The sequence below is a fragment of the Rhinatrema bivittatum genome, chromosome 15 (assembly GCF_901001135.1).
Source record: "Rhinatrema bivittatum chromosome 15, aRhiBiv1.1, whole genome shotgun sequence".
Classification (NCBI taxonomy): Eukaryota; Metazoa; Chordata; class Amphibia; order Gymnophiona; family Rhinatrematidae; genus Rhinatrema; species Rhinatrema bivittatum.
Genome location: NC_042629.1, coordinates 63,332,389 through 63,476,567, shown reverse-complemented (window position 1 = coordinate 63,476,567; position 144,179 = coordinate 63,332,389). Strand labels below are relative to the sequence as shown.

Sequence of the window (144,179 nt, the reverse complement as noted above, 5' to 3'; positions counted from 1 at the left end):
CCTAAAAACATTGAAATGAAGTATATGAATAAACTCTAAAGAATTATTAAGAACCCTAATAATACTCTATCTATAAATTACAAAATAATAAAATACATTAAATTGATAAAAGCATCCTAACTCCTAGTAACATCATTTAAAACGTTAAAATTATAAAAATAAAAACTTTTAAAAATCTAATCTGAGTTATTTTTCAGGGGGGGGGGTCGCTAAAAATGTTATTCTGTATTATTAAATGCCTGCTCGTACAACCATGTTTTTAGTTGTTTCTTAAATGGTTGTATGTTTGCCTCTAATCGTATATTGAGTGGAAGAGAGTTCCAGAGTTTTGGCCTGGCTAGGGAGAGAGCCCTTTCCCTAACCGCATTTAAATGTCCTGATTTCGGTGATGGAACTAAATCTGCAGTCATTTGCTATGTTACTACGTTGCTAACACCACCTGGTTGAACATGCGTTAACCCCAAGAACTCATGTCCAAGAAACAATAGGAATGAAAATCAGAGCAAAGGATTGTGCAACATTACCAACTTTTTCCTTCAGACATGTTTGCTCTCACAACAGACTTAAGGGTGTAACTCCAAAAACTATGATAAGTAACATGCATCAGGGTGCAAATGAGTTTAATAAGCACTTACACACTGGTGTAAATTAGTTTTTAACAAGTATGCACCCTCAGGGTATGGACTAGTGACGCTTTCTCATCCTGAGGCTTTGGACCCTATACGGATCTTCCACCCAACTGAGATTTCATGCAAGGAAGATGAGAACCGAGGATGGCTCTCTAAGGGCTAGGTTTCGGGGAGCTCCTTGCAGTGACACAAAGTCTGCTGTGGATGAATAAAGATGAAGGAAGGAAGAATGCAACAGAAACAACAAAAAATGGTGACAACAAGGAGATGAAGAACCAAGAAAGAAGAAAAGTTTGATGTATATTTTATTAGAAATGACCAATCTCCTATTGCAATATGCAGTGTGGCGAGAATAAGGAGAGGAGAGAGTAATGGGAGGCTAAAGGGGGTAAAAGGTGCTCGGGCTCCCTTATGTTTTCTTGTGCAGAAATTTGATTGCTTTAAATAATGGGCAACTAAGAATCCTCCTATTTGCTTCCTGTCAATTTTCCCATCATTGTGTTTGATCCGGAAGTTTCCTCCTGCTCCTCTAGGGCTCCAGCTCAATCAGTACCAGGGATCTGGGACCTGGTGCCCAGCGCCTTCATTCACAACCACCGGGAGACTTTTCCCCTGTACTGCAGTCCCTCCCAGCATACCCAGTTTGGTCATCGCAACGACAGGCCTCGGCCAGAGGCCATGGACTCTGCCCCCTTCCGGAACCTGCTGTCATAGCTTCCCCAAATCCAACCACTGGGTGTCGCCCTTCCCACAATGCCAATGAATCTTGGTTTCCCCATCCTTCCCAGGGGCTGTGAATGCGGCCTCTGCAGCATACCCAGCCCCACGGGACCCAGGGAGCAGAAACCTGAGCCAGGAATTAAATCTGGGTCCATCTACACAACAGCACACAGTACTGCCCCAAGCCACTAGCCCAGCCTTTCCTGTCATTTTAAACCATTGAATTTAGGGCACATGAACAGCTCACTACCACCACTCAATGCCAATGCTGTACACCAGTGGGCTTCAATGTGAGGTCTGAGGGCCAGTGGCAGCTATCTCCACTTCACGACCGTGGATTTATTTTGGAAGTTGGCATCATCGGCCTGCAGAGGTCACATCAAAGGGCTCCAGTGAATGGGACAAGATGGCAGCATGTCCCGTCACGAACGCACTGCCTGGATTTTGCCTCTAGCATTTTTTCCCCTGTTGATATCTAAATGTCCCTGAAATGCAAAGGGAAAGTTTTGGGCTTACTCTTCGGAGACCCCCTTTCCCTCTGGGCAGCATTTAATGACCGACTTTTTGGCGGCTGCATCTTTTGAGGAAAGCGAGATCCCTGTCGCCGGGTTAGTCGGAGGAGAGTCTGCCCCCGGCTGGGGAGGAGGTGTCCCTCAGTCCTTCCTGACACTCGTGTGCCGCCGGCTCAGCGTCATCAGGACCCAGATGTGGTGGAGGCTTAGGTGCGAAATTGCTGCGCCGCTCTCTGCGCTGGAGGGAGAACGCGGGATCCTGCGGAGAGCTGCTGACGTTGGGCCTTCTTTGCCGGAGATTCTCAATCGGCCTCCTGTGCCTTTGTTCGAGGCCGGGGCTCATTTTGGTGAGTCAGGATGGATTTCCAACTTTTCCCTGGTGTTTGTGGTCCCTTTTAAACCGGCTGTAGTCACGTTGGAGGCCCTATGGGTCCACTGGCCGGGCCTGTGCTGTGTGTGCTTTTCTAAGGCTGATGCAGGTTCCTCTCATTTGGTTTCTCATATTTCTGCATGGGGCGCCTTACAATCTCAGTCTTTATTAAGATTTTCCTCTCTTGAACAAAAGGTTTCCAACATTGACACCCTTCAATCATCCTTCATACAAGAGAGGAATAGTCTCCGACGTAGGATTGAATTCCTTGAACATAAATCTTGTCAGCTTAATTTAAGACCTACTAATTTTCCTAAGGTTGTGGGAGAGCTGCCCAGGATGACCCAACAGAGTTACTGTCTTCAAACTTTGAAAATACTCGAGGAGACTATTCCTGCTTTGAATAAAGTATATTTTTGTCTAGGAGTTCCCAGTCACAGGTTCCAGATTTGGACTTAACTGCCTTCCTCGAGGTCCTGGGAAGATTTGCCCTTGCTGTTACTTTTTTCTCTGAGTCTGATTTGAATTTTATAATGAAGATTTATTTCAAGACTCTTGCCGCTTCTTTCACGGGCTTGGCTGTGAGGATTTTACCGGCGCTGCTCAGATTCAGAGAAAAACTTTTAGCTTTACGTAAAGATGTATTAAGCACTTGGAGCTACATTTATGTTATGGTTTCCTTGTAAATGTTTTGTTACGTCAGCTAATGAAAGCTTTATATTTTTAGTTCCGGATCAGCTTCAGGTTTTCGTTAACTCCAGGAAGGCTTTAACTTCTAGTCCTATAAAACCTCTGTAGAATGTCTTTTTTTGAAGTAACGATGCAACCTAATGTCACGTTATGGTTTTCCTCATATTGTTTATATTTCTTGCTTTAATCTCCTCGTATTTCTGTCCCCCTTGTATTTCCTCGATGGTGGACAAATTCAAGTACAGATTTCCTTTGTATATTATATCATTTTTTACCTTTTTATCTCTTTTTTCTGTACAATCATTGTTAAAAACTCATAAATAAAGAATTAAAAAAAACAAACCCAAAGGCAGCAGTGAAAATGAGCAGAGGGACGTGTGGAACCCAGGCCCCTGTCAGCCTGAGGAGGATGAACGTCTAGTGGCCGAGGAGGAGAGGTAGAGAGGGAAGGAGGTAAGCAGAGGAGGAGAGAAGGAGGGGTTGGGAAGGAGTAGGGCTGAGGGGGTTAAGAGGATTTAGGGTGGGGGGAGAGAGATGGGGATATTGGGCAGAGGGTGGGGGGGGGGGGGCAAGGGTGTCAGCAGTATTGTTTTATAGCACAAGCAATAACCTGATTAATTGCATTAAGGTAGGGGACTCCACCCTCCCCTCCCCTCCCCCCATCCCTGGTCTGTCGTGACATCAGAGAGGGACCTCCCCGGTCAGCCATGATATTGGAAGGGGATCCACCCTGACCTGGCCTTCCTGCAGCCCCAATGAATTCAAAGTGTCCCTTGCTTGAGAAACAAGGAAGAGCACTGCTGTGCACTGTCATGCAAGAGGCTGCACTCGACTCTTGAGTCCAACTTCTGCTCCTGGGATCAGCCAGAATTAGGCTGCACATTTCCAATGAGATGGAGGGAGTCTTAGCCAACACTCAACAGCAACACCTAGTGGCCAGACTCAGAGTGCGCGGGTACCATGCCCCAGACGGTCTTTGGCCCCCTGCTCAGGATGGTCACTGCAATGGCTAAGCTGGGGGGGGGGGGGGGGGGAGGCTGGTAAAAATGGGGAAAACCCTGGGGTACTTTGTGAACAACGCCTTATGGTGTCACAGCCCAGCAAGTGTTGGTTCCAATTGAGCTGGAGATCCAAAAGAGCAGGAAGAGCCTACTGGAGCATACAAATAGCAGAGAAATGATAAAAAGAAAATCATGTATTTTAAGCTGTTATATTGCTATATAAATTTGTCATTTCTTGAATGGAAAACCTGTGGGTGATCTCGTGATGTGCAAGTCATAAACCTGGCTTCTAAGTTCAGAAAGCAGCAGGTGAATGTGTAGGGCGGGGGGGTTACAGGGACATGGGGAGGGAGGAAAGTGCATAGGTCTGAGGGGGGGAATAGTCTGCTAGTACCAGTTTTGGGTTTTCATAACTCCACTCGCAAATGTCTGCGTAACAGGGGTGGGGTGGGGTCATTTCTTGCACCAAAATTGCATTCTGCGCTGTTTTCCTGTACCACGCCCATAATGATCCTTGTGTCACAGTCTGCTCTGGGGCAACGGGGCTGCTCCAGTTACATCAGAAGCACTGGAAATTATGCACAAAATAATCATTGTTATCTGCTATAACAACATTAAGGAAAAATATTGATTTAATTTATTAATAATAAAAATTAAATTGGATAAAGAATTACAACAGTTGAAATTAAATTTGGTTTTATGATTGCCAGCCTAGCTTGGATTTTACTTTGCTTAAGGCAGTTTGAAGAAGCTCACATAAATTAATAAGTTAAAAATAATTATACGAACATCACCATTGTACCTTTGATATTAAAAAGGGCTATGATGGAGAGTGCAATTCAATGACAAACTATTAGAGCTCCTCAGTATATTAGGCTCAGCGAGAGGGTATAGTTGGCTTTTAATAATAATCAATTAAAAATCTGAATTTGTGTGCCAGCCTCTGAGCTCAGCTGACCCAAGGTCCTGGAATGAGGAGGAGCAGATGATGACGAGATTCTCGTCTGTAGGAATCTCTCAGACTTCAGGAGACTGTGATGGACATTTGAATACTGGAACGTAATGCTTGGGCTGATTTATTTGTTGTGAGCTATGACCCTCTGTCTCCTTCTCTTGTAAGTTGTCTTTTGAAAGCTATACCGTTGGCTTCCCTATAACTAAGAAAGGGGAAAATAACACCCCAGATCTGAAGACAGACTTAACCAGTGGCTGGGTCTGTCTGGCAGGCTACACTGGGAATAGGTGGCCAGATATTTGGGCAACAGCCTCATTAGTACTGGCAACTATTTAGATTATTATAAAGCCTTGTGGAAGGGTTGGGGAGGGGGATTAACTTTGCTGGAGCAAGTGCGGTGAGATATGCCTAAAATGGAAGAGTACAAACGAGGAAGACCAGAAACACTGTCCTGGGTAAGAGAGAGATCTTACAAGCTGGCAATGATTTATGACTGGCAGCTGGGACATGTCCTTAGCGGTATGGACAGAATAAGTGGGCAGACTGGATGGGCCAATTGGTCTTTTTCTGCCATAATCTACTATGCTAATAATATCTTGAATTATTTAATATTTATATAATATGAGAAGTTTCTGATTTTGGTACTGTTAGAAAAGGCAATTGTCCTGCAGGAAGGCTCTGCTTATTTCTTTGGCATAAACTTCAGTTTTCTATTTCTTGGATGTACTGGTTACTCTTTGTAAAGTACCTGAGTGTTATACACTAAAATTTTAATTTTTAGAGTTAGCTAAATCAACTAAGCTCATAGATACCTAATCATCTTCCACCAATGACTCTCAATGTAAACACATTGGGATATATGCATATGATTTTTTTTTTTATAGATGCATAGATTTATTTTAATCCAGTTTCTGATGTATGGTTTATTCAATGCCATATCAGAAGTCACTTTGTTCAGTTTTAAATTTATTGAGACACATCACAATTCAATATTTGTATAAACAGCAAAAAGATGCCATAAGGATTCACAGGTTTCATGAAATGTAATGAGTTCTGTTAATAGGCTCCTAGAGGGATAGAGAGGCTCCATAGGACTCAATGGCTTCAGAGATAACAACAGATTTCCATTAAAAGCAGGAGGTCCTCTAGGCTTTATTGAAGTCAATACATTTTACAATTTCTTGCATAAACATCAATTTGTTACATTTTCTAACTAGATAGTGGTTTTCAATTTTCTTATTTTCAAATGTGCCCTATTAAATAGCCCGATTTGCCAAAAGGGGGTCGATATTCTAAGGACTTCTGCTAATAAAATCGACTTTTAACAACATAACTCTAACCAGCTAAAAATACTCCTCCCCAGCTTCTCTAGCCCCATGCTTGTAAAATCTGCCCACACAAAACTGCTATGTGCACAAATTAAACTGGACAAAAGCTAGGGCGGAGGGGGAGCTGGGGAGGATTGAGGGGAGGGATATGATAGAGGTCTACAAAATCATGAAAGGATTTGAATGTGTAAATGTGAATTGGTTATTTACTCTTTCATATAATAGAAGGACTAGGGGGCACCCCCATGAAGTTAGCAAGTAGCACAATTAAAACAAATCAGAGAACATTCTTTTTCACTCAATGCACAGTTAAACTCTGGAATTTATTGCCAAAGGATGTGGTTAGGGCAGTTAGTGTAGCTGGGTTTAAAAAAGGTTTGGATAAGTTCCTGGAGGAGAAGTCCATAAACTGCTATTAATTAATAAGCAATAGTAGCTTCGGATCTATTTAATGTTTGTGTACTTGCCAAGTACTTGTGACTTGAACTGGCCACTGTTGGAAACAGGATACTGGGCTTGATGGACCTTTGATCTGACCTAGAAAGGCAAATTCTTATGTTCTTAGGAGGCCTATGAGTGTTTTTTTGTTTTTCTAAGTGACAGTGAAACCTTTATGCTATTTTTCTAAACAAACAAAAACACCAGGCTGGTACCATTTTGTAAGGAAGAAATTAACAATGGTGCCAATCTTGGTCTGCCAGTGCCATTTTTTTCTGTGTTTTGCCCCCAATACCAATACACAGGAGAACCAAATATGGCCAATAATGACATCTTTATTATAAGGGAAATTTGTCTTTGGTTTACACGGTATTGGTGGAAGGAAAGAGAACAGTACACAGAGTGCAGTGTCTGACTGCTCTCCAAACTCCTTCAAAGAACATTTGCTAAGCTCCTTCTTAAATACGCAATTCCATCTATCAATATAGCACTGTCTGAACCTTTTTTGGCCCTTCTGTCAAGTGTTGTCTGTCCCCTTACATTTTCCAGACAAGTCAGAAAAGGCTTGCAAAAATACTTCCTTTTTTTCTCACAGCTGCAGTTCTCTCCCTTGCCCACTCAGATTTCCACATACCGGGTTTCGTGGACTTTGGCTCATTCTGTTTGACCTTAGGTATTCACTGGTCAGCATTTTACATTTTTTTTTATTTATATTTTAATATTTCCAATTGACAACAAGAATAAGCTTGTCAAGAAACACAAACAATTTGCAAATAGGAAATAACACATATTCTGTATCATAGCACTAAACCATTAGCCCACAAGAAAGAGAGGGGGGAGAAAAAAAAGAAAAAAGCATAGCACATAGAACCAAGGGATACAGTCTTGCAACAGCACCAATTATGGCTCAGCAGGTGTGCTCACTACTTCCTGTTTTTGATCAAGGAAGAAACACAATTGATCTGGGGAGAAATATTGGCGTCTAATCCCAACATACTTAACTATACTTTTACAGGGCAATCTGAGAAGAAAAGAGATGCGTAGTGACAGATCTCCCTGTCACATTGTAAGGGACAATTTCCGCCTGTCTTGCATAGATTTTCATACATCAGGAGATACTGTAGCCAAACTTTTTTTTTCTACAACAAATCAAGGCTTGCAATTTACTGAAGTGGAGAGGGGAAAAGGGAGGAAGGTTAGGTAGGGGGTAGGGAGCTTGGAAAAAGCCCGATCGCGTCGCCGCACGTAATTGAAAAAATCCCCTCCGTGTGCAGAGGAGGCCATCCGCCCGCACAGGTGAGCATGGACTTTAAAATCCAGCCCGTGCAGGAATTGTATTTTATAACATGCGTGCACTGACGCGCACATGTTATAAAATTGGTGCATTCGTGTGCATGTGCCGGGAACCTCACACACATGGATGCGTGCGGCTCTTAAAATCAAGCCCTAAGCCAACATAAGGTTACATTAGCCAAAGAACAACTTAAAGCATGTGTAGATCAAAAATAATCATTCCTTATCAGAGGGAACTGCCCAACCTGAGTCCCCCCTTTGACTGAACGTTGAATAACATCATTGAGGATTCAAAAATATTACAGCTGTAGTGGGTAGGAAAATTGGGGATTATTTTGTCATAGATTACACAATGCACTTACTTATAAGTATAGAAGTTTTACTTATAAGTCTGAGAATAAGCAATAAAAGCATACAAGGCTAGAGTTTGCATTAAAGAACATTCACAAAAATACTTCCCTTTACAGTTCCCAATGTGAGCCTATATATCTTTGTAGATTTGGGAACATAGTGCACTGGGAAATCAGCAACAACTTATTAGGTACTTCATTAACCACTGTTAATGTCCAAAGATATTCTTCTGAGCTGTTCTTCCTCTGATTTCAAACAGCTTGTTTCATGTTGCACTTTTTAAGTTAATTCTTCTGACCTTTGCTCTAGTTTCTTCTCTGGGCTACTCCCATGTGTCCTTGAGGCTCCAACTGACTGTTATCACATCAGCAAGCAGTTAGGAGTGGCCAAGAGGCTACTGTACTGTTTTCCTCTGATATCTGCAGTTAGCCTTCTGAGTAACTGCTCTTTAATATTTCTGATCATGACTTTTTTTATTACAAGCAGGCTAAGAAAAATGGCATATTTATTCTCAGAACTTATAGGCCTTATATCAAATAATTACACCAATAATATCAGTGATGCTCTGCTTCAATACTTTCTATCATGGTACAATATTCTTCCACAAGCTAACTCCTTAAAATAATTTCCCACAACAGCCCACTAATATCTGCTTCTGTCTCATCTCCATCCATTCACTCTGTAGTTTCCATCCCTTCATAATCATACAAACAACACCATTCCCAATCACTCGGAACAATCACACCCCCAACACCCCCCCCCCCCTTCCCATCTGTAACATTTCCCAATATCCCCATGTAGCTCAGCCCTGTAAGCTGAAGAAGAGATTGCCATGCCACCATTCAGCACCTTGGGGGTTCCCATCTCTCCCCATCAGGTGCTACAGCGCCCCCACCTCTGGATCTCCTGGAAGCAGTGATGATCATCATAGAGTGCAGCGCCTTTTACAATTTGCAGGCTCCAAGCAACATTCTTTGGCTCCATGATTCAATCAAATTGTAATGGGGAGCTGCCAATGAATAGTTCCAGGATATCTAGCCAATTATCAAGCACTTTAGATGACTTTCCTTGGGATCAAATATATGACCATTTTTAGATGAAATAGAAATAATTAAAATGTGTGTTAAATTGTAACAAATACAATGTAACTGGGACTCCAAGGATTTCCAACTAAGGAAAGGAAAAAGAATGTGCTCCATCAGTCCTAACTTATTCACCATTAAAGGGAGTACTGAATTTTGAGATGCTGTTTCCACCCTCGTAGACTCCATCAGAAATTGAGCAGGCCCTGAAGCAGCACATCAAGCTCATTTTAATCTGCTGACCGCCCGGTATTGTTTATTGCAAATCCACTCTGCACCGCAGTGTTAGGAAAACAGACAACTTTGGTCATTCATAACTCAACTCCAACAGGTTACACGCAAATATAGAAGATTTAAGCATCCACATTAGACCAGTGATTCAACAAAGGCTTTCACTGCTCTGCCAGTAGCGAACCTTTTAGCTTCTCCCTGATGGAATACCTTCAGACGGGCGGGAAACTGCAGTATGGGGTAAATTCTTTCCTGGCTGCCTGCACTTTAGCAGAAAAATCTGGGAAGAGCAGCAGCTTACTATTTTCATATCTCACTTCCAGGACTTTGCAGTAAGCTGCTAATATTTTTGGTTTGTCTGTATAGTTAAGATACTTCATAATAACCTGCCATGGCTAGCCTGGTCCAGGCTCCCAGCCCCAAGCCTGTGTGCTCTTTCTGTCAGGATTACCCGCTTAGTTACATTTATACTTGAGCGCCTCTGGCAGCCATTTTTTACAAAGCTTAATTAAGTCCTCACCTTGAATCATTTCCGGGACCCCTACTATGTGCAAATTGTTGCGTTTAAGTTGATTTTTGAGCTTGTCAAGGTTGTCAAGTTGTTTATTTTTTTCCCCCGAAGTCCAGTTGTCGTGTTGTTAAGGGAATCTATGCGATCATCATGCTTGGTGAATTTAGTGTTGATTCCGGTAAAGCATCTCATCATGGACTTCCACTTTGTCACGCAATTCCTCAGCCGAGGACCGGAGTTTGTGTAACTGATCAGGGAGTGCTGCCAAGACAGCGTGTGTTCATTCTTTAAGGGCTGTCAGAGAGGCCTTCTACCGTGGGCCCTGCATTCTGCGCCATTTTGTCTGCCATGCTGGTAGCCTTATCTGTCCCCAGTCTCCATGATTGTCCTGCCATCTCTCCTGTCTTTTTAATAACAAAATTGTCCATGAATTCCCCACCTGCAGCTTGAACGGTTTTTGAAAAAAGCTGCTATTATAGCAGCAGATTAACAAAAGCATCGCCGATTCCTAGGGAGCTGGGCCCGGGAGTGTCAGTTCAGAGTAACGTCATCACCATGCCCCCGAATTTGACTTTAATCCAAGATAAAAATTTGGTTCATAGGAAGCTTCAACAATTGGGGAACTATACTAGAAATTTAAATTTAAGGTTTCTCAATTTTCCTTTTTGTTTTTTTCTCCTTGAGATTTTCTTAAGAAAGTTTTTGTGGAAAGTGTTTATTTTTTAAATGCCATTGTGTTATATTCTCTCTCTTTTCAAATCACTCAAGGGAGTGCTGTAAGCAGAAGATGTGTCTGCTGGGGGCTAAGTGGGAAAGTGTGCTTAAATCTCACAAAGGAATTTGTTTGATGGTTGAACTATTATTGTGTGTGTATATTTGTGTGATAGAAAGTCATTTGAGAGCACAAATTAATCATGTGTACAATTTAAGGGTAAATTCAATTCTGAATGTAAATCCGAGTATTGAGAAAGTAATTTTGATAATCTGCAGAAGTCACTTGCTCTGAGATGATGTGAAAGCTGGTTTCTGGACTGGTGTTTGATTCTCACCCATTCCAGTCACATTGTTTCATACATATAGTTTGTTACCTCTATTAGGAGCAAATTTTTCAAAGTAAGATTCAATTAAAGATTTACAATAACATGCAATTAGCCTTTATTTTAGTCCTATAACAGGTTATCAACAAGCAAGCATATATCACATCTAATAAATTAAAAGGTTTTAAATTTGATTAAGCTTTCTCACTAATATTAGCAATTCAACAAAATTAAGATGCAGGAAGACAGGGGCTGTCCTGTATTTTGCACCAAGTGCCACATGTATGATGAATGATTATCTGTATGGTGAGAAGTTCTAAGTGTGGTTCTGATGTGACGAGCTCCTGGTCCTCAGAGAATCTCTGGAGGAGCTAAGGCAGACAGCAAGGTATATAGTAGGGATGTGCATACTGACTTTTTCATCTTCATTTTGTTTTTTGTTTTTCTGAGTTTTTTTTATGTGTTTTTCATTTTTGTTTTTTATTATTTTGTATTTTCTTTTATTTTCAGGAAACAATAGCATTCACTATTTGCAAATAGTATGCCCTGTTTCCTGAATCTAAAAGATTCACAACATTTTTTGTTTTTATTTATTTTTCTGTTCATTTGAAATGAAAATGGGCTCATTTGCACCATTTTACACTATCACTTCAATCAAATGCATATCCCTAGTGTATAAAGAAGACATTCAGAGACATAGTACAGCGGACCCAATTCCAGTCTAGCAGTCCTTGTGCTGCTTTGGAGAAGCAAGGTCGCTTGGCAGGACACCATCACCTTGATGTGACAGGAAGTAAGCCTGTAGCTAGGACCTTCCCTCCAGTTGATGCCTTATCATCTTGCACTGGGGATGTGTCTCTACGGGCACATGCCCAGGAGAGAAAGTTAGGACTGTTGTTGTAGTTGACAATTCAGTCATTATGAATGTAGATAGCTGAGTGACAGGTGGGTGTGAGGATCACTTGGTAACTTGGCTGCCTGGTACGAAGATAGCGGACCCCATGCATCACCTAGATAGGATTTTAAACTGGGCTGGGGAGGAGTTGCCTGTCATGGTACATGTGGCAGATGAAATTTAAAGTGGAAAAGTGCACAGTGGTGCACATAGGGAGAAATAATCTCAATCGACAGGTACATAATGCTAGGTTCCATGTTAGGAGTCCCACCCAGGACAAGGACCTTTTGGAGTCCTTGTGGACAATACGTTGAAGTCCTTGGCTCAGTCTGTGATGGTGGCCAAAAAAGCAAATAGAATGGTAGGAATGATCCAAAGAATGAAGACTAAAACATAGCATATCATATTGCTTGTGTATGGATTCATGGTACAACTGTACCTTGAGTATTGTGTGCAGTTCTGGTCGCCCCATCTCAAAAAGACACAGAACTAGAAAAATGTGCAGAGAAAGGTAACACAAACAGTAAAGGGTTCTGATGTGACGAGCTGTGTTCCCCTGTGATGCGAGGCTATGCAGGCTAGGGCTTTTCAGCTTGGAAAAGAGACGGCTGAGAGGGGACATGAAAGATGAATAAAGGATGGTTATTTAACCTTTCAAATAATACTGAAATAAGGAAGCATGCCATGAAGCTAACAACCTGCAGATTTATAACAAATCACAGAAGTAATTTTTCACTCAGCACACAATCAGGTTGTGAAATCTGATGCCAGAGGGCTTAGTCAAGGCGACCAGCACAGAGGGGTTTAACAGAGATTTGGATAAGTTTCTGCTGGTAAAGTCCATAAAACATTATGGGGGGAAAGTCACTGTTATCCCTGGGAGCGAGAAGCAAGAAATAGATCAATACTTTGGGATCTGTGGGTATTTGTGACCTGGACTGGCCACTGTAGGGGACAGGAGGCTGGGCTCGATGGACCCGGCGTGGCCTTTCTTATGTTCTTAAGAACTACAAGTCCATATATGCAAAGGAATAAAAGCAGGATTCATTTGTTCTGGAGAAATGGAGCCAGTTAGCCCGCTCTATTGGAAAGGTCTGTGCATTTCAAATTCCAGATTTCCACCAGAGGGTAAATGAACAAGCCCCTCTGTAGGAGAGGAACATCAAAGAAGCCCCCATGGCTTTAATTAAAAAGCCCGCCGGGAGGAAGAGCAAAACAGGGACATTCCCAGGTGGGTCTGCTAGCCTGAGGACCCCTTTTAAATCATCACAAGTCGCCATTCACTCTAAGCATTTTCCTGCTGCCGCTGCCTCTCTGCATAGGTTCTGCTTCATCTGTAGTCGTGGCGGGGCAGAAATGAACGAGGGGGTCAGGGGAGCACATTGCATTACACTAGCTCAGCAGGAGCTATGGAGATGCCTCATATATGCCAAGCCGAGGGGGGGGGGGGGGGGGTTTATGTTCCAGGAAGAAGCTGGGGATAAAGCTATTTTCCCTGTTTTAAGCGCTTACTATTGTTCCACTGCAGTGTCATGGCAACTATTGTCTAGCAGGCAGGTACCATTTAACCACTTTACCAAATGTTCTAGTTCATGCTTTGCCTATGCGATCTCTCATTAGATCAGTTTCCTGATAGCTCTTACTCCCACTCCATAGAAGAACAGGAGACAGAGGGAGAGCAAGAGAGAGGCAAACAGGTGGAAGGACAGAATAATGCTGTAAGAGTGAGAGAGAGGAATGACTGGAGCCGGATAATATCACGACAAAGTGGGAGAGGCAGAGAGAGTAGAAGAGGCTAGGAAGAGATGGAAAAGGCTAGAGATGGAAGGGGAAGACAGGAGAGCTGGGTGGAATGGGATGAGAAGGGGAGACATGAGACAAGGAGAGCGGGAATAAAAGAATGCAAAAGGAAGATGAAAGGGAGATACAAACATTGAGACTTGAATAACTCGAAAATATTTGGCTTGTTATTAATAGAAAAGGAGCCGCCGGGACTGGCATGTAGTCCTCTCCCCCAGAGCTCTTCCCAGGTTCATTACATCTCATTTCGTCGTCACTCTGAGGAGACCAAGAGCCCCACGTGACCATGTTTCCAGCCAGCTCAGGCGTACTGCAGGATGTCCTACTACGCGGCACCTGGCTGAGGCCAGCACGGCAGGCTATAACAGACTGGTGCCAGGACTAGTAACATGCCCAATTAACAAAGCATCCCAGGGAATGGATCCAGCTGCTTTGGCCTTGGCTTTCTGTGGGAAATAATGAGATCTGTAGCATGAGGATTAGAGCGGGGGGTCCCTATACTGTGGCCCTTGTCTGACTTTCATCCGGACCCTGGCAGCAGCAGCAGCAGCAGAAGGAGCTTGATCTGGCCTGCAGTGGTGGTGGTGGGAGCACATTCGGCCTGCTACCTCCAGCTCAAGTATTTGAAGTCGGGATTGCAAGTGGCGACATGTCAGAGCAGTGCGGGCAGGACCCGTTGGTGCAAAGCCATCTCTGATTGCTGGCATTAGTGCTGCCTGTGCAGGAGGGAGCCATTGGAGCTGAAGGCAGGGACAGAGGCCGCAGCAAAGCCATAAGGGATTTTTCGGTAGTTGTAGAGGGAATTGCAAGGCCTCAGGGAGGAAGGCACTGGGTTCTGCAGGGCTGCCAGGAGAAAGCCAGGTAAGGTTGGGGGGCTCCCGGACCTCTAACCATGCCACCATCTCTTCAGAGCTGTGGAGAAGGGGACACAGACATCGTTCCCTAAGAATCCGGGCTTTAGAGGCGCGTCCTCATTGTTATAACCCACGCATCAAGTCCAAGTGTCTCGCCCTAAATTGGGATCTCTGGAGGGTACTGATTTTCTCATACCACGAATCAGGCATGTTGCAAGAGAGGAGAGGAGAGAAGCGGGAATGGGTGGGGGAAAGGGATAAGAAGCAGTGAGGAAGTAGAGAGGCAGAATGAGTGCATGGGAGTGTGAGAGAGTGCAACATACACAGGCACCCATCCACCCATCCATCCATCCATCACTGCCATCCACCCATCCATCCATCCATCCACCCATCCATCCACCCATCCATCCATCCATCACTGCCATCCACCCATCCATCCATCCATCCACCCATCCATCCATCCACCCATCCATCCATCCACCCATCCATCCATCCATCCATCCACCCATCCATCCATCACTGCCATCCACCCATCCATCCATCCATCACTGCCATCCATCCATCCATCCACCCATCCATCCATCCACCCATCCATCCATCCACCCATCCATCCATCCATCCATCCACCCATCCATCCACCCATCCATCCATCCATCACTGCCATCCACCCATCCATCCATCCATCACTGCCATCCATCCATCACTGCCATCCACCCATCACTGCCATCCATCCATCCATCCACCCATCCACCACTGCCCCCTACTTCCCTAGATGGTGCAAGCTATACCTTTACTGGTACTCTCTGTTAAAGCTTAACAATGGGCAGATACTGGGAAAGGGGGAGACAGAGGGTAAGGTTTCTGAGGGTGAGGCAGGGTTGCCAATTTTGGAGAAATCTAGAAATATTATTACTGACACAATCTGCCATACCCCTGGGAACCCTGCTCCCGGCCTACCCCCTTCTTCAGAACTTGGCCACCACCATTACAGAGAGTAACTGTCATAGCTTTTGCACAAGCGTGTTTTAAATATGTTTCAGTATGATTGTGACTATATTCATTATGTATTTTTTTGTATATATCGCTTAGGGCCATGGTACAAGCGATGAATAAATCTGAATGAATAGAAATACAAATTTCAAGTCACTAGAAGGGTCAAACATAGTTTGACCCCATCTCAAACCCTTCTCTCCCTCCCTCCATTCCCTTGTAACCCTCTCCCTCCCCACCTGCTCAGCAAATTGTGAGGAGGACCTCCCCCGGCTCGTTCAGTAATTTGAAATGTCCTGAGTGGCCCTTCTCTGGAATAGCTCGGGGACCCCTGCATTAGAGGAAGGGTCAGTGAGTAGAAAGGCAAGCAGGGATGCAAAAGGGGACAAGTGGCACGGTAGAGTGTGAGAGGTACAGTTAACAAGATCCACCCATATTTTAATTAAATGTTCTACTCAAACGTTTGTAGGTAGCAACAAAACCACCGCAAACTCATCCTCTGAGAATCACGTCGAATAATCATCTTTCTCTTTTTTTTTTCCAGATCTGTAGAAAATCTTGATGTGGACAAGGTTCACAGAGTAGCTGGATAACTACACTGCTGACAAGAAAATAGACGGGTTTGTTTGCTGTAACTTTCACGTCTCTAGGGGGACTGATTTACTAAGCATTTGTCCCATGGACACAGAATGGGAGAGAAGAGCCTTTAGTGAATGACTGCCTGGTTTGCAGATCATGGAATGGCTTTCAAAGCTCCTACGCTCGTGTGCAGCTCTAGGAGGGCCCAGTTTCTGATGCCAGAGGCGAGAGAAAAGATGAGCCAGCAGGGCCTTCGGCCTCTCAAGAACCACCCATAGTTTACGGAAGCTGGGACCTTGGTGGTTGACTCTCACTCAGGCTCTAAAGACCAGAGGAACGCAGAGGCTCCTCTGGCTCCTCGCAAGTGGTGGGACATCTGCAGAAGGGATGGGACCTCTCACAAGAAGACAACCGCCAGTTCAGACCAACCAAACAAATCTTTCACGCCTTCCACAACCCTTACCAGCCCATCCGCAACATCTTTAAGGGGGAAGCAAGTGAAAAAGAAAACAGTTTTCAGAGTGTTAAAACTCATTGCCAGATCTTGGCAGTTGACAGGCATGAAGCACACCTTGACACAAAGCGCCTGAAGGCCAACCTTAGGGGAGAGAAGATAAAGTCAGGGGGGTGCTTAGAAGGTCACATGAAGAACGCGGGAGAAAAAATACTGCTGGGGGGGCTGCACTCTGGAGGTGGCTGCACCTGCAATGTTTTCACAGCTCTTTACAGTCCCCTCACGGATGAACAGTGATATGGAAAGGCACATTCCTTTCAAGTTAATGACTTGTTGGTCACACATTTGAAGGCAATTAACGCCTTGAAACTCACCAAGACGTTAATGAAGAGAACATACCGGACCCAGAGGCTATCATTAGGCCTGCCAAAAGAGTAAAGAAAAAAAAAGAGAGAGAGAGAGAAAAGACAGGTTGCTAAGAGCAACAGTAATATCCTACCAGTTAATAGCGGCTGCTTTGGGCTCCTGTAGTCAATTAGATCCATGGAATTCCTGCCTGTCTGAGGGCTCCAGGCCAGGCCCCTTGCATTTATCATTAGTACAGCAGAGTATCCTGAGTGTTAATAAAAGTTAACGTTTATTATTATTTCAACTGCGCAAAAAAAAAAAAAAACATTTGAAAGTGAAAAAAGATGAAAGAAATTAAGAACGAGGAAAAAGTTCAAAGCCGACAGAAGAAAGAGAGAAATGAAAATCGGAGGAAGTGTGAGAGAAAGCCAGAAAAAAAGGAGACCCAGGAAGGCACCGGAAACTTAAGACATGCAGGAAAGGATGGGGGAAACGGCGAAGGCAAATGAAGATGAATGGAGGGAGGGCAAAGCGAAATAAGAGGAGAATAAGCAGGAAAGAAAGTAAAAAGAGACAAGGCGAGAAAGAGAGAGGTAAAGATCAGGGGAAAAGAGAGATAACGGTAATAAACAGGAAGGACATAGAAAGAGAGTGAAAGAGAGAGAATCCCAAGCCCAGCCTCACCCCCCCTCATTAACCTCAACCCTACCCTGTTCCTCAAATCTATTCTTAATATGTATCATATGTATTCTATGTATCATTGTTTCGTTTCAATGTAAACCGGGGTGAAGGCATGCGCTAAACCTCGGTATATAAAAGCTTCAAATAAATAAATAAATAAATAATATTAACCCATAAACCATCCTCACTCCCTCTGCTCTAACCCCAAGGCACATCCTCACCAATCTCTTCCCTAACCATCACCACCCTAATCTTTAATAACCCTAACGCCCCGAACCACAGCCCTACCTCTCGCAAACCGTTCTCATGCATTATAGACAAGGACAGAAGGGAACAAGTAGAGATCAAGCATCTGATTAGAAAAGGGTTTTTTTTTTTTTACTGCAGACATAAAATAGAGCAAAACCTTTTCAGATCAGGTGCCAAGCACGATCACAACCCTGCCCTCCCACAGCCTCACCAGCCACCAAAGGTCACCCTGTTCCTTGTTTTCAGTAGGACATTTCCACCCAAGACAGCCTTGCTTTGATTTAGTAGGGAGGTGATGGGGATTTAATTATTGGAACTAACTTTGTCGCTCTCTGCCATGTGTCCTATAGTTGCCAGCAGATGAAAGAAGAGCAGAGCTTGCTGCTGGGTAATTATTATTGCGAGCACATCTCCCTCCAAACCCAGGAGAGAAAGCACTATAGAAAGCCTCCTTGTTATAAATTCTGCCCAGAATAATGAGCACGGTGCACGGGACCAGTGAGTGACCTGTCACGGCACATGAGCCTTACAGGGAGCGAGACCCCAGACTGACTTGTTTGGCAGCTCACAGCTGTCTAATGCGAACGTGGGCTAACAGCTCTCGGCCTTATCCTGCTTGCACAGGAGGTAGGGTATAACTGCAAACCTTTACCCCTCCTTCACCGCACACAAGCCCATGGCACTTCTCTCTACTGCTGCCCCTTTTACCCTGCATGCACACAGCGGGGTAATAGTGACCTGCACTTCCGCCCCTTTTCCATTACCCTGTCCGTACGCGCTGGCGAAACTGTCACCACTTCTGTCCCTCTCCCCCAAGGCTAAACAGACAGGTTGGGGGCAATTGCTGCTCCCCCTTGGTGCCTCTCCCTTTCTTCTGTACACGCACGCCGGGGTAAGTGCCGCCACCCATTTACCCTCTCTTGTACCCTGTCTTGCAAGAAATCCCTGAAGGCGCATCCCTAAATGAGACGGCCCTTTCCTGATAACTTTGTGGCCTCATGGGCTAATCTGTCCCCCCTTGCTAATTCTGTGCGCGCACTGGGGTTGTTTCGCCCTTTCCACCGAACGTCTTACACTTACGAATGAATTTTAAAAGCCCCAGCATGGCCCAAGGCCAGGAGAAGCACGAGCATGGCTGGCCAGCGCGCGCGGATTTCAAAAGGCACCTGCGGACGCCCGTGTCTCCCGGCGCGTGCACGAGTGAGAAAGCCCCCCCCCCCCCAAAAAGGGGCCGGACTGGGCAATGGGCAGGACGCGAGCGTTCTGGGACTTCAGCACGAAATGCGCGCATTAAGGGCCTGATTTTCAAAAGCATGTACATGTACATGTACGTACATGTACATAAAACTGATTTTTTTGCTACAATACATGCCATTCAACAGGCAATAGGATTTATACCCATAAGTGCTCTTTATGTGCATAAAAGGCTTTTGAAAATTGCTATGATAGTAAGTTGCATATACATGCATAACTCCTTTGAAAATTACCTCCTAAGTATTTGCGTGCACAGGCACACGTCGGGGTCCCCTGCCCCCCAACGTTATGGCCTGGCTATGGATGGCGTGCAAGTAATACATTAAAAAAATCGAGGCTGGTCGGCGGGGTTTTAAGGGTTGGTGCTATTAAGGGGAAAGAGAGGATGTGTAACTGTGGAGGGGGTTAGGAACGAGTGAGCTGGGGAAACCGGTAATTGCTTTGGCGCGCAAGTCTTCTAAAGTCCCCTCCCTTACGCGGCGGAGGCAGCGTTTGCGTGCACGTCCATGTAAAATTGTGCGCACGTGTACGCGCGTACAGCCTATTGTTTTTTATACCGTGCGCACGTATATGTGTGTATGTTATAAAACGGCTGCGAGCCAGCATGCGCGCGCGCGTACATGTGTGCTGCTAGCAAAGTTGCCGTCGTATTGGGACAATCCATGTCCTTTTACTCCCTCGCAATAAACTGGGAGCCCACACTGGAGTAAGCTCGTGTGCATTTTACAGCTTCATTATATTAAAGCAGCAGTGCCCGAAAGATTGTAATTAGGTCAGTGAGTAGACAAACAAAATCAGTACACTCTTCTTTTCCCCTGATTTATAGGGTCTTTGTATTTAAAGGTTCTGAAAGCTGCCAGCAAACTGAGGGGTGAAGGGGGCTGCACTGCTGACCTGAATCCCAGTTACCCGGATTCACGCCAGATCTGACTATAATGCAAACAATGAAAGCGGGCACTCGGAAAGGGAACGGAGGAAAAAGGGAATAGGAAAAATATTTTAAGAGAAAACAGGAGAAGACCTGGCGATAGGAGAAAAAAGACGACAGACAAGGCCTAAAATACAGGCAGGCTGATAGTTTGAGACCCACCAGCGGCGTGAGTGTTCTGACCCTGGGCTCCGCCTTTTATTGCGCAACATAAGAATTATCCAGAGATAACGATTGTGCATCAGGTTGAGAGAGCACCTGGGACCTTTCTTGAGGTGAACGCTGGAGGCCGTGCACTAGAACCTAATCCTTACATCGGTCCAGGATCATAGCTTGCAAAGGATCCCGTTTTCTTCGCAATCAGCACGACTGCTAGAGTTCTGCTTAGCCTTAAAATCACGGCGGTGACTTGGCTCTCCTCCCCCAGCTCAATGAGTGGTTCAGTTCCTTGTGTGTTTGGGGAGGGAAAGGGCTGGAGAGGAGGGATAACGCATGATTTTATTTTGTGTGGGTATCTGTTGCAAGGGGTGGGGGAAGAGGGTGACACAGCGTTGTTTGTTGATATCAGTCCATGAGGAGTTGTTGGCCGTGTGCTTTCGTCTGAAATTAAATGTCCTGTTTCGTTTTTAAAATGAAACGAAAAAAAAAAAAAGTCATCACCATTGCCGACCCCCCCCCCCTCCCTCCCCCATTCCCAGGCCCTCCCCTGATCCTCCTCCTCCCCAGACCTTCATGGCCTCTTATCCAGCACCATTTTGTTTGGCAAAGGTTCACTGTATGGCAGCAGCCTTGGTCCTATTCATTTGGTTTGCAACAGCAACAGCTGTGGGGCGTGGGCAACCGGGAATCACTCCTGCCCCAGGAATAAATTGTCAACAAGAGGGTAAGAGGGTCCCCAGGGGGGGCGGGTGGACTGAGGAGGATCAGGAGAGGGGGAGGGGTGGATCTTTGGTGGCCATGATGATCCTTCTCACTTTTATTTTGTTCATTTCATTTGTTGTTTGTTTCTTTTCATCGGTTTAAAGTCATGAAATGAAACAAAAATCATATGACTCCCCCGGATCTTAGAATGGAACCCAGCATCTCAACATTCAAGAAAAGACTCAAGACGTGGCTGTTCACGCAGGCCTTTCCTAACTCCAACATTACTTAACTCCCTTCAATCAACATACTTCGCTAGTAATAGCATTAATAGCCACCCCTTATAATGTTATTATATATATATATAATTATCTGATCTTCATTTTCCTTCTTACTCCAAGTTATTGTTTCCCTGTTACATGTAACTGCTTTTCTGCACTATTGTTCAAATTGTAAAGTTTATTTTAATTGCACCCCTGTTTCTTGTGAACCTGCATGATGGGACTATCGTCTTGAATGTTGGTATATAAAAAAACTTAAATAAATAAATAAAATAAATATGACATTTAAAAAAAAAAAAAAGTAGTCTGTGCATGTCCCTTTTGGGTCATGGAGGATTTGCTCCAGTTGGACCGTCACATGTGCATTTATTTAAAAAAAAAAAAAGTATATATCCCGTTCTATCCACCAGCCTGGGTAAAACAAATAACACGCAATAAAATCGGTACTAGATGAAACATAAACGTTGGTAACTGCAGATCATGGTTCAGCAGACTTAAAGGTCAGCGGGGCCTGTCCCTTGACGAGATGGCCAGCAATTCGATTTGTGACCGGCAGGGAGGAGAATTTATCTCAGCATCTGTAAGGTGACCAGCTAGGTCCAGTTTTCCCAATAAGCTGATCCAGTTTGGTTTTTACTTGCAGCTCTGATTTCCCCCCCAAGACAAGTCTATGGATGCGATAGAGTAAAACCAGGAGAGGGTCAGTCTGGTGGGGGACATGATGGAGCTAGTTGATGGACAGTATATCCTCCAGCTCATTAACATTATTGTAATTCAGAAAAGACACTCACATGAAGGGGTGCTCTTTTCTTACAGATTTACTAGCAGGAGTTTGAGGAAAATTTGAGTTTCTTTTAAAACCCGGTGATGGAAGCTCCACCCCAGAGCTCCAGCCGGGGGCTCACGAGGAATCTCCCCACCTGGCACTCTGCAGACTTTGGTGTTCAAATCTGGAAGACCGGAGAAAGCCTGCAGGAAATTTGTTACAAACCAATCCACACTGTCATCCCATAAGTACGATGATATAAGTGTCTCTCTGACCATTCTATGCTATATTCTAACAGCATAGAATATCTATGGGCAGGGATTATACAATTACTGAACAGTATCACCCAGAATATTCTGATTATAGGGATGGCTCTCAGCATTCCTGTGCTCTCGTTTGTTTAAAAAAAAAATAAAAATTTTTATAACTTGCTCGAGATTCTTTATGGAGATGCTTGGGTGCATCCGAATCAAATTATTATTCCTACCGGTAGTGTGTGCCTGCGGTTGCTATGGGAACTGTTTTGGCTGCCATGTTAATGTTTTTAACAATCCAAAAGCAACTAGTGTCCTGGTATTAAATTTACAATAGCACCTAATACGCCCAACTACTTATGATCTATTTTGTGATTCATTATGAGTATAGACGCCTCCTTGTGAGTGCAGAGAAACTAATTGTTTTCCAGTATAGTATGCTAGATCAAAATCCCTTTTTTTCAAAGATGGAATAGTAAATATTTGATACCGGAAGAGGAGGGTCAAAGGCTGGGAGTGTTGAGAGGACGTGATGGGGAACTAACGCCCTCCCTGTCGAGGGGAGGTTTTTCAGCGTTAGCAGCGGTGAGAGGACGTGGTAGAGAACTACCAGGCATTGACCGGAAAGGGAGGTACTAGGCGCTGACATTGAATAAATAGGTTCCGGTTGTCGCCATTTCTTAAACTCAGCGGGGTGAAATGCAGCCCGCGTTGACAAACAGGACCGGCACGGAGTAAATTCGCCGAAAGAAAAAGATGTTTTCAACCACCTGAATTGGCTTTCTGAATATTTTCCCCTGAGGCAGGACAGAAGTCCGAAACATGGCCATGTCGGGTTTGGGTTCCGAGTGCGGATAAGTATCCGTTTTTATTTTTGATTGCAATTGCTAAAAATTTTTGAAAATCAACAAAAAATTACATTTGATTAAAGATTTAGTGACCCCTATGAAAAACGAGCAGTACAGACAATGTCTGCCCGTGAATAGAGGGTCATACATAAGTAGTTGGGCGTATTAGGTGCTATTGTAAATTTAATACCAGGACACTAGTTGCTTTTGGATTGTTTACATTGGTGTGTACTGGAATACACCGTTGGTGTGTGGGTTTTTTTGGTGTGAATGTTTTTAACAAGACAGAATATGGGACCTTCCTTGCAGCATTTCCTCTTCCTCTCCCCATACACCATCACAACCACTGCTCCCCCACTGTGGAGAGAGGAAAACCAGCTCCTTGCATGTCAACGGTGCAAAGCTGCCAGGAGCGTTCCCTAACAACGTCACCAACAGCGGATGCGAGCTGCACAACACTGGAGGTGGTTGCTTTCATGGTCCTTGAAAGAACACAAACTCTTTGGAGGAGAATCCTTTCTCATCTATTATGCTTGCATGACTTGTGTAAGGGATTTATTGGAGTCCTGACTTATCCTGGCCACTTTGCTGCACACAGACTCAGTGCTGTATACAAGTAGAATTTAAAAAATGTTAAATGCAAATATCTCCTCAACGATAAAATAGACACCGCAAAGGAGGGCATTATCATATTACTACTTATCACTTCTATAGTGCTATGTGACATATGCAATGCTGTACAAAAATATATGAGAGATAGTCCCTGCTCAGTAGAGCTTACACTCTAATCAAGTCAAACATTTAGGGCAATTGATATAAATTGATGATGAATCTGCTAAGTGACTTAAAACTTTGTTGGTGATGCTGCTTTGTTAGAAAAGGGATGTGAATAACTGCAGTGTGTGTGGGGGGTTAGTGTGTCTCTGAGCCAGGCTGCCTGTAAGACTATGCAAATTTATCTTCTGCATAGTCTTTGTGGAAATAGTGAAAACTCAGCTGGCACACAAAGGGCCTGTGTATCTGCAGGGAAGGCTCTCTCCTTGGGGCCTGACTCTGAGTGACTTTGCTTCGCAAGATGTGCCAGGTCTGGTTTTCAGGATATCTGGAGTGACAGGATGTCCTGAGCAAATCAGTATTCCAGCAATGTCTGATTTCCTTCTGGACGTCAATTCCCACAGTCCCGGTGGTAATGACGATTTGCTGATTGATTTAATTCCTAATCTAATAAATTTACCCTCTTAAATGTTCTCCTTTGCTTTGATCTTTATGTTGGCTGTATTAGAAGATCAACACCCAAAATAATGTGGGAAGGGGGGTGTGTGTGTGATCTGTGTCAGAAATGGGGGTGAAGGGTGGGGAAAGCAGACATTATGCCTGTCTGCTTGGAATACTGCATTTTAATAAAACGAAAGCCTTTTTCACAGGTACCTCTTGAAGTTATCAACAGAGCATCTTCATGTTCAACTAGCAGAAGAGCGCCCCCTGGTGTCTATATGACGGCTATAAGGAATTTTCTTCCTGCAGGTGACCTCATTAAAGGAATTGACCTGTATAAGGTGACATAAAATTCCCATGTGGCCCTGACTCTCAACTCCTAGTAATAGAGACAGACCAAGCCAGTCAACTCTATTTACATAGTCACGGCTGGCTGGGCTGAAAGAAGAGCAAGCTCCTTTGAGTCTAAGCCCTTTTCTGATCAATTTACACTGCTGATCCGTCCTGCAGCAATACAGAGAAAAAGCAAGAAATGTCTCCTTCATTGTTCTCAGCTGTGCAGAGATTAAGCCTTATTAAAGTTTCCCTATAGGGAAGGAGTGAGAGAGAACCCTTGAGAAACCCTTATGTATTCACAGTTCCCAAACCTGTTCTCAGGACCCCCGCAACCAGTGGGTTACAGGACACCCCCACAAATTTGCATACACTGGATCGCCAATGTGTGCAAATGCATTGCCTGCATATTTACTGTGGCCATCCTAAAAACCAGACAGACTGGATGTGGAATTAGGGTTGCCAACTGGCTTCAGATTTTTAGGACCGGTTGATCCAGTCCTGATTTCAGCCCATTGCTTGCATTCAGGGTCTTGTCGGATTTTTTTAAACATTATTTATTTATTTATTCATTCATTCGTTTATTTATTTATTTATTTAACCAAACATATTCTGATGAATTCCAATGCAATTGTTCATTGTGGTTTACAATAGAACATTCACTCTAGACATTTACATTAAAAAAATGTGACATGCAACATTCCGATTACCAAACTGCATTCCCTAAGAAAAGCAAGCCTACAAGTTCCTGTAAGCAGTGGATAAAATGAGGTCTATTGTAAATTGGTCACTGACACCACCTGGTGGTGGAATCAGAACAGTACATCAGAACTTCTCTTCAGCCATTTCCTCTGGCTCCATCCTTCCTGAGGTCAAATCTGCGCTGCTGATTATCTCAACCCCGGTGTCTATGATCAGGGTCAGACCTCAGGGGCTCTCCTTCTCCCCTTCAGCCACCCAAAATGTGGAGGTCTGCAGGCTACCTAGTGGTGGGTGGAGAGAGGGGCAAGAAGCTTCCTCAGTGGTCCCACCAGAAGGAGGATTTTCTGCACCCCTAAGCCATGATGGCGGTGGAGGGATCCATTAAAAGAAATCTGCTGGGGGACCTTCTCTACCCCAAAAGGTTGATGTTCCAGGATCAGCCCTCAGGTGATGTGATTGCTAGAGGGTCTGTTACTTTGAAGACCTCAGAGGTGATAATGGGGGTCCCCCATGTTGAGGCCTGATGTCTTTAGCACTGCTATTTATGCTTATGGGGTGGATGGGTGTGATTGTGGTGGCAGTGGAGGGGTGCACCCTGGTGGTGCCAATTGGGTGGGTCCTAGCTGGAGATGCTAGGACCTTGGTCTCCAGAGGTACAGGTGGATTTTGTGGGTGGAGGGCTTTGCAGCTGCCAGGGGTGGCAGATTTTCTGGCTTTGTGGCTATGCCCCACCTCCTGGCACAGGAAGCACCTCACCTCCTCTGTGCTGAAACAGATAGTGTGTGGGGGGCCCCCTCATGGGATAATAAGAGAGCCCTCCACCTCCTCCTTTCCCTCAGGTAGCTTCATGGTCACCTGCAGCCTATAGGACAGGACGTGGCGTATAGTCCTGTGCCTGCACCCCAGGGGTATCACAGTGATGGGAGAGCGAACCTCCCCCAGGGTGCGCAGGTGACCCATTGTTACTGCCTCAGGTATATAGGGTGGCACATTTGAAAGCACCACCCTGGTTCTGGGGATCTCCAGAGGCTCAACTGGTACAAAGACCCCCTCCACCACTATGCCCTTTACAATTGCCGTATATGTGGTGGCCAGGGTATGGAGGAAAAATACAATTTTTCCATACATCCTGCCAGCCACCATGCAGGCTGCAGAACCCACATCAGCCAGTGCACCATAAAATGGTCCTTGATAGTTGCCCCTCCCATTGATGGATACCTGACCCCATACCTCCGGGTTAGCCCTTGGAAGGGGTAGATGATGTATCTTATTGGGTACTGGGTCCTGCTGCCTGATCTTGGTTGTGGTGTTTGCCCTCTGTGCCCCCCCGGCAGAGCCACCAGCTGCTGCGCCTGATACCACCCAGCGCAGGATCTTATTTACAGCAGTTTGACTGCAGCAGAAGTGGATGCGATGACCGGGGAGGAACTCGGGCTCTGAACTTTGTCCTTACTGTGCCCTGCTGCTGTCTGAAGTGTTTTAGTAATATCCACAGCAGCAGGGACACCGCTTGTCTCTCTGACCTGCGATGCAGCGACATCCGAGGTAGAAGGAGGGGTCCCGCTGGCCAGAGTGGCTATCTCAGCATTGGATAGAGCTGGGGCAGGAATGGTGTTTCCCGTGCCTGGCGTAGTAGTGCCAGCCCCTAAAGGGTCCCTCACAATAGGAGTCTCTGCTCCAGCTGATGACAGTGCTGGGACAGGAGTATTGGGCCCAGCAGCAGCAGAGATGTCATTATTAGCTGCTGCTGGGTCAGAGGCTGCATTTTGAGGGGCTGCAGCAATAGGAGATGCTGGGGGTGCTGTAGCTGGTGTTGTTGCTGCAGCTTTTGGGTGCCAGCCAGAAAGTCATGGATATTGTGCTTTGGCATTGACTTCCAGCTGGCACCTTCCCCCCCCCCCCCCAGCTTGAGGCTGCTTCTTCCAGGTTGATCTTTTTATTGAGGTATAGGCAATGGGGACTGGGATTGCAGTATCCTCTTACAAAAATAAAAAAGTAAGCAAGGGGGTCTATTTAAATGTAATTCATTTTTTCATTTCAATATAACTGTAAATTAAATAAATGTTAACATCTAATTCAAAAAGTAATCCTGTGCACTAAAGAAGGAGTACACAGGGAATTGAGTGTTAAAAAAGAAAACTGAAGCTGAAACTCCCTAGAGACAAAAAAAAAAGTGCTTGGCTCCTTGCTCTATCAGGAGGGTTGTTGCAGCAGGTATCTGATTAGCTCAGCCGGGCTTCAGAGCTTGTGGCCCGGCTGAGCAGCTGAGGTAGTCACCCTCCCAGAGCCCAAGTATTCAGATAAAGAAAATAAAGAGTAAGAGCTGCTGCTCTTTTAAGTTATAAAACTAAAATAAAATCAGAAAAGGCAATTATGGGGGAAGGGTTGAAATTAAATAACTAAATCAAACAAAATGGTAGAAATAAAGCTTTCCCTTCTGCTCCAATGGGAGGCTGAAGGAAAGAGCACAACAGAACTTAAAACTGTAGAGCAAATAAGAAAGGAAATGTGCCTTGAAATTAACCCTGCCTAAAACAAAACTCACCCTAAAACTAAATCCCTGCCTAAAACAAAACTCACCCTAAAACTAAAGCCCTGATAATCTGTCCCTGCCTAAATAAAACTTCACCCTGAAACTAAGAAAAGTGTGTGTGAGTGAGTGGGGGAAGGGGAGAGAGGCTGAAGTGCCTTCTCCTCAAACAAACAAATCAAAGTCTAAAGAAATGAAATAAACTCTAAATAAAAGTGAGAGGTTCCTCAACATAAACTTAACTGAAATATGTCAAAATTATAAAGCTAAGGAAATGAAAACATATGAAAATAAAGAGTTTTAATCACTTTCTCAGGAGCATGATCTGCACACAGCCTCTCTGCAAGACCCTGTAAGTAATGAGTGGAAAGCCAGGGCTGGATCAACCTGGCCTGAAAAACTGGAGCCAGTTGCAAGCTCAGGATAGGTTTGGGAACTATGCAACAACAGGGATGGCCAACTCTGATCTTCATGAGCCACAAATGTGCCTGGTTTTCAAGATATCCACAATGAATATGCATGAGGTAGCTTTCCATACGATGGAGGAGGTGCATGTAGCTCTACCTCATGCATACTTCTCAGGGATAACCTGAAAATACAATCTGTTTGTGGTAACCCCGAGGGCTGGAAGTGAATACCACTGGGCTACAGGCTGAGCCAGTCCTGGCTTTTCCCCTCCCCTCATTGCTTGTAGGAACTTGGCATTCCACCCTTTGCAATGAAACGTAGGAACTACAAGTTCATAGATGCAATGGGGCAAAATCAACCTATTTTAGGTCAGGCGCAGGCTGATGCCACCTGGTGGTGACAACAGCCCATTGCATCCAATCTTGGGTCATGTGAGGGGGACTCAAGAAAAAAACCAATCTCAACTAATATAAAAAGAAAACCAATTAATGTGCCTGTAAATAAAAAATGGAGCACAGTGCACAGGGATAAATCAAATTTTTAGCTGCAAAACATAATCCGGGGGTACTAGGGGTGAACAGAGCACATTATTTAGTGCCCACTGGCTGGTGAAAGTGTCCACCGAGTCGGTAGACAGGGTGGCATAGGTTGCATAACTGGCGAAGATAGTAACGGGCCAGCATGCGCCACTGGGAAGGAGGGTCTAGCTTTGGATACATAGCAGGCCCTTTCCACCCTTTTCTAGTGGGAGGCTCAGAACCACCGATCTAAAGCAAATCTCAATGGAACAATCAGAGCTACCATAGGGCAAAGCCAGGACTGGATCTGCCTGGCCGGCTGACATGGGGTGAACTGGCATTAAGGTGAGTTATTTCATTAAGGTGAAGCTGGCGCCCAAGATTTAAAAAAAAAAAAAAAGTATTCTGCACCAGACAGGGCTGGTGATACTCGATTCGCTGTCCTGGGCAAGCACCTACCGTGCTGCCCTCTCCAATAGTAATGGTGACCAATGGTAGCAGTCACAGAGTACATGGCCTGTGAGTCAGTGCATAGCAAGAGGCCTTGCTTCCCCATAGATTTGCTTACTGAACATGAGGAAGGGGTTCAAACCACTGAAAGACCAGTGAGTGCTAGCCAGCTTCCTGCTTCAGCCTCTCCCAGGTTGCATGCAGGGTACAGAAGGTGAGGGGATGAGGCTGAGGTTAGATCTGACAGAGCAAAGAAGAGCCACTCCATTCCCTAACCTCTGCTCTGTCCACTCCACCTTTGCTTCCTCTCAACTTTTTGTTCACCACCTACCCCTATGCTCCTGTCCTGGTGGGAACAAGAGGGAAGGTGGGGAGGGGGGGGTGAGGTTGGAGTGGATAGAGCAGAGCAAACAAGAACTATTCTGATCCCTAATTCAGTCACTCCCCTTCTGTTTGTTTCTCCCCTCTCTCAGGCAGACTTCAGGAAACAGGAAGGGAGGTGCTGGCTCCTGGAAACCCTGAGATTTCAATGAAATTCTGGAATCTTTGGGTCAAATCTGGAGAATTCTCAGGTCTGTTCCTCTGTGTCACCATTGTGTAAGGAGAGGACATGGGAGAATCAGCACCTCCTATCTGACAGCTGCAACCCTGCTGACTTCTCACATTCTTTGGCACCTGGCAGAGTTAGGAACCTCTGCCAGCCCTGCAGCTCCAGTTGCCGTCTCCTAGAAATAGCTGCTCTGTGCAAGCGCACGGTTTGAACATCCGGTCTTCAGAAAGCATGTCAATGGAGAGGCCGTGGGTAGAGGAGCAGGGTAACCAGCCGCAGCCCAGCACCAGAACTACACACAACCTCCACCACATTACCAAGGCAGCACTGAAGATGAGGGAAACTAATCCCAAAAGTAAAGGAGGCAAATATTCAAAACAGACTAGCAAAAAAAAATGCAGTGCATGCCCTGCACTGGGTAGTCTGTGCATTCAGAGGCCCTGCACTGGGTAGTCTGTGCATTCAGAGGCCCTGCACTGGGTAGTCTCTGCATTCAGAGGCCCTGCACTGGGTAGTCTGTGCATTCAGAGGCCCTGCACTGGGTAGTCTCTGCATTCAGAGGCCCTGCACTGGGTAGTCTGTGCATTCAGAGGCCCTGCACTGGGTAGTCTCTGCATTCAGAGGCCCTGCACTGGGTAGTCTGTGCATTCAGAGGCCCCAGGGGTGCTTCCCACACCTGTCTTTGGGAACCAACTAGTCAGGTTGTCAGGATATCCACAATGAATATGCAAGAGATGCATTGCATACATCAGAGGCATATTTATTGTCTACATATTCACTGTGGATATCCTGCCAGTCCAACTGCTATGGGATCCCTGTGTCAGGTTTGGGACCTACTACAATTTGTGACCTATTCACTTTTGCAGCAGGGATGAGCAGCTACAGACCCTTTAGATTTTCAGGATAACTAATATCTGCCTTCTTAGATCAAATGTATGCAAATATAAGCAATGAATATTCATGGATCACACACTGAGAAGCAGGCCTGTTTATGTTTCTAGAAGATCAGAATTACTTTTAACACACATACACACACACACACACACTCCCAATACAATCTTTTAAGAACATAAGAACCTAAGAACATGCCATGCTGGGGCAGACCAAGGGTCCATCAAGCCCAGCATCCTGTTTCCAACAGAGGCCAAACCAGGCCAAAAGAACCTGGCAATTACCCAAACACCAAGAAGATCCCATGCTACTGATGCAATTAATAGCAGTGGCTATTCCCTAAGTAAACTTGATTAATAGCAGTTAATGGACTTCTCCTCCAAGAACTTATCCAAACCTTTTTTGAACCCAGCTACACTAACTGCACTAACCATATCCTCTGGCAACAAATTCCAGAGCTTAATTATGCGTTGAGTGAAAAAGAATTTTCTCTGATTAGTCTTAAATGTGCTACTTGCTAACTTCATGGAATGCCCCCTAGTCCTTCTATTATTCGAAAGTGTAAATAACCGAGTCACATCTACTCGTTCAAGACCTCTCATGATCTTAAACACCTCTATCATATCCCCCCTCAGCCGTCTCTTCTCCAAGCTGAAAATCCTAACCTCTTTAGTCTTTCCTCATAGGGGAGCTGTTCCATCCCCTTTATCATTTTGGTCGCCCTTCTCTGTACCTTCTCCATAGCAATTATATCTTTTTTGAGATGCGGTGACCAGAATTGTACTCAGTATTCAAGGTGCGGTCTCACCATGGAGGTCTGTGAACTTTCATTTATTTGCAGCCCTCCTTGGTGCACCTGGTTTGGTCCAGGGCTGTTCTCTGGAGCTTATCAAATTGAAAGAATGATTATATATTTTTTTAAAAACATACACGAAGGAGAGAAATACAGTTACATTTATCACCTTTCACTCCTATGCACTCGTACAAACATTGTCATTTTATTATGCATCTAGCATAATAGTAAAATAATGCTATTGGTTAAAAAGATGATTGATATCATCTGGATCAATAGCAAATCAATTTATGCCATAAAATGGCTGGAGCAGTTCCATTCTGGAAACTGCCAGTCTTCTATCAAGACCTGATTACAGCCTGGAACGAGCTCTGTGACCAGGGACGCCCCAGCAGCCATGAGAGTGGAATTCCTAGGGGAGCCTCTGCTCTTCAACCCATGCTCGAGTCGCCCATGGTTCACTGTTGGCTAATGCTGGCCAGTAGTATTACAAAGGTCGGGGATCTCCTGGACTATGGCAGACACTAGTGGGTGATCCCAGAGACCCTAGCCCATCTCATGGATCTTGCAACCTCTCGTGTCACCCGTCATCTGCTCCAGGAGATTAGGAACACAATACTCGACCAGGGCTCCTTCCTCGAAGGGGTTCTGCAGACCGGAGTGTCCCCACCAGAATCAGAGCCCCGTACACCCGGATCTGTTTATCAGTCCCATGCCATGTGAACCCCCTCAGCCTCCCCACCCAGACAGCCCATCCAGGTTGTCTGCCTTCACCCCAGCAAGTTTCTGCACCATGCCGAGGGATAAGATCTACTCGCCCGTGCTGCACATCATGCACTTCCTTGCCCTCATCTCCCATCCAGACACCATCTGACGGTGAGCATCCTTCTATTCCCAGCAAATCCCAAGGCCCATGGGGAATGTGAGCTGGAGATTTCTGCATGGTGATCTCAGCATGGGTGAGTTCCATCTGCCAGGTCCTATTATTCTGCTCCCCCCCCCCCCCCCCCACTCCCCACCAGTGCTTCTCCCCAGCAGCCATATCACTCTACTTTTAATTGTATTTCTAAATTGTACTAAATACTATTACTGCTGCTTAGGCCTTGTTTGTGCTCTGCTTTAGACTCCCTCCCCTTCACCTCTTTAAACTGGACCTATTTTGGGGGTCTCAAATAATGGAGGACATGGTGACCTTGAGAAAGTCACTTTATCTTGCTTTCCTCATCTTGGGTAATAATAACACTAAAATCAGTCCTTCTCTTCCTGCTGCCTTTCAGAAGCTGGTATACAGTGTCCCTGAGCTAAAGTGGCCAGCCTCTCTGGATATCCACCCCAGAGGTGACTGCATGAATGTTTCTGAAGTGCTACATCTATCAAGTGCATTGGGATCCTGCTTACATGAAAGGCACTAGATGATAATAATATTAACACATTTGTAGTGTTACTGGATGTACATAGCTCTGTACAATAGACATAAGTATTCATGTGCTATAAGTCCCTTTTGGGGCAAGGATCATAAATGTTTTCTTATGTATTGTTTTCTGGTCCTGTTGAGCTGATTCTCAAGTTGATAGTAATATCTAGCTCTGCCTTTTTTGTGCTTTTGAGCCTACGGTATCAAGCATTTTATTCATAGGATGAAAATGGGATAAAATGAGTCCTTTGCAATTTAAGATAACACAGGGGGGCCCTGAAAACCCATACTCATATCATAAAGTCTTTTTTGGCATACCCCTCGGTTAACAGCATTTCTCTTTTATTTAATGTAATTTTACTGTGTTTGGTCCAATATTGTCTCATGTCTTGCGTGATAACTTTTTTTTTTTAATTTACTTCACCAGCTTCTTCCTGCTCCTATGGGGTTCTAGCATAATCAAAAGCAGTCACTAAGAAACTTCATTCATTCGCTACCACCAGCTTCCTCTCTCCTTCCCGCATGTTACACGTTACCCAGCCAATACTGCAACCGTCCTAGGACATGGACCACAGCTCCTTCCTGAACCTGGTAGGAGTACACCCAGAAACTGGACAGTAGGTGTTACTGTTGTGCAGTGGTTGAGACTCCTGCTCCCACCCCCGCTCAAAGGGCTGTGAATGCTACCTCCACAGCATCTCCAGCCTTGGTTGACCTAAGGAACAGAACTTGGGCTTGGGAAGGGAATTCAGCTCTCCCCTCAAGGCAACACACAGCACAAGCACTGAACTATCAGGCCAATCTGCGGAATAACAGATCTCAGTTGTCACTTCGTTTCCTAAAGGAAACAAGGAAAGCATGCATGGGGGTAACTTGCTGGTGCTGTGGTTACAACCCTTAACCAATAAGCCTTGATACTTTTGATACAACTTCAACATTGCTCTCTGCTTCAACGGCAGGGGGAAAGGGGGACTGGATTTAGACAGAAACCAATAAGGGCCCTGACTTTTATGGTCTGTGGAACTGATAAGCATAGGGGATAACCAGCACAGAGCAGCAGTTACTTCCCTTGACAGAAGGCATGGGGTTACTACCCTTAACCAATAAACCTTGATGCTTGTGATGCAACTGCAACATCGCTCTCTGCTTTGAAGGAGGGGGTAGGAGTGGAAGCAAAGAGGAATTTGGATTCAGAGACAACCAACATGAGCTATGAATTTTTTACAGTCTGGGGTACTGATGCATAGATATTAAGGAAAAAAAACACAGGACTGCTTCTGCAGCCAAGTCCATAATAAAGCACGTCAAGCAAACTGACTGTTGCATGGGGGTAACTTGCTCAGCACGGCAGATACTACCATGGGAAGCTTGCTGGGCAGACTGGACGGACCATTGTCCTTTTCTGCTGTCATTTCTATGTTTCTAAATTTCTATGTGCAGCTTGTTATATTTCTTAAGGCAACGTCACTTTTTATATTTCTACTGTGTAAGCTCACAGGTTTTCTATGGAAATACTATTTTGGAGAAAGGTGAAAACATTTGCATCCAAAGTCAAATTTAAGCAATTATGAGACCATTCCATGAAGTTTTATACCCTAATCAAATACTGCAATTTTCAACCTTAGAGCAGATCATCAGAGTTGAAATAGTTCATGGCACTGAAGCTTTAATGAATGAAAATATGAATCTCCTTTTGTCGTCAGTGTGGATTCTTCATTACTATTCAAATGAAAAGCATCATGCTTTTTGATATGTTGGCTAATCGCATCCCGTGCAACTGTCCCATCCTCTTTTATTTCCAAAAATACTATCTAAAACAAGGGAATTGTTACAGAACTGATGACATCATAATCTACACAAATAATAAAAAAAACAGTCCAATCAGCAATGGTGCCATCAGCCATGTCACAGTTTAATATTTTAGGATGGTGATACCATAGCTCAGTTGTAAGTACCTTTTATTAGCTAAGGAATTAGACTTTTCCAGAATAGTTAAAAAGAGTGATAGCTCAAGTCAAACTGCCCAAGACAAAAATGAGGATTTGACCTTATACTTATTAGGTCATGCTTCTAAGGATAATGCTGCTATTATAAAAAGATAAGGAAAAATATTCTCTTGTTTTGCAACTAATTAAGAAGTTTTTAATAATTTCCCAGGCAACTAGCTGTAGGTACCTTCAGGCTGACTGAGCAGATCTCAGCCAATCAGGTAACTGATTAAGCACAATTCAACCTATCAGGGAAAGTCTTGATGCCTTCTAACAGTGCGAATGACACCTCTTTGGGTGATATTGCAGTATTTATTGGCCCAACAGTGAATACCTGCATAAACGGGAGACCAGAAAATTAACCAGTTAGAACACAACCGTTATCTTCTGGCCATGCTGACCATTTCACCATACTAGTTTTCTCTATAGAGCAATACACCTTAACTTGAAGCATTTAGGACCTCAAGACTTTTCTCTCCTGCCTACCGCAAACACTGCCTAACATGAACCACTGGTTTACAAAAACTGTGCCTATTATGGCAGTTTAAATTCAAGCAGCCATCCATAGCAACAGACATTAAATGCATCTCAGGCCTCTGGCGATGCCTCCGTCCACTTGATCTTTGGCCTCTCATTTTGTGATGCTCTAGTGTTACTGGATGCACTTAATATTCTCATTATGCCCATTAGCCTGCACTTACTATTCGTGCTGTAAATAGCCACTCTATGGTTTCTTACTCAAGCTCAGATAAGTCTTGTAATAGTCAGTTATCATGCATTTTCAGACATTCCCCTGGCGCAGAGCTTTCAGAAAAAATGAAAGGCAAATGGATATTCTCTCCTTCATTTGTTGCTTTAGGATGTGTCAAAAAATTTTTTTTCCTGATCCTTCAATCAGAACTGGCTTCTACTGGAGTTACAGCTGCATGCGCCTTCATTTTCAGCTGGGTTGACTCACTTGAAGGGGATTAACTTGGCTGTAGGACAGAAAACCCAGGGAACTATCGAGCATCAGATGCTTTGAGGTGCTACATATGGGTAATTTAGTGCATTTTTTTTTTGTAGAGGCTGGGTTGATGGTTTAGCTGCTTGGTTACTCAAAATCCCCTGGATGTGCTCTATTCTATAATCCTACATACCAGCAATTGAAACATCTTAAGAGGCACATTTGAAGACAATCTGATGTCTCTTAATTGCATGTTTATTTGATTTCACTGGAAGAAAAATTGTTAAGAGGAAGAACACGGAAAGCAGGTAAGTGAAACAGCTGGCATGCTCTGTTGTTGGAAAGGAGAGAGTAACTGCATATTTTGTGTTGATGGCCATTAGGCAGTAGAAGCTTGTTTCCATCTTGACAGTCAAATGATGAAGCTGAAAGGAGAGAGCAGTAAGAAAGAAAGCACCAGGAGATAACAGGCTTCAAATAAGTCTCATTTTACTCAGTAATGCATAACAACTGAACTCAAAGTGCAACCAAAAACACTTCACCCCAGCCTCAGAATTACAGAATGCACAACTGATCAGATCACAGCAAATGTCGAGGGGGAGCAGGCATCCTGGGCCATTGACGGGCCCTCCCACCTCTGTCACACACAGATCAAAGCCCACCACACAAGTCAAAAAGGATGTCTGTGTCAGGCAAGAATAAAAGGCATGGGACAGCCAGCGGGAGATCCGGTCAAGCTGTCCATTGGGACATCACATGGGAATACTGAACGCTGGGGTCCCAGGGTCACAGCTGCAGGCACTTTAGACGCTAGAGTATAAACACCTGTAAAAATCACAGAACCACAGCAAACGGACTCAAGTCACTTTAGAAAGGGGGGGGGGGGGAGCGGGAAGAGAGGACGAGGGAAAGATGCTGACACACATTACAGTGGACATACCACCATCAATAAAGTACCTACAAAGATAAATCTTGAAAGAATATAGGAGCAACTCTAAATATCCTGTTGCATAGGACAACCAGGTGACAGCATCAGGGAGCTCCCACTCTCTTCTTATGGAAGTAATAAATCATATGACTCCTAACACAGGATTCCTCAGTTATGACAGGGAGGGTGTGGCTGGGCTACAATGCTCCCTCCCATTGGGACCGAAAGAAAAATTTATGACATTAACCAAGGCAGGTGATAAATCAGAATCAAAATGTAATGCAATGAGAGCTCATTCTTGCTGTATGCTCTGTGCCCAATATTATTATCATACATAAACACATGGGTATCTAGAATAGGGTTGCAGGATGAGGGATATTCCCAGATGTAGCATGAGGATATATCCATTTCTCATGCAAATGTGGTACAGTGGCTTCTCGGGTGCTTCTTGGACAATTATTCCCTAACAGTCCTAGACCCAGTTTCCAACTTAAACTTAACACATTGTAGGAAAGAGGATCTGAGAAGGATAAATATTTAGTCATCCAAAAAGTATGTGAAAACAGTGTCCAAAAGGTAAACTAAGCCTCATAATGTTGACCTCTTCACACCCATTGTGCAAAGAAGACTTCCCCACCAGGCTGCTCAAAGACCTCCAGTACTCCTCCCTCCCACCAGTCTAAGAACCCATAGCCGTGGTCCAACTGATGAAAAGAGATGAGAGCTGGCCCTGTCAGGCAAAATGGTGGCAGCCAACCTCATGTGGTCCTTTGCCTCCAGAGGGCCCTTCATTGCACAATGGCTGGGGGACCACTGTGTGACCATCTTTTGGGTGCAGAGCCACTGTGGCTTTCATGTGGGGGTGAGGAGTTATTCAGTCCAAGGAAGTCATTTGTTCACTGGGGGGGGGGGGGCTGAAGGGGATCTTCACCATTCGGGGGCCTTTCCGTTCACCAGAGGGGTAAGGGGTTAAGTGAGATCACAGCTCCCATCAGGGATCGCGGTAACCACTGTTTTTTCTATATAAGGCTTGGACTTTTGTACATTACGGCAGGTGTTTAATGCACATTAACCTACTTTAGTAAAGAGGCCCCTACATAAAGTAATAAAATTATAGTGATGAACAATCAGCAAAGTAACATAAAATACTGCATATAAATAAAAATTCCAGTGAGTAAATCAGGGATTCCCAAACCTATTCTGGTGACTCTGCAGCCAGGTTTTCAGGATATCCACAATGAATGTGCCTTATCTTTGCTGGTAACTTTTGTTTTTAATTAATGTTTTATTTGTGTTAATTGCTTTATGCTAATTTTTAAAGGAATTATGAATGCAATTTGTAACCTGCCTAGACCGTGGAAAGGCAGGATATGCATATTTTTAAATAAATAAATGAGTTTAAATAGACATATTCCGGATCGCCAATGAATGCAAATATATCTCATGCATAATCACTGTGCATAGCCTGAAAATGCAACTCATTATGTGGTCAACAGGTCAGGTTTAGAAACCACTAAGGTAAATCAAATGACATCTGGGGAAAATAGTCATATTCTGCGAAAACTGTGAGGGTATGGTGGGAATGGACAACTCTACACACATCCTGTTTCTTATATAATTCTTCCAAGCACCCACTGTCCAAACCAGGACACTGGGCGAGATGGTTTGATGCAATCCAGTCATTTTAAGGCTCTTAAGACATTGCTTATTTGGAGCTGGCCATGGTACTGATAATTGTTGTGGGGTCAGAACATTTAAAGCTGCATGTCAGAGTGGCACTGAAAACATTGAAACCAAAGCTCTTTCCAGACATTGATCACAGAAAGAAAAGGCTCAGGGAGAATGTTGCTTTCACAGGTTCTTGTCCTTTGCCCATAAATCCATGCAAGGTTAGGGAGTATAATGAGAAGCACATACAAGACCTAGCTCTGGGGATGGATGGGGTGGTGAAGAGATGTTTCCTGATGGCCTAGGTTATTTTGGATTGGCCAGACCAGTTCAGGTGGGAGAAGGGAAAAGCAAAAAAGGATGGGGAATTCTTAAACCATGCTTGGTAGATTTTAGAGGAGGGCGGGAGCAAGCAGGGCAATAGCCCTGGGTCCTATCACCACAAGGTAAAGTTAAGAGATGCAACTAAGACAGAGCTTCAGGACACCTGGTCTGGTCGGGCTGACTCTTTACTTTCTATCCTGGCCTCCAATATGTATAACACTGGTGCTGAAACCAGGATTAGTTCGGCTTGGGGGTGAGTGGAATACCTGCTATAGGGCTTTAACAGGGCAAGCAGAACTACAGGTTTATCAGCTGGCTTCAAATCAAGCTTGCCTTGGAGGAGGACCAACCCACATGGATTTCTTCTCTAGATACACCCAGCAGCATTGTGTCCTGCCCCAACTCATCAGCAATTCATGAGCAGCACTAGACATCCTGCGGCAGGACCCTACAGAACCAACACTGGCTTTTCCTTTGTTTTGCCAACAGATTTCATGCCAGTTTTAAATGAAAGAACAAACCACCATGATTGGCAGCATGAATTGCAATGTCAGATCAAACAGCATTGCCATGCTGCCTGTACCTGGGTAACTTTTAATCCCGTCACCATCCACAGCTCTAATTCCCCAATCATAGGATTGGACCCAAACTTAAAAATTTGAGATTGGCAATGTTGTTGACTCTGTTCCTTCCTCTTTATCCTTATTGATATATCTCCATTTCTTTTTGTCCTATTTTTCTAACTCAGCAGTTTGATGCTACTTCTTTAATGCTTTCAGCTGAATTGAAACCAGGGCTGGGATCTGGCACCCTGACACTTCCTTCACAACCACCTGGGGACTTTTCCCCTCTGTTTTATATCCCCTTCCAACTTCCTTTAGTCCAGTCACTGCAGCAGCATCAGCCCTTGGCTGGGGGGGGGCATGCAATCATGCACCCTAAACCCGGCCATAGGGTGTCGCCATTGCACAATGACTTAGGACTCCCCCACTCCGTGAATGCTGCCTCTATGGCTAATTCGCTGCCCAAGCAAACCCGGGCCATGGAAGACCTCGGCCTTGAAATAATTAATATGCACGTTGTAAAAAATAAATAAATAAATAAATGTCCCATGCCCAGTTTTAAAAAGCTTCCATCCTCTGATGTGACTCTTTGGTTGATCATGCCATATTCACGATTACCACTGATCAGGGTGCTGTAACCATCAGGAGAGAAGCACTCTATATGCAGATCTATAATAATGGGCAGAGCAGTGTCAGCGACCTTTTAATGTTCCAAGTATTTTACTCCTTCCCTGGAATGAATCGAAAATCAGGGGGAAAAAAAGGGAACTCTAATCATTCTATTCATTTTAGCCGCTGGTTGAATTACCTCAGAGCTCCAGTTGGGTAGCACTGCTGTGTTAAGCTCTCTGATGGGCTTATTACCAGACGCTAATGAGCCGCAGACCACGAGCTGATCACAACTCACCCTTAGACTCCAGGAAAGTGCGACAGAGTCACCTCAAAACCTAACAGAAAGCATCACGCTGCCACAGGCACGTTTAATTACAGCTAACGAACTTGCTTCAGAAGGAGGAAAGAAATTGATTTCAGTTTGTCCGATGCTATGCCAGCCTCCCCGCAACGCAGGTGGAGCCTGTCAGATGGAGAATTCCCGGGTTTTAATGCAACAAAACAACAAGAACCTGGGAAAGGGAGATTTTTTTTTTCCCCCCCAAAATCCCCCCCACTTCCTCCCAGCAGTGTGACCAAGGGACTGTTGTGGCCACGACAGCTCACAGGCCACAACTTTTGCCGGTCCAACAAATGGTATTAACCATCATGAGTATATATATATGTGTTTCTGGAAGATCGATGCATCAACAAACTCTCCTTCCCCTAACTGATTATAAATATTGTTCATCTGAGAATGGGGGATCAGGTAAACACCTGAAAATATATTCCATGTTCTATCTACTTCACAATAATTACATTTGATCCCTTCCTTTACTCACATTGCTTGAGTGAGAAAGTGCGATGGAAAGGTCCTGTTGAGTTGTGTAAGCTGATACCGAGGCCTGGATTTGCCACCTGGTGGGGTAGGCAGCTGCCTAGGTGCACCGGGCTGAAAGGGGTTTCTCTGTCACGGTGGCACTTTCTCACAAGCACCGCTCAACTTGAGCAGCAAGCCCCCCCCCCCCCCCCCCCCCGGTCAGGCTGGGGGGCGGAGGGCATTCGTTAACTAGAATGGCCACCAGCCTGCACCTTCTACCTTTAAGAGGCGGATGCGAAGGGGCACCGGGACTCAGGCTGAGCAACGTTGGTGAGACAGTGCTGCGGCGATGGAAGAGGCGGTGATGCATGTTTGAAGGAAGGGACACGCCTCCCCCCCCCCCCCCCCCCCCGACTACCTCGTCTGCATTTGTTTTTGGAGGGAACCTTCCTCCAGCTACTGCACCTGGGAGGCACTTTAAAGGTACATCTGGCCCTGCTAGAACTGGAGGGTGTGACGGGAGAGCAAAAGAGTGAGACAGCAGAGCAGAGAGCTGTTTGGGGCAACAACGTAAACAAATGGTCACGATCTGCAAACAGAGGCGAAAGAAAAAGGAAAATGGACGCATCCTGGTTGCCAAACTTAGTACTGAAGGTGGCACCGGATGACGGTGAAGAGTTGTGATGTTTGTCATGAACGGCAGGGATCACTTTTAGGTGGCGTGCGCCTTGTTTTTGTTGCAGGGATGTGTACTTGGATCGTCGTGACGTCTTTCACCCACAGATGATGGGGAAAGGCTTTCGCTCTGATGCACGCAGCTTGCTTTCATTGGTGGCAGAGGGAGAGAATGAGCCTCTGTCTCCCGCACCACCCACAGCTCTCCTCCCTCCTTCCCTCCTCTTCCCGCCCCTCTCGCGTCCCCTAAAGCAAAGACAGTCTGATGTGGATAAGGCATTCGGTACCAGCCGTACCAAGCCTAGGGCACCCGAGTGGGTCAGTAACATGCTATGATTTTTTTTCTCTCCTCAAGGCATGCTGGGATTTCTAGGTCTCACTAGGAAAATGTAGGATTATAAGCTCCATCCATTTTCAAAATGGGAGTTACCAAAAAAAAAAAAAAAAGACTGGGTTTCCACTGCCTGCAATCTAGCACTGGGACCCAAAGCCCTCTGCCATCTCAGCCCTGGGCACTCACACAGCTCTGCCGCCGTGCTGTGTCTCTTAACGATTTAGCTCTGGGTCTCTCCTGAGCAGAGAAAGCCAGGAAAGAAATGATAAATCTTTTGTGGAGCTTTTAAATACGGTTATGTGGCCACCAGAGAGATCATGCTGGGTTTTACCCTTCGGCTACCACACTGAATCCATATGTCAACCACCCTCTGTGTGATTTCTGCTCCCGTTCTTCCTCCCCCCCCCCCCCCAATACACACACACACACACACACACACACACACACAGTGATACCACACAATCATCAAAGCATCGTGTCTTGGGAAATCTTAATATCTGTCTCATTTTTCATCCATCCACCACCGCCATCCTTTTATAGAATCCCCTACTGAGCACACAGCTTCGTTCTGCAGAGGAAGCACAGCATGACAGGGAAGGGGAATAATAAAATACAAAATAATAAAAAAAAAAAAGTGATAAAAACAATAGCCCTCAGCCTGCCAACTGAGCCCTAGCAGCACTGCAGCCTGGGCATCCTTCGGCAAATGCCAAGCAGTAGTCACGATACATTCTCCCTCCTTCCCCGCTCTGACAGAAAGTACCATCTGGTGTCCTCAGCCCTCCCCAAGGGGGCAAGCCCTCCATCTCACTCAGAAACCAACAACAGCAAGCACCGCCCCCCGACACCCCCCCCCCCCCCCCCCCCCACATCACACGCTGCTGGGATTGTAACACAGCACATTGAACTCCAAGTTTTCATCCCAGTGCCTGAGCAGGACAAAAAGTTGCTGAGCCGTGGCCTTCACAATTGCCAAGTTCCTGCCCTCGGGAATCTCCTGCTCCCCCAGCCACATGCTGGCTTTCGCGGCCACCAGCTCCCACTCGATAAAATATGCCGCCGAGCTGTGCTCCAGCCAGGCCAGGGCAACGGCAGTCGCCCACAGCATGCCCTCCGGCTCCATTCGCTGCTGCAGCTCGATGCTGTCCAGCAAGGACTGAAGCTCAGAGCTGTCCGTCTCGGAGCCTCGGCCGCTGTCGGCCTGCGAGGGGGAAGGCGCACGGGTGCTTTCCGGTGAGGAGAAGCGGCGAATGGTGATGGCTGGTGGGGAGAGTTCCTTTTCTGGCTTTTGGGACTTGGCCAGACTTTCCACCGTGCTCCCAGAAAAATGACGCTGTCGGCTTTGCTCTTCGGACCCTTCTGCACGTCCATTCACAGTGCTGGATGGATAGTCCTTCTCCGGGGCTAGAAACTGCCCAGAGTGGCCTGGGCTGCGAAGCTCCCCTGCCGGGCCTGCTTTCCTGGTGCTGAATGAACTAGAGGAAGAGCTATGGGAAATGGGGCTGAGGGCTGCCCGGTGGCAGCTGAAAGGCGAAGTCCACTTTAACTTCTCCAGTGGGATATTGATAGCATCCGAGAATGCCTGGTTCAGCAGGAATGCTCCACAGGCCAACTGCAGGGAGACCTAAATGTGACAAAATGACAGAAAGCTTTAGAGAAGCTGCAATGCTTGCGCCATGCAAGATGATTATGTAGGAAACCCCCTAACATCAACTTAGCAATCGGCTTCCTATCTCAGTTTCCAATGCTTGCCTCCTTACCTGCAGAATCTGTCAATAAAGGCAGCAAACCTTACAGAGTCCCTACCAGGAAAATATGAGTGAACTGAGACGGGATAAAAGGCTGATTGCACAGATTATTGAGTATGGTAGCGTGCATGCACGGCATGTTGGAGAAAGAAATCCTTGTCCTAGATAGCTTACATGCCTATCAATGTAAAACTGTAAGTCCTGGACAGTATACGTGTGTGTTAAATCATGAATATGTGCAGTCCAAAGACCTGTAGGTACCATTGTTCAGATTTTTTTTTTTGCTGTTATTCAAAGCCAACTTTATAAGCAAAAGAGATAATACCATTTTTTGGGCGGGTCCTCTATGTGCCATCAAGAACACTGGTGATCCTTATAAGAGACAATCATGCTATTAATATTACCCATTTAAAGTGACGTGCAGGAAAGTAAAGCAACTTTCTCTAAGTTATACAAAGAGAATTGGTCTCAAAAGGGAAATCCAGGTACAAACTTAGCTTATAATTCCTTTGGGATTAGGAAAATACCTATGGTACCTGGATGCAATCCACTTTGAAGAATCAGGAAAGGCAGATTATAAATAAAAAATAAATCCAAACTCACCACATCACCTCTTAATTTAACTTAAGTACCAATTAGTTAAGTTGATTGGTACCGCTGATTTGATTGTCTCCTACAGTGAAAACATGCATGATAACAGCTTTCTTTTAGATCTTGAAAGCTAGTCAATGAGGAACATTAATGGAAGAGGTTCAGTGAAAGTTTGGCCAACCGGCCAAGGCCAGAGTGCCTCTACTGTTACTCACCAATGGTAAATAATCAACATTTTCATTCTCTGGTTCACTGCCTGGCTCATTCATTTTGCCCGGCGATTTATTCATGAATCCTTTGGCAGCTCGGGTTAACAGTCTTGTTTTATTTAGAGTTAATCTGCAGAGGCATGAGAAATGCAAAGGAGATGAGTAAAGTTTCTTGGGAGCCCTGCTACCTATTTTGTTCATAACTACCATTGAAAAAGAAAAACATTAAGGACTCAAAATACTCAAAAGGACTCAAAATACTCAAAAGGATTTACGCTCGTAAAAAGCAGTTTATGTGCAGAAAAGGGCTTTAGAAAATTGCCCTAGAGTTATGCAGAAGGGATTCCACTCATACCTTTACATGCACTAGAAAGAGGCATTCTGAGAGCCAAAGCTGGAGTGAAGACATCACTTATCTGCAGGTTTCCAGCCCCAATTCATTTTTTTTTTTTTTTACATTGAAGTCAATTGCTTCCTCCATTGATTTCAATGGAAAACGAATGGAATGAATATGCACATAAATGTACACAGTATACACATTTATGCCCACTCTATAGCAAGCATGTGCATGCATGCTGCGCTGGGTTCTGCGCACACCTGCTTATTTTCAAAGTGGCCTTAGGTATGTAAGTCCGCTTTGAAAATTCAGGCTAAAGTCTGCACATGCTTTTTATACACAGACTTTAGCTCTAAGTGCACTGTTATAAAATTATGAATGTTCATTGTACTTTGAAAATATACTCTGGCTCCTCCCCAAAACACATGCTCTGCATTGAAGGCTTATATATTCCTGAATGCTACTGTAGCCTTGTCAGTGCTATGTTATCAGTAGCTGAGACAGATCAGGTTTTCAGTATTCTGCCCTGCTATGCCTATACTGTAGTATCAGGTGCTTATTTAAAATAATGGGCCAGGGATAAATCTCAACATTGGCAGAACTGAGGCTCCTTTCCAATAATCAATCCAAGTACATTTTTTTCTTTTACAATAGAAGTAAGGGTCAGCAAACAAATAGTCCATTTTTTATTGGATTAACAATACATTTGTGACTAGATTTCAGAGTAATCCTCCCCTTGTCACATCAAGGGAAAGGTTTAATCACTGCCTCATATTAAAACAACTATCTACCCTCTTTGAAGCACAAAGGCTGGCCAACACGAGGACTTGTTAGCACTGTGAAACACTTGACCGCTCCTCACCTGGCAGCGAAGAGACTCTCAATGGACCTCTGTGAGTGGACAGAGGAGACCGATGGACTGCGCTGGGGAACTGACAGGAGATACAGGAAACAGGAGAGTGAAAATGTTAGTGCATGTCTGTGCCTTTGCTTTGCCATCCCAAGTTCTACTATTAGCTAGCTATTGCTCAGGACATTAACAGCTTTTAGGACAGATGGGAAGAGGGGGGTAAGAGTAGGCAAGAAGCTTTGCCATCAGTTGCAACTCAGTTGGGTTACTTTCTACAGCAGATCATTCATCCACATTGCAAGGTTCTAATCGCTGTGCTCTGGTGTGGGTCCTAAAGTTAAAGAACACTTCGAATGTATAAACATTTACCTTATAAGTTGAACTTTCCAAATAGCAAAAATTGTACTAATGCAAAATAAATATTTGTATAAATCTTAGCTGATGTCAGAGAGTGGCATGGATCGAGATCTACTGCTTATCAAGTCTTTGCTGCAATAACAATTACACTGGCAGCTATATGTGTATCAGGAGCTCATAGCATTCTCTGCATCACAGAAATAAGAGGGTTTAGGGGTAGTGATGAAAGAAGCCTTACTGGCACTGGCTCCAGAGAATGAGGGCACCACTGCTGGCCCTTTACAATTACACTGGAATCCTAAGGGCACGTATGTTTGACGAGCACCCCATGACAGGAGACGGAAAACACAAAACTGATAGGGTGAACCTGTTCTCACACCAAGAAGTCATTGCCCAAAGTGCTCAGAGGACCCCAGCACAACGCGCCAGTCACTTACCATCTGGAAAACTGCACCTCTCCCAGCCCGAGGAAGAAGGGGTACTGCACGGGGACAAGAGGTTCTCTTCTGGATCTGGAATAGAAGAATGGATCCAAATCTGCTTTACCCGTCCCTCATGTTTACCTGTTCACTTCAAAATAATCGTCAGCTTATATTACCGTTAACATCTACCAAAGGATGCCATCAGCACCAGCACCAGCAGCACCAAACTGCTTTCACCACTGACAACCACTCTTCCCAGGTCTTCCTTAATATACTTGCTTAAGTTGCTTTGAGCTCCTGTTATGATGTTCCTGTATCTCATTTTCTTAGCACATGCTGACTGCTGAGCAGTGAGCATCACTCTTCAGATGCCTCTATTTCCTTTTACATTTTATTACCAAATATTTCAGGTTCATGCTTGCCAGGTGCATATAATTTGGTAGTACTTCATTCTCTCTCTTCTCTTTCATGCCCAATGGATTACAGACCAATGTCAATTCTAATATTTCATCCAGGATGTTTCTAAAATAGGTTTCCAGCCTCTGCCACAGTTAACTTTATTAATTTGCATTTCCAAAACATCGCATAATCGATCCCATTGGACTGTAGTTCCAGTAGTTACCCCAAATTCCCTCTTTATATTCTGTAATCATGGACATAAAAGTACTCTCCAATGCACAATTTTATATATCACCAAGAAGGGGAACGTAACACTCCTCCCCCCGAAATAATGAAAGCACTCTAACCATCTGAAAACCATCTGAACTGCACTGAAAAGGAAATCATTTAATATCACAGCTGCAGTCTGAAACCCAACATACAAAATCTCCACAATCACCAAATTATTCACGACTGAAAAAAATATATATATAAGTACGCCTCCATTTTATTTACTGCAAGCTGGGACAGTGTGATATGGTAATATAGTAGATGGCAGCAGATAAAGAGCAACTGGCCCAGCTATTCTGGTCTACACTGCTAAGGATCTATCTCAGCAGCCAGCCATAGAGGCTTGAGTGCGACTAGGATATTGCCCTTCTCCAAGTTGAATTTTGTTGTCTCTCTTTGGTTGTCTACAATCTTAGGTAAATGAACATCCAAGTTCCCTCATGAGAAAAAACATATTAAGGGAAAAAGGTGAGTGTTTTGGAATATAACCTTATCTTTCCACTAGCACTCAACATTGCATCTTCTCTGCTATGGTTGCAGATCTACTTGTATTATTAATTACAGCTTCAAATTGTAACTAAAGTAAACATATTTACTAGCAGAAGTCCTAAAACTTATTTTGAAGCATGCAAAATGAATACAGCTTTTCATTTGCCTGCACCCTTACCCAACCAATCTTATCCGCCCATCAACTTCCCGTCAATCAAGAACCATCCACTATTCCATGGCTATGTCTCTGGAGACCAGGTGCCTTTCAGTTTTAATAATCTTACCCATATTAATGTGATATGCTTTGCTTACGTGCCTGGCATGAACCATAACAAATTAATATATTAATATATACTTTTAAAAAGATTCTCTCGAACGCCTGTGATTCAATCTATCCCCCATGCTGTCATCCTTTAGTTTCCATTATAAAGCTATCACGGTAATAATTTTTCAAGTTAATGAGTAAGTAATTTGTTATTTAATATCCTCACCTATTAGTTTACCATAACTCTTCTCAAGGGGCTCGACTCACCTACAGCTCATCTTGGCCTCTCTTAAGTATTCCAACAATTATTATTTCCCTTTGGATGGCTCTTCATCATCATTGGCGGGGAAGGGAGGGGTCATTATCAAAATAATCACCATATATTTGACATGAGTTGGAGATGGGCTTTCTTCACTGTGAGGATGATATTCTGAAACTGGACTGTGACCAGCAGCATCTTGCACACGGGATTCCTTACAGGGAAGGAAGATTTCTCCGAGATGAGGTTATGCTTTGTCTGCCATTCACCCCCCCCCCCCCCCTTGATTACAAGACCACACTGAGCTTCCATATTTCCTGGGTTCGGCGAGGAAGGCACATATTCCTATAAGCCCAAGTATCTGCAGGGTGGCTGAATCTCTTCCTCTGTCACATGTTTGTTAAACAACTTGCTCAGACAGCATAAAACTGCAGGGGGAAGGTCAGATGGAAAGAGATGTGTCATCAGTTCTCCCATCTGCACCGTCGCGGTCAGACCCTGGACATCCATCATGGCTCAAACCTCTTCCGACAGGACTGTTTTGTACTCTTTGCTGTTTGTTAACACTCTGGCGTGGTGCGAGGGATGCAGTAACAATAACGTACTGATTAATGAGGACTTCAACGCACATTTACTCTGAGAAGTTGAAGGGTTGGCTATAGAGCAGCCAAGTCCCGGGAGACTCTTTAGCAAATCTGTTATAAACAAGAGGACCGCCCAGGTCAGTCCTTCAGTGAAAGACGTAGAAGGGACACTGCAAGATGTGTTTATCCAAAATATGACATAAAGTCAGTTCTATCAAGGCTTAAACCAGAGCATAAACTGCATCAGTTTCTTTTTCCATAGTTGCTCCCATTGAAAGTATGGGGAGAATTTTTTGGAAAAATCTGGAGCGATGTTTGCATTAGAGTAAAATTTGATATGTTGGTTCCTTAAGAGGTCAACTCTCGGAGCAATTTACCTAGGGAAACAGATATTTAAATTGGGTATTTACCTAGCTAGCTGGCCCCAGCTGAATAGTGATACTATTAGAATGGTAAAAGTGCGCGTGGCGGAGGGAGCGGGTGGGATGTTTAGGTCAGTGGAGGAAACAAAGTGCGTTCATCTGATCTCCAAACATTCGCCCCCGTTCTGCTGCTTGCAGGTATAACCGGCGCAATGCTCATAGGTAGCTTTGCACCCATGGGCCTGTTATGCAAATCATCTACAAGGGTCTGTGCATATAAAAGTGCCCACAGACTTTGCAGCACCAGAAGTAGCCCCTCGAAGAGCCTTGGGGGATTTATTGAGGAAAGATCTGATTGAAAATAAAATAAAAATCGCTCCAGCTTCATGAATAAAAATACATCACAGTGTTTTCAATAGGGGGAAATGCCAGAGCAGTACTGGAACTATTTTATGCTTTAACAAAGTATTAATACAAGGACAATTTAAAGAGAAATTTACCTGGGTAGCCTTTCTACAAATTGCTTTCTTCAAAGCAACTAAAAAGTACAGATGGGGTTCAGAAGGTTGGTACTTTTAGCTGCATTAAAACGTGATGTGGATGAGGGGTGTAAAGACTTAGCTGGCACTGGAGGGTGAAGGGAATTGCTCAGGGTCACAAGCAGTGGCAGTGGGGGATGTGGGATTTGAACACTGCTTTCTACTGGCTTGTGGCTCTTTGCTCTAAGCCATTAGGCCACTCCACCACCAGGCATGGGATGAGCACAGAAAGGCATTTTCACATCTGTGTCTCTTTTCCCCTCCCTCCGCCTACAGAAAAAGTCGGTTCAAAGAAAGCAGGGGATCTCTGTGCTTGTGTAACCGCCTAATTGAATTTTCAAAAGGAAAACCACTGGCCGGCTTGAAGAAGTGAGCCAGATGAAGGTATCCAGCTAACTGCGTAGGGATATTTAGTGGCGTGGCAGCACCGCTGACTACACCCAGCCATCCTAAAGATAGCCAACTAACTTTATCCAACTAACTTTTAGGACTACCCTATGGCATGGCCAGGGTTGGTTGGATAGGCTATCTGGCTAACTGAATATTGGCGTTAGCCGGATAACTCATCCAGCTAAATGAACTCTGCCCCGGGATGTTCCCAGAGTGCCCAAAATATTCCAAAGTCAGCACTAAACTGGATAGCTCACAAGTTGAATACACACCCCTATGTGCATAGTGGTCTGTGGATACAAAACCACCCCATAGCCTTTGCACCTAGGCAGGCTGATGAAAATTGCCTCTTAAATACCCTTGGCATGGTATTGGGATTTTTATGAAACTTATTTCCTATCTACCATAACCTTTGGACACCCCCCCCCCCCCACTCCCAGCACTAGCACATTATGAAAATGATCCCGACTTTTGCAAGCAGCTGCAGAGATGAAAGCAGAGATGTGGCCTCCATATTGGCCGAGTCACCCTACCATGGCAACCGGCAACCTCACTGCAAGTTATCTAAAGAGAGGGCCGGGACTGGAGACTAGGGGCTTCCATTTCCAAAATAAAAAAAAAGCATGCTCAGTGCTTCACTGAAGCTCCTATGTTTTAATCTGAAAATTCACCTCATTTGCCTTGATTTAGAAACCTAAGGACTAGATTTTTCTTCATTTTTTCCCCCATAGACACAGAATGTGTGAAAAGTAAATCAGGCCCTAAGCGAGGCGCCTAATGTGAATATCAGTATTATGAACTAACTTTTTTCCTGCCCTAATTCCTCTCCGCCCCTCTCAAATTCTCACTTTTTAAGTACCTACATTTGGACGCTAATCCCCAGTCAACTTTCCAAGGGGCCAATTTAGTTGCCTTGATCCTTATTTTGGATGCCTAAACTCTTTGATCCCCCTAAAATCTCTCGAAAGTGGGCTTCTCGGGAGCAGAGCCTCCACCTTGCAGGGAAAACTTGTCCTTCTGCTCTCCAGGCGGCCACCTGCCAAACTCTGGATGAAGGAGAAGCTTCAGCTCCTGGGACCCATCTCCTTTCAAAATCCGTAGGCGCAAGGGCCAACTGGCAGGCTTCAGAGAAAAAGAGCTGGGAAAGCCCGAGGAGAGAAAGGAGGACGTATTACGGATGGGTCTCTTTCCTACTCAGCTCCCGCTTATCTCACCACTGGGTGCTGTGTTATTTCTGTCGAACATCCAGAGGACAATCGGACACCCCCGCCTGTTCCCCAGGTGGTTGACGCTGTGGTCCCTCCAAATTTGGATTTCTCCCTCAGCCGTCTTGTCTCTCTCCCTCTGACACAAGAAGCCTGCGTCAGAAATATAATACCAATGCCGCCTGTCTCTCTAAAGGACACATCACAGGCGCTTCCTCCACAGTGGAGCTTAATTAAGACAAAGTGCCTGTGTAGCTTGCAGATTTCTAAGCCCATCAGCTCTCCCCCACACATCCTAAGATGCTACTGATTATTAATTGGCTGCTACAGTCCTGTCTGCCTGATACTGATCAGCGGCTCCAGGGAATGTTCTGTTCGAGGAAGGTCTGAGAACAAAAGGTAAAATATGAATTTGAAAACGTCCTCCGTAAAACAGCTCGTGACGTGACAGAACCCTTAGGGGTAGATATTCAAAAACTTGTCTGGTTAAGTTAGCCGGAATAAGACTGATCCAGCTGACTTACAGGGGAATATCCCCCTAAACTTCACTAGTTAGCTGGATAGCTCTTATCTGGATAACTTCAGACCTGGTACTGAGCAGGTCTAACTTATCCGGTTATTGGCACTTATCTGGCTGAGTTCACTGGATAAGGAGCTCCTCCCCAATCTGCCCACATCCCGCCCACATCCCGCCACAGCTGGATACTCAAGTTGCCGGGCCACTTATCTGGCTGAATTTCGGCCTGTGGTGTGCTATAACAACATGTGCCACATACATCTGTTTCTCTCCCAAAGCTCCCTCTGGGTCTTATGCCCTCATGCAGCCCTGCTACGTCTTTCGAGCAAATGTATTCAGATCCCCGCTTCTGGTTTTATTTGTCTTCTGAGGCCGGTTTTAAAAGCTGCTTAAAATCCCTATCACCATAATGAGCTTATCAGAGGACCCTGGGAGGCGCAATTCTCGAAGAGGTTTGCGCGGGTAAAAAAAAAAACCCCAAAAAACCTTTTACCCACATTCATTGGTTGTTTGAAATTTGCCTGCCGTCCCACAAGCTTGTGCTTTCAGCTGCGCCGAGAAGAGGTATTCCCGGGGGGGGGGGGGGGAGAGGAGGTCACGTTTAGGTCGGGGGGGAATCTAAAGTCCATCTGTTGTTGGTGTTTTTGATCTCCGCCTGTGCTTTTTCCAGCAAAATTCAACTGCAGGGAAAAGCAGGTGCAAGTGACCTCACCAACTTTTAGGCTTAGCTTATGGGATAAAAAAAGTGGTCTCCATCTCGAGGCAAACTATTTAGAAATTTGCCGTCGAAATCCCATTTCCTTTGAAACTTCTCCCACCACAAAGTTAAGTCCTGCTACTTTGGGAAATGTTTCATGGATATTTTATTTTACATGATTACTTTTTCAAAATGGAAAAGGAATAGGCGTAAATGCAAACCCCGCCCAGACTCTGGGCGGGAAAGTACGAGTAACTGGGGAAAGAAGACATTTAACAATAGGGACTGTGACCATAATAAAAGGTAAACTCTCTTTTCTTAAGAAAAACTGTATAAACGCAAGGAATAAAATGCATCAGAACAAAAAAACTATGGAGAACCAATGGCAGAAAGGAGAAGCAGCCTTGTAAGCTTCAAGATTTCGTGGTGTGCCAGAGTTTGCTTGCATTTTCTCCCTCTAATTGACATAAGATGGCGACCAAAGGGGAAGCCAGAGAGAGAGAGGAAAACAGAGCCAGCCTGATGTTCTGAGAAGTTCAGCTCATTACCAGCTGCTTTGCTTGATTCTAGAGATGAAAAACGACCCTTACTCATAAAGTAAGATCCCTCGTCGGCCGCCTCTTGTCCGCAGGTGGACTGGGAGCGTCCCAACCCGATGGAGAAGCCTCGGAGACGTCTGCTGCCTGAGCTCCAGTGACCCCTCTGCTTCAGCCCAGCACCTAAGCATCAGAAACGGAGATATCGAGTCAGAAAGCTAATGCAACTGGCCACAAAACTGCGCACGAATGCCTTTTGGCGAACGATTATAACATGCCGAATATGAATAGCGTAGGTGCTCACATTCATACGACGCCATTTTGGAATGGTTTGTTACTCTGTTGGGTTAATGTTTAGCTTGGTTACGACAGCTGTACTCCTTCTTTTCAGTTTCCAGCATAACCTTCTATTGGGCCGGCAGAATGATGAGCTAACAAGGTAGCACATGAGCTTGCCAGAGCACAGTTTCCCTTCTTCAGAGGTCATTCCCATGAGGAAAGGGAAACGAGATTGAGAGATGGCAGGGCAGAAGGTGACACAGACCGAAATAACCCACCCAAGAGAAGATAGAAACGGACACATATAGGAATATAGTAGATGAGGTCAGAAAATGCCTCTCCAGCCTATCCAGTTACTCCTGCTCACACTGCTAAGGACACATCCCAGCTGTCAGCCATAGAGTGCGACTGCTTGTTAGAGATGCTAAGAGAAAAGGATTTAAAAAAGGCACAGAGAGACAGACTGAACTGGAAGGACATCCCTCCTTTAGTATCAGATGGCAACTTTAGCCTGTTTTAGTATTTCCTCATTCCCTCTGTGGCTGGTTGCAGTTTATAAGGCTCATTCCCTGCAATCTGGCAGGACCAGAATGCAGAGTGGCCTTTGAAATACCTCCCGCATCTTGCTCCCTAGCATCAAAGGCAGTTCCAAGGGCGTTCCTCCAGTAACAGGCCCTAGCTGCCCTCAAGCACAGCTGTGCCAGGTAAATGGATTATTGCTAAAGGTCCAAACTGAGGACCACAAAAGGTTAAGTGCCCAGCATTCATGTGCAAAGAAGAGGATCTAAAACCCACACCACCACCCGAGCTCTACACCTGATCTGGAGTAGCTGGCAAGTGCTATGAGTCCTTTCAGTGCCAGAATGGAGAATCTCGTATTCTATGTCTGTAAAAAAAAAAAACAAACAACCAAAACACTGTGAAACTTTACATCTACTGAACAAAATGTGGAGATTTCCCCGGAGAGAAGAAGATAGCCTATGACTTCACAAGTCTCTCCACTGTTGGAGGCGGCCGTCACTCCACGGCTCTCATTTACCTGTGTTTGCATATTCAACCACAGTCGGCAGGTAGGCGTTGTTGGTCAGATCCACGGGGACGAAGGCCGTGTACTTGCTGATCACGTTACAAGCTTTGCTGGCATGGATGGCATTTAACTGGTACCGCCTCCCAGAGCCTGTCAGACATGGAAACCCAAGGTTTAATATCAAGACGGGATCAGAGAATTATTCAGGTTTCAGCATTTGTACAGTTGCTGGGCAGCAGGAGGGAGAGGGTTAAATATTGTAGGAAGCTGCAAAGATGTCATGGAGTGGCAGAAAATTTTCAGAAAAATATCAGAGAGAGTGAAGCACTGGAAGGACCGGAGAATGAGCGACAGTCTGAGAGTTAATTAGAATAATTAGGCATGAGTTAATTAGTAATCAAAGGTCCATCAAGTCCAACCTTTTACTGATTGCCTGAAAGCTCCTTATAGAGGCTATGCCAAAGAAAAGCAAAAAAAAAAAAAAATCCCTCCACTGTACCTCTATGGCCAGTTCTGTAACAATTGTCTTCTGAATCTGAAATATGGGACTCGGTTGTTCCTATCATGAAACTACATCACCACACCCGCCAAGCCATCTACCCTCCAAAAATGTATCCAGTTTTCTTTTGAAGTTGTTCCTTGCTATTTTATTTTATTCATTTAATTCTAAACATTTGGTATTCGGTCTTTTTCTGAAACGACAGCTTTTGTTGTCTCATAGTTTCAACCCTCTTTGAGGGGAAACCCGCTTAACTTTCCTATTGTCCATGGGGCAAGAAGAGATCTCCCCCTCAACCTTCCCGCTTATAATTAGGGCCATGTGGCAAGGTAAGGAAGCCATCGGCGTCTTTTCTATGCTAGTTTGTTTTTGTACTTTTTTTTTTTGCTTTTGGATATTCACTTTCAGGACGGGCCCCCCCCCCTCCCCCGTAGCTCAGCTGCGAGCAGGCAAAGGTCCTGCCCAATGGAAGAAATGATCTAACCTCCTCCCTTCCTTCTAATGCCCACTGTGTCCCTCAGCTTTGGCTGCTGCTGCATAGATCTGCACACTCTTTCCTAGTTTATTATCAAATAATATATCAAAGAGAACTTCTGAGAGTGATGAGAAGCACAAGAGACTGCTAGAAAATCACCCTGTATTGACGCAAAGTCAAGGCTTAGAAGGTAAGACCATCATGCTATTTTAGTGAACGCTGACTACACACATATATTTAGTGACCCTTCATATGTAAGCATTATAACTTTATAATCATCGGTCTGGTATAATTTTTGTTATAATTGCAAATAAAAGAAACAACTTATCTTAACATTCCATTAGAGTCTCTGTAGTTAGATGGATAATGTGAGTTTGATGGATAACTTGGGAGTTAGATGGATAACTTGGGAGTTTAATGGATAATTTGGGAGTTTGATGGATAATTTGGATATCTTGGAGTTAGAAGGATAACTTGGGAGTTTGATGGATAACTTTGGATAACCTGGAGTTAGATGGATAACTTGGGAGTTTAATGGATAACTTGGATATCTTGGAGTTAGAAGGATAACTTGGGAGTTTGATGGATAATTTGGATAACCTGGAGTTAGATGGATATCTTGGAGTTAGATGGATAACTTGGGAGTTTGATGGATAACTTGGATATCTTGGAGTTAGATGGATAACTTGGGAGTTTGATGGATAACTTGGATATCTTGGAGTTAGAAGGATAACTTGGGAGTTTGATGGATATCTTGGAGTTAGAAGGATAACTTGGGAGTTAGAAGGATAACTTTGGAGTTTGATGGATATCTTGGAGTTAGATGGATAACTTGGGAGTTTAATGGATAACTTGGGAGTTTGATGGATAACTTGGATATCTTGGAGTTAGAAGGATAACTTGGGAGTTTGATGGATAACTTTCGAGTTTGATGGATAATTTGGATAACCTGGAATTAGATGGATATCTTGGAGTTAGATGGATAACTTGGGAGTTTGATGGATAACTTGGATATCTTGGAGTTAGAAGGATAACTTGGGAGTTTGATGGATAACTTTGGAGTTTGATGGATAATTTGGATAACCTGGAATTAGATGGATAACTTGGGACTTATCCATCTAAACAGCTTTGAATATTGTCCTCCAGATCTTTTTCCTATTTTGTGAATCTGTTCAAAATATATTGCCTTGCATATTCTTGTGCCACCCCCACCCCCATGTGTGTTACTCTACAACAGTCCACAATAAATCTCATCTGCCACATCTTAGACCATCTGCATCCCTCTGTCAAATCACCCAAGTCTTCATAGTGCATTTATAGCAGCATAGCAAAGTTTGATAACATCTGTAACACATGAAGTATTGCTAGTTAATCCACCCTCCAGATGATTGACAAAAATATTAAATAACACAAGTTATAAACCCTTGTGGGGCATCCCTTGTCATTGTCTTCTATCTGGAATATGTGCTATTAATTGTGTCTTCTTGGTGCTCCCTTGTATTCACTCAGAAATGTTCTCTCTAAGACCCGGCTCCTTAATTTGAAAATCAAAATGTTAGCAATGTCCACTTAAAACATATCTGGCAAATTCACCTTGGAAAGTTTGCTGTACCAGTCTGGAAACTCCTAATGAGGCTGCTCTGGCAACCCCTGCTACTCCTCCACCCGTGCTGACTCCTCCTAACCTTTCTCCTCCCTTCCATGCATGCCATCTCCTTTTTTTTTTTTATAATGACGCCCAGTCTTTTCCACAGAACCGATTTAGATCCCTTTATAAAATATGTGAAATACGTGTTCTGAGTTAGTCTCGAGGAACTGGATCCCTCAAACTGACCCCTGAAGTAGTAAGGGGTCACGTTTCAAAACTGCCCACATTGGTGCAGAGCCCACAGGTATGTTTACCCCCCCCCCCCCCCCCCCGCCCCCAGCTTTGCACTAGTTTTCAAAGGTAGAGTCTGGGCATAATTTCTCTTTGCAAATTTCCTTGGGAGAAAGTATCGCAGACATGAGTGCTCGCTTTTTCTGTAGATAGGGACCTTTATCAGCCAAAATAACGGAAGTAGTTTGGAAAATTCAAAGCTAGGCATGTCATTGCCTACCCCGACCCAATCCCATCTGTGTTTAGCTGGCTAATTGCCTACGTTGTTCATCTCTGGGCCTGCATGTGACAATGGAAGGCCCCAGTTTCATAATACAGAAGAGATAAAAGGGTTCCATCAGCATTTCTTTTGCTTTGCTCCCTATCAGAATAGAGGGGGATTTTTTTTTTGGTGTTTTTTAAATCACTGCTGCATTTTCTGCTTCTGGGGTAAGCGGCCTGCAGCTGACTTTGAGTTGACTCTCGCTGAACTGAACCAGATAAGGTCCAGCTTCTGCCCTCAATCCCCTTAGGTCATTTTGAACTGAATTCTGAGCGAGCTCAACGGCTCTTGACCGAGCTCATCAAACAGTGGGAATTTCAGTAGGAGAGACCCTAACGCTCTGACGTTATCCCTCTCCCATCTTACTTTTTCTCCTTTCCTCCTTCTCTCTTTGAAGCCAGTGTACTAACCTGTGGGTTTTCCCCTGGGTTAGCGGCCTCTTTTGAGTGCGAGTTTTCTACCCACAGAAATGAGCTGGACAGAAAACTCGCAGGTAAATTTGAGTTCCTAGGATGACAAGAAAAAATGATAATGACACCTCACTGAGGTGTAGATCTTTCTCTCTGAAAACTAGTGGTTGAGATGTTTTTTGCATGACGGTTCTCAAAATATTTGTTACTAATGAGCTGCTTTGCATGTGTTTTGCATCTCAGCGACTCATTATTTATGAATTTAAATAAATTTAGAGGACAAGCATTAACATCTACTACAGAGACTGGTCCAAAGTTGCAAGATTTTTCCCAGAAGGGGGTGTTATATGAAAAACAAAACTATAAACATGCCAAACACTAAAATTCTGGTGTTTCTGGGTGTTTTTGTGCAGTTTTTTCCTGCGACAAGATTTTTCAGTTTAGTACATCAGCCTCTTTATCTTTCGTCTGTTCTATCGATTGTTTGCTTTTTCTCTCTCTATTTCTCTTTGCTCTACCCCTCTCTATCTGTTTCTCTCTGTGTCCCTCTCTTTTACAGACTTGTTTAAGCCAGCCTTCCATCACCAGTGCTCGGAGCAGGGTACATAGTAAACACATAATATAATACGGTTAAAATAAAATAAGCTGATAAACGATCATAAATGCAAATAATTTAAACATTCATCATAACAACGTAAACATAACATACATAACCATCATTAAACACAATAAATCCTTCTCTCTTTCTTCCTGAGTCTCTTCATCTCTCTAATGTTAGTGAATGAATGTTTAGGCATATGGCTATGTGAAGAATGAATAAGGGAACTAATTTCAGCTTTAAAAATGTGTGATTTAGTTGGTTCATGCTTTGCGCTTTCCCAAGTTTGACCCTCCCCAATCTCTTCTTTGCTCATTTCGTTCACTCGCCGTCTCACTCATTACCATGTTCAATTTCACTTTCCTTCTCTGCCAGCTGCTCGAAATCTCGAATGATCGACTTTGCTGCCAAATGATGGAACGTTTCATTCCACAGGTCACCGTCCACGTCCTCCCTGCTCTCACGTTCTCGGAAAAGCGAGAGAATGTCAAAGGCGACCTCCCACTGGACGGCTTTCTTGCCCTGCAAGCCCTTCACCACAGCTTTGCAAACACAATGCGCCCGGGCCATTTCTCCCCCGTCATCAAGGGCTCGGTCCTGCGGAGCAGAGTCCAGAGCTGTCTCAGTTTCGAAGGTGAAAGAAGGGTGCTGGGCAGAATCTGCGAGAAAGGAACAAAGGCATTGTATGTTTCACTTTGTAATTCTGAACCTGGAAAAGGGCTCATTGCAACCATCTGAACTCAGACCTCAAAAAAACACGTTTAGAGTTAACTCTGATGAGAAGTTAAAGGCTACAAAGATTTCCTGAGATGCTAAGAGCCAGCTCCAATACATGGGAACCCTGTTCAATCTGTTGAGCCTGATTGCTTTTTTGAAGTCACAAAGGAAGCTTTGCCTGTTTAGCCCTGTTATATAATTTGTTAGGTTTAAAAAAACAGACCAGACAACATACAATGAAAACTTCTTTTGCTTTCAATAAGGATAAAAAGATATTGAATATCTATAATCAATTCAGTTGCATAGATAAAAGATGTGGTACTGTGTTAGACCACTTGAATGCATGGAAATATAGGTCAATACACAAAAAATGTATATAAGGTGAAAGCTTTCTATTGGACTGGCAATATATTTCTTGACCAGCTTTTGGAAGCTAACACTCCATTCCTCACCTATGACTTGCTCATTTTGTTTTGACCTGAGGAAGGGAGTTGTCAACTCTGGAAAACAAGTCAAGAAATGTATTGTTAGTCCAATATAAAAGGTAACCCCTTATTTATTTATTTTTTTGTTTAATGACCTTTGTTTCTGCACTGATAAACAAGTTGAAAAGGCTATGTTCCCAGGGATTGCATGGAGGGAGTTGGTGATCTTTCCACTCCAACTCTGGCAACGTCATGCCCCAGGCTGGCCGGACGCATGTGGCCAAGCACAGACTCCAGGGCCCTGGCTGGCGTCCCTTCCTTTCCCCTGCCACAACGCGCTCCTCCGGCAGCTCTGTCGGGCCGACCGGGCGTGGGAGACCAAACGTCACCTCCAGGGCTGTGGCTGTCATCGCTCCCTTTCCCCTGGCCATAGTGCCCCGCTTGCGCTGGTTTTTTTCTGGCTTGGCCGGATGCATGTGGATCTAGGGCTCCGGCTGGCCCAAAACTCATCACAGATAAGACAGACAGATGGACAGGACCAGGTTATAAGGCATTCTTATTCTTCTTTGTAAGAATGCCTCAAAAAAAGGAAATCCTTCCCAACTCCAAACATAGCTGTCATCCTGCCAGGATCAACACATTTATATCATCGTAACCACCAATCTCTTTTTCTCCAAAAACTTGACCTATTTTGAGGCCAACTTTCAAAGGGACTTTTGCAGGTCAATTAGTGCTTTATGCACAGAAATGGCCCTTAAGAAAGTTGTGCACCCAACTGGTGAGTGAAATTACGCACATACACACTGCACTTGCACACTTTACACACACAAGGGGAGCGGCGTTCCGGGGGTGCAGGGCTGGAACGTTTACATATTGTTTTTTTGACTGTAAAAACTGAGGGGTGAATTTTAGAAGAGTTGCTCGCATTTAAAGGCCCAAGTCCGCGAGTATCCGGGCCGAGCGTCAGCGACGCATATTTTAAACGACCCAGTTGTGTGCATATATGCCCGTGTGCGAGCAACCCAGCGTGCAAAACAACAAAAGGCGTGGAGTTGGGGCATGTCAGCAGCGTTCTGGGGTGTCCCCAACATTTACGTGCGTAAATCCCAATTTTAAAAGGGACACATGCCAACACATTTGCCAGTTTTACCGGTTCGCTCCCAGCTGGCCCGGTTTCAGATAGGTCCTTCCTCCCCCCAGGTCTGATAGCCTGTACACCCCCTGTACACCCCCTAGTTACCCCAGACCCTTTAAATCCCTCCAAAATGGCTTGCTATTTTTTTTTGGACTTACCCGCCATTCATAGCAGAAGTAAAGTCATGTAGCAGGGGGCCACAGGGCGCAACGGATCACGTAAGTGTTTATGCGCAAAATTCACCTTTATTTGTATAGGGGCAGATTTTAAAATGCACGCGTGCGGCCTACATTTGTAAGCACACAAATGTACGCTCGATTTTACAACATGCGCGCATGTTATAAAATCAGGGGTCGGCGCACGAAAGAGGATGCACAATAGTGCACCTTGCGCGAGCCGAGCCCTCGGGGAGACCAGCTGGCTTTCCCCGTTCCCCCCCCTCCCACACCTTCCCTTCCCTTCCCCCACCTGTCCCGCCCCCCAGCCCGAAACACACCTCATACCTTTATTTCACAAGTTACGCCTGCTTCTGGCCACGCTCCTGCCCCACCGCCGCCCATGTTTTCAAGCCCCTTTTGAAAATAGGTCCGGCGCGCGTAGGGCTTTTAAAATCTGCCCCATAGTGCATAACAGATTTACCCAGCACCGTACAGAGTTACAGAATGGACAGTCCGTATTCCTTGGAGCTTACAATTTAGCCAAGACAGTCAGTCAGACAAGACACACAAGGAAAGAGAAACAACAAGTCCATGGCTGTGAAGATTTAAGGTGGAATTAAACCAAGGGGCAAGCAACTCACAATATGTGAGCAAGGCTGCTAGGTATGCAGAGTTTCACTTTGAACCCCTTGACAGCAATGCAAGACCACATCACTCATGCAGTCCGTCCATCCACAGTTACTGCTCACTTTTATAGCCCTTCCTCACAGATCCTCTGTGCTTGTCCCATGAATAAAGATACTTTCCTCATCTCCACCACCTCCACAGGGAGGCTGTTCCATGCAACCACCACCCTCTCTGTAAAGAAATATTTCCTCTTATTACTCCTGCATCTACCCCCATTCACCCTCATCCCATGACCCCTCGTTCCATAGTCTCCTTTCCACTGAAAGAGGCTCACCTCCTGTGCAATTATTCCTGGTCAAGCATGCAGAACCCTCCTTGCCCGCTCACTGCAAGGAGATTCTGATCAACTTGTTTTGTAGGATCATCACTCACCAAAGTCCCCAGGGCTGCTGAATGATTGGCTGTCAGAGGAAGTGTTCAAGGTAGAGGGGATCTCCAGCTGACCAGGAAACCTCCCGGTGATAGTTAACTGCAGACCATCCTGTGGCTGCGGAGAATCCACATCATGACAAAAGGAGAGGCAGCTCTGGTGAAGCAGGGATGGGCGCCTGGCACCAGCACCTCGGATTTTTGTTGTAGAGATGTAGGGACTGGCTGTGAAGGGCTGTGAAAAATAACAAGTCGGAGCTGAGAAAGCCATCCTTTACACAAAAAGAGGCACAGGACTGGCTACACTTGTTTTAGAGTAAATGGGCCTGGGTGCTTGTATTCTCAGTTACAGCTCTTCAAATAGCAAAATTATCCAGTATGAAAAGATACAAACACCACCCAGCTCGTACCAGGATTCACAGAGTCCCCCAGTAAGAAAGGATCCAAAACTCTAGCTTACCCATCTCACCAAGCAATTCATCATCATCAAGAAACCTTCACAGCTTATCACAAAAAAATAATTATTCTAAATCACAAAATAAATAACGGATTGACAGATGAAGATGGGGAAAGTTTTTAACTAAACGTAGGAAGTTACTATGAACCATCCGTTTTGCAAATGAAGAGGAATTTTTCAACTCCGAACGCTGAAAGTATCCGGGCTCCAGCTGGAAAGAACCAGGAAGCAACCCAACCCATTCTGTGATCCATCCAAGCTTCCAGGGGCGGAAATCTATTAGCTCAACCGTTCAGGCTCCGGCTGAGGATCTATACAAAGCAGCAAGCAGAAATGCGTGGAGACTTCATTATAATCACCGATGCTCCAATGCTTAGCAGAAAGCTGTGGTTCGATGGACGCCTCCCCCCCCAGTTGTTGAATGAAAGTACAAGATTAATATTAGGATCTATACATAACATCTGCATCCAGACTGCTCGGATGTTCCCATCTATGCTGCCCTAGCTAAGGATATATCTCAGCTGCCAACGGTACAAGCCTGACCGCCTGCAGGATATCGCTCCTTATCCAAGTCATCTTTGTCTTGTTCCTCTACCATTCTGGATGAGTGAGTGTTCAAGCTCCCATACTTAAACCATCAACCAGAGCCTCTGCCCCAGCCCCACCCCCCATGCTGCTTTTAGCCGGTTTCTCAACCCTATTATTACCACTGACCTCTGTATTTGTTCCAAACTTACTTTCCGTCACGTCTGCTGGACTTATTCCAGGCCTCTACCATCATCTCAATAAAGGAGCATTTCCTCCTGCTTCTTCTGAGCCTTCCACTAGCTTCATAATACGAACCCCTTTTCCTGGAATTTTTTTGTTTCTATGGCACATGCGATTGCTGAAAGAGACTCCTTTAACCCCCCCAAGTCTCAGAATATCTGGAACTCATTGCCACCCCTCAAGAATTGTCTTCCAACAACTGGCAAAATTGACTGCGCGGATTTAACTCAATCGCAGGGATCAGGTTTTATTGGATTAGGCATGCGCTGAAAACTACGCTCCCCCAAGGGGATCAATTCAGCTTTACTATTAATTGAATTGCCATGTGTTCGTAATCAAGAATGGCATTTCAGTATTAAGGTTAAGTGTGGGCAAGAATTTTGCCACATGGAAGCATCTTCTCACTGTTTTGTTAGAATTCAAAATTTAACTAACAGTAATTTAATTATCTTATAAATATGAGCGCCAAGGTAACTGCAACCTAGAATCTAGGAGTATGTGAATTTTTATAACAGCTAATGACTGCCAGGCTACCCAATCCCTCAAGCCTCAAGTCACCCAGTGTCTTCTCAAAGTGGGATCTTCCAACTGCACCCCCCCTGATGGATTTTTCCTCCAGATCCCCAACGGTGGAGGTTTCTACTGGACAGAAAACCCACAGCCGATGCAGGCCCTGCATTCCTCTCTTATTTGTGCCAGGCTGGAGCAAGAACCACAATGCAGTTTACAATTCCCTGTAGCTGCTCCTTCTCCTCTCTCTCCCCCCTCCCCCTTCCTGTGCTTGCTTTCTAAACAGAAAGTGGGCAAGTGAGAAACCCTGGGGGACCGGCATAGCAATAATAACAATAATAGTGCTTGCATGATCGTTCTGTCTCCATTCTGCTGCTGCTGCCGCCAGCCTGCTGACTGTCTTCTGTGGCGGAAGGGAAGAAAAGGGGAGCATGAGAAGTGATACGAGGTAGAAAGGAGGAGGAGCAGGAGGAAAGATCTGGGAGAACAGGAGAAGAGAGGGGGAGACGCATCTGGCCGAAACATTTTATCACTTATCTAAAACTATTTCCCAGGGAGAAACCCGTCGCCTCTGGCCTGGCCCTTACCAATGTTTCATGAGAACATCCCATGCTGAATGGAAAGCAAACTGATCATTTTTAAAAGAAACCTGTGCACTTACGCAGTATTTCAAAACATGCATGGCCTATGCCAATATGAATTGTTTATAAATAACTTATCTAGACAACTACTTATCTGACTAAGGGAGGGAGGGGGCGTATCTTATCCGGCTCGGCCGATATTCACACTTATGCACATAAGGTCATAAAAATTAGCCTGCACATGCATGTTCCGTATTTTATAAATGTAGAAAACAATGGGCGTATTTCCACTTTTCCATTTGCATGCCTGCGTGTAAACAAAAAGGGGAGGTCCAGGGGTGTACGCTGCTGCTTTAAACATGCGTACGGTTTCCAGCTCTGTTGCTTATTTTTACATCTGCTATTTATTTGGTGCAGGTGATATCGAACGTGTTTATTGTGAAGTATTGACAAGGGTTGGAAGACTGGGTGTCTCGGATGGATTTCAGGCTGAAGAGCCAGCAGAGCCTCGATGACCTGGAGAAAGTTGGTGGCCTAACCAATTTCCTAGATGTGCGCGTGGTTTAAAATTGGCCAACTTATGTGCATAAATCCCGCTATGTACAAGTAAGTCCTGCTTTACTTTCGCATGTTAAATAAATGCATGGATATTTTTAGACTAGGTCGGACAAGTCCGCATGCTCAATGCATGTATTCGCGCATAAGCCTCCATACGCGCATTTGTTAAGGGATAAAGATAGATACGCATATTTTATAAAGCACACGAGTTACAAAAAACGAATCTGCCACTGCACTCATTTGTTTGAAAGTTATCCTCCCACTCTGCAAAATTCTATCGTAGACGCGCCAATTTTCAAGAACATTATGGGCTGGATTTTAAAAGGGGTTACGCGCATAAGGTGCACGTGTAACCCTTTTAAAAAACCCCTGCGTGCGCCGAGCCTATTTTGCATAGGCTTGGCGGCGCGCACAAGCCCCGGGACGAGCGTAAGTCCCGGGGCTTCGCTAGGGGGGGCGTGTCGGGGGCGTGTCGGGTGGGCGGCGCGACGATTGGGGCATTCCCGGGGGCGTGTCGGGGGGGGGAGCGTGGTGCTGGCCCGGGGGCATTCCGGGGGTGCGGCTGAGGCCTCCGGAACAGCCCCTGGGTCGAGAGATGGCGCACGCGAGTTACGCTTGCTGAAGGCAGGCGTAACTTTTAGAATAAAGGTAGGGGGGAGGTTTAGATAGGGCCGGGTGGGGGGGGGTGGATTAGGTAGGGGAAGGGAAGGGAAGGTACGGGTGGGTGGAGGAAACGGGCAGCGCGCGCAGGGCTCGGCGCGCGCAAGGGGGTGCACAAATGTGCACCCCCTTGCGCGCGCCGACCCTGGATTTTATAAGATACGCGCGTATCTTATAAAATCCAGCGTACTTTTGTTCGCGCACGCGGTTTCTTAAAATGTACCCCTTTGTGCGCACCACACAGCAGGTGCAACTTGTGCAAGGTAGACTTAGTGGGATCCACTTTCACAGCAGGCTTATTCGTGCAAATCTGTTTTGAAAACTGGTGCAGCTTACGAACTGCTTTTAATGGCATACAATCTGAGGGATGCTTTTAAACCGCCCTCCCTACGTTTCACAATATTCCTCCTCTGTCCTCCCACCACTTCTCCTGATGACGGAGCCCAGCACGTTGTGATCCCCTGTCAGCGCCAAGCTGACAGAGAAGATTTCTCCAAGCCTGAACCTTTCAGTGCCTTGCCTTGTCCGGCACCTCTATAAGGAGCCCATGCTCCAAAGGTCGCAAACTGCTGGGCAGCCCAGAATTCCTCCAGTGATACTGAAAATCACAGAGTTCCTTTGCAAATCAGTAGATGCAAAGCTACACCCACACCTGGGCTCCTGGCATCACTGCATATGGGTTAGACCAGTGGGCTTGTCGGTCTTTCTCCTACCACACAAACCCAGCCAGCCCTCACATTTGGTACAACTAGACCTGTGGATGTCAGGCTTTTATTTTATTTATTTATTTATTTATTATTATTTTATATACCGACATTCATCTCAATTGAGATATCACACCGGTTTACATTCAGGTACTGTAGGTATTTTGTAGGCTTGAACTCAATCGTCCAGCCAGCTTTGTTTGTCGGGGCCTTCTTCCTCATATGAAAGGCAAATGGAATTGAATTATCAGAAGCTCAGGGAAAGTGTTACAGGATGGCTTTATACCTAAATGTTTTTTGAATTATTTCGGGATGTTCCAACTACATGAATAGTTAGGAAGCGTTGTGGGGTTTTGTTTTACCGGCTGGGCCATGACCCTGGGCATTTACAGGTTTCTTTACATTTTCGTTTTATTTTACGGCATGTTATAGTGTTTTATTTGATTGCATTTTGTGAGGTTTGTTGGTTTGCAGTTTTTCTCTTTATGATGTATTTTGTTTTTCTACATCGCTTTGTTTGTGCATCGCCTTGTTTTAAATCAATAAAACCTATACCTCTTCTTTTCCCCTCCTTTCTTCCTCATTCTCTATTTCTCCAGTTCCCATTCTCAGCCACCCCCTAGTTTCATGCCTTTACTGCTGTTCCTAACCTTTGCATTAAAGTTTTCTCAAAATCTTTTCCAAGTTGCCATGGAAACACCGATGGGCAGTGGCTGCTCACTACCCTCTCTCTAGTTTGTGTCAGAATTCAGAGAATACCAAACCGAGGAAAACAAATTCTCCATCCACACAGCAGCAACCTCCTGTCCCACTCCCACCTTCAAAAAAAAAATAAATCAACTTATATATGAACGCCAGACTCTCCAGTGAAAATCTCGGGGATTATTCTGATTCTTTTCTGCATGTCTGGTCTCCCTGCACAAAAACAAAGCAATAGGTCTGTGATAAAAAGGAGCGAACCTGCAGACAACTGCTTTCAGCAGCAGCTGGACACCTGTTCCAAAGCAACAGCCAGGGCTGTTCAGCTTGGAGAAGAGGCGGCTGAGGGGGGATATGATAGAGGTCTTTAAGATCATGAGAGGTCTTGAACGAGTAGATGTGAATCAGTTATTTACACTTTCGGATAATAGAAGGACTAGGGGGCACGCCATGAAGTTAGCAAGTAGCACATTTAAGACTAATCGGAGAAAATTCTTTTTCACTCAACGCACAATAAAGCTCTGGAATTTGTTGCCAGAGGATGTGGTTAGTGCAGTTAGTGTAGCTGGGTTCAAAAAAGGGTTGGATAAGTTTTTGGAGGAGAAGTCCATTAATGGCTATTAATCAAGTTTACTTAGGGAATAGTCACTGCTATTAATTGCATCAGTAGCTTGGGATCTTCTTAGTGTTTGGGTAATTGCCAGGTTCTTGTGGCCTGGTTTGGCGTCTGTTGGAAACAGGATGCTGGGCTTTGATGGACCCTTGGTCTGACCCAGCATGGCAATTTCTTATGTTCTTACGTAGTGGTGGGTTCTTAGCTATCCATTCCACATCATGTCCCCTAAAATGACCCTGTTACCTTCCCATGACCCAAAAGTTCATCCCTTCAGTCTATGTAGTGCTTTACACAGACACGCAACAGGGAGTCCCTGCTCCCTGAAGCTTCCATCTAGTTAAGGTAGACAAGCAAGACATGTCTAGGTGTGCTGCTTTGAGCGAAGAGAAATCAGATTTGGAATTTAGACATGACAGAGACGACTTGGAATCCAACCCTCGCTCCCGCCTTGATTTTTATCCAGAAATATTGCTGCGCTTCCACTGTACCCCTCCTTAAAGGTTTCTCACTATAATGTATGTCATGGTGACATTTGGATACCTTTGTCCTTCACTCACAAAATCTCCCTTTCAAGGGTCTTCAAATGTTAGCATGGACCCAGAACAAACGCACCTGACATTAACCCCACTAACTCCCAGCGATTACAAAACAAGGTTTACAATTCTTAATGAGAGGAGACACATCAGACCCTCAGACTGTAAAGAGCAGGGCAGCAGCCTCAGCCTGGACTCTGCTCTGTGCCTTCTCCGCAGCTTCCATTACACTCTCACTTTTATTACCACTGACAGGTCGATACATCCCCCGGGGCTCTGCTTCAGGATTCATTTTATGGTCCACTCTATGACTTCAAGCAGAGATCTATGAATCAGGACGGGTTTCAGTCATTTGGGGAAATGGCTGAGAAGCGTTAAAGCAGGGAGGCGCAAAGGCAGAGAGAAAAATCAGTAACAAGGAAGAAGCAGATTACTGCCCCCCCCCCCCCCCACGAACACACACAAACCCTCTTCAACGTTATAACCAATGAAGAATTCTGGGTCCCCAAAAACCATTCTCAGCACCACAATCTATGCAAGGTATATAGTGATAAAGATCAGCAGATTGTAGGTGATAATTCTGCATTTGTGATGGGCTTTTCAGAGTTATACGCCCTCCATCAAGTCAGCATGAAATGAGCCGCGGTCTTCGTTCTGAAGCATACGGGGGCTAGACTTAAAGATCTAAACATGCACAACCCGGAGGAAAGACGAGATAGGGGAGATATGGTAGAGACATGCAAATAACTCAAAGGTTTCCGTGCACAGGAGTCAAGGAAAAGGAGGATCTAGAACAAGGGGTCATGGGATGAGGGGGAAAAAGGGGAAAGACTCAGGAGTAATCTTAGGAAATATTTCTTTACAGATGCATGGAACGGCCTCCCAGTGAAGGCAAAAACGATATCTGAATTCAAGGAAGCTTGGAATAAATACAGGGGATCTCGGAGGGGGTGATGGGAATTGTAAGGGCTGGATAAATTAGACAGATGGGCAGACTGGTGGGTCATATGCTCCTTTCCTGCCATCCTGCTTCTATGTGTCTATGAGCTAAGGATGGATGCCCAAAAGCATCTCTTCTTCTCTTTCATAATTTTACAGTGCTTTATAATTTTGAAAACAACCTGTTTGCTTGAGTAGTCAGACATCACCATCATTATCTAATTTTGCACCAACCTCCTCATGAATGGAGTTTAACTCTCAAAAGCTGGTGACAAATGCATTGTTAGTGCAATAACAAAGGGATCATCACGAGTTTATCTTTACTGCCACGCGTCATGAACGGGAAAGCAACTGCCATGAAACTCAAGGGGCTGCCCCCAAACCCTCCCCAACATTACGACTAATGGCAGAGGCAGCGCCTTATTTATTTATTTATTTTATAACTTTTATATACCGGCATTCGTAAAAAACATCATGTCGGTTTACATGTAACTGAGAAAGGAAATTACAATGATAGATGGAAGAAAGATAAATAGTTAAAAGGTAGGTTAACTTTACTGTGGTGCCAACGTGCAGTCTCAGGGCCCAGCAGATAAATAACGTCGTGGGTCTTTTCAGAGCACAGGCGCCTGGGGAAGGAGCCCTTTTATCAGTCACCTGTAGGTCGGCGTGCCATGGTTCAGGGCCCGACTGTCCTAAGAGCTCCTGGATTTGAGTTCTGTGAAGAGGATTCTTCCCAACGGCTGCGCTTGGGTCACTGAAGGTATGAGCCTTCTTGGTGGGGTCGTGATCAGCAATCTGATTGGTGCTGTACGCCCTCCGCCGTGATGGAGATTTGGGATCCACCCCTGGAAAAATCAAGAGCGGTAAGAAGCTTTAATCTTACAGGAGCTAAAGAGACAATACTCATTTCACCCACTGGCAATGAGTCAGTCAACAGCATACCTATAAGATACCCGACAGCACTATGTAAATAATTCATTCCTCTCATTGTTATTGGTTAAATTATTCCTTCTTCTCTTCTTCCCCTAGTTCCAACTTCCCCTGTTTTATTGTAACTTTTTACTTCCTTGCTTTTCATCACCGGTTTATTGTTCAAAGTTTATCACTCCCCCTGTTACCTGTAAACCCAACATGATGTGATTGTATCATGAATGCCGGTATAAAAAAAAAGCTCTAAATAAATAAATAAATACCCTGGGAACTCTCTGGATTTCGCCTGGAGACTCTGGGAATTTGTATCCATTGCTGGTCTCCTGGTAAAGAGTCTAAAGCTCATGGCCCTCTGCTTGCTGCTCCAGCCACTCCCCTTCATGAAGTCTGCAAGAGCAGGAAGGAAGGGAGCAGAGCAATTGTTTTCTGCTCCAACTTCACCCTTTTCCCCCGTCCTCGGTAAGCCAGCAGGAGGGAGAAGGAGAGGATAAGCCTGGGGCAGACCCTGTAGGTAGGATGTGGGGATGAACTGGAGGGGAGAGATGTGGCAGCTCAGGGCTTGGGACTCAGCCTATGGTAGAGCGAGGGAGCTGTGACTTATGAAGGGCTGGATGGGGAGATTGATTAGTGCATGAGGAGGGGGGACAGAAAGCTGAGATAATTCTTACTCCCCCCCCCCCTTCCTTGCCTTCCCCATCCCCAACCACTCTGATAATCAGCAATCTCAGGGCGATCACAACACAAAAAGTTCCCAGGTATGATCAACAGAAGAATAAACATGTCAATTTAGGAAGGGTTTGATTGTTTTTCCTGGTTTCCATTATTCCTCCCAAAGTGAAATAAATGTTTTATCACAAAGATTTTCCCGTTATCCCATTCCTACCATCAAAGGTCCAAGCCACCTTCTTGTGCCCATTTCCCACTTTCGTAAAGGCAAGAACGGAATAAATCGGTTCCGTGTGCGCGAAGATGCAGAAACAAACGTTGCTGCTTTTTGTCTCATTTTGGATTGAGAATGACACGAAATGAATCAGGAAAGGCTGCTGGGGGGTTTCCAATGTCATTTTTAATGACTTACTTTCCCTCTGCCTCTAGGTCCCTTTTGCAAAGATGACAATTACATTAATCTGGATTTGCCAGTCAACAAATGAATTCTAAATAAGGCTCAGTGAGAGGCAGAAGACATCCCATAGCCAGGGGGGAACCGTTTAATATTTAGAGAGTACGAATGTTCAAAGGGACTTCTATCCCAGTGCATAATCCATAGAAATGTCTTTTCTCAAAATTGCCGGTCAATACGCGCATACAGTAATACTCATACGCCCCGTACACGTGTAAGTCTAGGTGTATCGGTGAGAGCTGTTCCACTGGGGGGAGGGGGTGTCAGAGTCTGGGCGGGGTTTGCATTTACGCCTATTCCTTTTCCATTTTGAAAAAGTAATCATGTAAAATAAAATATCCATGAAACATTTCCCAAAGTAGCAGGACTTAACTTTGTGGTGGGAGAAGTTTCAAAGGAAATGTTACGTTTGCTTTGAAAATTGGTAAGATGGAGGTGTGCAACAGTCCGCACGTTTAGAAACTGCTCCTTCTCTGGAATAAGAGAAGATAAACCTGGTTCTAATTAGCTCAATTTGTAGACGCAACAGTTGGGAAACAAACACTGCCATTAATTTTTAGACTTGCATTTAAATTACTCATTTTAGGACATAAATATGAATTCGTATTTTTAGCAGGAAGTTTCTCATCTATTTAAAATAAAAAAAAAAAAAAAGAAGCTGCCAACATCGTCTGTACATTCCCTCCCACACTCCCCCAGAGAAATGATATCAGGGTGGCATTTATAGCTCATTATAGCTGGGATAATTTGCAATCAGACATAAAAATTTCAGCTTCCATCCGCACGCTTAATGAGTAAATAGAACTGTTTAAATACAGGATGGTACTAGTGTCTCATTTTAAACTTGTTTCTTTTTTAATTACACTTCGGTTTCTCTTCCCAGGATAAACTTCATCTCAGGTTCTTCATTTGTCTACACAGTTTTATCTACTGATTTTTCTCTCTGATGAACCTTCTTGCTCTCAGTTTATCCTCCCTTTCATGGTCTCTTTTATTTCTTCTCATCTGTCAGAGGGTCATCATGCATGGTCTTCATCTTCTCCCTTCCCCAACCATTCACTCACTCACTCACTCACTCACTCACACATTCTCACACACACACACACACACACACACACACACACACACTCACATATATATCCATGAAGCAACTTTCTGCTGCTGAGATAGCAGGATGCTTCTCCCTTCAAAGTTCGTTCTTCCAGAAGACAGCTGGGTCAAGAACTGAATCTGAGTCTACAAGGAACTAGCCAACTGGTGACTAGAACACTAGGTTTTTGGCTAGATGCAAGATCAGTTGTGTTTCATAAACCCAGCAGATATACATATCATTTAAATTTAACCAGGCAGCCCAATCTGCCTCCTCATTTATTCAATTAGTGGTTGAGTCTCTAAAATAATGTCTGTGCCCTCTGATTGAGCCACAATTTTGGGGATCCATAGAGCCATGGATGTGTGCGCTGTGTGTGACAGAAGATGAGAGGAGTATGTGTGAAAAAGTGTATGTACATAGAAAGTGTGTAGAGTACAACCATGAGTGGGTGAGGTGTGAGAGAGCATCTAAAGCTGTGATTGCAAGAAAGAGGAATTGATTAGTGTAACAGACATGATCTGAATATTAGTCTAGGCTAATGCAAGGGCTAGAGCATGACAATATGGTTTTCAGAAGGCGAATGTAGCAATCTCTGGTCCCTATGTAGTAAGAGCCGAGTACAAAATTTCAGCACACATTTTCTTTATGTATGCTGTAAAAAAGTTAACTCTCCATGCAAGACGATAATAATATACAAATGCTTTGGGTGATAAAAAAGAGCGCAAAGCCATAAATATGCACAAAAAATTAATATCATGCATACATTATGACTTAGAAACATAAACCATAGTTTATGTGCACAAAACATTAGGAATGTGCATGGGATGTATCTCTTCATTTCAGTTAGTTTTTTTCATTTCAGGGGTTTTTTTTAAATTCAGATTTTCAAGTTGTTTGCTGTTTATTTTGGTTCAGTCCCTTTGCCAAGGGTTACAGTTTAGAAAACCTCAAACAAAGACAGGAAGAGAACTGCTACCTCCCCATGACCCCTGCCCTCAACCTGGAGCATGTCTCATGCTTCACTAGCACAGGGAGTCTTCCCAGAGATCCATGGACTCCAAAGGACAAACACTTTAATAAGAACATAAGATTTGCCACACTGGGTCAGATCAAAGGTCCGTCAAGCCCGGTATCCTGTTTTCAACAATGGCCAAAACAGGAGACAAGCACCCGGCAGGATCCCAAGGGGTCAAGCGATTCCAGGAAGATGTACAGGTGCCAAAAAAAAAAAATCCCAGATCCTTCCTGGCAGTAAAATAGGTAACTATAACAGATGGCTGAGGTAATATCTATCACTCATAGCTCAATAATGTAAGGACCTAGCAGTAATACCATCCTTAGTTTTTATTCTTAAACCACTACTGGCTGGCAGCAAACTCTGCGGCTTAAACCATCTTCAGCTCAAAGGGCAGCCCAGACCACAGCTTAACCAGAAAAAGCTGCCCTCGCTATGGTTTAAGCACCCTCAGAGCAAAGGGCGACCCGCGGGACAGCTTAACCACCCTCAGTATTGTTAGGAAACAGTCAGCCCTGATCTGCACCTTTCCCTGCGGCAACTTATGGACACAGAAAGCCCATTACTTCACCGTGTGTCCAGAAAAACTGACCAGAGTCAAGCTCGGAGTCTCTAGCCAGGTCATCGGTGACTGCCAAGAACTCTGGGGTCCGGTCGGGTCCGTCTTCTCTTGGACCTTTCCAGTCATCATTTCCCGCGGACTCCTCCTGGGAACGGAAAAAGACGGAGCTTCCTGACTCCTGCGAATGCATCATCACGTACCGCCGCCTCTTATCCTAGGGAGAAACAAAGAGAGAGACGATTGGGGAGGTGACAGGACAGGGGGCATGCTAGACAGAAAGAAGAGGATAACAGACAGAAAGACAGGGAAGGGCAGAGCTCATGTCAAATCGCCAACATCTTTAGGGAAAGAAAAAATCAAAAGAAGAAGAGGCAGAGTGACGGAGCTTGGGGGACTCCGGCAGTAGCACCGTCGTGTACTAGTGGTATCTCTCATCCCTAGTGCCAAATGTGGAGGGGGGGGGGGGGGGAGGTCATCAGAAAGAATTTGGGGGAAGGGAGAGAAAAGACAAGGGGAGAAAAAGAAAAAAAAATATGAGGGAATTCAGGAGGTGCTGAGGCAGCAAGAGAAAGGGAGAAAGAACAAGGATGCTGATGATGCCAGATCAGGATAACAGAAAGGTAGGCACATGAGAAGGAGAAGAGCAAAAGAGAGAATAGGAGTAAGGAGAAGGAGCAGGAGGGTGACAAGCAGGGAGAGAGGAAGAGCTCTCTGCCGAGGCAGCCGGCAGGGCGATCACCAGTCAGCGGGCATCGCTGCCCCCTCTAGTACCGTGCACAGAGGGAGCACTGCGTGGGTGTTACCTACCTACCAGGTAGCAGAAGCAAAGCACATGGCTGCCTGCCTGACCTTAAGCCCTGGGGAGCGAGTCTGAACCTCATGGGTGCTTTCTTCTGCAGGGAAGAGATGTTTAGAAGCAGGAACCCCCCCCCCCCCCCAACAAAGGCCAGAGTTCCAGATGAAGGCAGTTCCATCTCTTATGAAGAGAAAGTAGAGATTTCAGCGTTTTTAAAGGATTTTTCCTTATATTTGTGAGGACAATGCCATTAAATTTCATGGATGCCAATGATGTGGCAAGAGGGTGACTTTCTAAAATGGCAGGGGGGGGGGCATCTGCAAGAAGAGGGTCAATTGGGGGTCTCATGTTCTACAAAACTGGCAGCCACCCGCTTTTTAGGCTCCTAAATGTAGGCACTTATCCCCAGTGTATTTTCAAAAGGGCCAATTTAGGAGCCTAACTCCCATAGTTAGGAAGCTAAACTCTTTAAAAATGTACCTCTATATGTCACCCAAAGGGGGTACAGTTATTTAATTGGCAAATGTTTCACTTGCCCTTCCCTTTACATGTGTCGGCACCAGAGAAGGAGCCAATAAGGCCTAAAAAAAAAACCCTCACTTTTCCCCTCTCTCGCCACGGAAATCCAGGAGAGGTGGTGACCAGAGGAAGGAGAGAAGAGAGAAGCTGCTAAAGGCTGTTGCAAGGATTTCGTTTTGTTGTTCTAGGAAATACAGATGAAAGAGAATGAGATCATAAGGGAGCTTGGCACATCTCTGCTGAAGGAGGGTGCATGCTCATAATATATAAAGAATGGAATCCATACGGGGAGTCTCAGCTCTGTGGCATTTTGGATGGATAATGGCGGCCATCTTGGTCTTTTGACGCCATTTGAAACAGCAACAGTGTTGGGGCAGGAATGACTAAGGATTGTTCCTGTCCCATGAAAACCTAAGCTGATTTTAATGACTTCACGGGTGGGGGAGAGGGTCCAGGAGATGTTGGGGGCATCAGGGAAGCGCATGTAAGATGTTCTTTTTCAGTGAGGCAGGGACTGAACACCTTTTTAAAAAATATGAAACGAAGGAAAGCAAACTAAAATGCGTTCAGTTTTCTTTCATTTCCTTTTAAAAATGAAATAAAACGAGATGGAACACTGGGTTAAATTTTCCTGTTTTATTTCAACGAAAACCATACCCCCTACAATCCACACAGTTTTGAGAAATGTCCCAGGGAGGGTCATTTTTAATGCCTTACCCTCAGAAAAAGGGCCTTTTAGAAAACTGTGTGGCCGATTCATGCATAAAACTGTGAGTAGGCCCAGCTATGCGGCGGTCCAGGGGGTGGAGTCTGGGCGGGGCTGGAACACGCGCTCATAGTTTGGGATTTTAAAACACATGCGAGTACATCTTCTCAGGTGAACCACATGCGTCAAATAGCAGGGATGCATAGTTCTTCCGGAACCATTTTTTCCGAATCAGCCTTTTGTGCAGAAGCCCACTTTGAGAACTGGTGCGACTTATGTGTGCAATGTTAAAAAACAATTACCCCAAAGTGCCCGGCAAACAAAGCACAATATACAAGATACGCGAACCAGCACAAGTAGCAGAAATCTCTGGAAGGTTGCAGATCCCCACCCCCAAAGGACCTGCAATCCAAATGAAACAAGGCAGTGAGGAAGGAGATTATAGTGAGGTTAGCGATATTGGAAGTAATCATACTACGTAGATTTCTCAAACTTTGAACTTGTAGGGTTTGGTTTTTTTTACCCTATCGCTTTCTTGTTAATTCTTCTTCCTAACTCTTTTTTTTTTTTAATGTGATCTATTTCATTTCAAAAAGCGGAATATTATATTCTAAGCAGGCCCCCCCCCCCCCACTCCGACCCCAGTGTTATTAAAACTCTCCCTCCCTGCGTTTCTGCGTCAGCTAAGCACAGTCTGTTCAGAGTTTGCGCCTATCAGGCGTTCTGATAAGGATCAGCAGAGCGGCGCTCCAATTAACTGAGATTGATAGTGGTGGGAGTAGATAAGGAGGAGAAGCTACATGAATCTTCAAACATACCAGCATCTCCTCGGCCTGAAATGGAAATAAATGTAAATCAGAATAAAAAGGGGGATGTAATTGATTTTTTTTTTTTTTTTTAATTGTCAGCTGGATTGACTCCAATATTTTTGCTGCTGCAAAATCTTTTGGTAAAACACAGTCCCTTTAATATCGTTACCAGTTACCAAAAGAGTTGCAGATTAGCCCTCCAGAGGGTTGTTTTCAGTAGCAGGGAGGAGTGGCCTAGTGGTTACAGCAGCGGGCTGAGAACCAGGAAAGCCAGGGTCCCCGTCCTGCTTCTCCCACTGATGTCCCTTGTGACCTTGGACAAGTCACTTCACCCTCCATTGCCTCAGTTATCAACTTGGATTGCAAGCCCTCTGGGGTAGGGATCTTTCTACTCTACCTGAATCGTAGTTGGAAAGGTAGATAATCCAACCACAATAGGGCCTGTGCCTAAAGTAGCAAATTTTTTGGGGGATGGCAATTCCTTATCCTGCAGACTTCTTGTCACATCCCTTCTGCTCCTCGTTGACCTTTCCCACCCCTGAAACTCTGAGCTCACTCGCACATGTCCTTTCGGCCCCGCCCCCATACGGACCTCCAATCTCCCCGGTTTCTTGTGCGGACCTCACACTTTCGCCCTCCACCGCCCTGGACCCTCCTGCCTCCAGCGGTGGCAGTGGTACTAACAGCAAGCTGAGCGAGTGAATGTGGAGGCCGAGTCAGCCCATGCTCACAGCACCCAATGTCCCTGCCCCCTTTCAGGCATCCGTGCAGGAGGCGGGGCCCATGAGCAAGGGGCCGACTCAGTATCGACATTCATGCAACCTGCTGCTGATGCCGCCGCCGTTGGGAGACAGGAGGCCGGGGATGGATGGACGCTGGCGAGATCAGAGGTCTGTATGGTGTGTGTGGCACGGGGAAGAACTAGAGTGATTTGAGGTTCGAGGCTGGTGGATGAGAAGAGGCTGAAGGGGGGGCAGGGGCAAGTTGGCACGGATCACACAGCAGCACTCAGGGGGGGGCAATAAAAGACTAAATCCGTCATTGGCCACGATCACTTAATTAAGAGGCTTCTGCACCTGGTGCCAGTCATGTCCTGTGCGGTGTCGGCTCTTGGCTGTCTAATGCTGTCACTCACCGATCTGGGATTGGCGAGGTACCGGGACGTGTCGCACACCACGGCATACCCCACCAGCCTGTCGCCAGGGAAGAGGTAGCTGGCGCTCACGGGCGAGATCAGAACTTCAGTGGTTTCGGGGAAGACCCACTCTATGCTGACATCACTCAGAACCGGTGCCATGGCCTTTTTCAGGGACTTTATCATCTGCTCAGAGAGGGAAACAGAAAACAGGATTAGAACTCCGGGGCTGCACCCTGACGACTCCGGGGGTGATTTCATTACATGGAAACAATAGAACCTAACGGCAGCTGAGGACCGAAGAGCCCATCTAGCCTGACTCACCTGCTTCTTGTAATTTACATAGAAAATCAACAGACATTGTCCATTATCCATTATCCAGAAAGATCCCTGAAGGCAGCACTTTTGGTATGTAACATAGTAAAGACAGCAGAGAAAGACCAAATGGCCCATCCAGTCTGCCCGGCAAGTTTCTTATGAGAGTAACTGCCGCTCGGTGCAGGTTACCCCCAAGCCTTATGTTAAGGGCAGTAATATTAAAAATCCAAACCAAGCAACCGTCAAACCTGCAACAAAACCTCTGCTGCTAAGAACATTTTTACAGCAAGAGAAGCCTTCCTGATAATTCCCTCAATGCTGCCGCTTGAACGTGCTTTGCTTTTGGGCTTGGCCGTAGAAGCAGCCCTGCACTTCTTCCATAGTGTCCGCGTATCAGTACCCTGGGCCGTAAAAGTCAGGGCCCAGCGCTGGCTGTCGTCTGAATCCAATTCCACTTTTCTCACTCCCCCACCCCCATCCCCGCCGTTGAAGCAGAGAGCGATGCTGAAGTTGCATCCAAATCAAGGAAGCTGATTGGTTAAGGGTGGTAGTCCCCATGCCTTCTGTTAGAAGTAGCAGCTGCCGCTCCGTGCAGGTTACCCCCTTCCCCCCATGCACCATTTTCTTAATTTCCAACTCCAGCCTTTAGGGATCTACAGTGTTTATCCCATGCCTTTTGAATTCGTTTACAGCTTTTGTCCTCACCACCTCTTCCAGAAGGGCCTTCCAGGCATCCACCACCCTCTCCGTGAAGAAATATCTTCTGACGTTGGTTCTGAGACGTCCTCCCTGGAGTTTCATTTCATGACCCCTAGTTCTACTGATTTCTTTCCAGTGGAAAAGGTTTGACGATTGTGCATCATTAAAACCTCTCAGGTATCTGAAGGTCTGATTCCTACCCCCCTTGCATCTCCTCTCCTCCAGGGTGTACATATTCAGATCCTTCAGCCTCTCCTCCTACGTCTTCCAATGCTGACCCCACACCATTTTGGGGAACTGTTACAAAATGGCACTCATATTTTTAATAAAAAAATTGACATCCATATAACAGGTCTCTTTTTGAACTCATATTTTTAAAGCAGCAAATGAGTGGCAGCTGAATTTCAGCTGAAGTACCTGGCAAAGACACCAATGCACTGAAGTGCAGGCAAAGTTATGGAAAAAGCACTGCTTAAACTAGGCGCTGGCGCACTGTTTGTGCGATTATTGCACACAGTTAGCTTTCTGGGCGAAAACAGCTTCGCTTTTACCTCACATACTCTAGCTTTTGTGAGGTTAAGCACCAAAAACCATGCTTATGAGCGAATGCAATGCAAAATTGTGCATAGCAGCCTATTGGCTGGGAAGGCAGATGTAAAGCTGGCATGACAAAACTTAAGTACAACTCCCCAATAAATTACTGCGGGGCTCATTTGCATGCCATTAGCATAGCTCATCAGTATGTGAGATAAATGCAGGTTCTCAGATGGAAGTCGATTTTAAAACGAGCGCACGTGTGCCCATACACTCACTTATCGGCACCTGAGTGAGAAAACGCTGGAATTTTTATTGTTGCGCTCACTTGCACATGGATGTTTTAAAATGCACGTAAGTATGGGTTACTTAAGCAGAGCTAGTGTGCATGTGTCTTCCATAGGACCTTATCGGCTTCTACACTCATATTTCAGTGAATTTTAAAACATACTCACATGAGGTACATTCCCAGTCTTGCAACTGGTCCACCAGTTTGCCCAGTTAATAGCCAGGTCTTTCAGACCTCTCTAGTTCTTCATCCTCCACGCCCTCCAGTTGACCCGGACCCCTCACCTTGTTCCGTAAGCCCTAAAACTCAAGAGCTACAGACTCGCTCATCATCAGCGGCAGCGGGAAAGTTACACAGATATCTAGCGTGCGCGCGCTGCGGTTTTTGGGGTTTTTAAAAATTCGTACTTGCGCACATAAGTCGTGGCCCTGCCCTGGAGTGCCCGTGCCCTGCCCTGCCCAAGCCCCCTTATTCCATACATATGCGTGGGTTCGTACGTGCGTATTCTGCGGCTTTTCTAAAATCCGCGTTGCTTGCGCGCGGCCCACACGTGAGGGCATTTTTTGCGCGAGCACTGCTTTTAAAATCAACCGCACGGTGTTACGCGGCCTCTAGGTGTCAGATCAAATACAAAGGCAACATCTTCTTGTTCTGGGATCCAAGACATCTTTCCAGTTTTATTCAAGAAAGGCTCAGCAAGTAGATGGTCCTTGCTAGGCTTAATCCCGCTCCTTTTCATGACTGCAGCGCCTTCGTTTAGTCCAATTTTCTTCTGGATTTGACGAATTATGGTCTTGCTCTTCCTCCCCACCCTCATTATGTGTTTTATGCTATCTCAGAGATCACTCGTTTTCCTTTTTTTTTTTTGGCTTGCATTCGTTCATTATGGGCCAATATTGAGAGTTATCCAACGACATAAGTCAGCCGGATAAGACTTCTCCAGCTGACGTCCATGGGATATTCAGCAGCACAGCTATGCCGCTGAATATTCCCGTATTTGGCTCTACTTAGCCAGATAAGTTATATCCAGATAAGTTAGACCTTCTCTATGTTAGATCTAATTTGTCCAAGTAACTTAACCAGATAAGTCCGAATATGAGCACTTATCCACGTAACTTAACCAGATAAATAGCCCTGCCCCGATCCGCCCATTGCCCACCTCAAGATATCCGGCCAATTACTTAGCTGGAAAAATACTCATTTGGCTAAGTGGAGACCAATTGGCATAGCTGGATATTTAGCGGCCACCACTTAGCCGAATAAGTCGCTACTTATCTGGTTAAGTAGCTCTGACTATCGGCCTCCCCATTCCTGTTGTTTGAATTGTAAAATGTAATAAAAATCAGACCACTTTTTGTGTTCACAGAGTTTATCCAGAAAAAAAAAGGCTGTCAATGGAGGCCCTCCAGAGTTGGGATAAACTTTACAGCTAAATTTACGCCCACACATCCAGTTGGAAAAAAAATCACAGTCCTAAGCTTACCTGCATAAAGTTTCATGTGTAACTTTTTCTGAGTATATTCAGCGGGAGACTTACATGCACAAGTAAAAGGTTTCCATGGATTTTTCAGCAAAACAGCCAGTTTGAAAATTGCACCCCCCCCCCCATGCAGGAATAATAGCTTAAAAATTAAAGAAACTTACTGAAGATTCTCCTTGTTCTCCACAACTCTCTTTCCTGCTCACTGACAAATATTGAACCCAACTACAGAGCAGCTCCTAAACGTATTTTCTACTCAATTTGGATGTTCGCATGAATATTAGGGGTGTGCAGCCAAACATTTTTGTTTGTTTTGGTTTTTTTTATTTTTTTTTGGGGGGGGGGGGGGGGGGAGTAGGTTGGTTTTGGTTGTTGCGTTTCAGTGCACATTAACCGAAATGAAACGAAATAAACGAAAGCAAACTCTTAATGCACATTCCCTCAAATACAAATTGTACCTAGGCAAGAAAGTAAGTTATGTGCCTCAAACTAGTGGCCAGGCTTCATCCTTGGGATTCACTGCAACTGTCTAGGCCAAAGACACCTCTCTTTCCCTCCTGTCTTCCCTTTTCCTCATTCTCCTCCCCTCTTCTTCAATAGCTTCCTCCCCACTTCTCCACAGGGTATGCCATTTGTCCAGAGTCCCTAGGACTGGCCATGTTTCTTCAATCTATTCTCCCTGGCACACAAGGAGTGAACAGAAATCAGCTGCTGTGGAAGCGCTCAGAGGCCCAATGCATCCTCCTTCCACCCACACAGTGAGTGGGAGTGAGAAAATTAGAGAGAAAGCGAGCAGGACCTCCACCCACACAGCCCCCCGGGAACCCGAGAACCAGAAAGTGAACAGGAGATTGCAGACACGCGGCTTCTGACCTCCTCCCCCAGGAACAGACAAGACAGTCATTAAAACTTTTATGAGTCTCCATGGTAGAGACCTTTGCACACAGTTCTCATTAGAATTCAGGACATGAGGCAGGAAATAGCAGCTGATAACAAACAGCCTAGAACCTGGAGTTAACCCAACAACCTTTTAAACAGGAAAAAGGCTTCTTGATATCCACAGAGAATAAAATGTAGGATTAACAAGTCTCTGTAAAACCTTTTGTAGGAAACAAGACCTGTGATCTGTCACCAAAGATATCTCTAAGGAATACACTCTGGGGATTATCTAATCAAACAATGCATCACCTTTATATCGAAAAAAAAAAGACCAGGAATTAATCATAGAAGGTCTCCATAGGGAATACATTGCAGGTTTGGTATTGAAGATGGAAACGGCACTAGAAACTCACTTCAGACATGGTCACTTCTGTAAAAAGGGGTCGCTGAGGGTTCAAAGTTCATGTGTAGCCTCGGTTTTCGATAAGTCTTAAATTGGTCCTATAAAAGGTATCACAGCTTAGAGGTAAAAAAAAAATAAATTAATTTTGTTTCCTGTTTGTTTTGTTGCCTAATTGTTTTGTTTCATTTCCTGCTCTCCCCCTCCCCCCACCAGTTTGTCACAAAAAGGCAGTAGATCCCAAGTACGAAATCCTTCCGCCCCCCCTTCTCACACTCTCAAGATCCCCCTAACAAATAGACAAGGACCCCCCCCCCCAAGAAATGTTTGTGAAATCTCGCCTCCCATTGCCACCCAAACAGGTCCCAAATTGCTCCCCCCTCCCCCTTTCCCTAAATCCAAAGTCTTGGATTCCCCTGATGCCAGGTCACTCCTGCCCCCGTGTCAGTGCCATCATTCAGAATGCTGTCGCCCTTTGGCTCTGTAAAAGGACTCTGTGGGGGGGGGGGGGGAGGGGAGGGCAGGGAACCCTGGGAGTACAGGAAGGGGGGGGGGCACTGTTTCTTCCTCAGACTTTACTGCCCCTTTAACCGGCACAGCAGTGGTGCCAGGAACAACCCAACTACAACACTAATATTTCAGTGTTTTTTGTTTTTTTTTTGGGGGGGGGGGGGGGGTTGTGTTGTTTCGGATGGGAAATGACATTAAACAAACCGACAGGTATCATTGGTGCTTTAATGCAATTCTGAGATGACAGCACAGCCCTGTCACATCCCGCAGAGAATCCGCTTTTCTCCAGTAACCGATATGACTATTAATATTCTGTACTTCTCATTACCATCATCGCTGTCGTCAAGTGCCGTCTATGATACGAAGGTCGGCAGCTCTGGTGCGCCAGCTCCCTCCCTGCTCGGCTTTCCTCTTTGTTGCCCCCTCCCCCACACACACGCTGGTGGCCTTAATCCACTCTAGATTTTCAGGACGCGGTCAGGGGCTTCCGACAGCGGTGCGGGGCAGGGGTTTCAGATCCACGTAATATGTGCAGGTCCCCCGTTAGTCCTGTGTGAAACCCCCCAGGACGGCTCTCTGATTTCCTCTCCCTCTTTTCCATTTATTATGCCCCCCCTTCCCCCCTCCCCCATTACCAGATTAACTAATTGCCCCCCAAGAGATTCTGCCGTACACAGATCAGCAAATTCCCTTTTCTTTTTGGCCAGGTCCTCTATCAGGAGTCCTCCTCCTCCTCCTGCCATCTCATGCACGCTTTCATGTGAGACACGTCCTTACAGTTAATCTCCAGAATTCATTAATAAAACTACCCTTCAATTGCCTGCATTTTCTTCACGCTCTCTTTAAGTCCATGTTTCACTTCCATATCACACTACTCAATAGCCCTTCAGAGACCTATGCACTATTTCGCTTAAACAGGAATTTGCTATTAAGAGGACGGCATCAGCAAATATTAAAGATATTCCATGACCCAGTAATAAAGAGGTTATGTTAGTGTGCAGGGTTAGAATTACCGCAAGTTCTATAACATAGACACAGCTAAATTACACACAAGCAGTGCTATGGTTACCTATAAAACAGGATCTTTGTTCTACGTAACATGCAGGGACAATAAGAGGTCCTATAACACTAGCTTTGACCTTTTGAAAATTCAGTGGAGAATGTGCGGCCACCCATCTCCTCAACCCAATGCCAGCACCCTGTACCTCCTTTACCCAGTCTCAGCCCAAGACAGTGCACTAGCTGGAGGATGCAATGTATTGTTGCCCCCCCCCCCCCCCAGCACCTGTTTCTCCAGCAAGACAGTAAAAGCTCTGGATGCAGTGCTCATGGCTTCCCTGTCCTGGGCTCTGTCTTTCTAAGAGTTACTGCACATTAAAGGGTGAAATTGCCATGTAATGGTGGCAGAGCAGACATACGAGATGCTCATTTGCTCGAAATGACATTTCCTGTTTCGTTTCAATTTGTTTTTGAAACAAAATGAAAGAAAAACAAACAAAATCTTGTTTTCATTCGTTTCATTATATAAAAAAAAAAAAAGATAATGCTATAACTGTCTTCATAAAATACAAAACACTTCCAGCCCCCGCCCCCCACCATTCTCACCCCCAACTCTGCCCTCAGACTCTCTTATACTATGCATTTAAAAACTTCTTCATGGGGCACGAGTTATCTTTGATCACTGCTGTCCCTTCGCTATTGCTATTGTGAATGGCAGACCAAGACCAGCATCATTGTTAATTTTTGCAAAACAAAACAGCGCCAGCTTGAGCCTGGTGGCACCACTTTTTATAGCAAAACTCCTTTCTAATAGGAGCAGGAGTGACCATGTATTGCTCTTGTCCTGTCACGACATTTTCAACTACAGAGTAAGAGATCCAGGGGTTGGAGGAATAAGCAAGGATCAGGGAGTGTTTTGGGATTTCATGGCTGTGAACTTCACCTATTTCTTAAGCTTTGTTTTGTTTTTCTTTTTGTCTTGTTTGTTTCCTTTTTTAAAAAGTGTCATTTGTTGCTTTTTTTTTTTTATTTTAAAGAAATAAAAATAAACAAAAAACAAGAAATGAAATGAAAAAAAAAAAAAAAGAAAACAAAATAGAACAAAACAAAAAACATCTGTGCATACCCAGCACTTCCAGGGCTCACAGTGCCCCCTAGCAGCAACAGGGAAAACAGTGTGGACAGACAGGCTAAGTTCAGGACTTAGGGGCCATAGCAAAATCGGGCACTGAGCTCAGCGCACTGCTAAACGTGCGGTTGGACGTGTGTTTTGGACGCGCTAGATGAACGCCCAATGCAATACTAAACAGGAGGAACCACAGAAAGCTGCAACATGAAAAACAAATCTTGACAGCGCTCAGCCACTTCTCCTGGGAGCTCGATGCTATGGACGCAATAGGGACGTGCAATTTATCCATTGCATGTCCCTTTTAGCGCACCAGCTCATTCGAGTATTACTTCGATTACCCAAGAGAAGGGATATGCACGCATTCAGAAAACGTGCGTCCAGGTTGGACGCAAATTTTTTTGCACACATGATACTGCATTGGCCCCTTAGTCGGACAAACCCTGAGTTTTCAATTTTCCTTCCCTCCTAGTGGATACGTTTTAGCTGGGTAAGTCATAATCCAGTTAACACCGAGATAAAAAACAGGTGATGGTGAGGTGTTATGAGGGAGGGCTAACATTTTGTCAGGTAATGCTGATATTCAGCACTACCCAGCTAAGTTTAGCTGGGCATGCTGATCACGTGATGCTTCCATAGCAGCAGGGTACATGTGTGCTGAGTTCCCGTGGGACTGACCATATTTCACACTCCCAAAGGTGACCTTTCACTACAATCATATCCAATTCAGTTGGTAAAGACTGTGGCAGCAACTCATTGCTAGCCTTCTGGTCAAAGCAAGATGGCAAATCAAAGAAATCCAGTGGCATGAGCACTGACAAAATAGACCCAGAGGACAAGATGGCGCCAGAGGAGCTTGAGGTCTCACATCCTGCTCTCTCAGATGACATGATCACAGTGATGAAGGAAGTGCTGCAAACACTCTATTCGCAAATTCATACCAGCCTTGATGTCCAATTGGCCTTCATAGTGGATAAAGTTTCCCAGGTGGTGTCCATCGTCAATGAAATCAACATGAGGGTGGATGAAGTGGTGGAAACAATGGATGAGCTGGGTAGCTTGGCTACCAGAGACACACAGAAGATCGAAAAGCTAAAACATATGGTCAAAGGGCTGATGGACAAAAGCGATGACCTCGAAAACAGAAGCAAGAGGAACAATTTGCAAATTATTAGGCTTCCTGAGCAAGCAAAAGGGATCAATATGGTGCATTTCTTTTCACCATGGTTGCCAAAGCTTCTTCAATTTACTCCCCTCAGTGTGAAGGGTCTCATCATTGACAGGGTCACAGGACTGCAGGACTGGCTCCAGCTTCAAGAGACGGAAAGCATCCCCAAACTGTCATTATTTGCCTTCATCATTTTGGCAGTAAAAATATAATGGCAGCAGCAAGGAAGGCAGGGACCCTCTCTTTTTAATCAGAATTTCTACTCCCTTGATTACCCAGTTCCCAAGATCTGCTCAGGATCTTCTTGCAGACAGTTCGGCTTCCCCTACTGACCGGGTTACAAAGGAAAGGACTTGAGAGTCCAATAACAGGACAAGAAATTTACAAGGCGACCATGGCCCTATCATCAGGTAAAAGCCTGGTCCAGATGGGTATCCGGTTGAATGGTACAAGAAATTCTTGTTGCAGCCATCTCTGCTGCTGAAGAACTCACACAATTTTGTAAACACAAATTCATTGTTGGGGATCCTTTTTGATGCTAACATAATTATCCTTCTGAAAAGAGACATGAACCTAGAGGAAGGCAGTTCATATGAGCCTATTTTCCTCATTAATAGGGACATCAAAATGTTAGCTAAAATATTGCAAATTAGACTGGAATCACTTATTCTACAGTTAGTATATCCAAACCAATCTGGCTTCATTAAAGGCAAGACCCTTCACTGTTAACACAAGACAATTATTCCGCATTATCAGTTAGACAGACAAGCATAAGGGCCTGGGATTGATTCGCTCTTTAGATGCAGCAAAGGAATTTGAGCGCGTCTCCTGGCCTTTTATGTTCCCCTGCAGGCTTCATAGAGCGGATGGGCATGTTGTATGGTGGTGGTCAATGGCTACCCCTCTTCATGTTTTTCTGTATTGCGCAGTATGCACCAGGGCTGTCCATTATCACCTTTATTAGTCAACATGACAATTGAGCCTTTAGCTCAACTCATTAGACAGTCTGTTGACATCAAAGACTAAGTGATTGGGGATTGTCATCGCAAGAAATTGTTATATACAGATGATATCCTGTTGTTAGTGACAAACCCTAGCAGTTCCATTCCATAAATATTACCCTTAATTGCTGATTTCGGAAGGGTGCTCAGATACAAACTGCACTTAAACAAGTATGAGATATTTCCTACTGGCCCCAAGACTACATGCCCTCCTGGTCTTGCTGGTTTTAAGCTACAAAAAGCTAATCTCAAGTATTTGGGGGGGTTTGGTCTTTAAGAATTTTAAAGATCTTTATGTTAAAAAACATTGAGATTGTCCTCTTCAACATGAAGAACCATCTTAAAACATGGCATAAAATGACCACATTTCTGCATCTATGTATCTGTTTCATCCCGGGAAGGGTTTTTAAAGAACTAAACAGGGTTATTTCCTTTGGTCGTCTTTCCTTTAGTCATCTCTAATACAGACTGCATTCTAAAATGTTTAAGTCAGCCTTTGTCCCTCCCAATGCAGCTCTGTGAATCACAGTCCCGTGTCGGGGGACTGAATTTGTTATCATCTATCTAGGCGACTGTTTTATACAGCTCATTAGATTCTTATAGACCTCCTCTCAATTGAAACTATTCTAAAATGTAGATGCTGTTCGTTGTATTATACTCATTTTGTTAATTACTTTGTTTGATTTATTATCTTCACCAATAATCCACTATAAGTGTTATCACAGCACACAATTGTCTTTTTGTTATTTCCCGCTTCACCTGGTACAAACCAACAAGAATTGGATTACAAACTCTCTGACTCCCCAAATTTAAGGGTGGTATGGCCTTGCCAAGTTTGCAATTATATTACTGGGCGGCTAGACTAGCTGGAAACCTGGAGTGAGGAGTGGCTTTCCATTGAAAGGGTTTGGTTTTTTTCCCCCAGATAATGAGCTCGTGGGGTTTATTCCCCCTTCCCCTGCCTCACCCCATTTCTCACAAGGTTTGCAGGGGATGTCCAATGATAGCCCAATGATGTCCATCTGGTGCCAGTTCTGAAGGAAGGCCGGGGTTATAGAAGGGAATTTATCGCCTCTTACCCTTACATAGCCCTGCAGTCTCTATACTAGCCTTTTTTGATAATGTTGATAGTTGGGAATCAAAGGACTTACAATTTATCAGACAGGTTTCAGCAACTGAAGACTTTTTACCCTTTTATCAAGTGGTTCATTTATATAAGATTCCCACCTACGAATTGCTCAAAAGATCTCTCACAAAGCAAAAGGGAGGGGTATGGCCTATGAATCAGATCAAATGTTTGCTAGGCTTAACTTTCGCCAAAACTAAATTAATACCAAGATTGTATCAGTGTCTAATCAAGATTCTTGTGAGAAATCTCAAGAGTGTTAACGGTAATGCAAAGGTGGAATGACGAGACACTGCTTCACTTGGACGAGGATGACAGGGGAGCCTTATTGGAGGCATTTCAATCTGTTGGAAAAAGTCTGCCTTAATGCTCAAGTCTACTTCATCAAATTTATAAATTCCCTGTGCTTTTTCACAAGCTTAATCCATCCCACTCCACTTTATGTTGGAGAAACTGTGGGCAAGGGGGCTCACATCTGCACATAGGGTGGACTTGTCCTCACCTACAAGCGTTCTGGGTAAAGACTTTGGAGGTTATTTCACGGATTTCTGAGTGGGCACTCCAGCCTTCCCCTGAGTTGGCTGGGAAATCACTGGGATCTGTTTGTGGTCTCGGGTAAGACTAAGACTCTGGTGAATCAGCTGCTTTTGGCAGACAGATTTACCATGGCTCAATGCAGGAAACAAAGGCCTTTGTTGGGTAATTGGCTCTCCCAACTTCTTGCTCACATCAAGAAGCTGTCACCCCTGGACTGTATGACTCTATATGGCATGGATTTTGGTCCTATTATTCCACTGAACATGGGACCAGAAGATAACCACTTTATTCTTTAGTCGTGGCGTTGCACTTTGCTCACCTTTGTTGATTGTTTATACCATGTATGATTATGTGTCCACAATGCCTGACTGGAATAATATCTTTTCACATATTGTTGGTTTATTTAGTCTTTACAGAGATGAATATGGTTGATTTTCCAGAGGTGGAAGTGTATATGTATCGTTTCTTCTTTAGATAAAGAGTTAAAAAAAAAGTTGAGCTGAGTTAATCTGGTCATGGTGGAGACCATGTCTAAAGTTATCCAGGGCTATTAATCAAGTTTACTTAGGGAATAGCCACTGCTATTAATTGCATCAGTAGCATGGGATCTTCTTAGTGTTTGGGTATTTGCCAGGTTCTTGTGGCCTGGTTTGGCCTCTGTTGGAAACAGGATGCTGGGCTTGATGGACCCTTGGTCTGACCCAGCATGGCAGTTTCTTAGGTTCTTATGTAACTTGCCACTGCCGCCATGCTCAATATGAACCTCACAGTTTATAACGTCTGACAACTCATTGTCTGCGCTTCATCTCCTTTTCCAAAGCAAACTTGAGAAATAATTTAATGATATCAGTGACTGGAATTACCTTTGGCTGAAGTCTCTCTCCCTCCACGAGAAATTCAGCGCTCCCTTTGGAGACGGATGCCAGCCCCTGCACCAGCCTTCTGCAGGCGTTCTGACCAATTCCAAAGCTGTAGCACCTGGGGAAAGGAAAGAGCAGATCTCACCTACAGCAGTACCCTGGGCATACACTGGGAGTGCCAGGCACATGCCATGACCCGCTGTGACGTGCGGTGCCACAAACCAGTCCTACACCTCTGTCATCTTGTCCACAAGCGGGAAGGCTTTCTGTGTCAAATTTTGTTTCTCATCTGACGATAAGGAGGCTGCCCTTTAAGAGTCCCTCTGGAGACAAAATTCAGATTTTCCTCTGTGCGCTGATTCTGTAACATCCAGTTCCAGTTTTGCCTCATTTACTAGATTAAATCACTTTTGACATATCTGGATACTGCACAGTGCAAATGGATACTGAAGCTCAGGGTGTGGGTTTTTTTTTCCTGTACTAGACCAATGCCCACCCTTCTACTTTGGGGATGACAATGTCACTTCCCCATAGAATTAACTTGAGTCTTGCACTCTGTTGAATGACTTATCTATCACTAGATGGACTCCCTCTCTCTTTTTCCCTCTCTTCTTCTCTGCTGCTGCCAATCCTCATTTGTGTTTGCTTCTTTCTTCTGGAACTTTTTTTCAGATGGGATTTGGGAAAATAATATTAAAAATCCAATCAATTAATAGTCTGAGTTTGGGATTCAGATAAACTTTCCACAATTCACCCAAAAATAAGGAGATGTGTAAATATTTTGTTTCTTTGGTGCATGGTTATGATAATGTGTGGGGCATGAAAGGCACAGAAAAAGTGTAAGATGTGGTTCACTTGGTGCTTTACTATCAGTGACAGAAGCTTGAATGAAATTGAAGAGTTCAAAAGTTATTAGGGGGAGTCAGACACACAGACACACATAGGAAGCTAGATTATAAATTACCACTGAACCCTGAGGTGTAAAACAGAAGTCACTTGCACAGAGTTCAAAGGTTACATTTTCTGGAGGGCAGAGGTCACATAGTATGAAGGGCAAATTTAGGGTAGACGGCAGAGGTACAGTTTGGAAGATGGCTAACATGGCATGTAGGGCAAAGGTGGCTTAGCAATGTAGACAGAAGTCACAAGGCATGAAGGGTAGAAGTGTGAAAGGCATGTAAGATAGAAGTGTAGAAGATAGAGGTCACAAGGAATGTAGGGTAGGTCACAAGGCATGTAGGATAGAAGAGTAGAAGATAGAGGTCACATGGAATGTAGGATAGAAGTATAGAAGATACAAGATAGAGGTCATATGGCATGCAGGGTAGAAGTGTGGAAGATAGAGGTCACATGGCATATAGGGCAGAGTTCACATTTCAAAACTTATTTGAGAGTTTGTTCTTGAATCTACAGCTATTATTTGAGCTGCATCAATGTCAATACATACAATCCTGTAGCCTGGGCATTTAACTGCTAGTTCCCCCCTTACTATATCCTTCAGCTTCACTGTCCTGGGATATTGTCTCTGTTACCTCATTTTAAAATACTCAGCTCTTTTGCACTGAGGCAATAGCGGCCAGTTACCTATTTCTTTGTACTATGGATTTATCTCCCAGTTAAGCATTGTTATAAGCTTCAGTTTCTTGGGTCATTGGTTTCCAGGCACTGTAACTGACCACTAATGCATCAAGCATTTCTTTCCATGTGCTATAATGCATCTTCTGGTGATTCCTTTTCTTGGGGATGCCATGGGACATTGAAATCCAAACACTAATTTTGATTTTAGCCTTTTATTTGTAACCTGTTTCTAACAATTCAGCCTTCTACCATCATTAGAGACTGGAAATGCACATCGTGTTAGAAACAAAACAAACAGACACAGGAAAGGTCAAATCTAAGTTTGGGAGGAAAGAGTTTTCTGGAATGGTGGTGAAAGGACAACAGGATTTACTGTACAATTTGTTTATCTTTTGGCTGCCAATTAACTTAAGTGATTTTTTATAAACTGAAGAATAAATAATGGCGTGTTTTTCAGTCTCAGACGGCAGAGGACATTATGTGAGCCTCGGGAAACTAACTGTTCTCTGCTTTAGTTCTGTTTCATTGAGATCACACTGTCTGAAGGTGAATCCTGGTGGAAAGGGGCCAGCTCATGAGCCTTGCAGATCAGTGAGGATCTCAGGACGTGCTGGAATGAGGCTATTCTTCTGGCAAGAGGCGGGTGCTGCATCATCTTAAAGATAAAAACGCTTCCAGTGTGTGGCCAGTTGCGGTGGGGGGACCTCTGTTTTGCTGATTATTAGAAGTGCAACCTTTAGGAGAAAAAGCAGCAGGATCTTATCCCCCGTTTCCTCACAGTGGTGCCCGATTGTGGATCAGAATCTCCCTAGTGTCACCGCCCTCTGTCTAGAAAATGCTGGGGGAAAAAACCTGTATGAACATGTGAAAATGGTGACACGTTCCCCTCCTAGACAGTGCATCCTGACAGGCAGAAAGCAAACCTTACAGCTAAAGATAACAGAAATTCTTTGACTTCTCTAGAAGAAAGCTGTCTTTTCGGTTAATGAGAAAAATTGCTGCTTTTTGACAAGGTCAGTGGTTGTGGCTCCAGCTGGGATGCATTATCTCAGAGCATAACATACCTAGTGGAGAAGGAGTGGTGTCGCATTAGCTCAATGACTTTTCCAGTGTTGCTCACAGCCCCGTCTGTCAACAGGAAGAGCAGACGGGGGTGACCCCGATGTACAGGCTGACGGATAATCCAATTCAGAGGCGAGAGGATGTTAGTTCCTCCCATGTCGGCTCGGATCTTCTTGATATTCTCACAAGCGGTAGCCAAACTTTCCTATAAAGGAACCCATTTGTTACGGTGGTAGAGAACCCAGGTGCAAAGAAGGTGCTTGTATATAGGAGTCAATCTGCAAATGAAGGGGCTAAGACAAAAGCATGACCAGTATTCAGTTCTACCATCTGTCCTCATCATCCTGAATACTCTCACCCTCCACAATTAATTACCTTCAATTTCTAAAGAAAGTTATGAATTACAAACGTTTATCCCATAAGTGGCCACGTAACCTGTTGACATATTGTACATTAAAAAAAAAATGTTCAGTGTGCATCACTTGGTTGCATACATTTTAGGCTGCTGAATTTAAGAAGATATTTATCAAATTTAGGGACCTAAATTTTTAGTTGACAATTTGACAAAGTTTAGGAGCCTAAAACTTTGATTCTTAAATGCTGGCCTGTAATTCATTTGCTTAGATTTAGGAGTCTAAGGTAGGTGCCTACTGCTGAAAATCAGTGCTAGGTGCCATCTTCGCCCATAGCTACCTCCTTTTTAAGCACCTATATTTAGAAGCTCAGCCCTAGTCAATTTTCAAATTGGCTGATTTACGTATGTAACTCTCAAAGAGGCCAATAGATTAAGATGCGATAATATGAGCCATTATCACATATTAATTAATGCATTATAATGGCCTATATTAATTGCATGCAGATAGGTTTTAGCTAAATAGCATGCATCAAATTTTTCATATTCATGCACATATTATCACTAAAAAGCTTAACTACACCTCTCTGAGGTTCAGTTAAAAGTCTCACAATAATGGCTCTGTGTTGAAATGTGCGTGATTTTTCATGCATCATTTAGCTACACCAACATAGGTAATGAGCTGAGATTTACAATAACTGTGCTGCTCATCACTTAATTGTACATAGATTTTGCAGTGAACTTCACAGCAACTAAACAATGCGTAAAAAAACAGCAAATAGCATGCGACAAATTTTGCAAATGTATTTGTTTACTTTTTTTTTTTTTTTTTTCAGATGCTAATGCTTTTTGCAAAGTGGAACACACCTTAGTACATTGGCCTCTAACCCTTTGAAAATGAACCCCTACATAAATAACAAGAACTCCTTCAGCATGGAGCAGCTCGGCCCCTCCAGCCTCCTGCTGGATGGAGGTGCACGTACAGAATGCAAAACATCGCATCTCCCAATGAGCTAACTAGCCGCCAGATGGCCCAGAATGAGAAGATCTTGCATGGGAATGCAAACAAGAAACTGGCACTGCCCACCTCACTGTAAGTTTGACTGGAAGGGAAGAGCGTCTTGAAAGTTGAACCAAATCCAATGATATTGAACAGAGAAGCTGGCATAAGGCTCTTTAAAATGACCAGCATTGCATCCTGAAACAAAAAAAAGTTCACAGCATTAAGCAGGCTGTTGTGAGGAATAAAGCAGGCTGCAAAGTAAGACGGAAAAACACAGAACAATGTAAGAGGTTGGCAGAAAAGGACCGTTTGCTCCTCCATTTGTATTTATCTACTGGGCGGTCTTGGGTTTTTCCTGACCTTCCGTCTTCTCCCTCCCGCCACCACTACGCTTCCTTTCTGTCTGTCCCAAGCAAGCTTGAATTCTGCCACTCTTTTGGCTTCCTACAAACTCCATGGGAAAAAATCTCCAGCTATCACATTCCTTTCCATGCTCCCTCCCATCGGTTTCACAGAGTGGGCCAATGACCTCTTGTCCTTGAACTTTTCATTCTATTCAAAATGCTTCCTTCTGGCACTTTATTGAAGCCTGACAGATATTTAAATTTTGCATCATATCACCCCCTTCTCTTCCAGAAGGCACGTCGTTAGCCCCTTCAGTCTCTCTATGTAAGGCTTATCCTGCAGGCCAGGGACCATTTTGGTGGCCCTCCTTGGTATTGCCTCTTCCTTGTCAATGCACTTTTATAGATGTGGTCTCCAGCACTGAACACACAGTTCCCAAGTTGGGATCTCACCAGAGACGTCCCTCTTTCTATCAGTGAGAACTCACTTTATGCACTCTAGTATACTATTATCTTACCCAGCTGACTGGCTACATTGAGGTCATTAAAGATGGCGACTCCCAGATCTGTTTCCAGTTTGGTGACTGCTAGTTCTTTACCTCCATAAAGATCCCTGGCCCTTAGATTTCTGCATACTAAATACCTGATTTTGTAATTTGTTTTTATTACAGCCATGCCTTTGACCGTTTTCTCAATGTTTTAAAATCTTCTTTCATTTTAACCTCTTTGGCATGTCTACTCTGTCGAAAATTTTCATATCTCTGCAAACAAGCACTTTCCCATCTAACCCTTCCCCAATGTCACTTTTAAAGACATGGAGAAGGACCGGACCCGGCACTCTGGTACCCCCCCCCCACTGGTCACCTTCCCTTCCTCAGAATGGACCACCTGACTACGACTCTCTAACTAATTTATTTATTTATTTATTTATTTATTTATTTCTTTTATATACCGACGTTCGATCGAGATATCACATCGGTTTCCAGATAACTCAAAGAATAGGGTAGTAACAGCCCTATTTTACATTATAACATTGTAATAAAAATAATAAATTGTAACATTGTAATAAATATAACAAATTATACAAATTATAACAGGAATAACAGGATTACGTTGAACATTTGATGTAGTATATAACATATGTACATAAATGACTTGTTGATGAGGATATATTAAGGTTAGGTTGGCAGGGAGGGTTGAAGGGGGGAATGGGGGGGATAGGAGGGGGGAAGGTGGTGCAAGGGAGGGAAGATGGTGATGCGAGATGCTTGTGTAGGGGGGCGTGGTGTGTTGCAGTTGAATTTGGGTAGGTTACGTGTCAGGTGGGAATGCTTTTAGGAACAGCCATGTTTTGAGGTGTTTTTTGAAGACTTGCAATGAAGGTTCATTTCTGAGACAGGTGGGGAGGGAGTTCCATAAGGAGGGGCCCGCAATTGTTATGGCTCGATTGCGGGTGACGTTGAGGTGTGCAGATTTGAGATTGGGTACGGCTAGGAGGCCAGTGTTGGTGGATCTGAGAGTTCTTTGAGTAGGGTAAGGTTGTATTCCGTTGTTTAGCCAGTTCATGTTGTTGTTGTTTATTTTTTTGTGCATGAGGGTGAGGGTTTTATACTGGATTCTTTGGGTAATGGGTAGCCAGTGGAGTTCTTTGAGAGTGGGTGTGATGTGTGAGGATTTTTTGTTGTTAGTGATGATTCTGGCGGCAGCGTTCTGTAGCACTTGGAGGGGCTTGATGTGAATTTCTGGTAGGCCAAGGAGGAGGGAGTTGCAGTAATCAAGTTTTGCGAAGATAATTGATTGAAGGACTGTTCGGAAATCGTGCTCTTGGAGAAGGGGTTTGAGTTTTTTTAGAGTCTGGAGTTTGAAGAATCCATCCTTGATTGTATTGGAGATGTGTCGTTTAAAGTTGAGATGGCTGTCGATTGTTACGCCTAGGTTTCTTGTGGACGGCGTGGGTGAGATTTGGGGCACTCCCGGGTTGGTTGTGCTTCCTGGGTGGTCGGAGGGGGTGCACTTGAGTGGAAGAGAGGGTCGGTCATCGTGGATGTGAATGATTTCTGTTTTGGCTTGGTTGAGGCATAGAGATAATTGAGATAGCAAGTGGGATAGATTTGAGCTGAGTTTGTTCCATTTTTCCATGGTTAGTTGAATGGACTTGTTTATGGGGAGTAATATTTGTATGTCGTCTGCATAGATGAAGTAGGTGAGGTTTGCCTCTGAAAGGTATTTGCATAGTGGGATGAGGTAAATGTTAAATAGGGTTGAGGATAGGGAAGAACCTTGAGGGACTCCATGAGTGAGGGGCACTTGAGAGGATTCAGATGAGTTTGTCTTGACGATGTAGGATCTGTTTGAGAGGTAGGAGTTGAACCATTTGATTGTGGTGTCTTGGAGACCAATTTCTTTAAGTCTAGTGAGGAGAGTTCTGTGATTGATGGTGTCAAAGGCGGCGGATATATCAAGAAGTATCAGGAGGAAAGATTTGCCTTTGTCGCGTCCTCTAAGGATGGTATCAGTGAGAGAGAGGAGGAGGGTTTCAGTGCTGAAGAATTTTCTGAAACCATGTTGTGCGGGCTGTAGAACATTATAGGTTTCAAGGTGTTCTGTGAGTTGATTGTTGACTGTTTTTTCGATGATTTTTGCTAGGAATGGGAGGTTGGAGACTGGTCTGTAATTTGCTGGGTCGGATTTGTCGAGTTGAGGTTTTTTGATGATTGGTTTGATGATGGCGTTTTTGAGTTTTTCTGGGAAGATTCCTTGTTCTAGGGATAAGTTGATGATGTAGGTTATTGGTTTGACAATAATCTCTCTGATGAGTTTTAGGGTTTTGATGGGGATGGGGTCTAGAGGGTGTGATGCAGGGTTGGTTTTTCTGATGATAGGTTCGATTTCTGTGGAAGCAACGGGTGTGAATTGTGACCATGTGTGGATGGGAGGGGGGATGTCAACTGGGTCGTTGTAGTTTTGGGGAATTTTGGCGATGATGTTGTTAACTTTGTCCTTGAAGAATTGTGCTAGTTTTTCACTTGAGATGTTGCTGGAGTTTGGCTTATTGTCATTTTGGATGGGGTTGGTTAGGTCTTTGACATAGGCGAAGAGGGTCCTCGGGTTATATTGGTAATCATGAATTCTTGATGTGTAGAAATTGCGCTTTGCTGTGTTGAGGTCTGTTGTATAGTTATGTAGTAGTGTTCTGAATTTGTCTTTCAGGTTTGAGGTGGGGGTTCGTCTCCATTGTTTTTCAGTTTGTCTCAGTGTTCGCTTTGAGGTTTTCAGTTCTGGGGTGTACCATGGAGCTCTTTGCTTTGTAGATTGCTTGATTTCCTTCCTTATCGTGGGACATAATGTATTGGCTATGTCTGTGTTGATGGTTATCCAGGAGTTTGTGGCTGAGTTGGCATCATTTAAGTTGATTGTTTTTAGTGCCTCAGGTAGCACTTCGGCGATGTCTTCACTGGAGCATGGTTTGGTGAATTCGATGATTCGGTTGTTTGTTTGTATTGGGTTGGATTGGATTTGAAGCTTGGCTGGATGAGGCTGTGGTCGGACCATGGGGTGGGGGTTGTAGAGGGTGGTCCAGTTGCAGATATTTTGTTGTTTATGAATATTAAGTCCAGGGTATGGCCCGATTTTTGAGTGGGCGTGTTGATGATTTGGGTGAATCCAATGGCAGACATGGTGGAAAGGAGTAGTTCGCTTGTGGGGGAGGGAGGGTGGGTGTCGATATGGAGATTGAAGTCTCCTAGTATGATGGCTGGCTCTTGTAAGTTTATGTGGGTTGTGATGGATTCAATCAGGGGGGAAAGGTTATGTTGTAGGCAACCAGGTGGGGCATATAGGAGGAGTATTTGGAGATGTTTTGATTTGAATAGGTTGGTCTCGATAGGAGGTGGTAAGTTAAGGGAGTGGGAAGAGAATTTAAGTTTTTGTGTGCTAGGAATAGTAGGCCACCTCCCTTTCTTTTGCTTCTGGGAATGGAGAAAATATTGTATGTGTTTCTGGGCAGTTGATTGAGTAGGACTGTATCAGAATGTTTCAGCCAGGATTCGGTTATACAGAATATGTCTGGTTGGTCATCTGTGAGTATGTCATGGATGACTGGGATTTTTTTGGTGATCGACTGTGCATTAATGAGGAGGAGGGTGATGAGAGTGATTGTGGTATAGGGTATGTTAGGGTTGGTGTGAATTTTGGTGAGGCGTCTAGTGGTGGGTGTGGCTTTAGGAGTGTGGTGGTGGTTGTGGCGATGGATTAGTTTGGGGATGTATTGGTCTGAGGCCATTGTGTGGGTTTTGAGTGGTGGCAGGGGTTGTCAGGTTGTTGAGTGTTGGATGGTTTTTTTTTTTTTTTTTTTTGTTTTAGAGATTCATGTGTTGAGTGTTGGAAGGAATATATGGGGGCTGGCAGTTGCTGGGGGCTGTGGAGGGATTGGAGGGGAGAGCAGTGAAGACAGAGGAGTATACGGGGTACACAAAGGGAGTGCACTAAGGAGCGCACAAAGGAGCAGGCTCCTTTGGCGTGCTCCTTAGGCGCGCGGCGCCTGGGAGTCTGTTACATTTGAAATTAAAGGGCTAAACAAGGTTGTCCCCTGATTGGCTGTGCGCCGGCAGCGTGTCCCTCGGAGGCGGAGGAAGGTCGGCCCGATGACGTCAGCGTTTCTCGGCGGAAGGCAGGGGCTGCCTCGTGGTCGGGGTCGGAGGCGGTCGTGGGTAAGTGAAATCAACTAATGTTGCTCAACAAATTTCTCACCTAGTTTATAATTTTAGTTCCATCTCCCAGTCTGGCTATTTTGCTTACAAGGCATTACTGAAATGCAGATAGGCCAAATCTAAAGCATCTCCTGATCACTTCATCAAAAAGCATTACTTATGGGTAAGCACTGGGGATGCATTGCAATGTTAGATGGTAGTGACACTGATATGATTATTTATTATAATAGCATCTACACCAGATTGCTTTACGATAAATTACATGTAGTACATGCACAGTGAGTCCCCTGTCCTAGAGAATTTATAATCTAAGGGCCTAATTTTCAAAAGCATTTACATGCTTAAATCTGGGTTTTACTCATGTGAATGCACTTTGCCCATGTAAATGGGCTTTTGAAAATTGCTACAGTATAAGCCATTGAAATGCCAATGTTTTATCCATATTTAAAGTACACTTACACGTGTGAAACCTATTGATAATTCAATGGCATATATTGTAGCAATTTTCAAAAGCCCACTTATATGCATAAAGGGGTAGATTTTCAAAAGCGCGCATCTGCGTGCGGTTCCTGGCGCGAGCACATGGACGCGGCGCTTTTATAACATGCATGTGTCGCCCTCCCAGTCCGGTTCAATTAAGGAGTGGACTGGGAGGGAACTTCCCTATCCCTCTAACTACTCTTCCTACCTTTTCCCCTCTCCTCCCCGACCCCTGTACATAGTCCTTACTGCTCCTTCCGAGCAGAAGCAACTTCCGCGTGCCAGCAGCTGGCCATTGTTCGCTTCCCCGGGACAGGGCCTAATGGCCGCTATCCTGGTCGGCCCCCGCCCCTCTTCACCCAGACCTCACCCCTTTTGGATGGCCTGGTACTTCTCTGCATACCAGGGGGTATGTGCGTGGTTGGGCCATTTCTAAAATGCGCACAGCGCGCGCACAGACCTGCCACGCACATATCTCCCAGATTTTAAGCGCGCTGCCTTTTGAAAATTCGGCCGAATGTGCATTTCATGTATAAAATTTCCACTTTTTGGCACTTCTGGAACAGTACAACAGTGTTGAATCGGTTACCGTTTATGAAGTTAAAAGGAACTTCCCTCTGAAGAAGCCGTGGTTGGTAAAACACTTGGGGTATGGGGTAAAATGAATAAATAACCAGTTGTATATATGTATGTAGGTATGTGAGTGGTTTTATATATGTGAATTTGCACATTTTAAGTGTATATGTATATATGTATGTGGTCAAGCTTATTGTATTCATGTATGTAACATATGTATTTGTGATTATATATTTGTATAAATAAATCGTTTATATTTTTGGTAAAGGTTGCTATTAGATTTTGTTTCCTTTGGTTATACCCTCTTCTCCTCCCTGGCCTTCACCCCTGCCCCCCCCCCCCCCACTCCAAGTACCTAGTTTTTCCCTCCTCGCATCCCTTAATGCCTGCTTTTAACACATTTCATTGCTCTCAGACTATTTGAGTTAATTATCAGCTGTTAATTATATATATATTACCTTTTATACATAGTTATGCTATTTTCTGAACGACTTATTTATTCTTTTCCCTGCTAACCATATATATATGCTACCATCTGTACATAGTCAAACACAAATATGTTAATGCTACTCTCTTAACACTCTTTTACCCCCTTACTGCTGTATTTAATTACTCTCCTGTTATCAATATATCACAACAATTGTTCCATGTGTACCGATACGATGTGCAAATGGTTATCGGTATATAAAAGCTATTAAATAAATAAATGTATACATTGTAAGGAATCTTTATTCACTTTCAATTGTATTTTGTGCTTTGTGGATTGTTTACAAATACCATCTTGGAAGTTCAGATAAAATGTATTCCACCCATTAAAAAAGGTTGAAGGAATATCAAACAACTGTCAGTATGGTTAAATGGTCCTTTGAAAGTCTATTAAAGCCAAAAGGCATCTTTTAAAAAATGAAAAGCAAGTTCAAATGAATAAATTAACAAAGATCATAGGTGTAGATTGCCACAGAGGCAAAAACCAATAATAAAATCATTTTCAAGTACATCAAAAGCAAGAAGCCAGTGAGGGAGTCCATAGGACCACTAGATGACCAGGGGATAAAAGGGGTACTCAGAGAAGGCAAAGCCATCATGGAAAAACTAAATGAATTTTTTGCTTTGATCTTTACTGAAGAGGATGTTGGGAAGATACCCAAACTGGAACCATTCTTTGAAAGAGGAACTGAAGCAAATTACTGTTAAGATGGAGGATGTATTAAAGCAAATTGACAGGCAAAGTAGCAACAAATCACCAGAACTTGATGGTATTCTGAAAGCACTCAGATATGAAACTGCAGATCTGTTCCTCTTAATCTGTAATATATCAATAACATATCTGTACCTGAAGGCTGGAGGTAGCCAATGTAATGCCAAGTTTTAAAAAGGGCTGCAGGGGTGATCCAGACAATTACAGACCAATAAGCCTGACAACAATGTCATGTAAAATAGTAGAAACTATAGTAAAGAACAAAATTTTGAGTAAATAGAAAGGCATGGCTTAATGGGAAAAAGCCAACATGGTTTTAGCAAAAGGAAGTCCTGCCTTACCAATATATTAGAATTCTTTGAAGGTGTATATAAACACGTGACTAAAGGTGAACCAGTTAATATAGCACACCTGGATTTTCAGAAGGCATTTGATAAAGTCCCATTAAATAGACTCCTCAGAAAATCACAAAAAGTCATGGGATAGGAGGCAATGTCCTATTGTGGACTGGTAATTGGTTAAAAGATAGAAAACAGAGTTTTCTCAATGGAGGAAGTGAATAGTGGATTGCTCCAAGGATCTCTACTGGGACCAATGTTATTAACATATGTATAAATTATCTGAACAAGGTGCAATGAGCAAGGTGCTCAAACTTTCAGATGATACAAAATTATTCCAAGTAGTTAAAATATGAGCTTATTGTGAGGAATTTCAGAATGAAATGTAATGTAGATTTTGTCAATTCACGCATATCCAGCATAGCCCTCTGCTTCAACGGCAGGGGAGCAAGTCTGATATTTCACTTTCAAAGCAAAGCCAGCATAGCTCTCTGCTTCAACGGCAGGAGAGGAAGTTTGACAATTCACGCATATCCAGCATAGCCCTGTGCTTCAATGGCAGGGGAGCAAGACTGATACTTCACTTTTAATGCATAGCCAGCATGGCTCTCTGCTTCAACGGCAGGGGGGAATGAAGGTGGATCTATATTCAGGCAACAATCAACAAGGACTGAATTACATAGTCTGAAAAAACAGATAAGCATGGGTGTAGCTTGCTTATTGCGGTGGTTAATACCCCTAACTAAATTAAGCTATTTCACTTAGATGCAGGTCCAACACTGCTCTCTACATTAATGGCGGGGGTGGAAGGGAAATAGAATAAAAAAAAAAAGGTTACTAAGAGCCAAGAGAAACAGATAAGTATGTGAAAGAAAAAAAAGTGCGAAAGTTTGCTGGGCAGACTGGATGGGCCGTTTGGTCTTCTTCTGCCGTCATTTCTATGTTTCTATGAGTGCAAAGTGATGCACAAAGGTAAAAATAATCATAACTCTGTATACACAAAACTGGGTTCCATATTAGAAGTTACTAGGGCCGGCTCTAGGACAAATGGCACCCTGGGTGAAAATGGGCTTCCTGTCAGCTCTTCATTTTCTTTGTTGCTAATGGGCGATGCCAGCAGTACCCAGAGTGCTTCTCAAGTCACAGCATCCAGGGCAACTGCCCAGCGTGCCCTACCCAAAGGCCAGCGCTGGGAGTTACCACACAGGAAGAGGACCTTGGGATCACTGAGGACAGGACAATATGTTGAAATCTTCCGCTCAGGGCACAGGTGCATCCAAGAAAAGCAAATAGAATGGTAAGAATTATTTGGAAAGAACGAGAAAACAAAACTGGGAATATAATAATGCCTCTGAATTACTCCATGGTGTGGTCACACCATAAAAATGGAATGTTGTGTGCAATTCCAATTGCTGCACCTAAAAAAAAAAAATAGAACTAGAAAAGTTAAATCTGCTTAGAACAGTGATCTAGTAATACGTGGAATATGAATCATCAAATAAATAAGGAGAAGGGCAACAAAATGATTAGATGGATGGATCGGCTCCCTTATGAAGAAAGAGTAAACCAGAATGCTCTTCAACTTGGAGAAGAGACAGAGGGGATATGTAGAGGTTTATAAAATTACTAGGGAATGGTTATTTATGCTATCAAAATGTATAGGACCGGGGAACATTCCTGACAATAACAGATAGCAGACTTAAAACAAATTTAAGAAAGTTGTTTTTTTGTTTGTTTTTTTAGTCAACGCACAATTCAGCTATGGTACTTCTTGCTAGTAGATGTGGTTATGGCTGGTAGTATAACTAAGTTTAAAAAAAAAGGTTTGGAAAAGTTTCTAGATGAGAGGCCTGCAAATAGTTATAAGCCAGATAGATTTTGCTTCCTCCACCTCTTACGTCTCGCGTAGAGCAACATGAAACAGATTTTCATATTGGAATTTCCCGGGTATATCCAGGTGACCCAGCCTGGCCGCTGTCAGAGCCAGGATGATGAATCGGATGGATCATGGGTCTGACCCAGCAAGGCATTTCTTGTGTTATGATGGACTGTCCGCAGCTGTAGAAAAGAGATTGCAGGCGGTGATGACACTATCAGTAGATGCATAAAACAGACTGCAGAGTGAGCTGGAGATGCCAGTGAGGGAGAAAAAGATAATTATCACATCCACCAGCCCTTCTTAATGCATCTGTCCAGAGAAGGGGGCCTCGCTCTCGCTTTCATCTCTCTCTCTTTGGAATGCCTTTCCTCTTTCCAGAATGCTGTTTTTTGTTTGGTTGTGACAGGGGCTGGTTTTTCACTTTCTGCTAGGTGTCACATTGCCACAATCTTCTTCCACACACTCAGAATGGATGAATGATATTTTAGAGCGAAAAAAATAACCTGAATTGCACGAAGCATCGCAAACAAAGTGACAAGCTGGCAGCCTTATCTTTCCACCTGTGACCAAAATGGCACTGGCTCCCAGGCACTTCCAGATGCACCTTGCTTCACTATCCTTTTTGAGAAACGTGCATGTACGCACATACGTGTGCATGCATATACAAATGTGTGTGTGTGTGTGTGTGTGCACATCCATATAAGAATGAGAAATAGAAACATAGACAATGAAAGGAGTAAGAATCCTAAAGCCCATCTACTCTGTTTAATTTCTTTCCTGGTGCAATATCATGGACCCTATTGATCTCTGACTTTCCCCTCACTTCTTTGAGATTAAAGATCCTCTGTGCTTATCCCAGACTTTCTTGAACTATATTACTGTTTTTATCATTTTCACTAGCCTGGGGGTGACATGGCTGCATTTGTATTTGTTTTCTGTCCGAAATAAACGTGCATTAGTTGCTTACTTCCCTGTCTTTGTGTGAGTAGGTGGGATCTGTAATAAACAGTGCAGGTGTTTTACTTGTGTGCTTACATATGTTAGTGACTTCATGCATAGAAACATTTATGGCAGCAAACGATCATATGGCCCATCTAGTCCGCCCAAACGTCCAATTACTTTGGCTTTATAACTCCCAGGCCAAGAGGACTGCAATGCAAATCAGAAGTCCTGAGATGCAAGTTAAAATACCGTCGGCACTGACCAGGTGTACTGAGATCCGCTTGAATGAAAAGGCTTTGTAAATCTAAATTATTATTCACAGTAACAATAATCATGGCTAGTGGCGGCAGATCCTTTTCACGGTGCCGAGCACTCTAAGTGCTACTGACTGCTGAAGGCAAACCTTTCTTTCGCTGCTTTAAGAGAAGGGGCCCGATTCTGGGCTGTGCTGGGCAGTCCCCGATCTGAAGCGAGTGGAATTCAGCTTCAGCACCAGGGACAGCTCCCTCCGGACACAGCCAGGCCGCCTCCCCTCTAAAACGCTTCACTGGGAAGAAATCCCGAAGCATTCGGGTCCCCCTCCCAGTGCCGGGGCAGTGATAAACAGCCCGAGCTGCTGTAATTTCCGTGTCGCTGAGCCTCTTCCCTTCGGGAATACTGGAGCGACGAGTGAGCCACGGTGACTGCTGCAGGGCAATTTCAGCTCCTAAATTGAGCGGACTGCAGACATTTACCAAACCTAGCACAGCAGCAGGCAGGGTTTCTCTGTCTTCTCTGCCGATCATAAACTGCGATCTGTCTTCAGAGAGATATGCAACCTCCCCTTACGTTCATTCTCTGGCCTTCCCTTCTTCTCACTGCACTGTCACCTTCCCTCTTTCCCTCACCCCTGCTGTATCATCTCATTGCCCCTTCTTTCCTGTTTCTCTCTCCTGTTTCCCTCCTGCTCTCTCTTCATATCTTTCTTCCACTCTAGTTTCTGACACAGACTCAGTTCTCTTTTATTTTGGATACTAAATGGGAGATGAAAGTGTATATTACCAGCAAAGGGAGGGGAGTCCAGGAATTATACTAACTACATGCACACATGGAGGGCAAATTTGGCAAGGTGCATGGCCCCTGGGTACTTTTCTAGCAGCCCTCTACTTTGCTCCTATTTTTGCAGGCAGAGGAAGGAGGAGCAAAACTGAGTAGATCTGGAAATTCAGTTCCTATCTGCATTGTTTACTCCCCCAACCTAAACCCTTCCTGCTCCTGCTCCCCTCCTCACCACCACAACACCCCAAACAGCTCTTTTTCATGTAGATAAAACTATGCATGTTGTGAAAGTTTGCCCAAGTTTCCATCCATGACAGGGAGAGCAATTATCAGCTCCGGCAATCTAGCGAGGTAACTCCACAGTTTTTTTTTAGTTAGATCCTTTCGACTATTGTTTCCCCTATGCACAACCATCATTCAATCAACACTACTGCTCTTTCCAGAAACTACAGGTCAGCTTGTGGGCCGATCTGTCAGAGTGGTGTGTGTATATATTGGGAGAACCAGACATGGGAAACGTGGTGTGCATGGATACATCAGGTAAGATCAGTGTGCAAACAGTGGTGTGTAAGTTAGAATTAGAAGACCTGGGAAATTTGTCAGAGTAAGCAAGATTATGCTGCAAATTCTGGCAAGGGCAAAAAATGTGCATAGGTTAGATTGCAGAGCTGATGGGTATACGTAGGGGTGCATGCATAGGACAATAGGTAGGAGAAGGGCAAAATGTGAGATAGGGATAGGTAATTAGCACAAATTAATTCCATTCATGCAGAAACATCTCTCATCTTGGCCCTGCCTGTGCTGAGGTCTGACATGTTATACAGTAACCGATTTTCTTTCTTTTTTTAAATAGAGGTCCATTTTCAGGAAGATTTACACGGATGACTTAGAAGTTATCTGACTAAATGAATGTTTGGGCACTTAGCCAGCTATATTTTAGGAAGCTAATAAGTTAGGCAGATAGAATTTGAACGGCTAAGTTTGGAGCATTTCAGGGCGTAACTGGGAGGAGTTGTTAGCTGGCTAAGTTATCCAGTTATCTCCAATATTCAAAGTTAGCTAGCTAACATAGCCTGCTAAGTCTGGTCAGGCCAAAGACCCGTCCTAAAGTTAGCCGGCTAACTTTAAGATATCTGGCTATATTCAATAGTGTGCTTGCACTATTGGTATATACCTCCAAAGTTAGCTGGATACGTTTATCCTGCTAACTTTGCTATCTGGACAGTGACTGAATATGGACCTCATATTTTCTTCTCACTGACCATTATCTATATCCAAGAAAATTAACATTGACAGTGTGAACGTTATTAATGAACTGTATGAAAAACCAAGACAAGGCATCAGGATTATACCATCTCAGGAACCATTTGATGGAGGTCAGGTGGAATAAATGATAATTACATGGTCACTCTGGATAAAAGAAAACAGTAGCACATGGAGGTCTTTCTTTTTCAAAGTACCCACTATAATCAGATTCATGGAAGCACTAACTAGGAGAGAGAACCTATCCACAAGATCCCTTTCTATCAACACATTTTTTATAGCAGGGGTGTTGGCTCGCCGTACTCAGAACTGAGAACACTTGTGATAGGAGATGCTCTATCACAGGAAAGGGCAATCTGGCTCTCAAGAGGCCACCAACCAGTCAGGTTTTAAGGCTATTGCTAACGAATATGCATGAGATAGATTTTAATGCATACTGCCTCCCTTGTATGGAAATCTGTCTCATGCAAATTCGTTAGGCACAGTCTGAAAATCTACCTGGATGGTGAATGGAGAAGCGGAATTGCCCTTCTCTCCCCTAGCAGCACTAGTTGCTCCTGTGGAGGTATTTGTACTTTTCAGGACCACTGTACCTTGACCCGGCTGATGTTGACGCCGCTCATGCTCCCACTTCTGTCTAGGAGAAAGATGAACTCTCCCTGGGACTTGGTCAGATCAGGCTGAACGGTGTGCAGGTCATGGCAGAAGTTCATCATTACCACAGGATTGTGAGAGATATCTTTGCTGAGACGCTTCCGGATGATTTCGGTCTGAAAGGAGGGTGAGATTGTTACTGTTATCAGTTCATTCATATTAGATGTATCCTACAATTAGGCTACTCTTCTGGACAAGTACAAGTTTCATGTTCATTTTCTTATCACTTTTGCATATCGACCCCCTTCCCTTTCACACTATCATTGTGATGCATTTTATATTTCAAATTGCATTTTCTGGCAATCTCATCTCTTGCTCTTTCCTGCTCATTGTATTTGGACCTGAGAAAGAGCGTGTTAATTCTCAAAAGCTTGCCATGATGAGGGTCGTTTTAGAATCTGTTTCTGAGTGCCTTGCATGCTCGTTTTAAAGTTACTGGTTATGTGCTTAGGTCTGCTATGTGAGTACTTTTTTACCTGTAGTAATGGGAGACATTCCTAGGGTGAGGCTGGAATGATGCACATGTAATGGAGAAATTACTTACCTGATAATTTTGTTTTCCTTAGTGTAGACAGATGGACTCAGGACCAATTGTTTATGCTCCCCTGCCAGTAGATGGAGACAGAGTCAGGTTTCAAAGCTGACGTCACCCTAGATACAGCCCTGCAGTGACCTCAGCCCTTCAGTTTTCTCTTCAAAAGCCATTGTGGGCATACTAGAAACTTGAATAAAACTTGATTAAAACCAACTTGACTAAAAATGGATAACCGTAACTGTACTCAACCAAACATAAACGCTGAATCCCAGCAAGATTATAGATGCCCTGATCTAGGGATTGAACGACAGCTTACCCGTAAACCCTTGGAATTGATATTCATTTAATGGGCAATTCCTTGATACCGTTTTTGGGCAGCCATGGGTGGGATGCTGAGTCCATCTGTCTACACTAAGAAAAACAAAACTATCAGGTAAGTAATTTCTCCATTTCCTAGCGTGTAGCCAGATGGACTCAGGACCAATGGGATGTACAAGAATTTTGTTTTTCTTTTAATTTACCTAGGCTCAGCGCTGACCAGCTGAGTACAGAGATGGTCTGCGGCTGCGGGGGGAGAGGGCTTTGGCCATCAACACCGTGCTCGGCTTCCTGCACCGCTGCCTTTCAGCTGCTTCAGCAGCAAAGTCCACGCTGGGAACCAGCTACCGGACCAAAGCACTCCTCTGAGGGATCTCGGAAATCACCTCAGGAATTCTCAACTGGGGGAGGGACCTTTAGGAATCACCGCAGGAGAGGGAGGCTCAATCTTTTCTTCAATTTAAAGGTAGAATTTCTTCTTCTAAAGAGTACAGCGATCCCCATAGGGAAAGCACGTCCTCATCTGCTAGGAGACGGAGAGATACTGAAGGGCTAAGGTCACTGCAGGGGTATATCTAGGGTGACGTTAGCTTTGAAGCCTGACTCCGTCTCCATCTGCTAGCAGGGGAGCACATAACCCATTGGTCCTGAGTCCCATCTGGCTACATGCTAGGAAATTGTGAATTTTCAAAAGTCTGAGTGTAGTTTTTTTTGCCAGAAAAAGTAACCACATAAATTAACAGATGTACATGTGCATGGGTTAGTTTTTCCTCAGGTAATTTTCCAAGTGAAATCCACTTTCACTTGGAAAACTAGCACAGTCTTAAAATTATATATATATACATATTTGATTGTTAACCTTTATTTCCATAAGAAAGAGATAAAATGTTCTAATAAAATATTCTGGTTTCATGTTGAAGGATTGGTGTTAAGACGCTATTTCATCGAGAAGTCATTAAAAACATGAATAATGTCCCCCTTAAGAAGAAGTATAATTTTGAAACATGGGCAGTGTCGGCTTATGGCAGACACAAGGGGCAAGGCAGATATGAATGTTTTAATAAAATAGAAGAAATTATAAATCAGCATTATTCAGCTAAGTTGACATTTTATTTGCATAAAAAGATTTTGAAAAAATATACCAACGAGTTACAATTGGAGCCAACGTACAAGTCAAGATCAAGAACAATGCTTATATACCGGTATATAAAGCAAAAGAAAGACTGTTTGGATGGAAGTGCCTATTATGAAGATCTAAGGGAAAAAAGTTTTAGCAATAGAATACTCTGTATTTTATATTAAAAAAAAACAATCAAAATTATTGGCACCATTAGAGTTCTTTAGACTGACTGACACTTCAGATTGAGCTAATAAAATCTAGTACAATAAAGAGAAGACAGATGTGTTAAAATCAAATTAGTGCAATAAGGAGATGAGAGAAACACTATAATGAAATCCAATGTTTGAAGAGTCAACAAAGATAGTGTAATGACGTCCACTGCACAAGGGAGCAAAAAGATACATTAAAATAAAGTCTAATATGTGAAGGAAACCAGAAGCATTATAATGAAGAGGAAAGAAATGTGTTTTAATGGCTTCTGGAAAGAAATACATTAGAAGGGAGTCTCTGAAAAATGAGAAAATGCAACTGCCAACCAGGACACACAACAGAAATTGCTGGAAAACTGCAGCAAAATCATTAAACATGTACAGTATGTTCATCAATGCCATCGTTATAATGAAGCCTGATGCTTAGGAAAAGCAGACGAAGTTTTATAGTGAAATAACATACGCAGTGTGAGAAACAGAGAGGCAGAACAAAATTCAGTGCACTGTGAAATCGGAGAGCAGCACTATATCCAGTGCACCATGGGATCAGAGAGCAGCACTATATTATCCAGTGCACCGTGAGATTAGAGAGTGGCACCATATCCAGTGCGCCATGGGATCAGAGAGCAGCACTATATTAACCAGTGCACCGTGAGATTAGAGAGTGGCACCATATCCAGTGCGCCATGGGATCAGAGAGCAGCACTATATTAACCAGTGTGCCGTGAGATCAGAGAGTGGCACCATATCCAGGGTGCCATGGGATCAGAGAGCAGCACTATATTATCCAGTGTGCCGTGAGATCAGAGAGTGGCACCATATCCAGTGCGCCATGGGATCAGAGAGCAGCACTATATTATCCAGTGTGCCATGGGATCAGAGAGTGGCACCATATCCAGTGCGTCATGGGATCAGAGAGCAGCACTATATTATCCAGTGTGCCATGGGATCAGAGAGTGGCACCATATCCAGTGCGTCATGGGATCAGAGAGCAGCAGTATATTATCCAGTGTGCCGTGAGATCAGAGAGTGGCACCATATCCAGTACGCCATGGGATCAGAAAATGGCATTACATCTTGGGCTCAGAAAGGCAGAGAATGTTACAGTGAAGTCTGGTCTCCGAGAAGCAAGGATGAAACCTGAAGTTGGATTTTTAGAGAACTTCTGCATGGAATGGTAAATTTGTTTACTGTACTTATTGACGGCTTTCTCAGCCTGTAAAATACACGCTGCCCAAAGCAGTGATAACCAGGATGACAAATCAAGCACCACCTTCTGCCTTGGCCTCCAGAGATGGAATTCTGGGTACTAATGAAGCTACTGCTTGTCTAAAAGGCAGCAGACTTCACGCAGACCAGTGGCTCAAAGCTGAGATGGCTGTCAGACCAGTGCAGACCAAGTTAGTGCACCTGTCTCATAAACGAACCAAAGATACTCAGCTCTTCCAGCTCTCTCTTGCTCTTACCTTTTTCTCAGCACTCGGATCTTTTTTAGCCCCCTTAATGAAGTCACTTTTTCCTTTTAAGTACTGCTCATACTCTGCAGCCGTCATGTCACCTTCCTCCATCAGGATGTGAGGCAGGTGTGGTTCTGGAAGGTAACAGACAGAATAAGAGAATCAATAAATCCAAGGTTTTCAGAAGAACTGTCTGTGGCAGACCCTATAGTGAATGGACACCCCCCCCCCCCACACACACACGCACACACACACACGCACACGCGCACACACACACGCGCACGCACGCACGCGCACGCACACACACACGCGCACACGTGCACACACGCGCGCACACGCGCACACACGCACACATACTCCCCCGGGCTGGCTGGCATGGAACACACACAGCATCGGTGCCCACGAGAGCGACTGCATTTATCAGCAATGACGTCAGGACCCGCGGGAGCGCTGATGTTCTTAAGCAATTCCAAAATGTACTGGAGAAGAGGAACAGGTCGACGTTTTGGAATGGAACTCTGTCCTTGGAGGCCTCTGACATAGCCTCTGCTTCTTCTTTCCACTTCTCCAATAACGAAATGCTTAAGGACACTGAAATTAGCTGTGGGTTCCAACTTCTTTGCTGGCGAGTGCAGTTGCTCTCTGCATATTTGCCTCCCATTAATGCTAATGGAGGCGTCACATTAGCTACACCAAGCTAGCATGACATATAATTACCTGGTATAAATTGGAGTGGAAGGAAATTATGAACCCATCCAGGGTTAAAGTAAACAAGCACTCACTTGAATACTATTTTGTGCTTGCTTTCATACAATCTATTCTTCTGTCTTCCTCTGGTTTTATTGCCTGCTTCTGTGCTGACCTCTGCAAATTAATGGGATCGCTGCTCAGACAGAGGATGGTGCAGTTTTTGGAATCCAAGGGATTGCAAGATGCGAGGCAGCAAGGTTTTACCAGAGATAAATCCTGTCAGACGAACCTGATCAATTTCTTTGACCGGCTGACCAGAGAGTTGGATCAGGGGACAGTGCTAGACAGAGTGCACTTGGATTTCGGCGAGGCCTCCGCACAGAAGACATAAATAAATCGCCTGCCCTTGGTACGGATCCTAGAGTGACAGGCTGGCTCTGGTGGAGTAGAAGGCAACTAAGGATAGTGGCAAATGGAGTTTTCTCTGAGGAGGGGGGTGCTCCTAGTGGAATCGGTCCTTGGACCGGCTCTTTTCAACATTTTCATGAGCGATATAGCAAAAGGATTGTCAGCAAAGGTTTGTCTTTTTTGCCGATGATAGCAAAATCTGCACCAGGGTGGACAGCCAGGAAGGTGTAGAAAAAATGAGGAGGGATCCAGTGGATTTCGAGGAATGGTCTAGGGTCTGGTAGCTAAGATTTAATGCTAAAAAATGCAGAGTTATGCATTTAGTAACAAAGTAAAATAGTAACAGTAATGATGGCAGAAAAGGACCATATGGTCTGTCCAGTCTGCCCAACAAGTTTCTTATGGTAGTATCTGCTGCGCCGTGGAGTCCACCCCCATGTTTCTCTCAAGGGTAGCAACTGCCACGCCATGCAGTTATTTCCAAGCCTTATGATAACCCATTTAGGATGCAAAAATCCAAGGAAGAGGTACAGTATCGGAGGTGAAATTCTTCTAACATGAAAGACCAGGATTTGGGGTGATTGTATCTGATGATCATAAAGTGGCCAAACAGGTGGGAAAGCAACAGAAAAAGCCAGAAAGTTGCTTGGCTGCACAGGGAGAGGAATGGTCAGCAGAAAAAGGGAGGTGATATTGATTGTGTACAGGTCCCTGGTGAGACCTCACTCTGAATACTGTGTACAGTTCTGGAGACCTCACCTTCAAAAGGATATAAACAGGATGGAGTCAGTTGTAAAGCATTAGGGATGTGCAATCGTTTTTGCCGAATTGGAAAATGTCAAAGAAATAGTCCAATTCGGCAGGGGTTGGAGGACCCGAATCCCGAGACGGATTTTCCCCGAACTTCGGGGAAAATTCATTGTTCGGGTTAGCACGGGGGGGGAGGGGCACATTTATTAAAAAAACAAAAAAAACCACCCCAACCCTTCAAATTTAGTTAATTACAACCCCCCCCCCCCCACACACATTCTCCCGACTAAATTTGAAGGGTTGGGATGGGAGGTGGGGTTTCAGTTTTTTTTCGGCGAAAATTGCCAAGAAGGAAAAAAACCAACCCGTTGGAAAAGGACCCGGCAGATAAAAACAAAGCCCATCCCTATAAAGCACATGGGGATAGCAGGGCTGGCGCTAGCTTTTTTGCTGCCCTGTGCTAACAATTACTGTGCTGCCCCCCCCCCAACCCCCATTCATTCATTCTCTGTCCCGGGCCCACCAAAAACCACCACCCAGCTACCTTCAGTGATACAAACTTTAAAAACTGACACCAACCACCTCCCCCCCCCCCCCCCCAAACTCATGGCCGTGCAAGGTATTAGGTGCCCTATAGCCTTGCACAATGCCCCCCACTCCGTTCCACACACACAGTTACAGAGTTGTGCATTTACATTATAAATGAAAAATATCAAGTACAGGATTCTGAGGTAAAAATGTCTCTTACGTTATATTTACATGCACTGCTGTGATGCCAACTAGAAATCCCTGCAAAAAAGACATTTGGAACGCATATGGTATTAGGCTCTTGTGATGTGTGTTGAGTTGACCCTCTGAAAGCCAAATATGCTAATACACTTCTTATTAGAAAAATGCCTCACCTCAGTCACACATGCAGAACATAAGCAGACCCTCACCAAATACAGAATAGAGCAACCATAAAGTGGAAATACAAATGCACAGACAAAAACTGAACTGGAAATGGCAAGAAGCCAGACTCTCTATGCAGTGCAATAATGAAAAACAGAGCCATCACCATTCCTCAAACATAAAACAATAAAATCAAGAAATAAAATAAATACATAATCATAATACTAAAATCATACTAATAATATTATTTAAAAACTGATGAATAAAAGATCAAATAATTAAAATCTCATATACAAGTTTTTTTAAATGTCCCAAACATCAATAAAATATCTCAAAACAGCAAATAACACCTGAACAATAAAACTAAAAAGGATTTAAAAAATTCACACTCTCCATTCCTGGGAACTTTTGGTTTCTAGATGTCCTGAAATTGTCATGGATTACCAGGCAGAGAGTAACTGGGGTTGCTGTGCACACATATGCTCCCTCTCATACACACGCATGCTTTCTCTCACTCCCCCACATACATACACACATGCTCTCATTCTCTCACACACATGCTCTCTCTCATACACACACATGCTTTCTCTCACTCCCCCACATACAAACACACATGCTCTCCCTCAAACACACGCATGCTTTCTCTCACTCCCCCACATACATGTACACATGCTCTCTCACTCTCCCACTCACAAGCGCACATGCTCTCTCTCACTCACTTCCCTTGACTTAGCAGCAGCAGAGTCTCCTTCTTCAGCCCCCATGCCACTGGGGCATGGGTTAATCACTTTAAGGGCAATTCTCAGAAGGCCTGTAGAGCTTGCAGGACCATGGGTACTTCATATCCAAGGGACCCACAGGCTCTTTTTGAAAGAGAAACACCCCGGCAAGTTTCTCTCCAATCACCTCTTAAAAATAAACTCCCCACATGCACTTTCCTGAGACAGACCTTGCACTGTCCCTTTTTATCCCAGCACAGGGAGGGGTGGCACCATTTTTCAGAAGGTACCTACTTATCTGCAGAGAAACCTTTCCCAATATTGCCCCTCTGGGGGTAATTCTGTAACTGCACAGATAAATTCGCAGGCACTTTCATGCACAAATTCCACCAATATTAAAAGCAAACTTAAGCTTTGAAAATTATCCTAGCACAACTCCCTACATGAGTTACACCTGCTAATTTGCATAGGGAGGGGTTTTTTTTATTTATATGCACACTTTACAAAATAAAAAATACACATGAAAATCCAAACTCTGCCCAGTCTCTACCTCTCTACTATCACATAAAATTATGCACATACAGAGTATATGTGTGTAATTTATGCTTATATCAGGCGGGCAATTTTCAAAACAGCTATTTCTGTGGGTAAAGCACTGTTTGAAAAAAAAAAGCCTTCCCTATATATTACATGACACTGTGCACATTGTCGTACCAATAAAGTTTCTTGAATCTGAAAAGAAAGAAAGAACGAATGGAGCAGACATACCACTTGGATGAATGACAATCTCCACGGGTCGGTCATACGTGTGCTTGTTGGCCAGCGTGATTGTGATGCTTTTTGCCGAGGGAGCAGAGGGATCAGCATCAGCTCGGATCTCATGAGTTGGACTTTCCACACCTGTCGAGAAGAAAGAGGCAAAATCCTGTAGAGATGGAGGAGGTGAGGGCACAGAAATATCCGGGCCCTCTGTTGTATTCCAACATCAGGCCATGCTAGAAAAAAGGGTAATTCCAAAAAAAAAAAAAAAAGTGGAGGCAGGCCTGGCTATGACACTACCTAAACTTCAAAAGTAAACTGCATGGGCCAGGACAAATCTCCTGCCTGATGGGGCCAGCTGGGGTAGGGTGCATTACAGAGGTAATGTGTTTAATCCTGGAAAGGGAAGCATGACGACTGCAGCTACCACGGTGACCACTGCTAGTGAAAAGGCCAGTCCCGAGGGTAAGTCTTAGAGCGGATTCCTCTAGCCAGCGAGGGCAAATGTGCATCACCCAGGCATGCTATATGGGGTAGGAATAAGGTATATAAGCAAGGGATGAAAAAAATATTGGACAAGATTTCAGAAGCACCAAGTAAGATCATGTAGGTCACCTCTACGGAAAAGTGGGTGATCCAAGTATTATAAGTCAACCATCTTATTCGGGGTCAGGAAGAATTTTATTTTTCTGGTGCAGAATTTGGCTTTAGATGCCCTGTGTTTTATTTATTGATGTCCCCTGGGTTATCGCATAGACGGGCAATCAGAAGACCTCTGGTCTTCTCTAAAGATAATTATGCAGATCATGTGACCATGGAATAGGCTGTTGGTTTTCATGGCCCATAAATGATAAGACATAACAAAATCACAAAACCACATTGAGTAACTTATGAAGGAAAGATGGACAGGCCAAACAATTGAGCCAGAGATAAACGAAAGCAAGGAGATGAGGCAGGGGCTAGAAGCCAAGAACAAACCAAGTCAACTTGAGAAAAATAATCAGTGATTAAGGGGCAAAACAAGAGAAACTTCGCCATGAGACAAGCATTCCAAAAACTGAAAGATATTGGTCCATTATACAACAACAGCTGTTGACAAGTTTTGCTGTGATATTACTTTTTCATGAATCTTACCAATAGTTTGATAAAAAGATCAACCAGAGCCCCCTGTGTCTCCCTATCAATGAGGAAGTCTGGGGAAGAGTTTCTCTGGCTGCCCGCTCACCCTACCCCTCATCCAGTCACCCCATTTACTGCTTTGCTTATACAGAATGATTGTGGGGCAAGGATTCAGCTCTCACAGCTTTACTCTATTCCATAAAACAGTCCCCGTCTTCAATGAAACCCCATCTATTAGCCCACTGAGACTTTCATTACTTTCCCTGATTCTCTCAGGTCTGTCTGTACAGTGCTGTGTACACCTTGCAGCTCCTTGTAAATGTTTAGTAGTAGCAGCAGAAGCCATAGTCTGATTTTCAGTCAGGCTCACTCACATTACTACTGCCACTACTACTCTAACTTATCATTTCTATAGAGCTAGCAGACATGCGCAGCGCTGTGCAGATACATGTGCCTGCTCCATGGAGCTTACAATCTACTCTAAACCCACAGCCAAGCCCCATAATGAGGCTTTAGGAATTGTATTTATTACAGTAAATGTAGTTAAAATAAATTAACTGGCAGACTACATGGGCCTTTGGATCCTTATCTGCACCATATTCTTTGTGTCTATCAGAAAGAGTCAGGGTCTAAGAGCAACTTCCACCATGGTGGTTTTTGTAGGCTGGGCTTGACTATGGCTAGAGAAGGGGCCATGATGCACCAGCTTAGGGCCTTGAGTGGGTGGCTGCAGGCCCTGTGCAGAATCTCTTTTTTTTTTTTTTTTTTTAAGTTACTGCCGCTGCTGCCAGCATATCAGGACCCTACTGCTTTAGGAAAATGGCTAGGAGACCCCTCCCCCACCGGCACTGCCAATGGGCACCAGAAATACAAATCTGACCCTGTGCAAGGTATGCACGCTATACAATGTAGTCAGGTAAAATAGCTTTGAAAGTTGAGGTCTACAGGTATGTATTAGAAAACATAATGCACTGTTTATACCCCTTATTTGATATTTTTAACATCATTAGAAGAAGAAAGAGTGTTCTTTTGTTAGCTATGTATATGCTTGCCTTGATGCACATGAGACGTGGCACGTATAATACCGGGACGTCTCTACCGCTGCTGTGCACATTTATGGTCCGTGAAAGGCGAAAATGCCTCACTCTTACCCCAGAGCGCTGCAGATTCTGGCTCACCTGCGAGTAGGTACGGCCCTCGTATCTCCAGGTGGAAGCTGAACTCGTATTCTGTGGCATTCACCGCCTCTGTCTCAAGAAGCGTGGCTAAGCAGAGTTTGTTAGCTTGATCCGAAGTGCCAGCCCCACACTGATGCCTTTCTCTCCTGCACAAATAATTTAAAAAAAAGGTTCACCTCACAAACGCACTTAATCTCGGTGCCCAGGTTTGACAGCAGGGGTAGCATTCTGCCCTCGGGTATTTTGGAAGTCTTTCCTGGGATTCCATTCTCACCCCACTGTGGATGTGGAGAGAAGGGAAGCCATTTTCACGGTCATCGTCAGAGACTGGTCCGGAGAACAATGTCATTACTGGCTCTTGGAGCTCAAGGGTTGTATCTGCACATCTGCAACTTGTACGAATAAGCAAAGCCAACATCAAGAATGCAATAGTCTGCTGTCCCCTATTTAAGTTCATCTTTGGATTCCTAATTCAATTCCTTTTAAAATCACAACTGATCATTTTTCTCCATTCAGTCTTGTGTCTCATTAGCTCCCAAGACAGATTTTCTGTCTCCCTCTCCTTTCCCAATGTATTAGTCGATCGGGGGTAAATTTTCAGATATGGCTCAGCGCCGGAACCTAGGCAGCCTGATTTTGTTCACCTAAGACCCAGAAGAATCTAGTGGCTGTCTGAAAATGAATTTAAAGCTAGGCAGACAAACTCGAGCCACCTAGATTTAGGCATGCCATTGCAGTGCTTGGATTTGAGTGCCTCATTTAGATGCCTAGTGCCAAAAATCAGTGATGAGCATCCTGCTTTCATCCCCTCACATCCACCTAACCCTGCCTCCGAGGCCACTCACTTTTTAAGTGGCTCAATTTAAGTGCTCAATCCCAGTTTTTAATAGAACAGATCTAGTTGCCCAATTCTTGAAATTAGGTGGCTAGATCATTTGAAAATCGACCCCTTAACCACGAATCAAAAAGGTAGCTGCTGAAACATTCAGCTAATCTTGTTTGTAATGTGCATGATGTAAAGTCACATTTTCCTTAAATTCCTCATATAAATGCAAGTTCACTAATGCAACTAATGAAATTGCAATAACATTTTAAAATATCAGTTGACAAAAAGCTGATTACCAAATCAATTATTCACTTAATCAATTCTTTAACTAGATTGCTACATCAACAACCAATCGATGCTTCAACCAACCAAACATGAGATCAAATAATACTCGTGCAGCCGATCCTTTAACCTGTCAGTTGGCTGTCAACCAGATAAATCTAATAACAACTGAATCAGTCAATCAAGATACCAATAATCCTAACAGAAATCTGCAGTCCATCAGTCTTTCAATCAATGAGCTAGCCGTCAGGTGAACAGTCATTCACGAAACTCAACAAATAAAACCCAGTTAGAACTCCTTCTCTGTGCTCTCTTTCCCTGTCTCCCACAAGGTAGGTTTAATAATAACCTAAAAAATATAGTCCCAGGATGAAAAAAAGATATGAAAATGCAATCACAGAAACTCCTGCTAAAAATGTGCCAATACTGATAGTATCACAAATCTTAAAAAAAACTTAGACGATTAATGCTGTATACATATGGCAAGCTGATCACCATTTAGCAGGACCTTCATATACTAGGGCAACGTCTGTCTCCTAATTCTCCTGATGCAGGAACATTATTACCGAAATGTGGTGCGTATCGGGGACATGCAAAGTAATTTTGGACATTGACAGTAGAATTATAGTATCAACTACTCATACAGTCATTTGTATTCATCGACACTGTGGTTTAAAATCTAAATTTTGATAAAGATACTACTATGAGATAAGTTCTCATTTTTCATTGCATGCAATACAAAAAAAACCTTTGAAAATAAAAAAAATCAATATATTGAGCAAGGCAAGATGGACCCTTGATTACAATTAAGAGCAAGCAACAGAGGTTGCTATTAAACTAATTGAGATGCACGTTGCCCTAGTATATGAAGGTCCTGCTAAATTATGATCAACTTGCCACATGTATACAGCATTAGCCTTCTAAGTTTTCTTTAAGATTGGTGATATTACTACTGTTGGCACATTTTTAGGAGGAGTTTTTGTGACTGGTTTAATAATAACGTCATGATGACTCTGAAAGAAACTATTACACTTTAGAAGACAGTTACATATTCTAGTTGTTGGTGAATGCAATTTTTGGGAGAAGGGAATAAATAATGTGCGGGAAAGACAATATCAAACATTTATAGTAATTGCTGAGAATACAGGAGATATGGCTATCATTCCCTTCATGCATTGTGACTGTCACAGAATATAGGGCAAGGTGTCAGGACAGCAATGCTGAATTTAGGAATTATCTCTGGAGGAGCACTGTCTCCCCTGCTCTCCTTCTGGGACCATAGTTCTGAATTCAACACTGCTCGAAAAGTGATGGTGGTTGGAAGGTCTCTCACCAAACAGACTAAAACACTGGTTAAAGATCCAGCCAGATGTGACCAGCTTTTCCTGTAAAGAGCTACTGTGCAAGCTAGCGCATCAACAATCACACAAAACAGGCTAAGAACAGCAGAGACGCTATAAAATATGATTTCTTACAGTCGTAGCTGGTTTGCTGGAAAGAGAGGGTTCTCTGGCATGCAGTGATAAACTCTAGGAACACAGACTGCTGGAAGAAGGACTCTCACTGCGCCACTGGGTAATGTCTGGAGTTCGGAGGAGGTGCTGATCAAGATAGACACATTTTCCAGAGAAGGGATGGCCCCAAGGTTAGCCACAAAAATTATTCTTTCCAAATCTTCATCCAAAACAATTCTTCCTGAGTTAGGAAAAGATACCACTGATGAGTAGGAGGAAAGTGGTTGACAGAAACAGTTTTTGTCCTAAGAAATTCTAATCTCCTGAATTACATTTTGTTTGTCTAAAAACATTCTCCTTTATTAGAAGTGTCTTCTATTATCAGATTCACTCCTATAACTGGACCCATTCCTCACATACCAGAACCCCAGAGTATTACTAAAGGACGTGACTGGACATTGTCAGCAAGGGAACAGAAGGTGGGAGCATGCGGAATGAACGTGGAAGGTATCTATATGGAGCCAGAAGGACAGAAGCTAGCAGCTGGCATGTAGCATGAAGGTGGAAGCTGGATGTATGCTAAGTTACAAGCCAGTCACGTTTCATCCTTTCAAGAATGGGGAAATGGTCCTGACAACTGTATAACAGAAAGAGATGATATGAAAACGAAAAGTGCTCAGCTGGTACCGTCAGTTTCCATGTTTACATGCATGAAGCAGGGTAGGAAAGGACTCAGTTTATGCTCATAATCTCAGTGTCTTTAGGTAAACAGGAGGGCATGAGAAGTCTCTTCTAAGTGCATCTAACTTCAGTGTCCATGGGTGAATAATGCTCCCCAGCAACACCACCCTGCCTAAGCCCAAGCCTGTTAGATCTTGGCAGCTATGCAGCATCAGGCCTGGGTGATTCTTGGATGGAAGACCTCCTGGAAAGAGCAGATGCTGTGGGCTGCAGAAGGCACTGACACACCACTGCCAGTATCTTGCCAAGGAGAAAGTCACAGTCATGTGGGGGGTCATAATTAACATCTGTAACCAACAAGGCATGTAACACCATTATTAGGAGAGCTCTGCCTGGTGACCCAAACTTCAATATCCAAGAGCACCAGAGATGTGCATTCATATGATCTGAATGTAAAATCTGTTACAAATGAGTTGATTTTTAGTTCGTTTTGAGTCCTCTGAACTGAATAAGTGCAGTCCCCCCACCCCCCCCCCCAAAAAAAAAATCTAAATCCTTTTCAGCTCATTCAGTTCAGTCACATTAAATTCTATGGGATAAGCAAAGCCAGCAGAGCTGAACTGGTTGGGGATGGGACTTCGGTAATTATGCTTCAGCACGTTTTCAATCAGCCTATCCTAGCTGGCAGCTGCATGGATCGGCATCATCATCTTTTTGTAGGTGAAAGTGAAACTAGGAGCATTCTGAGCAGCCAGTTGATCCATTTTTCATTCAGCCATTCCTCTGATGGATCTCAGAGAGAAGAAGCAGAGATTTTGAAACACTATGCTTCAACATTTAAGAGTTAATGAACAATTAGAAAAACAAGCTTCAGCTTTAAAGAAGAAAGCAAGAGGTGCTCTTAAGAGTCACTGTCACTATGTCCTAGCTGTGCTGCTAGCAGCAGAAGAAACTGTCATCTCTCTGTCAGTGTTACGGTGTAACTACATATCAACAGGGTAGGACTATATTTCTGCAGCAGTTAGGCAGTGTGTTTCACCATCCGTAAAAAAAAACACCCAGAGAGAGAGATTGATTTTCTCTTGCAGTATGTGCAGAGTAGCCAGTAACTGACCGCAACAGGGGGCAGCCTGCTTTCTCTGTGTAAAAGAGTCAGTGATACTGTGACACTCTACTCATTCTTCTGTATGACTCTTGCACTAAGTTCTTGGTGTACATACCTTGAGGTGTTGACGGCACTGTACATAATTTCATACCTTTCACTCTATGACTGAGCGTATTAATGCAATTATTATTGGTGCCTTTTGCCCCTCTTTTCATGCCTTTGGGTGTTCATTCCACAGTCTGTGCTATTTTTTTTCCCATTTTTTTGTGCTTTAGGGTGTTCATGCCACCACAGTGTTTTTGCCACTTTACCCCTCTCACTGCTGCTTGGACTGTTCATGCCACTGTTGGTCCATGGGGTGTTCACGCACTCTTAGGGGCTAATTTTCAAAGAATTTAGAATCCTAACTTGGAAAATGTATTGGGGCAGAGTGCCTAAATTTAGGCTCCTGGGCTCATTAAAACTCTTAAATGTAGAATCCTAAAATGTGAGTGGCTAGGGAGGTAAAGTTAGGATGGGGAAATAAAGGGGTGAATTGTAAAAGTCCGGCACGTGCCAAAACCAGGGGATACGTGAGTATGCCTGGCCGGCATGTGCCGAGCGGATTTTAAAAGCCACATGGTACGCGCATAAGTGAGAAAGCCCCTAAAGGGATGAGGGGTGAGTGTGGTCTGGGTAGGGCAAGGACTGGAGATGGGTGTTGGGCGTTCTGGGACTTTTAACATGAAATGTACTCGTAAGTATTTACACACACAAGCTTGTGCTGGGGTCCCCTGCTGCGTAACTTTACCACCGCTATGGATGGCGTGTAAGTAATAAAATAGAAACATCTAGGCTCGTCAGTGGGGTTTTAAGGGCTGGGGCTAACAGGGGGAGACAATTAAACGAGGGAGACTAGGAAGTCGTATCCCTTAACTGGGCAAACTGGAAATGAACTGTGAAAACTCCTTATGGCGCTGGCACGTGTCCCTCATAAAATTCCCCCACTTACATGGTAAAGGCAGCATTTGCGAGCACATGCGCACATCTATATAAAATTGTGCGCACATGTACGCGCATACATCCTATTTTATACCATGCATGCATACATGCGCATATTTTATAAAATGGCCACATCCTTTGGTGCGAGCTGGTATGTGCATGTGCACCCATTCGGCTGTTTCAAAGTCACCGTCTCTGTTAGCAGCAGCAGCACTGATTTTCAGAACTAGACACCTAATTTGGGGCCCTAAATCAAAGAAAATGAATAAAAGGCTTAAATTTAGATGCTCCTAAATTTATGTGAATTTTCAGCTGAAAATTTAGGTTCCTAAGTTCAGCTGAAAATAGGTGCCTAGCTTAGGCTCCCAACTTTAGAGCCTAAACTTTTGAGCTCAGCTTTTTTTGAATATCATCTCTTTGGTGTCCTAGAGTACTGCTGCTTCTGCTGCTGATGCCTGCCAGCAAGTTTCATCAAACTTGGATGGAAAACCCCAAAGTTTCAGACAAAAATAGGACGCCTTTCTTCCCCCATTGACTTTAATAGAAACAAATGAAACAAATGACCTGAATGAAACGAATGAGCTTCTGATCCAAACCAAATGGATCCAAAAAATGTTCATGCTCACTTCTAAATGGTATAGAATGGGACAGAAGAGAGCTCAGCTGGTGCTCAAAGAAGAATTGAAAAAAGCTACAGAAAGTAAAGCTTATCCGAGAGCAAACTGCGAAATCATAAACCCTAATTAAAATTGCATTTACCCCTTCTCCTCTGTCTACCCTGCCTCTGTGTCATATTGCATAAGACATACATTTATCCAATGCACAAAAGAATGAGGCAACACATTTGGGAGGAGAAGCCTACTACAGTCCACTTGAAAATAAGAGTATCCTTCCATCCTCCAGCTCTAAACATACTGCCACGGCAGAACTGACAAATATGTAGAATTCTGGCAAGATTATAAATAATTTTCTAATTAAAAAATACATGAAAATGAAAACCAGCAAAGTGAAACCCACTGAGAAACTTAATTAACAGAAAAGCAGACAGAATAATGCAGCACAGAAAGCACTTTGGCAATCTAGAGAACATGCCATGATTTTCAAAGATATCTAGGGTACTTGATATTTTCAGAACAGTTCCAGCCCCCATATGCATCATAGCAAAGGCTTCGGATCTTTGCAGGTGCCGAACTACCAAGAGTTAAGAACCAGGCTTTGGCCTTGGGGGGGGGGGGGGGTCACTAGTCAGATGAGATCTGTCATGAAGATCTGATTCTTTGCACTTTGCCCCTTGCAGCAAGACAGCATTCATTCTTTAACCAAGAAAGCTGATGCAAAGTCACCGTGTAGTGACCTCAAGTAAAAGAGTTTAGCCCAACTTTGTGGGTCAAGGAAAGTTGCAATAACCTGCAGCAGATAACAAAAAAGAGAGGCCCCTGCTCTGTAACAATTGCTTTCCACTATACAAAGACCGCACTGGGCTTCGGGAATGTACCTGTTATTTACTGCTCTTATATTACTGAAAATCCCCACATAATTTCATTATTTCCACAATAATAATTCTAGTATGAATAAAAGAATCATCAGTTTGGGAAATCAGCTTGGAATGGACTTGACTTCAGTTTGTCTACTGTAGACTGCTTGATTTTCTTGTTTATTTACCAAAATGTGGAACAAAGCATAGAGGATTCTATGTCCTAGTGCATTTAGGATAAAATATATAGAAAGTGCATGGAGCCTGGGTTAGGGTGGTCGTGGTCTGAAGGTGGAGGTGAAGTCTGTGGATTCTCTTATTCCCCACAGCTTAGGCTGCATGGTCAGGCTTGGTGGTGTTTCTGACTGGGAGGGAGGACAGGTGGGGAGGGGGGGGGGTTTGCTGGTTGAAGCTGCTCTGATGTTTTCCTTCATTCGACAACAATTGCTCCTCCTTTAAAAGGACGACTCCCTAACAAGCCCCCAGAAATGGAAGTGTCTTCATTTTTGCTGCCTTGTATAAAAACACGGACTCGCCAGATAACAAAGAAAAGCAGGACTCCGACAGATGCAAACTCAAACACCATTGATCCTTTCAGGCAATTTAGGGAGCACTGGTAGGAACATTATTATCATTATGCCACAGCATATGGTGACTGGCAATCAATTCAGGTTTTTAGCACTATTGCTGCTTTTTCCCCTCCCTGCCAATGACAGGAAGGGAGGGGCTGGATTAGGAAGCTGCTCTGCTCTACTTCAGCCTCACCCCTTCCCTTTCTGTTCTCTGCCTGCTGCCTGAGAGGGGAGGGCTGGGGCAGGAAACAGAGGGCTGTTCTCTGCTGAGTGAGATTCGCTGCAGCTGGGAAGATAGAAAATCTTCAGTTGGCCTGCCGCCTCCATATTTTTTATCACTCTAGGCATAGGCCTGTTGGAAAATCCAGGCCTGTGGCCTATGTCCTGAAGCATGCAAAGCCCAGAATGCCATATTCCCTGAAGATCTGTTGTATGCCCCAGGGACTGAATGGGATCAAATGCTCTTGAAAATATGTAGTATATATGAACTTTAAACAGCTAAACACACAAAATTACATTGTGTTAACATCCATCTCACTAAACCGGGTCTCATCTCATCTCACGAATCATGATAAGTCACAGTTTGTGAAGTATCACGGCGTGTCCCACATCTGGATTTATTTTAAAGTGGTTCGGGCTGCACCAGGAACACTGAATCCTACCCTTCCCGCCAGTATCCCACCAGCCCCTCTCCAAAGAGAAGTGTGCCCAGAGCAATAACGTTACCATTTCCATCTTGAAATCTGCCATTTGACAGGCCACAGCAGTCATAGTAACAGTCATCTATTTTTGCCTTGTCTTTTATCTGCACGGTTACGATCCGTCTGCAAATTACGGCTTCAAACCCAACAACCGTGGTATATTCATTCAACGGGTAAACAAAGAGACCTGAGAAGAAAACACTTTGTTATATATACGGCAGAATCACTTATAATGGGCAAACCATCCCTATATTGGCACAGAACACTATTCTAAGATCTTTTGTGCAATGTACACGAGGATCCATGAAGAAAGAGCTCTAAACAGTGACCTAACCTTCTAGAATAGACTGAGTTTCCAGATCATGCTCAAGAACATACCATGGGCCTTGCTTGGTACAGGTTTTATCCATAGGTGCGATGTGGAAAATAATGTTCAGTAGCTCATCATTTGTAATGCTCAGCCGGAGGCTTTGTTAATAAAGTTATCAGGAATGGTTATGGGGCACCAGAGGGAACCCTGAGAAATAATAAAGAAATTCACTGCTCTTATTCAGTCTGTGTGATTGAGTATCTCTAGGATGGGGCCTACTTTTACATAAATAACCAGCACATAACTGTCTATAATCTGACACAGGTACAGAATAGGGAAAAGCCCTATCTGAATAAAGCCTTATGTTGGGACCAACCAAGACAGGGCTGGGAGACACACTGGGGTTGATTTATTATTTATTTATTTATTTATTTATTTATTTAAGGGTTTCTTATATACCGAGGCACGTTTGCAAAACATCACCTCGATTCACAATGTAACATAACTTAGCAACAAGCTTTACAATAATAACATTAACAGGTAGCGGTTAATAGGGCAGGGGATGATAATACGAGATATATATACAAATGTACATGTTAGTTTTGCAGCGGAGTTAGATTTGCAGCGGAGTCTAGCTGGAAAACTAAAGTGTAAGCCAGCTAAAGCCCTCAGAATGAGAATTCTTCCCTGAAAAGCAGTTAAATCTAGTCTAACGTCGGGCAGGATTCGTTAAGGCTTTTCTCCCATTTTGTGTCTATGGGAAAACCCTTAGTGAATCGGGTACTAAGTTAGGTGGCTGATTTTCATCACTAGCTGGCTGTTAGCTAGCTTATCCTTAGTGCCCTAATGGCAGGCCCCAAATCCAGCTGGCTAGATTTTGCACGATCAAATTTAGGTGAATTTTCAGCCTCAGCTTAATTTGCTAGATTGCTGCTGAAAATCATCCTAAACCTACTGAGCCAAAATCTAACCGGCTAGGCCAAGCGCTTAGCCCATTTCAGAACTGGCCCCATTGATCCTAGGGCTTGAGTACATGCTGAACTTGGGGACATAGTAGCTCTGTCATCCTTACTCGCACAGAAATAGGAATCAGTTATCCATGACCAGTTCAGAACATTCCGGGTTTGGAGTAGGGAAAAACTTTGGGTTAATGTTGCCTCCAAATTTCTAGCAAGCAAAGCTGGTAATGCACCTGTAGGATGCAGACGCATTCTAGAAACGGACATCAAGGTGTGCGGTATTATTAAGGAGAGGGTCTCTGAAAGCATTTTGCATGGGATCCACTTTACACATGCACGCAACGTAATTCAGGGTCAGCAAATAAGGACCTGTTACCAGTTCCGACATTAAGCACACCTGGGGGAAGTAAGAGACTCAGCTATCTCAGTACCCGGAGTGATTTTATGGAACACAACGCCCGAATACCTCAGAATCATGTCAGACATAAAAAAATCCTTTAAAAATGCCTTGAAAACATGGGAGCAGACCCTTGATTTATCAGTCATCTAAGTGCATCTTAGACTGATTCATGACTGTATAACATAGTGAATGTTGTTTTTATAATTTTATGTCTGCTTTTACTTTGTAAACCACCACGGTCGGGATTTATTTAATTTTAAATAAATACAAAGAGCAGTAGGGATTACCTTCAATGGACTGAGGTTCAGGGTTGCTGTAGGTCAGAGAGGCGGTCATCCCTAGGGCATAACCACTGACACAGGAGCTGATCTCAGCAGCCGTGAGTGGGAGGGGGGCACCACTGCTTCGATTCAGAAGCCCCGGCATCCTGCTATTGACAGCAGCCGACCTTCAGATCTGTAAAAGAAGAGGGCAATGTTGTGGGTTTATTATTTAGCACTACCTGTGAGGATCAGGATGTTCTTTTGCAGCTAAACAAAATAATTTCTAAAATTCACCACCGCGTAAACTTGTGAGCTCATGCACACTCTTCCCTGGGGCCCACAGACTGTGAATGCATCCACAGAAACTTCTGGAAATTCCAGTTTTAATTAAAGTTTTATTCTCAGCTCAGCTGTCACTTACTATGCTTATCTGTTTTCCTGCTAATCCTCTCTCTGCACACCCAGCTAGCAGCTACGCTCAGATAAGGAACCAGAAGGTGGCATGATCAGTTCATCCCCGGGGGGGAGGGGGGGGGAACAATGGAGGACCAGGGTCACTTTATTAAGTTCTGAGTGGTTAATATTTCCCCCGCTGCCCAGGGGACTATTCAGTGAGCCACAGGTATGGGAAACAGCATCACCATCCCACTTTCACAGTAATTATATATTATCAAACCCATCTCGACGTGAGCAAGCCAGGAAGAGAATTAAAAGCACCATACTGTTACAGAAGAGCTGCCATCACCTCAGACCACAATCACGTGTGCCACGAACTGTCAGTCAAACTGATAATATTTTCCAGTTTCAAGAGATCTTATGTGATAATCCTGCAAGCACGGAAGAGGGCCATTTTGATTGCTAGACGTTTCAGCAATGATACATATTGTATCTCTCTTCAGTAGACATCCAGAGAATCCGTTCTAGCTGACACCATTCCTGTTTCACTGTAAACATGTCACAGACGCACACGTGCGCAAGTCAAACATTCCCCCTCTCAATGAACTCCCGCTGATGGAGCAGGGAGAAGCTCCCCATCCCCCACCTCTGCAGTGCTTCCATTCTGGAGGAGGGGTAGACGGGGAGTGGAGGGCGTGAAGTCACTGGGCACTGAACCCCAGGAGAAGAGTCGTGGCACTGAGCCTTTTTTTTTTTGCACCGTGCAGGAAAATGCATCGCACCACCCTTGCAGAGCAATGAGACAAAGGCCACTTTCTCGAGCATCTTGTTGAAGGAAAACCAACCAAGTATTTGGTAGAGATAATATCTCTTTATAAGGCGAACGAATGTGTAAAGATGAAAGCTTTCTGGACCACTAAGGTCCCTTCGTCACTTAAGAAACAAACTAGAAATGAGAGATTCTTGGCGTGAGTGTTGGAACCAAAAGATGGTAACCATCAGTGACTCATACTGGTAGCAAGAGCAGTGGCTGACGGGGAAGAGAAGGAGAGATAAGATGGAGGGTGGGATGAAGCAATGGAAGGACATCTATTTTAAGAGTAGCCATAAACACTCGGTGAAATTAGGGCTAGAACCAGTGATATTCCGTCTGATCTCTGACTGAGCTATGAGGTATTTTCCCTAGGGTCGCAGGCGGGGATTGATAAATCAAGCTCCTGATAAGGCATCCATTGCCATGTCATTTGCCTAGCTCCTTCATCACGGCAGCTCTCAGTCTTTGAGAAAGATCCTGGTCTTGAGAGACGCCATACTTTTGACAGCTCTTTCATCCTTCCCCTCTAGAGCTTATAAACCTGCAGCTCCTCTGCTCGATAGGCGACGTTGCAGCTCCTTTAAGAGGCACACAAACACCAACAGCAATTTGTGCTCCAGCTATTGACCTTTCCCGAACTCAGCTTTGTTCAAAAAGAAAAGCAAATGTGTTTTTCTCTTCTCTTCTTTTTTTTTTCTAATCCAAAGAAAACTGCCCACTGTTATTAAACATCCCCTTCCGCCAGTCCCCTCTGCAGCAGTTTGTGCTGTATTCATATTAGCGCTGCACGCTGCCTGCATGGAGCTCTGATGAGGATCAACACAGCAGTGCCCAAACATACCTGCAATTGTGCGAGTGCTACTCCATCAAAGCAGCCTACATTTCTGACACGTCTGTACCGTTTTATTTTCCTGTCCTGACTGCCCTGGAACAACAAGCCTCTGCCTCCCATCACTGTGTGAGTTAAACCAGCTGTCCTGGCAGAACGTGTTTTAAGTAACAACCCAAATAATTCAAGCATCGAGCCCAGCGAAAGAGATATTATACGCAGGTTAGGCAGACAGGCTACAGCTGTTGGGTACTGTGCGCTATGGAAGGAAGATAATAGTTAATAACTCAGAAACAAAATAGCCCGAGGTTTTTAACTGTGCACATTCTCGAAAAGTCTGCATAAGTTCACTTTGAAAACTCCTGGGTGTACGAAGAAAGTACACAAAGTTATGCCTGCTCTATCGAGGACATAATCCGTGCAGGTCATCTTGCATGCAGGGAGAATAACTTTCAAACAAATGCGCTTGGATATGGCCACAAGAAGATATAAACAAGAAGATATAAAACCCGTATGTTTTGTAAAATATGCGTAACTCTAACCCACAGCCTACATAGGCTTGCACGCGAATACATGCACTGTATTGACACCACATGCATCAATATGTAAGGAACCCCTGGATTCCCTACCAACAAGGAGTGAATCAAGTTCCTGGGGAGGAACGGAGAGATTAGTTAGCTAGAGGCGTGGGACAAGTAGATGGTGTGCTCAGAGCCTTTATAAACCCCTGCCACCATCTATTTTCTAAATTAACCTTCCCCAGGGCTGTCCTATGCTGTACCAAGTTTATTATTTTCCTGGGTCAGGCTTCTGGAGACTCTCTAAACGGGTACTTGGGGAAAGAAAGAAGACAGAGTGTCATATCCCGCTAGTATCTGTCCATGTTTTGTACCTGTTTTAGTTGCCCGTCCTGCCTCTTGTTTCGTTGCTTTTTTGAGTTCTATTTTTGTCTTATTTGTCTTACTGAGCCCAAGGCTCAGTAAAATAAAATATATCAAAATAAAAATATCAACCCAGCCTTCATCAGTCCAATCACCCTTCCACCAATTAACTACTATTAGTAGCATGCCAATTGCTTTCACTAATGAATTAGAGTTCTAAGCAGGTATCACAATGACGCATATACAGCTTGAAAGGCCACTAGCACTGTGGACTTAGGGAAGCAGACTTTTTAAAAATGGGGTTGGACCAGAACAAAAAGTGCATAGTCTACTAACTACAGAGAAAGGAAAAGTCTTTGGTTTCAGTTAGGATTTTTCAGGGCAATCTGAATGACATTTTCTCCTTTCCTTTTCTTGGTTTATCTTCCTGTATCTTAGAAGAGTGGTTCTTACCTTGGCCCTTGAGGATATTCACAATGAATATTCCTGAGAATGATAAATGTGCATATTCTTTGTGGAGATTCTGGAAACCAGACTGAGTGGGTGGTCCTAGAGAACAGAGCTGAGAACCTCCAGTCTCACATTCTCTTGGCTTTGCCTTTTCTGACTTTGAAAAACTCAGAATTTTCACTGTGTGCAGGGCCAGGTATGGTCCTTCTGTGTACCCTTAAAGTGAAGAGGAGAGATTGGAAAGGGGAATCTTCTCTGTCTAAAGAATGAAGCTGAGAACCCAGATGCTTGCACATGCAGCAAGGGAAGGGAACAAGGAAGGGGACAGGGAATCTCTCATGACACAGAATGAATACATGCATATGCCTGTATTTTGTAGCACTTCGTAATTTTTCACGTTTCTCTTTAACATAACACAGGGAAGGAAAGTGGTCAATAATGTGTTTTTGGCTTTGCATGTTTTGTGACAGGCACTGATCAGTTCCTGGTGAATGTTAATACAGCCAATATCAGGACTATGACTGGTCTTCATAAGAAGTTTGAACTGATCAGTCCACTTTAACAAAAATTATCATGCCTCCAGATAGACGGATAGATAAGAACATAAGAACTTGCCATCCTGGGTCAGACCAAGGGTCCATCAAGCCCAGCATCCTGTTTCCAACAGTGGCCAATTCAGGCCATAAGAACCTGGCAATTACCCAAACTCTAAGAAGATCCCATGCTACTGATGCAATTAATAGCAATGGCTATTCCCTAAGTAAACTTGATTAATAGCCATTAATGGACTTCTCCAAGAACTTATCCAAACCTTTTTTGAATACAGTTACACTAACTGTACTAACCACATCCTCTGGCAACAAATTCCAGAGCTTTATTGTGCATTGAGTGAAAAAGAATTTTCTCTGATTAGTCTTAAATGTGCTACTTCCTAACTTCATGGAATGCCCCCTAGTCCTTCTATTATTCGAAAGTGTAAATAACTAATTCACATCTACTCGTTCAAGACCTCTCATGATCTTAAAGACCTCTATCATATCCCCCCTCAGCCGTCTCTTCTCCAAGCTGAAGAGTCCTAACCTCTTCAGCCTTTCCTCATAGGGGAGCTGTTCCATCCCCTTTATCATTTTGGTTGCCCTTCTCTATACCTTCTCCAGTGCAACTATATCTTTTTTGAGATGCGGTGACCAGAATTGTACACAGTATTCAAGGTGCGGTCTCACCATGGAGCGATACAGAGGCATTATGACATTTTCTGTTTATTAACCATTCCCTTCCTAATAATTCCTAACATTCTATTTGCTTTTTTGACTGCTGCAGCACACTGAGCTGATGACTTTAAAGTATTATCCACTATGATGCCTAGATCTTTTTCCTGGGTGGTAGCTCCTAATATGGGACCTAACATCGTGTAACTACAGCAAGGGTTATTTTTCCCTATATGCAACACCTTGCATTGTCCACAATAAATTTCATCTGCCATTTGGATGCCCAATCTTCCAGTCTTGCAAGGTCCTCCTGTAATGTATCACAATCCGCTTGTGATTTAACTACTCTGAATAATTTTGTATCATCCGCAAATTTGATAATCTCACGCATCGTATTCCTTTCCAGATCATTTATAAATATATTGAAAAGCACCGGTCCAAGTACAGAACCATGAGGCACTCCACTGTTTTCCTTTTTCCACTGAGATAATTGACCATTTAATCCTACTCTCTGTTTCCTCTCTTTTAACCAATTTGTAATCCACGAAAGAACATCGCCTCCTATCCCATGACTTTTTAGTTTTCTTAGAAGCCTCTCATGAGGGACTTTGTCAAACGCCTTCTGAAAATCCAAGTACACTACATCTACTGGTTCACCTTTATCCACATGTTTATTAACCCCTTCAAAAAAATGAAGCAGATTTGTTAGGCAAGACTTCCCTTGGGTAAATCCATGTTGACTGTGTTCCATTAAACTATGTCTTTCTATATGCTCTATGATTTTGATCTTGGGAATAGTTTCCACTATTTTTTCCAGCACTGAAGTCAGGCTCACTGGTCTATAGTTACCCAGATCGCCCCTGGAACCTTTTTTTAAATATTGGGTTACATTGGCCACCCTCCAGCTTCAGGTACAATGGATGATTTTAATGATAGGTTACAAATTTTAACTAATAGATCAGAAATTTCATTTTTTTAGTTCCTTCAGTACCCTCGGATGCATACCATCCGGTCCAGGAGATTTGCTACTCTTTAGTTTGTCAATCTGGCCTACTACATCTTCCAGGTTCACAGTGATTTTGTTCAGTTCGTCTGACTTATCACCCCTGAAAACCATCTCCGGAACTGGTATCTCCCCAACATCCTCATTAGTAAACATGGAAGCAAAGAATTCATTTAGACTTTCTGCAATGGCCTTATCTTCCCTAAGAGTCCCTTTAACCCCTCGGTCATCTAATGGACCAACTGACTCCCTCACAGGTTTCTTGCTTCGGATATATTTTAAAAAGTTTTTATTATGAGTTTTTGCCTCTATGGCCAACTTCATTTCAAATTCTCTCTTCACCTGCTTATCAATGTTTTACACTTAACATGACAATGCTTATGTTTTATCCTATTTTCTTCAGATGGATCCTTCTTCCAATTTTTTAAGGATGTTTTTTTGGCTAAAATAGCCTCTTTCACCTCACCTTTTAACCATGATGGAAATTGTTTTGCCTTCCTTCCACCTTTCTTAATGTGTGGAATACATATCGACTGTGCCCCTAGGATTGTATTTTTAAACAATGTCCATGCCTGTTGAACACTTGTAACCTTTGCAGCTGCACCTTTCATTTTTTTTTCTATTTTCCTCATTGTATCAAAGTTTCCCGTTGCAAGTCCTGATGTTACATTTACCCAGTCAATATTGGGGTAATTGAAATCTCCATTATTATTGCACTGCCAAATTGGTTAGCTTCCCTGATTTCTCTTAGCATTTTATCATCTGTCTGACCATTTTGTCCAGGTGGACGGTAGTATACTCTTACCCAACACACATAGGATTTCTACCCATATAGATTCTACTGAGCATTTAGTCTCTTGTATGATCTTTATCCTGTTGGACTCTATACCCTCCCGGACATAAAGTGCCACACCCCCACCAAATTGATCCTCCCTATCATTGCGATATAATTTGTATCCTGATATAGCACTGTCCCATTGGTTATCCTCCTTCCACTAAGTCTCTGTGATGCCAATTATGTCAATCTCATCATTTGCTGCTATACACTCTAACTCTCCCATCTTACTTCTTAGACTTCTGGCATTGGCATACAGACATTTCAAAGTGTGTTTTTTGTTTGTTTTAACAACCTGCTTTTCAGTTGTTAGGGATAATTCAGAAATCATTAGCTTTGGTGATTTTTTACATATTGGTACATGGACTATGTTTGCTTTTAATGGAACCTCTCTGTTGGGATGTCCTAACTCTCCTGTTTCATTAGTATCCTTCAAGGATACATTTCTCCGAACAATGCACTGCTGAGTGACTGTCGGCTTTCCCCCTTGTTCTAGTTTAAAAGCTGCTCTATCTCCTTTTTGAAAGTTAGTGCCAGCAGCTTGGTTCCACTCTGGTTAAGGTGGAGTCCATCCTTTCAGAAAAGTCTCCCCTTTCCCCAAAAGTTTCCCCAGTTCCTTACAAAGCTGAATCCCTCTTCCCTGCACCATCATCTCATCCACGCATTGAAACTCTGGAGCTCTGCCTGCCTCTGGGGACCTACACGTGGAACAGGAAGCATTTCAGAGAATGTTCTGGAGGTTCTGGATTTCAGCTTCCTACCTAAAATCCTAAATTTGGCTTCCAGAACCTCTCTCCCACATTTTCCTATATTGTTGGTGCCCACATGTACCATGACAACTGGCTCCTTCCCAGCTCTATAATCCTATCTAGGTGATGCGTGAGGTCTGCCACCTTCGCACCAGGCAGGCAAGTTACCAGGCGGTCCTCACGTCCACCACCCTGCTATCTACATTTCTAATAATCAAATCACAAACTATGATTGCCAGCCTAACCCTTCCCTCCTGGGCAGTAGCCCTGGGAGACTTGTCCTCAGTGCGAGAGGACAATACATCACCTGGAGAGCAGGTCCTTGCTACAGGATCACTTCCTGCTACTCCAGGGTGATGTTCTCCTACTGAGAGACCTTTCTGATCCAAGGCAGCATTGGGGCTGCCAGACTGGATTTGGGACTTGGCTACTATGTCCCTGAAGGTCTCATCAATGTACCTCTCTGTCTGCCTCAGCTCCTCCAAGATGGGACAACTTAAAGCACCACATATGTTGAAAACCCCAAATACCCATGTATTATGGTTTATGTGGTCAGACTGCTTCGACGTAATCCTGATGGGGCCATCTAGGCTTATAAATTGCCTACAAACAATGTAGGATGGGGCTTATTGGCAATTGAAAACCCAGAACAGTACCAGTCTCTTCCTGTGCATGTCCAAATAAGCAGTTAATATGCAAGAGGCTGTCTCTATAACTCCGTGAGTACTGGGATGCTGGCCAGTTCAGGTTTCTCATCGCTCATCCAAGGGCATTCTGTTTTTTTCCTAAGGGTTGAAAATAAGATTGCAAACTCCAAGACGTTTTAAGATGAAACAGGAGTAGACAGAAAGGCCCCAGTGTTAATGGAGTTATCCCAGCTTAGCAGTAACATATGAATTATAACTTTGAGAAAGGACAGGGGGTAGGTAAGAAAATAAAAGTAATAAAGAAATAAAGCCCCCTTCCCCTTCTGCCTAGGCACCAAATATGTGTGTCCCTAGAACTAGTCCTGTAGAAAGACTCACTTTTCCAGTCTAAGAGGGTAATTTTCAAAAGAATGTATGAGCTTAAAACTGGATTTTATGGGGGTAATTTTCAAAACGGTTTACACATGTAAATATGACTACTATTGTAGCAATTTTCAAAAGCCATTTACCTGCGTAAAGTGCACTTATGCAGGTAAATCCTATGGACAATTCAATGTTATATATAGTAGCAATTTTCAAAAGCCCACTTACATGCATAAAGTGCATTTACACATGTAAAACCCATTTTTAAGCATGTAAATGCTTTTGAAAATCAGGCCCTATATGTGCAAATGCACTTTACATGTGTAAGGAGATTTTTGAAAATTGCTATGATATATGTTCTTGAGTTGTCAATAAGTTTTCTGTACGCAAGTGCACTTTAAGGGCCTGATTTTCAAAGCATTTACACGCTTAAAATTGGGTTTCACATTTGTAAATGCACTTTACCCATGTAAGTAGGCTTTTGAAAATTGCTACAGTATATGCTATTGAATTATCCATAGGATACTCATGTGCCAGTGCATTTTATGCATGTAAATGGCTTTTGAAAATTGCTATGATAGTATGCTACATTTATGCACATAACTCCTTTTAAAATTACTTGTGAAGGATAAATAAATGAGCTTTTGAAAGTCGCTACAATATTTGCCATTTACTTGTCCATAGGATACGCACGTGAAAGTGCGCTTTACGCATATAAATGGCTTTTGAAAATTGCTATGATAGTGCGTTACATTTACACGTGTAACTCCTTTTAAAATTACTTCCCAAGCAGGTAAATGGGCTTTTGAATATTGCTACAATATATGCTAGCTTTATGCACATAAAACCTTTGAAAATTATCTCCTGATGAGCAAAAGTGGCCGTCCCATGTTTGAGCCTATGGGAGAAATGTTTAGCATAACTGGCCCTAAGTTTATTTAGCTACTCTTAGATTATATATTTCCCACACTTGCACGGAGCTAAGGAAAATGGTGGTAGAAGAACAGAATTTGAAAGCACACCTTCCATGGAAGGTTTCATCCTCTTATTCAGGAAGAGATTTAAAATTTTGGCACCCATACCCAGGAATGGGGAGAGCAGTGGAAGGGGGTGGGGGGGGGTGTCAGAGTATCAAGGGAGAAGCAGGCTCCTTATTGGACTTGGTATTTTTTGCCATCACAATGTAGCACCCTAGGCATTGCCTATGTCTAAATCCCGATCTGCTCTCATTCATAAAAGTTTGCTTCGCCTCTCTGGACCTCCATGCATATTTTCAAAGGGAACCTCTCCATGGCGTTTCCCTTTAAAACTCCAGGGGGCCAGCCGCATATCCATGGACTCTGCACCTATTTTGCAGCAGATGCAAAGTTGGCGCCATGAAGCCCGCCTGAGGATTTCAAAATGGAATCCCTGCGCCTTGCTTGCCAGCAATTCCCCCCATCCCTGACCCTCAAAGGGTATTTTACCTGCAGGGAAGGGGAGGAGGCTGAATTTATCCAGGTAATCTCTTAGTTACCCAGGAAAAAAAACCATTTTAAAACTGTCCTCCTCAAGATATATCTAAAGCTTGCATACCTGCTGATTCTGAAAACCATATAGACCTTTGCTTCAGATGTTCTCCCTGGTCCTAAAGATTATCAAGGAGAAATTGCAACAGAGATAGCAAGGAGCTGAGATTCCTCTTGACCCGCTTAAAAATGCTTCTGGATCTACCACCCAAAGTCAGTCTTCTGACTTGGTACAAGCTTATGTGGCTGCAAGGGGTGCTGCTGTTAAAGACTCTTGGAAATAAAGAGCACTGGACCTTATTAACTTACTTGTGGCATTTATATTCTGCAACAGTCACCTTATTGATCTGTACAGAGAACAAATCAAACATTCACAATAAAAACATAAAAACAACAAAATGAATACAAACAATTACAAAACATAAAAATTAATTTATCATGCACCTGATTAAAAAGGTAGGGACAGTAACTTTCATACCAGCGCATGGGTGGACATGTACGCGCGTATGCCGGCTCGTGCCAAAGGACATGGTCAAAATATAACATATGCTCATATAAGCACGCACTGTATAAAATAGGCTGAATGTGCACATGTGCATGCAAATGCCGACTCTACCATGTAAGTGAGGGGATTTTAGCAGACAAGCCTGCCGACACAATTACCAGTTTCTCCAGTCCATTCCCAGTTCACCAGATAAGGACTTCCCAAGCCCCCTAGTTAAATAGCCTCCCTTTTACCCTGCTAGCCTCAAACCTTAAAACCCCACGGACTAGCCTAGAATTTTTTATTTTGTTACTTACGCGCCATCCATAGCAGTAATCAAGTTTCACGGCAGGGGACCCTGGCATCGAGCACATTTCATGTTAAAGTCCCGGAATGCCCATTCTCTGCCCCTTTTTTCAACTTCTTATTTGTGTGCGCACCGGGAGATACGCACATTCGTGGGCGGCTTTTAAAATCCGCTCGTGCCGGCCGGACATACTCGTGCATCTCCCGGTTTTGGCATGCACCAGGCTTTTAAAATTCACCCCTAAGTCTTTACATGTTTTCTAAAAAAAATTGTAATTGTCTTCCTTTCTTAAGGCTCTATCCACTGCATTCCAGATTACTGGACCTGCTATTGAGAATGCTCTATTGCGGGTTTCCTGATAAACAAAATTCTTAAAGCTAGGCACATTCAACAACTTCAGATCAGCTGAAGTAATGGGCAAGCATTAATATATGCTGGATCCAGCTCTGCCAGTGGATATCCCTCGATATAAACTGCCTTAAATAATAAAATCGACATTTTAAACTGTACTCTCTCCAACCAATGTAAACGCTCTAAAACTGGAACTATATGCTCATGATATTTAATTCCCATTATTTCCCACTCTACCCCATTCTGAATCAATTGCCAACACCCTTAACAATTTTTTTGGCAGTCCCATTTAATCAGTTTTAGAGATGATTAAGGGCTGAGCAACAGTCCAAAAATCCGTAATAGTGAAGGCTTTAACTGCCAAGCTAGTCTTCACTGAGCAAAAGCAGCCTTAGCCGCCATTTGCATATGAGGCTTCACTGACAGCCTGGAGTGTAAAACAGTCCCTAATTTATGAGCCTCGTAGACAATAGGGACAATCAAATCTCCAAATCTTATTTCCTGCATTTCACTGGCACCAGTTTGTTGACTAATTCTCAACACCAGTGACTTTTTTAAATTTAGATATAACCTACATTTTTTTAACCAGAACTGTACTGCTTCTAAACCATCATTAAATTTCCTTTCTGGAAGCACACCATTCTGACAACGCCATAAAGAAAACTGCAAACCATCCACATATATAACATACTTAACACCAAGGGCATGAAACAATCTACCTACAGGCTGCAGATAAATATTAAAAAGAAAGGAAGATAAGGAAGACCTCGGATTGGATTTTTCACATTACAGATGTTGTATCTCCCACCACTACTTGCTGACTTCTGTCTGTTAGAGACGAAGGCCCGAGAGCGGGAGATCGCGCCGGGACACCCCCCCCCCCCCCCCCCCCACTGGACCACCAGGTAACTTAACATTTTGGGGGGGTTCGGGAGGGTGGGGGAGGGTAAGGAATTGGTTTTAAAGGGTCGGGGTGGGTTTAGGGGTTGTTTTGGTGTGCCGGTTTTCCCACCCTCCCCCCAAATAATTCCCGTGCCCTATTTAACGATACAATACAAATGCCCCTGACGATAAATCGGGGGCATTTGTATTGTATCGTGCACTCTAACGATTTAGAACGATTTTAAAATTATCTGACGATAATTTTAATCGTTCAAAAAAGATTCACATCCCTACTGAGATCCGTATTCCCTTGTAATTGCTGTAATAGCAAACCATGATCAGCGGAATCACAAACAGCAGCTATATCTAACTGGCTGGATCATTCATCAAAAACCGCATGTGACGAGGAATATCACAACGTATGTTAGTATGAAGATGTTACATTTACTATGCAAGTGGGAACAGTTGGGGAGGAGTTCATGAAAATGAGGGTCTGCTAGCGTGGAATGCGCTACAATAACATCAGAAATAACTACCCACATTAGCAGGGAAATGTTTTTATCACATTGGGGGGGGGGGGGGGGGGGGGGGGGGGGGGGGGGCGGGGGGAGAGAGAGCTCTGGAAAGATTTGGGGGTGGGATGGGGGGTTTGGGGGTGGTTTTTCATACACAGTCAGAGGAATTAACTGCAAATTTGATATGACTGATGAATTTCTATCATTTGAATCAGTGAAAAGTACCAACAAGAGGAGTTGATTTGTACAAAGCAGTCTCTAGAGGCTCGCTCTCTCTCTCTCCTGCGATAACAACTGCAGTTGTGCATTATGACCCACGATCTAAGGGGTGAATTAGCTACACTGAATTACCCTTATCTAATACACACTGCAAATAATCAATCAAGGACACCAGCAATGGTTCCATTCCACCATGTTTCCAGAAACCCCTTTGGTAACAATCCTAAATTTTATTATTTACCAAATACTGATTCAATTGTAAGGCCACCCACTTTTCTAAAATCTGCGCAATAGTAGAAAGGTTCAAAATCAGACAAAAATGAGTCACTTCTAGTTGAGGTAAAGAAGGATCCTTTAATATTGGATGCACATTAGGTACATGATGGATTCGTGGACCCTTGGGCCGGCTAGGACAGTTGGTGGCTCACTGAGGAGGTACCCAGTGGGTGTCGAAGCCGGGAGGCGGCACAGACAGGAGACCAAGAGATCTTCACCACTGGAGACCCGAGGTCCCCCCAGGAGGAGCCCGTGAGGACCCGGACCGCTTGGACTCACGAGTACGAGGTCTCCTGCGAGGCGGGGTCCAGGAGACGAAGAGCTGGAGCCAGGAGGCCCAACTGGAACTTCACCACTGGAAGCCCGCGGTCCCCCCGAGAGGAGCTCGTGAGGACCCGAGCCGCTTGGACTTAGGCGAGGCCTCCTGGACCAAGCCGAAGTCGGAAGCCAAAGGACGAAGTTGGATCAGAAGTCTGTGGACGGAAGCCGGAGTCAAAAGCCAGGAGTCAGAAGCCGAAGTCAGAAGCCAAAGGATCCGAAGCAGCAACCAGCAACTCTTACCAGAGTAAACCTCGTTGCAAGGCAAAGGCCCTGGCCTAGCTGCAGGGTTTAAATATCCCTGCAGCATCTGACGTCATCTGGAGGCTGTCCTGCCTGTTCCCGCGCGGGCCCCTTTAAATCTGGAGCTCCTGCGCGCTCGCGTGCCTAGGGGGCGGGACCAGCTGCGACGGATCGGCAGTGTCTCCCTCAAGGAGGGAGCGCCGCGGGAGAGACCCCGACAGGGCCTGCCGGCCGGGACGGAGCAACAGCGGGCCAGGCTGGCCCCGAGGTGAGTGGAGGGACCGGGGCACGGCCCGGTACCGTAACAGTATAATACCTTCCACCAAAGATGTATTTACAGTCTGATGTATTATGAACTCATTTCATCAGCCAAACCAATAACAATCCAAAAACGAACAGGATCTGTAGGGGAACCAGTCTTCAGCTGGCCAATTACTTTCATATTCCCTTCATCCATCAATTTAAACTCAGCCCACTTAGGCATCACAGATCTTAATACATTCTCATTATCTACATGACTATCAATCAGCAGTAGGTTCTTTTGAATCATTAACATCTTCTGTTCAAAACAATCTGCCAAAACGTCACAATCCATCTCCTCTGTTCACCTCACTTTTGGTTTCCTAATCATAGATTTGACCAATGCAAGTAACTCCCAAGGTTGACTTATTGATTTACTGATCTAATCAGAATAAAACATTTCTCATCACCTTTGTTATTTCCTTCCTATATTCATGTAAATAAATCCATTAAGCCTTATTATCAACTTCAAACTTACCTTCCTCCACTTCCTCTCAAGCTTACATACAGATGTCTTTAAAATACATAACTCATGAGAGTACCATGGGAATTCCCGCTTTCCATCGCTTACCATCACTCTGTGTTGAGGGGCAATTTTATCAATCAGGGCCTGATTTTCAAAAGCATGTAGAAACTTAGACATGCATTTTACATGTGTAAATTCACTTTACCTGTGTAAGTGGGCTTTTGAAAATCACTCAGTATATGCCATTGAATTGTCCATAGGATTTACCTGCATAAGTGCACTTTATGTGCGTAACTGGCTTTTGAAAATTGCTACGATAGTGGTGACATTTACACATGTAAATCCTTTTGAAAATTATCCCCATAATGCCTGTAATTGTTTATACCAGTCAGTTGTTAGCTTCTCTACATTATAAGGTGAATTTTTAAACTTGCGCGTAGACGTCCATGTGCGCGTGGTTCCCAGTGCACGCACATGGATGTGTCGATTTTATAACGTGCACGCATGTTATAAAATCTGCTACCTGGTGCACGTGTGCGCCTGATTTCATATCGACGCGTGCATGTGTGCACGAGTGCTGACTCACACGGGCAAAGGAGAGGAATTTTAGTACAAGCACGCAGCGATGCAATAGGGCCTTTTCCCAGTTCCCTCCCAGTCCGCTCCAATAAACGAGTGGACTGGGAGGGAAATTCCTACACCCCCACCTACCCTTTCTGCCTTTCCCCCTATCCTCCCTGACCCCTAAACCCCTCTAACTAGGTTGGGGTTTTTTTTGTGTTTATTTCAATACCTACCTGCTCTCCGGAGCAGTAGTAGGTTGCGCGGGCCGGCCAGCAGCCGGCGCACGCTTCAGCAGGGCAGCGACTAATGGCTGAGGCCCCCTGAAAATGCACACGCGTATTTCCTGGATTTAAAGCCTATTGGCCTTTTAAAATTTGGCCATCAGGGTAGGAGAATCTATCTTAAACCCTACCCCCTCCCATTCCTGTTTAAACTGGGAAATTTCTACCCTTGGGCACACCTTTTTCACACTTTTATCCACCGTTAAATCAGCATCAGCCACTCAGACCTTCCCTGTAATTGCATCGTGATCAGACCACAATACGGAAATACTATGGAAATGCGATAGTATCTGTTGCCTATAAAATTCCTCTGAACGTAATATTAAAATCAATTGCGTGTCCTAATTGATACGTTGGACCCCCCCCCCTTATCAACTGCTGCATGTTTAACAAAGCCATTAAATCTAAAAACTGTACCGAGATAGTAACTTGGTTTAAGAAAGTATGGGATGGAAAGCGGGACATATCTTAGGGAAGAACACAAATACTTTGAAATCTGCTGGAGGGGGGGGGGGGGTTAATTGATTTTTTAGATAAACAAGAAACGAGGCATTCTTGGCCCCATTTATTAAGCCTTCGCATATATGAATAAAATACACCCATCAAAACATTCTTCATTTTACTGTTCTCTTTTATTTTTTTCATTAAAATTTGGTGCAACACACATTAACATTTGACCCAATTTTTCTCTAGATCTCTGAATGGCAAATTCTTTTGCCGTCACTGCGTTATCCGATGTCCTTTGTAGAAGTTCCATTCTCTCTGAAAAGCAAGGCAGAGCAAACCATGTAGATGCCTGGATTTTTGGAGCACTTTTCCCCTAAAAATAATCTCACCCTTATCAGATCAACGAAATTTCCAAGAGGGTAAATTGCCAGGCCCATGGTTGACCTTACTAGCCAGTTCCAGCCTCATTGATGCACTGACAGGTAAGCTACTGAGCCTCTGGAAGACCAGATAGATTTAACCACCACATTAGTGTTTGCCAGCCTGAAGTTAAAAAGCACTAAAAAGCTACAAAAAATGAACTTGGAAAAACAGTGAAAGACCTTTAGGGAGCAAGTTTCAGTTGGGTTTTAGGTTATTGTTTATTATGTTTTGTGATTATATATTATGATTATTTTTTTTAATATTGTAGTTAACTGATATACTTTTAGATTACTGACGTATAATTGTTTTTTATGGTATTTTTATGTATTTGACCACTCTGTAAACTGCTTTGGGTTGAACCTTAGTAAGGCAGTACCTGAGTATCAAATAACACAACCTTGCTAGGGTATTAAGCATGGAAGATACTGATCTGGTGATGTTTGGGATATTCCATGCACTTTATACCTCTTTCTTTCTTGTTAGCAGGGATACTCCAGATACAGGCAGAACAAAGTGGGTCACCCCACCCTGCCCCCCTTCCAAAGCAGCTTGCTCTTCCCCCCGAACGGTTATGTCTTGTCAGATCTGCACTAGAACTGCCAGCCCAAGAGAGGAACAGCAGACAATGGGAATGTAAGTGAGAAGGAAACATGTCACCGCCTGGAACACCGAGCCCAGGCTCTCTCGGCGCGGTAACCTTCAGAACACCAGCCGAAAAAACGCCAACCGGAAAATGTCAAAAGCAGCTGTCGATCGTATTGTACTGCAGATCACATCCGAAGTGCGCAGCTGAGGCTGACAGCCTGTGTCAAGGACGCCATCAACTGTCTGGACTGAAAAAGAGGCGGGAGGGGGGAGGGGGAGTATGTGTTTATGGGGGGGGGGGGGGGGGATGGGAGCGAGAGACAAGAGGAAAAAATAGGGGATGAAGAAGAAGAAGTGACAAAAACCAATTTCTGAAAACAGGGGGGAGAGAGAAAGTGGGGCCAAAAGAAAGAAGGAGGGAATTAGAGGAAGGAGGAGGGAAGGACAATCAGACAGCAAGAGAGGACAGATCAGGAAGGAGAAGGGATGAGATGAAGAGAGAACAAAGATCAAAGACACAGAGAAAAAGAAGACAGATTGAGAGATTAAAAAAAAAGCAGGGATGCCGAAAAGGGATAAATAGGGAGATCTAGCGAGACCAGAGAAAGAAGGGAAGATGAGAAAGAGAAGCAAAGGGAGAAGAAGACAACAAAATTACAGAACAGAAAGGTGGGAAGAAACATTTTTGTGGTGGGTCAGATTCAAGAAAAAAAAAGCAAAAGGAGAATGTAAGAGGCATGAAAGGTATAGAAAATGTCAGAAAGCAGTACTATGTATCCTTAAAGCAGCAAAACTAACCAAGCCTCTCTGCATAGATCAGCCATCAGTTAAATAAGGTCACT

General features: G+C 44.1%; 1 protein-coding gene across 1 annotated transcript; it reads right to left on the bottom strand.

The window, feature by feature from the left end:
• Positions 1 to 42,702: 42,702 nt before the first annotated feature.
• On the bottom strand, positions 42,703 to 127,156 carry VWA5B1 (von Willebrand factor A domain containing 5B1). Its single transcript, XM_029578052.1, has 20 exons — positions 127,018 to 127,156; positions 125,087 to 125,248; positions 119,569 to 119,788; positions 116,986 to 117,131; positions 114,698 to 114,829; positions 110,481 to 110,605; positions 106,772 to 106,948; positions 93,496 to 93,606; positions 92,059 to 92,261; positions 89,420 to 89,534; positions 77,491 to 77,676; positions 73,556 to 73,739; positions 69,361 to 69,650; positions 61,781 to 62,012; positions 58,631 to 58,945; positions 54,176 to 54,313; positions 52,870 to 53,040; positions 45,579 to 45,648; positions 44,386 to 44,509; positions 42,703 to 43,455 (listed from the first exon to the last, which is right to left on the bottom strand). The coding sequence occupies exons 1-20, from the start codon at positions 127,154 to 127,156 to the stop codon at positions 42,703 to 42,705; spliced, it is 3,993 nt and encodes a 1,330-aa protein (XP_029433912.1).
• Positions 127,157 to 144,179: the final 17,023 nt, after the last annotated feature.

Bases quoted from the DNA above. Each gene is read 5' to 3' on its own strand.
- VWA5B1 (XM_029578052.1), bottom strand. From the start codon at position 127,156: ATGCCGGGGCTTCTGAATCGAAGCAGTGGTGCCCCCCTCCCACTCACG. The intron at 106,949-110,480 runs GTAAGAGCAAGA...CCCTCCTTTCAG, and splicing joins ATCCGAGTGCTGAGAAAAAG to ACCGAAATCATCCGGAAGCG. The intron at 54,314-58,630 runs GTAATGAGTGAG...CATGTCTGACAG, and splicing joins GGAAAGTGAAATTGAACATG to GCTCTGGGAGGCGGTACCAG.